The sequence below is a fragment of the Cnephaeus nilssonii genome, assembly GCF_951640355.1.
Source record: "Cnephaeus nilssonii genome assembly, chromosome: 12".
NCBI lineage: Eukaryota > Metazoa > Chordata > Mammalia > Chiroptera > Vespertilionidae > Cnephaeus > Cnephaeus nilssonii.
Genome location: NC_137083.1, coordinates 5,670,423 through 5,814,601, shown reverse-complemented (window position 1 = coordinate 5,814,601; position 144,179 = coordinate 5,670,423). Strand labels below are relative to the sequence as shown.

The 144,179-nt window shown below is 44.0% G+C and overlaps 1 protein-coding gene across 1 annotated transcript; it reads left to right on the top strand.

Annotated features, from left to right (window-relative positions):
* Window positions 1-46,924: 46,924 nt before the first annotated feature.
* On the top strand, window positions 46,925-107,686 carry SEPTIN7 (septin 7). Its single transcript, XM_079786574.1, has 14 exons — window positions 46,925-47,076; window positions 51,986-51,990; window positions 67,488-67,590; window positions 73,494-73,600; window positions 85,881-85,981; window positions 86,814-86,948; window positions 89,699-89,816; window positions 91,994-92,086; window positions 93,109-93,205; window positions 94,727-94,778; window positions 96,417-96,542; window positions 104,528-104,663; window positions 105,566-105,705; window positions 106,609-107,686. The coding sequence occupies exons 1-14, from the start codon at window positions 47,016-47,018 to the stop codon at window positions 106,646-106,648; spliced, it is 1,314 nt and encodes a 437-aa protein (XP_079642700.1). The 5' UTR covers window positions 46,925-47,015; the 3' UTR covers window positions 106,649-107,686.
* The last annotated feature ends 36,493 nt before the right edge of the window (window positions 107,687-144,179 follow it).

Sequence of the window (144,179 nt, the reverse complement as noted above, 5' to 3'; positions counted from 1 at the left end):
CCCGAAGGACAAACGCCTATTTCTTGGCATCTTCTGCTTCACGGGGCATGGCGGGGCGGCGCCGGAAGACCGCTGAGCACCGAGCAGCCCCGCAGAGAAGCTCTGGCGAGGAAGGAGGGGCTCTAGAAGCAGCCACTCCACACAACCTGGTTCGTAGTGTCTGGGCACCTGGCATGTCTTACAGAGGGAAGCGCCAAAGGAGACCTTTTCCTTAGAAGCGCCTCCAGCCTCCAGAGTCTGGATTTAATGGCCTTTGGCAAAACTGTGGAACCTGCAGCATGTGCTAGATGCAAAGATGAATAAAATGCATTAAGGAACGAGCCTGGGCCTCCAGGAGTTCTCAGTCTCATGGGGGATCAGGAGCGATTCAGATGATTATGCTGCAATGTGGTAAATATAATGAGATCGGTGGCACGGAGGAGGAGTGAGTCATTGCTGGGGGAGGGCAGCTCAGGTGTGGGCACAGAGAAGGCTGCACAAGGGTGACATCAGAGAAGGTGTAGAAGGAGGACTAGGAGCTCCAACTCCAATTTTAAAACAGCAGCATTAACCAACCTTGCCTGAAACACCACTGTTACTCCTCAAGGATTTACAAAGCAACTGTTCTTGCCCTACTTACCTCCCATTGTGCAATGGAAGCCACACATACCTAACATTTTTTTAAAGTGACAGATAAAATGAGTCCACTGGCCCCATCGATCAGGATCAGCAGGGCCAGATTGACCTTCAGAGACCAAAAAGGTGATGATGATCCCCACGCGTAGTTTTTGATTGAATTTATTGGGATGACATTGGTTAAGAAAACTACGTAGGTTTCAGGTGTGCAAGTCTACACCATCTGTATATTGCTCCCCACGTGTACTTTAATATGAGAGCCATGCCCTAAATGCCTGAGGGAGTCCAACAAAGTCTCGTCTCTTCCCACACACCTCCTTTTATATGTTTTTGCAACTTTCAAAGAGCCGACCATTACCCACATAATGTTTTTCTCATCCTTTGGGTGCCCTAGCATTGGGGGTGCCCCACACATATGTTGGCTGGCCTGCAGGTGATCCTGCCCTGAGGGGGAAGCCCCTTTGCACACGCCAAGACACCCAGCGGAGGCTGTCCTCAACAAGTTCATGTTCCTATTTTTAACCAAGTGGACTCAGACCTGTCCCTTCACTTCCCCACACAGCACATGCACTGTGATTCTGATCTTTATCTCTTTCTGTCAATACGCTCACCTTGTAGCTCAGGAAGGTCATCTGAAGGCCTGAAGGTCTGGTTAACCATAAAGGAAGGCTGACGTGAGAAATGCTTTCCTTGTACTGGCTTCAGCAGCTCGTAGCAAGAGGAAGACCATATTACAGCAGAGTGCTGATGAACACAGGCTTTTGAAATAGACGTGGCTGGTTCGACTTGTGGCCTTTCATTTGGCCACGTGATCTTGGGCAAGTTACTTTACACTGCTAAGCCCAAGCTTTATCCTCTACAGAATGTGGACATTCTACAGAGGTCATTCTTTCAACCAACATCAGATATACTCCTACCAAGTGCTAGGCACTATTCTTGAAAAGAGAGATATAACAGGGAACAAAGATTCCTGTCCTTACACAGAGCTACATTCCAGTGGAAGAAGATAGACAACAAAAATGAACAAATAGGTTATACTAGTATATTATGTTAGAAAGGAAAGGGGCTAGGCAGTGTTGGCAGCATTGCTGTTTTAGATGGACTGACCAGAAGAGCCCGAGTGAGGAGGTGACTAGATGATTGTGATGTAGCAGTAGGTGGACATGCAGAGGGGCAGCCTTCCAGACAGAGGGACACCCTGAGGCAGGAGCAGACCAAGTATGTTTGAGGAACAGTGCGTCTGCCTGGGAGGGTGGGGACATGTGGAGGGAAATGAGGTCAGAGAGTGAGAGAGCCAGGGAGTGGCATCTCTGACTCACATTTGAATGGGATCACTGGGCTGCTGGGTTGAGGACAGGTTTAGGAGGGTGAGGGAGGACACTGGGAAACCAGGGTGGAAACCACTGCAGTAAGCCAGGTGAGAGATGAAGTATAGGATGTCCTTAATGTGGTGCCTGACATGAACCAATTCTGTGACCTGAATCTACACAGAGGGAAGATCTGGCAGGGAAGACCTCGGCTTGGTTCTTTCCAGCAACTTTCTGGCCATCCGTCTACTGCCGTCATCACTGTCTTCCTACCACTCTGCTCCTAATCTTCTCCCCCTTTCCCTCTTCCTCTGCCTCCTGCTCAGTCTTCTCTCTGCCCTTCTTTACTCTGATGAATGGTCTGTTCTTCCAGGGCACAGTCCTGGGGGTTGGTCTTGAGTCTTGGAGAGAGAGCAGTGTACCTCTTGGCTTGTTGGTTCCACAGGGCACATCAGAAGGATGAGGGAGGCAGGAACGGAAGGTGCCCAAGAGAGGGCTTTGCAAGAGGGTTGCGCTGGTGCCACAGCAGAATAGCCTGCCCAGAGTTCAGCCAGAAAGGGAGCCCCTCTTGGTGTTTCAGGGGATTCCTGTAAGGTTGCTGAGGCAGGGAGTTCGAGGCTGACACGATCACTGGATAGACCAGGAGAGCGAAGATCAAAAGGCCATTTGCAGGAAATCAGGAAGTATAGGCAAACCATGCCAGTAACCCCACAACCTTCAGCACCAAAGCAAAAGATTCTCAGAAGGAACCTCATTGGTACTAGCTGCCACTTGGTGTCACAATATGGGGTAAATTGTCACAGAGGGCAGGAGGGGTATTCGCAGAAGCCACTCTGACAATAGGACTACCAGCCATGACTTAACTAGACATAGAAGTGTCTCAAAAATCACAAGAATGCATCCCATTAAAGCTTAGCTCAATGTGTCCCCAGCTCAACTTTCCCATAGAGAGAGCCCTAAAATATCATGGCCATTCTAGTCCCCCTGACCAGGTGACAGAAGGGACGTCAGAGAAGAGAGAGACAGGGCCTTGACTGATTGTAATTTTAAATCTCTATTGCTAATTTTACTAGAACCCATGATCCTGTGCACAATTGCTAGACCTCTCCCAGGCCCTGGGTGGTATTACAGGTGAAGGCTCCTGAAGCGTAAGCCTCCCATGGAAAATCTGCCTCTGCCTAGAACAGAGGGACTTGAACTTCACTGGCCAGAGAGCCATCCCAGCTGAGGAGGGGGCTTCAGGCCAGTGTGCAGGGTTCCCTGGGGCCACTGTTGTGGCCATAACGTTTCATTCAGCTTGGAAGCTGCTCATAGCATTACTAGGTAATTTATTAAATGCATACAAATTTGAATTAGTAGATAATGAGCCACTTCGTGTAGCCTGAACACTAAGACATGGAATCACTCCTTTTTAAGTAAACAGGCCCCAAGCTTGTCCTCAGTACAAAAATGTACTGAGCGCATACTCTATGTGGGCACTGCTAAGCTCACAAGTAAGCACCAACCCTACTTTTATGGGCCCTCAGGGGAAGAGACACATAACACAGTAATCAGCCAAGTCTGTAGTTACTGGGCTAGCGAGGAAAAATTCAGGTCCTGCTAAGGGTATGGGAGGAGGGGTCCTAAACTAGTGGAGGTGACAGGAAAGACGCAAGGATTCATTCACCCAGCAGTTATTTATGGGACTATTCTTTGCCCACAGGCGCTGCCACTAAGCTAACGATGAGCAGAAGCTGTCTGCTGGGGGAGCCGGGGTCACAGATTCCGACTGCATCGGTCTGTCAATGACAACCTGATGGTGGCCTCCAGGAAGGGCGGTGCAGGTGCCTAGAGGGCAGGGCGTATGCAGGAGGGCTGGCAGGTAGGACAGGTGTCAGAAGGGGCCCAGGGCACTGAGGACCAGAGGCAGTGCTAACCAGTGGATGAGAAGGGTGAGGGCTAGAGGGAATCATCTAGGCAAAAGGAGCTGCAGGACAAAGGCCCAGGACAGGCAGAGCTGTAGGGGGAGAAAAATAAAAAGAGGCTGGGTGGCTGGGGCAGCTCCCGGGGAGGTCGGGGCTGGAATGATAGGAACAGGCTGGTGGACCTAAAACCAATGGGAGCCCCAGAAGGTTCTGAGGAGGGAAGAGAAATCGTGCAAATGGCATTTTACACAGATTGCTCAGACTGCAGTGAGAATATTGGGTTACCCGGGCTGCATCCGAGTGACTTCCCCTTTCTCACCCTCCTTTCCGGTAGCCACGGAGATCTGAGTAAATGGGTGCCCGATAGGCAGTTAAAAGCGCCCCAACAATGGAGGGCTGTGTGCTTGGAGGAGAGCACACTGCCCCAGTCAGGCGGGCAGATCACATCTCCCTCCACCTCCTGTCGGCCAGGCGCACCCAGGGGCCACTCACCCTCTCTAACACCCACTTTCCACTCAGTCTGTGAAATAGGGAGGGCGATGCGTCCTCCTCTGCGTTGAATGAGCGAAAGAAAGAGTGTTGCAAATTACCTGGCAGAACACAGGACACACCAGCTGTTATTGGAAGTAACTGCCATGTAGTTAAGCCAGTCAGAGGAAGATTTCTAACCAAAAGTCATACCAGCGAAAACACTGGGCATAAGAGCACAAGCTCGCCTATGAAAAATATGTAAGTATATGCAATATTATACATGTGGATGCATTTTTATAGACAGCTGTCTAATGAAATCGTGCTAATACTGGTGTTGGAAAACAAGTCTATATAACTTATGCAATTTAGATACATACAATACAGTTTAAAATTTGTCTCAATAAGCTATATCGCACATGAACTGCCTAGTCTCTGCCTTTTCCTGTACGCAGTTGCTCTCTGGAGAAACTGAACGCATTTGTTAGCCTGTCCATCCTCTGGACTGCACAGCACTAGTTTCTTAAGGATGATTTTACTTATCTGTTTCTCCAGAGCCTACCCGAGAGCCTGGCACTCAGTAGTAGGTGCTCATTAAATACTTATAGAAAGGAAAAATAAATGAATGAATGAATGAATGAATGAATGAATCTAACTTCTGAGTCTGACAACTGTAATTTATGAGCCAAAATCAAGACACACTGTCTGTTCTATAGAATATGAGTGTCCTAGAGAGACTCGACATGAACTACTTGAAATCCAGACTGACCTGGAAAGTTCAAGATAGATAATCAGCATATACCTCAAAATAACTGTGTCTGTTTTAAAGGAGCTACGACAAGTAGCTATAACGAGTTCCACTGTGACCTTGGGTGATGCTGGTTTTTTCAGCATAAAAACTGTTCCAAGTCCTTTGCTCATAGTAGAAAGAACAATCTAGAGGATTTTAAAGGATTTCTGTTCAACCACTGCCACAAGGACCCTGGATCAGCTTTTCTCTTATCTCACTCGGTATAATGAATGCGTTGCCCTGATCAGACATCTACTGGCACAAAAAGAGCAAGTGAAACAGCCATACATTTTGTTTGTTAAGCGCAGCTGAGCCCAGCTCAACAGAGTGTCAATTCAAAAGAGGGAAATAAAATATGCAGCCGAGTTGGGAGGCGAGGAACAAAGAATCCAGTATGACAATGAACAGGGGAGCTGAACACCCTTTCAGACCACCGTCAGGAAGAGACTAGAGAAGAGGTGAACCGGAGAAGGAAGCCTGAAAGGAGAGAAAAGACCAATCTTAATGAAGGCTCGAAGACGTTGGTTTAAAGAGTATTTTTTAAGTCAGGTTTACAGGAGTATAACTTCCACAATAAAACATACCCGCTTGGTGGAGAGCTCTATGCATTTTAAACATCACATCCAGTTGTGTAGCTACCATGACAAAGATATAGAACGGTGTCATCATCCCCCACGTGCTCTCTGGCCCCTTGGTAATCAACTCCTCCCTCACCCTGAGCTCCTGGCAACCACTATTCTGTTTCCTGTTCCTCTAGTTTTGCCTGCTTTAAAGGTATTTAATTTAATAACAAAACTTAAAATGGGGAGGAGGGAGGAACTGAGATTTTTTTCCTACCTCCCACTCACTTCCTACACCCTTGAATAGCATCACTTAGAGAACTTATATATATTAAGGATCTATTATTTGCCAAATCTTTTATGTATATCTTCTTTGATTTTTTTCAGCTTGTCCACGAAGGAGGCTTCCCCATTTCCCAGGTGGGGAAGACACTCAAACAGGTATCAGGCTGGTAAGAGGCAGAGCACAGATTCAAAATCCAAGTTGACAAAAAATGTCACCATGGCTTACCTCGGCATGTTAGATTATAGCTAGTTTGTGCTTTCTTCTTTATACATTATTTGTACTAGCAAGGGTTTCAACAATGAATTTATACTACTTTTATGAAAATATGTAAGTAAATATATAAGTACATACTACATACATACACACATCTATACAACATCTGTTTCCAAAGCTCTTTGCTGAGCAAAGGGGAGAAAAACAGAAAAAAAAGTTTAGGAGGGGATAAAGGAAAGGCTCCTCTTAGCCACTGGTATCCATTCAGAGACGAGAAACCAAATTCACCAAAAGAGCCAGAGCACAGCTTTGCTCTGTCTCCAGAGTGCATCAGAGTCTAACATCTCTACCTTCAAAAAGACGAACCCTGGAGGCCTATAGACACCCACAGAGATTGCTCCAAACCCCACCCCCGCCCACCCCAGCAATCCTAAGCCTCTTCCTGCCTCATCTCCATCCCCAAACACCAGGTAGGAGCCAGCTAACCATCACAGGCAAGGGAGTACACAGCAGCCTCTCCCCACTTCTGAGAGGCAGCGATGTGAATAACAAGGCCAAGGCGAAAGGGAACACAGAGCACTTTTTACTGGGAGGGAGGGGATCACATTTGGACGCGGCTATGCTGAGGGAATATTACTCATCACAGTGCTCAAGGGGACTCATGAGGCCATCCTCTGGCCGTTAGGCAGAATCCATTTATTGCTTGTTCCAAAAAACATTTGAGGGATCTTACAAAAATGTATATAATACATTTATAAATAGACGAGGTACTAGAACTGGGTACCCAAATGGAAAAACTATTAACCATGATGCCCTAATTCCCATGATAATTTAAGAGGGATCACAGGCCTAAATGTAAAAAGGAAAACATAAATCTTCTGGAATAAAAAGGAAGGGAATCTTCACAATTTAGGGTAAGCTACAGCTTCTTAGGATAAAAGGAGCAATTACCATTTCAAAACTGAATAACTAGATTATACCAAAAGTAAAGTTCTTGCTCATAAAAAGACAATGTTCATGAAATACAGAAGAAATCCACAAACTGATATACAATATTTGACAAACATATATCTGACAAAAAATTAGTACCTAGGATATGTAAAGAACTCCCCTACCTCAAGAATTTTAAAAAACAACAACACCTCAATGTGGATTGACTTGAACAGACATTTCACAAAGGAAGAGTTGTTTAAAGATGCTCAATATCATTATTCATCAGGGAACTACAAATTAACGCAACAATGAGATACTGCTACCCACATGAGTGGCTAAAATTTAAAACAGACTGACGGCATTAAATGTTTGGAGGGCACAGAACAACCTACACTCTCATACACGGTGGTTGATGATACAATCACTTTGGGAAAAGGTCTGACAGTTTCTAGTAAAACTAAACATGCACGTACCCTCTGGCCCAGAAATTCCACTCCTAGGTATGTAGCCAAGAGCTCTGAGAGCATTACCACAAAGAGACTTCTACAAAACATCCATGGCAGCCCTGATTGCTCAACAAACTGAGGTATATTCATACAATAGAATACTCACCGACAAAATAAAGAACAAATTCTGAAACACATAAGAGTGTGGATAAATCTTTAAAACATTATGCTGAGTAAAAGATTATATAAGAGTACATGTGTGACTCCATTTATATGAAGTTCTAAAATAGGCAAAACTAATTATGGTGCGGAAAAAAAAAATCAGAATAGTAGTTGCCTCTGAAGTTGTGGGGAAGGAATAAGAACCATGAAGGAACTTGCTGGGTTGATGGGAATATTCTGTATCTTGGTAAGGATTTGTGTTACACAAGTGTATCCATTTGTCAATTGAATGGTACATGTGAGGTGTGTGCACTTTGTTGAATGTAAAATTTACCTCAAAAAAACAAACAAAAATATAACCAAATATTGAATTTAATGATGTGCATACTAAAATGTATAGGGGTAAAGTGTATAGATATTTGCAACTTACTTTGAAATATATAAAAAAAATAATTGATATAACTGTCTAATAATGAAAGTATAGGAAAAGGTTAACTATGGAATCCAGATGGTGGGTATATGAGTGTTAACTATAAAATTATTTCATCTTTTCTAGGTACTTAAAAATTTTTATAGTGAAACGTTGGAAAAAATGGTATCCAAAGACAGATAGACCCTTGAATATCTATAAGAAATATTCTATCACTTGTCTTATTGATCTACTTTAATGTATCTTGCTAAATCCATTCCTCTCTGAACATGTACCATATGCCATGCACCATACAGAATGATAATAATAGCTCTCTTATACCATATTTTAACTAAGATGCATAATTTTTTCCCACATTTTGGTATTCTGAAATTAGAATGGGCTTTATAATCTATGGCATATCATAATTGGTGGAAGTTTTTTCTCAATGGAACATAAAAGAATAGTGTTTCTTAAAATCAATGGCATGTTAGATTTAATAAAACACAATATCTAGTGCTTCATGGTTCAAACTATTTTCATCTTATTTGGGCCTCACAACATCATATTTTGGTGAGATGGGTAGTTATTCCTATTCCAAATATAAAACTGAGGTTCAGAAAGTTTAAATGTGCTCCTTCTCCAAAGTCCTCAGCTAGACTATGATGAAGTCATAACTTTAATCTGAGAGCTCTCTAAATTTGAAATATTCTGTTTTCTCCCAATGTCACATAAAATATTTAGAGAATGAAATCTCCTTGGAGACAGGGACTTTGTTTTATTCACTACTATAGCACCAGGGTATAGAACATTGCTTGGCACATAGCAAGTATTTAATAAATATTTACTGAATGAATGAATATTACAGAAGAGAATAAAAGGTCAGAGGGGAAGGCCCATGGGATGTAGTGAGGTGGGAAGTTTATGACTATCTTGCCATCTCTTATCTGCTTTGATGCACTTCTCATTAATCACTCAAATAGCATATACTCTTGATGCCATCCTCAGGCTAAACTAAATATATCTGCTCCTTAATGACTTGAGAGGCAATCTAATATAATGCAAAGTGTACTCATATTTGCATGAGAAGACCTGGGTGTAAATCCCTTATTTTAACCACCTATTAGAATAAAACTTTGGGAAAAATTACTTAACTCTCCTGAGTTTCAGTATTCTTATCTTCAAAACTGGAAATAAAACCTACCAGACTGCATCACTGTGAGGCTTAAATGAGACCAGATACATACATACCTTGCACATAGGAGTTCTATAACGTTAATTCCTTTCTCTTTCCTACACCATGTTCCACTTCAACTTGGTTTTGTTATTGGTGATTTCGGCTTTCGGTTCTTGAGTTTGGCAAAGAAAGAATTCAGAGCCAAGAACTCTAGCACAAGAGAAACTTCATTTAGCTTGCAAAGCAAAAGTTCACCCAAAGAGAAGATTCCAGAGAGCTGTTCAGAGAGCTGCCTTGGCCTTTTAGAAAGGAAGTCACAGAGGAAGAAGTGAGCCAGCTGGGCTGTGTGGACTCAGGAAACAAGTTACAGAGGCAAAAGAAGGCCCCTTGAAGACAGGTTTAGAGGGGTAGCCCGGGATGAGCTGCCCCTGCCCACTGCTCCCCTGGTTGCAAACCTCGTGGGAACCTTTCGAGCTTAGGAGGAAGAAATCAAAGGTGATGTGGGTGTGCTCTAGAGACAGAGCAGGCCCTGGGTCCTTTGTCTTAAGAGTATTTGTCCATTTTCTAAAGGCAGGGATTTTAGGGGAGGCCTCAAGGGAGGATCTCAATAGAATATTCATCAGCTTTCTAGGTGTGTTCTTTAATATGCTGATTCATAAAAATAAGGGGATAGAATTAGGGTCATGGTCTCTACTAATTGGTCAGCATTAGGCTACGGGGTAGCTGATCAGTGCATCTGGTCCTAATGTCAGCCATGGTATGGCTTCATCTGGTTTTTCTGCTTTTCTGAGCCTGGAGCTGAAACACAAAGGAGGCCTAGATGCTATCTCTATTTTGACCAAAACTCTGTCTCTGTGGTCAACAATCCTGAAGCTTTATTCCTAAGATTATTTGATGCTGATCAGGACCTCGTAGTCCTGAGGGCTTAATGCTTAAAGGAGTGGTTTGTACAAGGGAGAAGGAGGCAGGTGAGTCAAGGAGCTGGCTGAGGCCAGAGTTTGAATGAGCTATTTGTCTCAGTTTCCCCATTCTACTTGTCAAGGAATTTTCCTGGCTTCTTACTATCCTGCCTCAGTTTCATTTTTGCAATTCTCATTTCCCACCCCTACAAGATTGTGGATTTCTAAAAGAACTCCATTTGGCCCAGCTGAGTGGCTCAGTTGATTGGAGCATTGTTCCGTACAACAAAAAGGTTGGAGGTTCAATTCCTGGTCAGGGCACTTACATAGGTTGTGGGTTTGATGCCTGGTGCAGGCACATACGGGAAGCAACCAATCAATGCTTCTCTCTCACATCCATATGTCTCTCTCCCCCTACGCTTCCTTTCTCTAAAATCAATGAAAAAAACAAACAAACTATCCTTGGGCGAGTGTTTTTTAAAAATAAAGTAAAATAGCCCGACCAGTGTGGCTCATTGGTTAAGAGTTGACCTATGAACCAGGAGGTCACAGTTCAATTCCCCATCAGGGCACATGCCCAGGTTGCCACTTGATCCCCAGCAGGGGGCATGCAGGAGGCAACAGATCAATGATTCTCTTTCATCACTGATGTTTCTATCTCTCTCTCCCTGTCCCTTCCTCTCTCTGAAATCAATAAAAACATATTTAAAAATAAATAAATAAAATAGAAGAACCCCATTTTCATTTATATCCCTCTCTATAGGGCCCAGGAGAGTGCCAGCCACATGCTAAATGCCCTTAAATATTCTCCGAGTTCCTTCATCCATTCACTTAATTCATAAATACTGATTGTCTCCCTGTTCTGTGCCAGGCCCCCTTCTAGTTGATGAGGATACAACAAGGAACAGCATTAACAAAATGCCTGCCCCCGAGGGAGGCCTATGGACAACACATGAATAAATTATGTATGGTGATAAGTGCCACGGAGTAAAATAAAGCAGGGAATGGGGATAGGAAGTGGGAGTGGCGGCAAGATGTGACATTTGAGCAGACTTCAAGGAAATGAGGGAAAAGCCACATGCAGCTATCTGGGTTAAATTTGAAGAGCAATATAAATATTTGTAGGAAAAATAAATGGAAAAAAGTAGACAGAACATTCCAGAATGTGGGAACATTTGACCAAAAAATCTGGAGCATAAGATAGAAAGCTTGCTTGGGCTCCGTCTCACCTGAGTAACAGGCCCTAGAATATGAGGAAAAGAGTTTGTATTTCATGTTGCAGACAGCGTGAACAACTGAAGGCTTCTGCGCAAGAGGTGACAAGATCAAAACAGCACTACAGGAAGCTTGGTCTCAGAGCAGCCCAGGCAGGAAGCATTAAAGGGAAGGACGGCAGTTCTAGCCCCGACAGCCTGAGTTTGACATCACAGTGGGTCTTCTCAAGGAACATGCTCAGCGAACAGTTGGAGTTAAGAGATGGGTGAGGGCTTGAGATTTGGGGGGTGTAGCCTGTCTAAACCCCGACAGCTGATTGTAATCATCTTCCAGGAATCGCAGACTCTGTGAGCAATAAACAGATCTTGTTAGAATTTTACTTCTGGCCTGCAAACTGGTGGAGCATTCCTCTTTGGAATTTTCCAAGCTTAGGCCAAGACTAGACAATCAAAGTCAGCAGTAAGGAGAATTATATGCAAGACCTGACAGGGAGACACGCCAACCAATTAAGTAGGAGAGGAACCCAGAAAGGTGGGTCACGGCGTGCCTTGAGAAGCTCAGACTCTCAGGAGATCTGGGAGAACGTGCATTTTTCCGCCAGATGCTCGGGCTTTTGTTTAAACGTGTGAGATGATTTAGACACCCTTCAGAAGCAGCATGCCCACGGTTCATCCTGCCTGAGAAAATGTACAGCCCTTCACATTTGACTGTTCGACGTAACACTGATTGGAAGGAATAAGAGTCATCTCTTTGCCATTTGGAATGATTTTTCATGCACCCAGCAGCACATAGGAAGCGGGTCTGTGAACACTGAGCGTGAGGTTTGTAAACCACAGTGAGAAAAGTTGCAGGAAGCAGTCACAGCTTTAGGTGAGCTGCTTGAGTTCTGCTGATGTGCTTAGAGCTGTGTCACCATGGATATCGACCATTGAGAGAAAAGAATAAGAAATGTTATTGAAATAAAAATGGTTCTCACTGACAAAAGCAAAGGGCTGCCATTTTGCCTGGAGTCCTGACCAGGTGGGTTGCCTATAATTAGTGACTGGCTCCTGGGAAGGAAAGAGACTGGAAGGATGCAAAAAGAGAGGGCCTCCTTTCCTGGAAATGTATGATTTTAGCCCAGGAATCTTGAAGCATGTTGCTTACATAACCCACAAAAGAATTTTTTAAACCCCTGTAATTCCTCACATATGTTATGTTGTCATCTAAAAGTTTTCATCATAAGATAAGATGATGATGGATGATAATTGGAATAAATATTTCATGACACTATTTGATAAAATAGGTTTTAACTTCCTAATGACTAAAACACCCAAATCTTAAAGAAAGCATGGAAAAGTTTTATAAACCAGTTTTATCCAGTGTTTTGCAAAAAGACCGTTTTTCTTACAAGACATTTCAGTTCACTTTAAGAGAACCAGCATCACTAACTTACAATACTCAGCTATTCCAAATCCACAAAGGCCAATTATTCCACTTCTGATGCCAAACTTCGCCGGTAACAGAAATATGTATAAGATCGGCAAGGAGGGAAGTCCCATGCATGTAAGGGAACTTGATTAATAACAAATACAGGTGTCTTCAAAAAGCCAATATTTCTTTCTTGTTTTTTACTTCTATACGCATGTATAAAAAACTAGTGACCCGGTGCACGAATTTGTGTACATTGAAAGGAAATTAATTAGAAGGTGGCTGGTGGGGTGGGATTGGATGAGATGGGCCAGACACACCCTGGAGCCAACCTCCCGTGTGGTCTCTCCCTAGCAGACCGCACCTGGGGTGGTGCTGTGGCTCGAAGGGCATCTGCGGCATGAGCAGAGTCCCTTTGGCAGATGGGGTCCCTTGGCCTGGCCTGCAGGGATGGGGCCAAAACTGGCTCTCCGACATCCCCTGAGGGGTCCCAGAGTGCGAGAGGGCACTCTGCAAAGTTGCTGTCGTACCAGGTGTGGAACCCAAAAGCAAGTGTGCAGTAAACCAGATTCAGGGCTGACAGTGCCCCAGGAACAAGATAACCCACAGCTAAAGGTGGAATCATGCAGCCCCACAAGGAATTGGGCTCCATCCTCTCTAGTTTCGGGGTGCGTCACCCGAGAACTGCCGCTGCCAAGTCACTGCAGCTTGGCATTTCCTGTGTTGAGCATCTGCCCCCTGGTGGTCAGTGCATGTCATAGCTACCGGTTACACGGACATTAGCATATTAGCCTTTTATATATATACTAGAGGCCCGTTGCAGGAAGATTCCTGCAAGAATAGGGCTTCCTCGGGCCTATTCCTGAAAGAATAGTGCTTCCTGCGGCCTGAGCGAAGCAGAGAAGGGAGCGAAGCCCACCAAGGCGGGCTTCCCTCCCACTGCTGCCACCGCCGTTGCCCCGCTTTCCGCTTTTCCTCCCTCTTCCTTGTACACTGTCTTCAGTCTTTGCTCTGTGCCTGCAAATTAACCATCATCTTAGATGGGTTAATTTGCATACTCACTCTGATTGGCTGGTGGGCATAGCAGAGTGATGGTTAATTTGCATGTTTCTCTTTTATTAGTATATATATATATATATATATATATATATATATATATATATATATATAGGCTAGAGGCCCGGTGCACAAAATTTGTGCACTCGGGGTGGGGGGGGGTCCCTCAGCCTGACCTGCACCCTCTTGCAGTCCAGGAGCCCTCAGGGGATGTCCGACTGATGGCTTAGGCCTGCTTCCCGCAGGGAGCAGGCCTTAGCCGTCAGTTGGACATCCTTAATGCTGCTGTGGAGGCGGGAGAGGCTCCCACCACCACTGCTGCGGTCGCCAGCCATGAGCCCAGCTTGTGGCTGAGCGGTGCTCTCCCTGTGGGAGTGCACTGACCACCAGGGGACAGCTCCTGTGTTAAGCGTCTGCCCCCTTGTGGTCAGTGTGCTGTTCAGTCAATTTGCATATTAGCCTTTTATTATATAGGATAATAATGTTTTCCTACACATCCAAAATAGCACTGTCACACCTAACAAAAGTATCTGGTCCATATTAAAAGTTCCCACATATCCCCAAAATTCACATTATAGCTGGTTTATCCAACCCAGGATCCAACCCTGGGCCATACATTATATTTGATTGTTATAGCCCTTGAGTCTCTTTTAATCTAGAACATGCATTCTTAGAAGGATGATATTGTCTCCAAGGAAGTAAAAATTGGTTCTTGGGGAATGAAAAAAATTTAACTCTTTTTATACACAAAGCACAGATATCCATATAGTACATAAACATATACACACAGTTACATTTATTATAATAAATTTAACCAAAATTAACCTCACAGGCCGATGTGATCATAAATTTCTAACTGGGCAGTTCATGGTGGATAGCCATGCCCAGACCTATCACTTGCTGAGAAAAAGGTTTATCTTTTACTTCAGCAAGCCCTGTCCATTGTTCTTGTGCATCTAGATCAGTGATGGGCAACCTTTTGAGCTTGGTGTGTCAAACTTTGCCAAAAAACTGAGCATAACTCGGGTAGTGTGTCACTTTGAGGAAAAAACATTATTTCGCAAATGTTTCATCCTCAGGAGCAGCAAATGTTTCATCCTCGGCATGCGGCCGCCTCAGCGGCCGCGTGTCATCAGAAATGGCTACGCGTGTCAGTGCTGACACGCGTGTCATAGGTTCGCCATCACTGATCTAGATTAACACACCTTTAAAATGCCTCTTCAGGGGTCTGAAACCACCCTCAAGTGAGCACATAATCTTGTTAACTATCCTATAACCCAATCCTCACCTTGCTCTCTCCCACCATCATGTAATCTTCCTTACATTCCCTCCTTAATTTCAAATGCATAAAACTGTCGTTCTCCAGAGCATTTGAGATCTTGCTTCCTGGCAATGTCATCAGTTTGGCTCAAATAAATGCTTACAAAAATTCTCTACAGGTTTGGATGTTTCTTATGTCGATAATAGTATAACTCTGATATTAAATTTTCATGGTGGAAAAACAATTAGGAAAAAATGTCTAAAAATGCTCCTGGGGTTGGGGGAATGAGCAATATTAGTTTTTTTAAAAAGGTTGAAAAACACTGATCTAGAGCAATCTCCCTTTCTTGACCAAACCAATATTTCAGTGTATGCCCTTGTTTGGTCCAAGGGGAGATTTTCATGGCCTAAGGCAGTGGTGGGCAAACCGTGGCTCACGAGCCACATGCGGCTCTTTGGCCCCTTGAGTGTGGCTCTTCCACAAAATACCACGGCCTGTGCGAATCTATTTTGAAGAAGTGGCGTTAGAAGAAGTTTAAGTTTAAAAAATTTGGCTCTCAAAAGAAATTTCCATCGTTGTATTGTTGATATTTGGCTCTGTTGACTAATGAGTTTGCCGACCACTGGCCTGAGGCAATAATACCCTTTTGTACAATGGGCTGAGTGAGGTGGTTGACTTAGAAAAGTGCTGCTCAAATACCTCCTTCAAGAAAGTACTGGCTGCCCAGCGAGGAGGAATGTGGCAGCTGAGATTCCTTAGGGTCTTCCTTAGCTTTCCAGCAAAGGGTACATTCCTTTCAGGACAACCCCAGCCAATGACTGAGCAAGGCTGGCGGACAAAGCCCAGCTATTTCCACCAGCACAAGAACTCTAAGGGGCCAGCCATCTGGGCTCTGGAGCTCCCCTATTGGTCTCGCAGAGACCTTGTGGGTTAACACTCACTTTGCAGGATCCTGCGAGGGTTACATGGCAGTAGCACATAAAGTGCACAGGGCCAGAATACAGTAAGTGCTTAATAAAGGACAGCTATTACTTCAAGGATGTCTTCTAGCTTCCAAAGGAATAACAGCATGCTGAGACCTTAGATCTGCTGAATCTTTGGAGGATCACACAAGCCAAAGACTGCTTGAGGCAGGGTTAGAAATCATAGAACCACCAGTTTATGCTCCTAAAACCAGAGTTCTCCATGTCCTTGAGTGGCAAGAGTAGGAGGGAACAAACAAATTGGTTAACTTTGAATTGATGAATGCCACCACTAGCTGCAGGCAAAGGCAGCAGTCGATACAAAACTGTGCTTCATGATGCTATTGCAATTCAAAACTTCCCAGGGGCAGATGCCTCCTTCATGCCTCAGAGAGTTGGAATTGACCTGGGAATCATGGAGACAAATAACATTATGAAGGATGGAAAAAATTCACTCCTGTCCTATCTTAACTTGATTCTCTCCACATCCCTGCTCTCTTACACCAATTTATAACTGATGGGCCACAAACACACTTCCTGGTCAGAATGCAGTAGGTCCTGAATTAGTCAAGATTCTGTGGTTGCAAGAAACAGAAATCCACGTCAAACCAGCTTAAACAAGCAAACAAATGAACAAGTAAGTAAACAAGCATGAAGGAAAGAAAGAAGAATGGAAGAAAGGTTATTGTTTATTTTGTTCATGCAATGGGGAGTCCAGGAGGAGTAGACCCCAGGGGTTTGCAGGGACTTAGCCAACAGTCAGATCGATAGATCTATCTATCTATCTATCTATCTATCTATCTATCTATCTACCTACCTATCTACTTACCTACCTCTATTCCCATCTTTCTGCTCTGTTTACATTCTCTCCTACTGCAGATGGGCTTGTTCTACCCTTGCTGTGGAGAGGAGTGGAGCATGGTTCAGACAATTCCTGGTTCGATCATCTCAGTCCAGTGACATCAGCTTTCTTCTCTGAAAGCCTGATACAAAGTCCCAGAGAAAGACTCCAGTTAGTTCAGCTTGATGCACAAACACATTTCTAGCTTAACACTGTGGCCAAGTTGATGGCGACTATAGTTGGCCAAGTCTGGACCTCAAGTTCACCCCTGTAGACTGAAGACTGGCTTGGCAGCCCTTAAAACCACAAGGAAAAGGAGTGGATCATTTCTCCCCAATGAAAGAAGGTGCTGTGCCAGGAGAAGATGGGAAAGGAGATGCTGAACAGACACCATTGACAGGCATTCATTATAGATCCTTTATGTCTAAGGTTTTGTTTTATTTTCCAACAAATGTCTCTAAAAACAGAGGAGACATTACAGTTGCAAAGGAAAAACTCTGTGTTGACAGAAGGACGAAAAAATATGCAGAAGAAAGGAGCTGAGTGAATAAGGCCGTCATTAAAGCTCTTCTGTGCGTCATGTTTGTGATTTCGGATGTTTACTCTCTGGGAGTATGACATTCCTATCTGCTATCAGCCTGGAATCCCAGACTCAAACCTTCAGGGGGAAAGAGCAGCGCCTACCTTACAGGGCTTCTATGAGAATTAGATGAGCTAACACAAGTAAAACAAATAGTACAAAGCCTGGTGCACAGAAAGCTTATTTTTTATAAGTAAAATATAAATTGGGTATATTCATGTAGCACCCATATCCCCACAACACACTGAGGGCTCTTGGCTGCAAAAACCTGCAACTCTCTGCTTAGGGTTCTTTTTCTAAACAAGGGAGACCCTTTCAGAGTTAATGCCCCCCAAAATCAACTCTCAACTGACAGGAGTTAGTGAATAAATACTCCAGCTGCCTGGTCCCCCAGTGGGATAGTTCTGAGCTCCCCACACAACTGCATTCCAACTGATGCATTTGAGAACATGCACTTTGGGGGCTTCCTTCCCTTCCCTGTCTTATTACTCTCACTCCTCCACTGGCCTTTCCTGGAATCAGCTCCTAAACAGACTACTTGCACTTCAATCCTAGTCTTAGGATCTGCCTCTGGGGCACCTAAACTAGGACAGGAATTTTACTAACAAATCTGTGAAAGAAAATGCACCAGAATGTTCACCGCCATTGTCCTAAGCCTGGTGAGACTGTAAATGATTGCACTTTTTATGATCTATATTTAAAATATTTTTCACATATATGTGAATAGGGACTCATTGGATAACAACTAATTGATTACTGAAACAGTCTCAAATCTTAAACCTAATTTCTAGTCTCTGCAGCACCTGACCACCTTTTTCTTCTACCTGACTTCTAACTCAAGGTCCCTAATCAACAAGCCTTACTTTTGCACCCGCTAAGCCCATTCCTAGCTCCATGCCTCTACTCATGTTTACCCAGCACTTCCTATTAGTCTTACCTCTTCCACAAGGCCTCCCTGATTCACTTTAGCCTGTGATGCCCTTGTATGTCCATTTTTTTCTGTATATCATTGAAGTGACATGATCAGTTCTTCTCGAATTACATCATTTTAAAGAGATACATATAAAAAATACTACTTTGGTATGGGTCTCTCAACTTCCTAGAATATTTATACTTTCAACACAAAAATGGTATTAGACCATTTCAAGATAAGGTATCTTGAAATGGTCTAAATGGGATTAGACCCCCCCATGCCAAATTATTGATGATATCTGAGCTGCATCTGCTGTTTGTCTTTAACAAAAGGTCTTTGAGCAGGACAGCGCGATGGGAGAAGAAAAAGGGAGAACCAGAAGCTGGCTCGGATGCACTCGTTCCCACAGCCATAAATGATCTTTTCATGAGGACACAGCCCGTAGGGAGAGAAGGAAAGACAAAAAGCATTCTTGACTTAGGAATGGACTGGCGGCTCCCCCTCTGTCTGATTCAGTTACTCAGAATGGCTTTCCTGAGGCTGTGCCTCTTGTGAGTTATGAGTCTCTGCCCCCACCCAGGGCTTCATACTAAAGACAAGACGCAGCTGCCAGGGCCTCCAGGGATTTCCCAGCCGCCGGCTATGGTGAAATAAAACACCATGTCCTGCTGGAAAACTCGCCGGTCTTTTCTTCACAGGGGCTCTGCTCCTCATGGCCGGGATACAGGATCCCAGGCCCGAGCACGCACTGCTTCTCCTGAGACTGTGGCGCGATCTAGACATTCAGTCTTCCTGCGCTCCAGCTTCCCGGCGTGCAGTTGACAGTTCCCTTCTAAAGTGATTATAGGTGTTTGTACATCACATGCACACTCCACCTTCAGGAAATACTTTCCCGAAGGAGGGCATTGGCTTACCACCAGAGCAGAGATTGTACTTCCAAGGAGAGAGGGGCCCTTGGCCCTGATGCCGCAGACGAGTTGGGACTACAACAGGCTTGTGAGCTTCCCTGTCTGTTGTAAAAGGGCTGCAGTTTATACATAACGATTGGTTGAACTGCTTGTGATGGTGCAATCTCAGCTTTATCTGCCCCAGAGGAAGCCGGAGCCGGAGAGAACAGGTCTGTGAACCTCATGCGTACTATGAAGTGATGGGAAGGCAGCAAATGGGACACAACCTCTACTTTATTAGAGACTGAGGCTGAAAGTAGACCTGGCGCCTCACCCTCCTACCCTGGTTCCAACATATAAATAACAGGCCATGCTTCAAATCCCTTCAGAGGCGTGGGTGATCCCACAGCAGAGGGGAAGGAAGAATGTGAGAAGTGACCAAGTTCTTGCTGATGTGTCCACAGGCATCCCTCTCTCCATATTTTTTCTCCCTCTCCCATTTCATCCTAGATATTAGCTAGCAAATAGGATAAATGAAGACCCCACTTTCTGTTGGCTGTACCTTGTATTCAGAAATCTTTACTAGTCTAAAATCACCAGATGCTAAAAACCGAGTTTCTTTCTGACCTCAGAATAAATGAATGAATACATGAATGCCTCGTGATTCCTGTTTTGGTGTTTGAACCAATTCATCAACATTTTTTTAAAAAGGTACAGCCAGCCCTTAGAGGAGATACAAGCTGCCTAGCAGCACGTATCTGCAATTGTTCCTGCGAAAACAGCAATAAGAATCTGTCCAGATTGACAGGACCATGTGCATTTGGTTCTAGGGATGCCTCTTGCTAATAAAACTAACACCTAAGTAAATAAATAAATAAACATAAATGCCGTATATGAGGCAGGGTCTTCCATGTGCCATGAGGTGAGGAAGTTAGAAAACAGTACGCCCACTGGGCCCCATGCTTTCCAATGCACGCTCTCACCTGAGCCTCACAGCAGCCTCCTGAAGTGGGTGTTGTTGTGTCTTTTTGGAGAGAAGGACCCTGCACCGTAGGAAAGTTAAGTAACTCGCCCATGATCACACAGCTTGCAAACGAGGACTTAAAACCAAGTCTGTCTGAATCCAGAGCCTGGTATTTTGTTGCCTCTCTGGTGTTTGCTCCCACTCTGGCTTCGTGGCTCATCTCTTCCTTCTCTTTTCTCTCAGTGTCTTTACCAGAGCCTCTGTCTCTCTTCTCTCTCCCCCATCGCCTGCCTCCTACCACATATGTTTATCTAGGCATAGCTTTCTCCACATTCTTCAAGGGTCCATGCTTTAGAAAAGTTTCCTTGCCACACAGATTTGCCAGCCCCAGATTCAAAGGCCAAGCAGGTGGCTGATATCCCGGCCACCCGGCCGCTGCCTGAGGTCACTGTGCAGCCACTGACCACGTCACAGACTCACGGGCTCCACCTGAGCTGGGGCTGTCCGTGCACATGGTCACTTGGATTTGAAAAGAGCAGTTATTAATTTTAGGAGCAGTGTTAAGAAACAGCTGCCCCGTAGATTTTGTGGGCTGGTCTGTATAAACATGTGCTATCAGTGTAAATAATTTACATCAGAGGTTTGCTTGGGCTCTTCTGTAGAAACACTCTTTCTGCTCCAGAAATGGTGAAGGTCAGATTCTCCCTCCTCCCTTCGGTTCCACGCAGAGATCCACACAACTTGCACTGGCTAGCACTGTGAGTAAGGACTCTGCACAAAACGCATGCTAAGTGGTTTAGACACAGTATCTTATTTGACCAAAGCTTCTAGGGCTAACCAAGGGCCACCTGTCACTTACTAGGACGTGGCAGAGCCAGCTCTCCAGTACAGGTGGGCCTCACGTCAGGGCGTAAGCTCTCAATCCTTCTGCTCCTGGTGACCAGCGCCTGGCCATTCCTGCCAAAGACTAAGATGAAACAGCTCAGCAAGGTACTCGGGATCCAGTAGCCAGTATTTTTACACGTAACAAAAACAGGCGGGATGCGAACCTGACATGACACTCTCAGGTCCAACAGTAAATTGCTTAAGAAGAGCAACCCTTTAATGTGTGTGCGATGTTTTTTAAAAGAGCTTGGAGGAAAGTGGAAACCATACTGCATTCTTTGATGGGCAGGCAGCCTTCCAGATATCACAATTACTCTGTGAAAAAGCAGAGCTGAGACCGAGCGGGGGGAGGAGGGCGGGGAGTCCAAGAAGTCAGTGGCCGAGTGGGTTTAAAGTGTGTTATGTGCATCTAGAGATAAAGGAGTCAGAGGGGCCAAGCCAAGATTAATGGCCCACGTGGCAGTCACCCCGGCCCTGGAGGAGCAGCTGCTACCATGGGAATGGCACGGATACTGAGAAGTCAAGAATTAGCCGCTAAGACCAGAGGGCCCTCCAACGCTGAGACCTTCCCTGGGTTTATTTAGTTTTCCTATAAATCACTTACTTAATAAACTGTCGTTCTTAGGATAGTACATCCTATAATAATTTATGACGATTAGAGAGTTGAGAGAGAAAACATGAAGTTTGTATACAAAATAAAAAAAAAAATCTCCCAAATTGTTTTCTTTAGATATCGGACTTCGTGTGGGAGACCAACGCCAAGATTCACTCTTTTTTTTTTTTAATCCTCACCCAAGAATATTTTTCCCATTGATATTTTTAGAGAGAACGGAGCAGAAGACAGAGGAGGAGAGAGAGAGAGAGAGAGAAACATCAAAGTGAGAGAGACATATCGATTGGTTGCCTCCCATTCACACCCTGATGGGGGCCAGGGGTAAAGCCCACAACCAAGATACATGTCCTGACCAGGAATGGAATCCTCCACTGTTGGGTCGGTGGGCCAATGCTCTAACCACTGAACAAACCAGCCAGGGCGCCAAGACTCACTCGGGAAGGGTCGTCCTAGCTCCAGCTGTTTTTAAATGACTCTAAACCCCCGTCAGATCAGCAATGGTGTGGTCTCCCCCACTGAAATGCTACTCTGCATTTTGTCTTTAAGACGTATCCAACAGTTTTGGAAGAATGCAGAGCTAGGGAGTTCAGTGGCTTGGTGGGAAAGTCACAAGAACTTGACCCTCTTCAATATCTGTTCATCAAATATGTTTTCCAACATGAGGACATTTATTGTGCTAACTCAGTTTCTGCCTGTAATCATACCTCTTAGTTGGGGTACTTCATGGAATGGGAAAAAGCTATAAGGCTTTCTCAGAAAAAAGAGTTGTACTACATTTGCCCTTTTAATGGTTATCTGATTGCATTTATCTTTCTCTAAAAAAAAATATCTTGCTAGAACTTGCAATGTTCTAACAGAAATTGGTACGGCGCAAGTCAGGCAATGGCAAGCAGGAAAGGGAAAAGCAGCAAGTGATGACTCTGAAAAGTATTAGCATACATTCCAGAGCATTCCAAACATATAAAGAATAAACTTAGCAGGGAAAGGCATTCCATGAGATCCAAGTGCAAGAAACAAACACTTTACGTTACTATCCCACATAGAAAAAGAGCAGAAATTGGAGGCCCAGATGAAGTGTTCGCGGAAGATCCATGAGAGAGAAGGGCAGACACACACCAAAAGATACTTCTCCGAAGGATATGCCTTGCAATTTGAGCATTTTTGAGCTCGCAATGGAATTTTAAAGCCATCCAGAAACAACAGATGTTTGAACCCAAATGATCCAACTTCTGATGCCAAAATTAGGACTCTGAAGAGGAACGTCAGAGCGCAACATATGAAGAACAACTTCAGTGACTCTGCTCCAGGCTGAGTTGAAAGAGATTTATTCTGTGGCTGGCTGACCTATCCTTTTATCTGTGCCCATTTATATTCTAAGCGATAAAAATTTCTGTCAAATGGAAATATTAATAACGAAAATGCAGGTCTCTGTTCTGGGTCTGACTTCAATCTCCTTCCTCTCCCCTTTGAGCACTCTGTCTCTCAGCTGAATTATGAAACCAGGAGGAGGACTCTTCTGAGCATGATTTATGCCCAGACTCTCACATGTGAAAACCAGCAACAGGTCACAGTTGAACCTACACGGCACAGCATTATCTAGCTTATTTAAACGCTGTAATCAGCAAGCCAGATATTTCAAGCAAGCAAACAAAAACCAGCCAACACCAACTCCCACGACAATAAGTAAGCAGTCTCGACTTTGCAAGCTCCTTTTTTTCCCAGATAAATGGCAAACCTGGCTTCGCTTGGCTTAAAGGATACATCAAGGTTGTTGCTTCATTCCAGAACAAGGTTTGTTTTTTTTATTAGTTTGTCAGATTAACTACCCACCCCCACCCTGTCCCTCAGTTGGACAAGTGAATGCAACTTAGACATGGAAGCACGTTACTCAGTTTTCGAAGAGACTTCTTGAACATCTCATTTATCAAATAAGCTTCTCAGCAAGGCAGCAAGGGTTATTGGATGTTAGCACTAAAGTGTTTCTTATTTCAGCACAGAGACACTGTAAAGTAGTGCCTGCGAGGAGAGTGGCAGTATGGTCCTGGTTTTAGAAGGAAGCCAATGACTCCAACTGTAACTGCACTTTAAAAATAGCACCACGGCTATGATTATAATTTAGCTCTGCAGCACGTAAGCGTGGTATGAACAGGAAATGGGAGTGCATCTTCTGAGCCTGATAAGATTCTCTAATGTAAGACATATGCTCTGTGTCTTAGCTGAAGAGCGAGGCCCAGCCAGAGAGAGGAAAAGCATATATGTTTATCTTTAACCCAAAGATCAAACTTACCAACCTGGGAAGACTTTTTGAATTGCTGTTGAATTAAGCGATGAAGTGGAGAAATGCAGAGCATAGATTCAAATGTGGGGGAAAATACCTTCATGGGGAAAGTGAAAATTTGAAATGCCTTCAAGAGGAAGATGAATTCAGTGAGCTCTGCATCCCAAGCCAGCGTTATCTCAGGGCAGCCTCCCCAGGCCACAGCCGCTCCTGAGGGACATCCGTGCTAATCAAGAGGACATTCCTGACAGAAGAATAGCCATTGTCTATAAAAGGCCAAAGTTGAGAAAACAAACAAACTAAACAAACAATAAAAAGGGCCAAAGTTGAATTCATTATGAATCATATGTTTTGAGAACATTCTACAATATCAATAATTATTCATAATTCTACTTATGATAAATAGAAATGTGACAAAATGCCCCCGATCACCCTTATATTTAACCAGTTAACTGCCACGATATTTTGAATTTAATTAAAAATGGTCCGCCACTTGTGTCTATAGACACTTATGGCCTACAGATGGCTAAGGAAGGAATGGATGGCTTATACATTTCCAGGTTAGTACTTAGAGGTAGTATGAGAGAGCAACATGGCCCAGCAGTGGGTACAAGACAGTAACACATCCCCTAATCTCATAGCCCACATTAGGGACAATGAAGTTTGAAGCAGTCATATACCAAGTGCTATTGGTGATATAAGTGAGCTAATACAACTGAAAGTCCTTGGTAAGATTTAAAGAGCACTGTAAAGTAGTGGTACATTTTTATACTTAGTAGGTGCCAAGAACTCAGAGACATTAATTAACTTGCCTAATGTCACATTGCTAGTGAGTGGTTAAGCTAGAATTTGAGCCCAGTCAATCTGACGCTAGAGTATATGCTATTGACCTTTATGCCATGAATTGTATTATTATTCACCTGAAATGTAACATGCCTCTACTGCTCGATGATATAATGTGATCATCTGATGACTACGTGCTATCAACCTAGCACTGAGAGAAAAACTAATTCCAATAGCAGCCAAATTTTAAGGGGGAAAACATTCTGCCACCTTCATCTATGTTCAACTTTATCTTACTAATTTTTTAAATTAAAGGTTTATTTTTAAATTAAAATTTTGTGTCTTAGAATTTCCGTATGTTTAATATGAGTACAAGATTGAACATGGGGTGCATGACAAGCATCCTTCAGCTGAAATATCTAACTTGTGAAATTATTATACAGAAATCAATAGCTTTTATATTCACGAGGAAAAGATGCTTAGCAAATATAATGGAAGAAAATCTATTGACAATAAGCAATAATATGTATAAAAATACTCCATCCTCATTTATAATAAACGTTATAAAAAAAACATGCTGAGATACCAACTCTCCCCATCAGACAGGCAAAACTCTGAAAGTTTTACAACATACTCTGTTGGCAAAGCTGTCAAGAAATGGGCATACAGTATAAACCAGCACAGTCCTAATGAAAGACAATTTGACAATAGTGTCAGAATTACAAAAGCATTTCCCGTTTAACCTGAATGCCACCTTGGGAATTTATCTCCTCTACCTGAGATATGCGAAGTGGCTGACGCAACATTGCAGGGGCAACGTGTGAGGTGCGCTGCTACTGAGGAAGCACTGTTGGTAATAGCAAACGATTAGAAAAAAAATCAAGCATTCATCCAAAGACTTCTTTGTGGAAAATACATTTGTATAAAAATAAATCTCAACTGAGGGGACACTTTACAAAATACATGACCAGTTACTCCTTAAAACTGTCAAGGCCAACAAAACCAAAGAAAGACTAAGAAACTGTCACAGCCGAGAGGAGCCTATGGAGACATGATGACTAATGTAATATGAGCCTCTGGAACAGAAAATGGTATGCTAAAGCAATTAGAACAAAGTATAAACTTTAGTTAATAATAATGGTAAAACTAAAGCAATCCGAACAAAGTACAAACTTTAGTTAATAATAATGTGTCAATAATTGTAATGAGTACCATGCTAAAATAAAATGTTAATAAAAGAGGGAAGTTCTCTGTACTGTCTTCATAATTTTTTGTAAATGTAAAACAGTTCTTAAGAAATCAGAGTTATTAATAAAAATAAATTATTGAATAGTCATATAATGGAATAAATTCTATGCACTCTTCAAGAAAGAGTAGGAAGCTCTCTGAACTGATAAGGAAAGATCTGCAAGGCTGTTAAGTGAAAAAAAAGCAGTCATATACTGTAAGACCTTGTATTTGCCTAAAGAAACCTGCATGCACACACAAGTACCTAGCAATTGTGGTCATATGTCAGGGCTAGAGTGGGAATAGCAGGGTGGTGGAGAACAGCGTGAGGAGGAAATAAACACAAACCCTGCCTATTGAACCCTCTATGAATAAGCAAAGAAATGGGTCCCTGGATAAATATGATTATTGTTGAAAAACAAGTCCCTTCCCCAAATGATGAATCTTTCCACCCCTTACATCTCTATGGATTCATTTAAAAAGTAAGTACAAAGTGAAAATCCAGCTGATTTCAGCCTGCCAAACTTTTTATGAACCAAAACTCCTAAATGGCTTTGCTTAAAAAATCATGTGACCCTTCCATAGTATTGCCCTTTTCTTTTTCAGTAAAATGAGGGTAGGTCTAAATAAAATTTTCTGTTTTCAAAAACTCTTATTATTGATTGAAAGAAATATAATTAATGGATAGGAGGAAAAATGAGAGATCCATAAATAACTATTTGAAATGAAGTGCAAACTATGAATGTTTGTTACTTTCTAAAAAGATTAACAAAGTCATTTTATGTTCTACCTCTAGTAGAATATCCGTTTACTGAATATTTCAACTGTAGATATATAAGAGGGGCTGAATAATTTGAAATTGAAAGTTATTCATTAAAAAAAAAGAGTTAGATTTATTTTGCCTTCATTTCAAAGAACTGTTAGAAGCACAACTCAAATGGTAAGGCATTTAACTACGTGAGCTTCACAATGCTATTATCTTCAAATCAGGCCCACCTCCTAACATTAAAGGCAGCCCCAGTCAAAAGAATATAATGAACTCAATACTTTAAAGCTATAGGTCAAGCTAAAAAATTGTTAAATAAATATTCAAATTCTCCTCCCTTGACATCTTCATAACAACCTCAAAGCTTAGGGCTGAATTTAGATTTCTCAGAGTCTTCAGAGTTCAATCCATACCAAAAAATAGCAAGGAGGAGGAGGAGGAGGAGGAGGAAGGAGGAGGAGGAGGAGGAGGAGACGGGGACTTGGCCCCCTGCCCATGGCCTCCCCATCTTTGTGAGGAAAGAGGTGGGAAGAAGCCATGGAAGTTGCTTGGACCATGTGAGTTAGGAATTCATTCTTCTATCCAGGTGACCCCAAATATGGTCTGATAGAGGGCACAGGCTCTGAGTGGGCATGTTATCTCATCCATGGGTGGGGCTGGGCCAAAGGAAGGCAAGAGTAGGATCCTCAACAATTTCCAGCCCAGGATGAAGGACCTTTCTCATCTGGTCTGAGGATGAACCTATTTCAGCTACTTCTCAGTGATTGATCATCAGATGAGGAAAGAGAGAGTAAGCCTTTCCATTCTTCTGGTCCTTTGAAATAACACTTTGAAATGGAGACCTTTTCAATGATGAGATTGACAAGTAGAGAAAAATCTAAAGATGTAATGATCTGTCTTAGTCTTTATGCTCCATTGGAGTTTTCTGAAATTCAAGGCCATATATAAAATAAGGTGGCATTGGTTGATTTTTATTATTTTTTCTAGAGGCCCAGTGCACAAAATTTGTGCACGAGGGTGTGTGTCCCTCAGCCCAGCCTGCACCCTCTCCAATCTGGGACCCCTCTCACAATCCAGGACTGCTGGCTCCCAACTGCTCGCCTGCCTGCCTTCCTGATTGCCCCTAACTGCTTCTGCCTGCCAGCCTGATAACCCCCTAACCACTCCCCTGCCAGCTTGATTAATGCCTAATTGCTCCCCTGCCAGCCTGATTGCCCCTAACTGCCCACCCCTGCAGGCCTGGTCACCCCTAACTGTCCTCCCCTGAAGGCCTGGTCACTCCTAACTGCCCTCCCCTGCAGGCCTGGTCACCCCCAACTCCCCTCTTCTGCCAGCCTGGTCACCCCTAACTGCCCTCCCTTGCAGGCCTGGTCCCTCCCAACTGCCCTCCCCTGCTACCCATCTTGTGGCAGCCATCTTGTGTCCACATGGGGGCAGCCATCTTTGACAACATGGGGGCAGCCATCTTGTGTGTTGGAGTGATGGTCAATTTGCATATTACTCTTTTGTTAGATAGGATAGAGGCCTGGTGCCCTGGTGGGGGCCGGCTGGTTTTCCCTGAAGGGTGTCCTGGATCAGGCTGGGGGTTCCCTTGGGGCGTGGGGCAGCCTGGGCAAGAGGCCTTTGGTGGTTTGCAGGCTGGCCACGCCCCCTGGTGACCCAAGTGGAGGCCCTGGTATCTGGGATTTATTTATCTTCTATAATTGAAACTTTGTAGCCTTGAGCGGAGGCCAGGGCAGGCCAGGGCAGGCGGGAAGCTTGGCTTCCTCCATTGCCAGAGGCAACCCAAGCCTCCTGCTCTCTCCAGCTCTGTGGCTGCTGCCATATTTGTTGGGTTAATTTGCATACTTACTCCTGATTGGCTGTGGGTGTGGCTTGTGGGTGTAGCAGAGGTACAGTCAATTTGCATGTTTCTCTTTTATTAGATAGGATTTTATCATGTGATTTTTACATAGCATATGATTCAAAAGATAATCTCTAGAACGGAGGAATGGTAGTAGGGAGAATGGATGAGACTTTTACTCTTCAGTTGCTACCATACTTCATTGTTAGATTTTATTTTTATCATGTAGATATATTGCATTTACACTGAAACAACAACAACAAAAGGGAAGATCTTCTAATAGTCCCTTAAGCAAATGTAGAGGTTTAAATGTTGAATATAATTATCAGGTCTTTCGGTCCCCAGATGAAACACCGCCGACACAACAGATTAGGTAATGTGATAAATACAGAAACTCTATTTTTTCTTAATGGCAACATTCACATTTGAAGCAAGCTGTCAGTAGCAAACAGCTTTGCCTGAGTTGTCTGGTTTAGCAGATGTCTTTGTTAGGAATCTGACAATTATCACCATTATTTATTTCGCTGAATATCAAGTGGTACAGAGGGAAGCCAAGTCCTCATCAATAGTGCACGTGGTTAATTATATCATGCTACTCCTCACATGCTTTACTCTTTGTTACTTGCTCTTGAAATTATCATAAAAAGACATATCCAGCTGATTTCAAACTGAATGCAGTTCAAAGTTAGTATCAGCTATCACACAAAATTATGTGGGCTACATAGGAAAAAACACATTGTTTTTTTCCAGCCCCTTTACTTGCTGTATATATTAAGTAACATTTACTGAGAGCTTAGTCTATATCAAATAATAAGCATTTCACATACATTTTCTTTTAATTAAAATTAGAAGCTTCTGTGATGTTTGCTTATATTCTTTCACTTGCACTGTGCCTTCCTCTTAACATGTTATTATTTGTTATATTAGCCAATTATTTGAAGAAGGATAGCGGACAGAAGGAGATGATTTGAAAGATAATGGTGGAAGGAGACTTCATTGGATTGATTAGCCAAGATCAAAAACACAGCAGTGGAAAGCGATGAGTTTAATTTAGATCTGTGTAAGGTGTCTGCAACACATAAGCGTGGGAGGCTCAGCATACCGTTAGGAACAGGGTCTGACTAGGGAAAGACAGATGAGGGTAAAGGTAGAGCTGTGAGCCACTCTCTAAAGGGAACAACTAGGTAGCTCAAGCTGTAAGGTAAGAGATTACCAAAGGACTGTCAAGAGTTAAGGCAGAACTGAACACCGAATCTTCAGAAAGTTTATATTTAAAGGGCTTGTTCTAAGGGGGTAGCGTGTAGGGATTCAGGACGGAAACTCAACAAAAGCTGTCCATAGGGCAGGAGAGCCAGTAGGATGTAACAAGGGCTCCAGGGGAGGTCAGAGTTCTAGCAAGAAGAGGGTGGGGAATGTTTTCAAATTCTGCTGAAAACAGAATCTGAGCAGAAGGTCTAGGAAGAGGTTGGTTTTTGGCATTAGCACTTTCTGTAGGCTAATGGTGCTTTGGATTGAGATGGAGAAGAAAAAAGTGGATAAAACTGTGGATGAACAGGAAGGAGACAGAAATACCATGAACAGAAATTAGGATCAAGGTAGAGAATTAAAACAGGAGAGAAAAGGTTTGTAGGTATCAGGGGAGGGACAAAAGGGAAGCAGGCCCAGAACAGGGAAGGGAAGTAGACGAAGGGGACAAATGGAGGGGGAGCAAAGTCAAGGACCTGGGGAGGGAAGAGGGAAAAGACAGGTGGGAACACTGGCTTCAGAAGGAAATCAGGAAAATTCTTCAGAGACTAGAGGAAAGATAAAGGGAATGGGTGATAATTTTCGACAAATGAAATTTTTATAGTATTCATACCAGATGATCTCCAGCTTCTGGTGAAGTTGGTAGCAAAAGAGGGGGGAGGTAGGTATAGAACTTTAATGGGGGGTGCTGAAGATGGAACGACAGCTATGTGTATTTTAAGAGTGAATTGATGACGGGTGAGAAAAGGAATTTCCGGCTTTGTTGAATCCCCAGAAAAACTGGAATACATTTTAGAGCATCTAATCCACCTGGTTATGCTACTTTGTCCTGAAATGCTCAGCTGCCTAGAACAGGGAGCAGAAAGAAACAGATGGTTGCCTTAACCAGGGCTGGGGACTGGCAGGACAGATGTGACAGGAGCCCGGGGAGATGAGGGTCATTGGGATGCAGTTGTGAGAGCAGTGGGAAGAACTGTTCCTGAGATCTGTGAGGTGCCTGAGAGGTCCCGAGAGGCCAGGAACAGAAATTATGGAGAAAGAGCACAGAGTCTGTGTCCACACAGGTGAAGAGTGGATCAGGAGTGAGGTAACAGGAGAGAGAGACCGCTGGGTAATGGTCAGAGAAAACTTTTCTAGTTTGATAGTGATAACTAAGTTGGGGCTACACTCAGAGGACCTGAGGTGGAATGAGATGGAGTTACAGAGACCAAGGTAAGGAAGTGAGAGTTGAAAAGGAGGCCAAAGAGTTGAAAAGGTTACCAACATGGATTTTGAATCCCAAAGAATACACTAGTTCTAGCTGAGATCTTCTTTACATGACAAAACCCACACTAATATTAGTATTAAAACATATGAGTAGCTAGAAATAAACTTGGAAGGAAGACACTCAACCTTGTCCATTCAACAAATATATATTGAGCCATGTGCTTAATGTGAAACTGTATTCAATAAGCATGATCTGGTAGATTCCTCTCAAAGAATAGTTTAATTAATACTACTATCTTCCCACTGTCAGAGGGTACAACTTGGTATGTGGTGACCTTCTTGTAAAAGTAGAAAATAAAACTGGTTACTTGGAAGAAAAGAAATGATAGGAAAACTAAACCCAGTAACACTGCCATGTACTTAAGTAAATCGTTGGACCAAAAACCGTGATTCCCAAGAAACTGCTTGGATTCGATGTGAAACGACTCGTCACTGCCTAATGTTTTGCCTTAGACTATAAACTTCCACCCTCAGAGACTTTCCTCAGTCAGTGGATCCAGACCTGCAGCCTCTCTCACCCCATCACCCTCTGCATTGATATAACACTGGCTTGGGGTTGGCACATCTGGAGCCATTGAGTGCAGGGACCACAGCACACTGGACTCACTGGTCCTTTGTACCGCAGATGGAGACACAGTCACAATTTTCTGAAGTTCTAAACATAAATAAGTTGTTTTTCCAAGGACAAGTACAGTGACTCTATTATATACACTCAACAGGAGACTGCGCAGGGTTTGGGATGTGGTAATCAGCCAACTCAAAGAGGGATTGTTAGTGAGATGTTGAAAAATATATGTAAATGGGCCCTGGAGGACATGCCATCCCTAAACCCTCCCAGAGAATGTTGACCTAGTCCTAAAGCATTTATTTACACATTCTTTTCAAATGATTTAAAAAGCAAACTTAGAAACCCTATTTGGCATCACATGGGTTGGTCCAATATAGGCAAAATGTTGATTATTGTTGAAGCTATGCAGTGGATATGAGGCTTCATTATGCTATCCTCTCTACTTTGTATATGTTAGAAATTTCCCATAATAACAAGAACAAAGAAAAAGAAAAGGAGATATCTCTTTGTTGTGTTTGGATAGGTGCGATTAATGAGAGCCTTTCTTTGCTTTTCTCTTTCCTGGTGACTTACACAGTAATCTTTGAGACAGTGCTTACCCGAGGTCCCTTTTCTCCAGAACAAATTAGAATGTACTGACACTAATATGTGCATGGCATTACATCATTATTGTTCCACATATCCCTTCATGCTACATAAAAGTGCTGTCATTTCATTTATTTCTGTGGAATTTCTGTACCCACAGGCATTCTCCCAAATGATTGTCGTTCCCCCCCTCACCCCCAAAGAATCCACACCAAAACAGGTTTTAATCATTCATAAGCCAACCTTTATTGAACAAGTATGTGTCATTATTTTAAAATTTCATAGCTAAGTAGCTTTGTAAGGCAAAAAACAAACAAACAAACAAAACACCCAACACTTGGCTTGCTCAGTAAACATTTATTAAGCACTCACTATCTGCAAAGTAGATGCTTGGGTCTTGGTTACACAGCATGCAGGGAGCCTCTGCATGAAAACAAGAGGGAGAGAAGACAGCCTGGCCAGCATGGCTCAATGGTTGTGTGGATCTAGGAACTAGGAGGTCACGGTTCAATTCCCAGTCAGAGTACATGCCTGGGTTGAGGGCTCTATTCCCAGTAGGGGTGTCCAGGAGGCAGCCCATCAATGATTCCCTCTCATCATTGATGTTTCTATATCTCTCTCCCTTCCTCTCTGAAATCAATAAAAAAATGTATTTTTAAAATATATTTTTATTGATTTTAGAGAGGAAGGGAGAAGGTGAGATAGGAACATCAATGATGAGAATCATTGATGGGCTGCCTCCTGTACGCCCCCTACTGGGGATCGAGCTTGCAACCGGGCATGTGCCCCTGACAGGAATCGAACCTGGGACCCTTCAGTCCGCAGGCCAATGCTCTATCCACTGAGCCAAACTGGCTAGGGCTATATATGTGTATTTTTTTAAAGAGTGAGTAAAGACTAGTAAGGGGCCCTTACAGTGGGGGAGGGGGAGCTTTTAAAACGTGCAGATGCTCCGGCTCCATACACAGAGCGGTTCGGCTCCAGTGTGGTCCCAGGAAGAGTTGAGAACCATTGGTCTAAATCACCGAGTCTAAGGGGGACCAGAGCTGACTCTGGTCTGACTGAAGCTGGCACGGCCATCCATGGAAAGCAGTTGGTGGTTGGAAGGCAGGCAGGATGTGTGTTTGAAGCTGCATCCTGATGGCGGAAAGGATATGAAAACGGCCCAAGAGAAAGGATTCAGCAGGATTTGGGCAAGCGGTCAGGACTCAGAGCTGACTGGGCTATGGTTCAAGCTGGGCTCTGGCCCTGGTGGAGTTCTCAGCGAGGACCTAGAAAGGGTTGCTTATACGCTATTGGGTCCCTTTTGTGTAGCAGGCACTGTGCAAAGCTCTTCACTTACATCATCTCATTTCATCCTCATGACAGCCCTGTGACATAGGGTGGGGTGCCCAAGGTCAGCGAGCCAGTAAGTGGGTGAGTTGCAGTGGAACCCAACTCTATTCTGACTGCAGACTTGTACTCCTCGGCCCCTCCCCGGAGCCGTAGGGACTGGGCACAAGCTTATCAGGCTCACCCAGGGGTGAGCTAGGAAGACCACTGTTGAAGGGGCTCTGCTCACATGAGGCACCAGGCAGCTATTTCCACCTCTACTCACTAGTGAGCAAAAACACCCAGTGATTCCTGACCCACAGGGTCCTCATTATTCCCAGCAGCCTGTCCCGGGAAACAGTGAAATTGCCAGGATTTTCTTTGTGCCCCCATCCTCCCCAATTTTCCCTGTTTCTCCCCCAGTCCCTGAGGAGGGGCCTACTGTCACACCAAGTAATACATGTCTGATGGCAGATGAAAGCACTGTGCTTTGGGGACCTACTGCTTTTGACAAAGGGCAGACGCTTAGAGGAATGGATGTCAGAGGCAGGATCTAGGAAGGATTTGGAAGATAAGCTGAGTTCCTGAAATCACACTTGGAGGCAGGCAATAGCACTTTCAAATATGTCCTATTGCTGTCTGAAAAGAAATGATAAAACATCAGACGTAGGAGGATCAAGAGTCCTGCTGCTTGAGATTCTCATGAAATACTTTGCATACCATGGTGCCAGCCTATTGGTACAGTCCTCGTTTTCACAGGGAACAAGACGGATGTGTGCGCTCCTCAGAGATGGTAATCAGAGGACGCCATCTATCAACTCTTCTTTCTTTCCATAACTGAAGTTTAGGCCCAGACACTGCTCTGTTCGTATTCCAAAGACCAGTCCCGCCCTACCCTACAATAAACAGAGTAAACAAGAGTGGCTCTCCCCCTGCCCTGCCCCAACCATCATTCAATGTGAGCTCAAGATCATTAAATTTTCCTCTACTTATCAAAATTGCTCATATGTTCGAAATTGTTCTGGCAAATACTTCGGATTAGTGGCTGCCAAATATATATTGATAGATTCAGAGATGCTAAGAATACAGTAATGACTGTAAGATAAGGTCAAACTGGACAACAATTTTCTGTATCCTGTATACACAGTAATTTCACAAGGCAGCATGATAGAGCAGACCAAAGACTTGGCTTTGTCGCTTATTAACTGTGCAACTTTTGCAAATTACTTGACTTCTCTGAGCCTTGTCTTCTGCCAGAATAAAATAAAAATAATAAAACTTGCCTCGAGAAATTCTGCGAGGATTGGGTGTAATATATGTAAAGTGCCTGCCTAATATTGCCTGGGACATAGAGGCTCAAAAGTATTTGTTGAATGAAGTAGTAGACACTCAATAAAGATAGCTTTTATTATTTAATACAGTGTTTGTCAAACTTTATAGGCTTTAAACCTGTCTGCCCCGTGTTCTTCTGGAAATAATTTAAAAATCAATGGTTTCATTTTTAGTTATTAAAACACATCTGTTGCAAAAATTCAAATTATGTAAGTATACAAATAAAAAATGAAAGGCCCTACTACAAAGCCAGCACCTTAGATGTAACCACTGTTAACAGTTTGATATACACTGAGTGGCCAGATTATTATGATCTCTGAACGCATAATAATCTGGCCACTCAGTGTATATCCTATATAATAAAAGGCTAATATGCAAATTGTCCCCTTGACCAGGAGTTCGACCAGCAGGCAGGCCGGCCAACCGCCCATGTCTCCTCCCCCTGGCCAGGCTGGCCGGACCTCACCCATGCACGAATTCATGCACCAGGCCTCTAATACACACACACACACATACTGAGTGGCCAGATTATTATGCATTCAGAGATCATAATAATCTGGCCACTCAGTGTATATACTTTCAGGCCTTTTTCTAGGCCTATACAAATATAACATTTCCAAGCCCAAGTTTGTACTATACATTGTGCTCTGAAATTAAGTGTTTGAGCTACATTTTGGGCATCTTTCCAGGCCTAGTATTCTTTTTTTTTTTTAATTTTTAAAAAATATATATTTTATTGGTTTTTTTGTTTGTTTGTTTTTACAGAGAGGAAGGGAGAGGGATAGAGAGTTAAAACATCGATGAGAGCCAGAACCGGTTTGGCTCAGTGGATAGAGCGTCGGCCTTCGGACTGAAAGGTCCCAGGTTCGATTCCGGTCAAGGGCATGTACTTTGGTTGCGGTCACATCCCCAGTGGGGGGTGTGCAGGAGGCAGCTGGTCGATGTTTCTCTCTCATTGATGTTTCTGACTTTCTGTCCCTCTCCCTTCCTCTCTGTAAAAAATCAATAAAATATATTAAAAAAAAAAAAGAAAGAAAGAAATCTAGAAGCTATAACATTTATAAAAAAAAAAAATCGATGAGAGAGAAACATCGATCAGCTGCCTCCTGCACACCCCCTTACTGGGGATGTGCCCGCAACCAAGGTACATGCCCTTGACTGGAATCGAACCCGGGACCCTTCAGTCCGCAGGCAAACACTCTATCCACTGAGCCAAACTGGTCAGGGCTAGGCCTAGTACTCTATTTGTATGGTTAGTCTGTAACTTATAATACAAATCTGTTAATGAATAATTAGGTTACCATTTTTTGCTGTTTTGGGTAGTGCTGCAATGAACATCCTTATGTAAATATTATTTTGGCATATTTGCTAGTTATGTTTCTAGGATAAATTTAGAAGTAGCCAAGTCAAAGGGTATACATGTCCTATATAATAAAAGGCTAATATGCAAATCGACCGAACGGTGGAACGACCAGTTGCTATGATGCACACTGACCACCAGGGGGAAGACGCTCAACGCAGGAGCTGCCCGCTGGTGGCCAGTGCACTCCCACAGGGGGAGCGCCGCTCAGCCAGAAGCGGGGCTCATGGCTGGAGAGCGCAGAGGCGGTGGTGGAAGTCTCTTCCGCTTCTGCGGGAGCACTAAGGATGTCTGATTGATGGCTTAAGCTGTCAGTCGGACGTCACCCAAGGGCTCCTGGACTGCGAGAGGGTGCAGGTCGGGCTGAGGGACCCCCCCCGTGAGTGCATGAATTTCGTGCACTGGGCCTCTAGTCTATAATAATAAAAGCGTAATATGTTAATTAGACAGGACAGCTGAACTACCTTCCGGACGTCATTCTGGACGTCCTTCCAGACAAGCTGCAGTGGTGGGGGCCGAGGCAGAAGTGGTTAGGGTCGATCAGGCAGGCAGGCGAGCGGTTAGGGGCAATCAGTCAGGCAGGTAGAGTGGTTAGGGGCAATCAGGCAGGCAGATAGAGTGGTTAGGGGCAATCAGGCAGGCAAGCAGTTAGGAGCCAGCAGTCCCAGATTGAGAGAGGGAAGTCCGACTGTTGATTTAGGCCCAATCCTGCAGGGATCCCTGAGGGATTGGGCCTAAACCGGCAGTCAGACATCCCCCAAGGGGTCCCAGATTGCGAGAGGGTGCAGCCCAGGCTGAGAGACCCCCCACACCCTGTGCACAAATTTCGTGCACCGGGCCTCTAGTATAATCATATTCTGCCAACTCACAAGGAGAGTGTAATAGGATGAATTGTGTCCCTTCAGCATTCATATGTTGAAGTCCTAACTCCCAGTACCTCAGAATATGGCTATATGTGGAGATAAGGCCCTTAAAGGGTGATTAAGTTAAAATGAAGCCATTAGGTGTGCCATATTCCAATCCAATTGGTGTCCTTATAAGCAGAGGAAGTTTGGACACACACAGAAACACCAGAAAAGGAAAAAAAAAGAGAGAGAGACACCAGGGATACACGCACAGAGGAAAGACCATGTGAGGACACAGAGAGAAGGCAGTCACCTGCAGGGAGAGAGATCTCAGGAGAAACCAAACCTGCTGACACCATGACCTTGGACTCAGAGCCTCAGAATCATGAGAAAATAAATCTGCTGTTTACACCACCCAGGGTGTGGTATTTTGTTATGGAAGCCCTAGCAAACTAATATAGAGGGGTTATTCTCAAAAAGCCTTGGTGGCCCTCTGCTTTGAGTTGAGGTCCATGTGATTGTTCTAGTCCAGTGCTTGGCAAACCGCGGCTCGTGAGCCACATGCGGCTCTTTGGCCCCTTGAGTGTGGCTCTTCCACAAAATACCACGTGCAGGCACACAGGTACAGTGCAACTGAAACTTCGTGGCCCATGTGCAGAAGTCGGTTTTCGGCCTGGGCAAGTCTATTTTGAAGAAGTGGGGTTAGAACACTCAAGGGGCCAAAGAGTCGCATGTGGCTCGCGAGCTGCAGTTTGCCGACCCCTGTTCTAGTCACTTGCTCCCTACTTACTTGAGCCCATGCTCTTTCTGTCCCTTTCTTTATCATCATTACCCTCCTTGCTCACTGCAGTTTATTTAATAAGGGGTGTTTACTGTGAACACTGAGGAATCTCAAGAATCTTTAGATGTTTGTGAACAATTTGTTTTTTATGTATCTCATTCCGGTGCCGCGTTTAGATAGCAGGAAGAAGCTATTAAGGTATTTATCCACTGACATATCCTCTATTTTCATTATATAAACTATGCAATGATCAGAAGAAAATCTTCCCACATCAGTTCTCTCACATTTCTTGCACGAACTGATGGGGATCAATAGCTCACTTTTGTAGATTATTTTAAATTCATTAGATGAATCTTTAGATTAAGATCACCTTAGATCCGTGGTCGGCAAACTGCGGCTCATGAGCCCCATGTGGCTCTTTGGCTCCTTGAGTGTGGCTCTTCCACAAAATACCATGGCCTGGGCGAGTCTATTTTGAAGAAGTGGCGTTAGAAGAAGTTTAAGTTTAAAAAATTTGGCTCTCAAAAGAAATTTAAATGGTTGTACTGTTGATATTTGGCTCTGCTGACTAATGAGTTTGCCGACCACTGCCCTAGATCAACCTACTGGCTAGCCGGGGTTAATGCTCTTCTTGAAGCTTTGTTTTACCACAGTCTCTCTCTCTGGGCACCTCTGTCCCTCAGCCTTCATTGCATGTGACATCTGTGCTTCTGGGAGAAGGACGTAGAAGGAACTTGAAATGAGGCAGAATGACAATCTTCATTCTGCTCCACAGCCATCCTCAGTAATCTTCACATACTTAACATTTTTTCAATTTCCTGAAGAGTGACTCACCAGAATCACACAGCCACCAGTAGCTGGAATAATTGGTCTCAAGGTCTCCTAATATTTCTTTCTCCCTTCAGCAATTCCTTTTCCTTATAAAGTGGAAGACTGCTTTGCTGGAGATGGCTGTGTGTTAGTGACAGAAGGAAAGGAAGAGGGAGCGTATCAGCCAGTGATTGAAAAGACGGTTTTACTTTTGGCATTTCTTCCTTCTCTTTGTTTTCTTTCCAGAGTCCACTCTGGTCGCTTAAGCACCATGGATCTGGGAAAGCTTCTGCCTACTTTGCTCCAACAGGTCAGTATATTTGGGAAGCTCAGAGTCAGGCCTGCCTGTTACCTAGAGCTGATCAGGAGGGAGGGAGAAGAGTAAGCAGCAGCTGGGCTGAACGAGAAGTAAGGTAGACCTGCTCTCTTCCCCCAGCCTTCCCAATGATACTATCAGCTGAGCCTTTCATGTGACTGACTACGATGCCAACTTCTCTCCCATCCCCCAAACAAACACAAAAGTCTCAAGGTGATGCTAAAGAAACAAAGAAATCTCTGTCTTTTGAAATGTGGGGGGAAATTGTATAGGTTTTTTTCCTGACTTTTTTCCTCAATGTGTTCAGATGTATGTGTGTGTAAGGTAAGTTGGGAATAAATTAAGGAACAAATAGGAAGTAATAATCTCTTCCTATTTGCAATACTCAAGTTCCACTTTTTTTTCTTTTGACCTTTATTTGGTGTTGATTTTTCTACTCTAGTTTCCTAAGCTACGGATGAACCCTAAAAGTATACAAAATTATTTCCAGAAAATATTTGGGTGCCTACTACGTGCTAGGTTTGAACAAGATGAGAAGATAGCTAAGATTTAGTCCTCCTTCCAGGTCTGTAGTATCATAGCAAAGGTAATTCATGATCATATTTGCTCAGAAATTTGCAAAAGCAGCTACATTTTACAAGAGAAAAACATTTTAATTGTCTAGTGCTCACTGACAGCATCTAAATGTCACTGGCATTTAGCTCAAACCAAAAACATATTCTGAAATAACAAACAATTAAATGAACATTTTTATGAGAAATAAGGATTTGGGGACAGTTTGCTCACTTGTGTGTCATAAGTTGTAAAAAGCAGTTACACCCATGCCATATGGGAACTACAGGGCTCTAAAGTAATATAACATCTTCTACAATACATCTGATTCATTTAAATTCAAATGTAACATTTATAGTTTTAATAGTTGGCATTGTGGCCTTGTACATCACATAAAAAATATTTGAGAAAGATTTTGAATTTGGTAGGTAGCTGTTTAGAGTTATAAAGTCTCTTCTAAATCTTAAAATATTAGATTCTAGTAGGGCACAAATGTAGCCTTTTGGAATAAGAACTCCAGGGGGAAATATCTATAGCTCAACATTAGTGTTTAATGCTGTATTCCTACCATTTGGGATGATAGAGATGGCCATTATATTGGTTTCATAAAATCTATTTATCTGTTTATAGTGGTTGACTGGCAAGCTGTTATAATTTACTACCAAATTTCTGGAAGCAAAACAAAGGAGGGGAAAAATCAACTGAAAACCATAAATAAATCTCAATCACGATTCCTTCCATGAAATGGTCACATTGTGGGTAACAATTAACATCACCATTATTTGCTCTTTTCTTTTTTATCAGATGCTTCACTATGTAACTAAAATAGGATCCAATCAAAACCAAATGACTAGAGAAAGAGTATAAGAAAGAGTCTCTAAGTTGCTAGGAGCCTCAAAGGAAGGGAGTAATAACATACTATTTTCACTATTACTAAGCATTTGTCCTCCACCAGCCAGTCTCCTTGGTGATCCAATGCGATTGCTTCACCTAAAGCACATTCGTGTGGCACAGGCATTTGCTTCCTCTATAAATTTCCTGTTTTCCTGGACGTGAGGTTCTCTGAGGTGAGCCTTCAGGAAATAGTCGCTCACTCAGAGGTCTGCTAGGAAGAGCGATTTGGAGTGGGTAGGCTCCAACGCATACTAAAAGGATAGCCTTGCTCTAACCTAGGGCATGTCATGGACATAAAAGTCCTTAAGTTCAGTTCAATCCACTTTCACTGGCCTCTCCTACAGCAGGAGGCATTCAGTCATTGCCAAAGTCAATATATTAACTCTGGTTGCTGAAGGCAGCTGGTTTCCCATAGAATCATGTGTCCCCATTTCCTATTTCAGCCAGTTCATGATTCAGTGGTAGAAAATGCCAAAGGGAGTTGGCAACAATGGCCTTTTCCACTTATAATAGATTTTCTTTTTATGTACTTTGGATTTTTCTCCGGTATTGTGCTCAGTGGTATTTTTACTGGGTGATCAGATTTGGACAGCTCTACAACAAGGTGCTGATTGGCAAGAAAACCTCAAGGTAAATGGCTTCCTCTCTGCCTTCAGTCCCAGAGGCCCTTGGGCTGCCAGTCTATTACCGGAAACACGGGGTCCTCAGAGGGAAGTGGGGCTTTCATCTGCTAAGAACTAAGTTTCCAGGGCAGCCCTGGAATTCGAAAATTCCTGGAGCCTCCAGTGATAAGTTGAGATAAATCAGGCCTCTCTGCGAAGTCAGGATCCCAACATCCTACTTCTGCTCTGCTTTCTCCCCCACTCTCTCCTTGGCTGGTGGGAAAAAGAAAAAAGTCCCTCCTTCTAAGGTAAAGAATTAAGAATGCGAGTTATTTGTTATTTAAACAGCTATTTTGCTGTTTGGCTAAATCTCTGGTCTTCAAGTTGCATGGTTCTCTAGTTTTCTTGTCTTTTGTTTGTTATCACTACTATGTCCTTTGGCTTCTCTTCCTCTGTGGGGTGAAGTTTGATCTTTACAAAGGAAGAGGAAGTAGGCTTTATTTTTTCTAATTTTTGTTCATTAGTTGTATAACCTTGCAAATGTCACTCAACTTCCTGTACTGTATAGATTCTTAATCTATAAAAGGCACATAGATATCTATTTTCTTTTATTTGCAGAACATTAACACCGTCTAATATTTTACATTCTTTGATCTCAACAGAACTTTTTCTAATAACTACACTGTTTAATTGTGAATTTAATACTGGAATGCACTATTCCTTAAAAGTAAGTACAAAAATATTTAAACCATACCCTGCTTGATTCCATGTATTTGTATTTTAAAAGAAATTTTTGTGGATGGTAGAATATTTCCCTTGAGGGATATCTTGAATTATGAGGTTTCATATTCTAAATTTGATGTGAATAAAATATACTCCAATATTCATTCATATGAAAGTAGTTTCAGCTTTTGAGTAAATTATATATTTTTAATTTACAAGAAAATAAATTAGTTAATAGCTCCTTATTTTCAACATTGTTTCTCAGTCCTCCCCTACTGTTCTTCAAAAGAGGATATTTGGGTATTAGTGTTAACAGGGAAATATTGCAGATTGCCTAACCCACTTCATAAAATAAACCTCTGAAATCTCAAGCTCCACCCCTACCACCCAACCTGACTTTGTCTGCTAAGCTCTGTCATTGTAGAAAACAGGACAGACTTGTTCTATGAGAAGTGCCATCTCATTTATATTGTCAGTTGTGAGTTGGTCCTCAAAGAAAACCTCCATATAGACGTAAAACCATCCACATGTCCTTCTGCTTGCACTAAAGGTAAAAGTACTTGAAAACTGTAAAACCAACTTACCCTTTCACCAGACCAAATATCTAGCAAATGAGGACAGAATTCAGGACAACAGAGAAATGAATCTCTTCAACTGAGGTCTTATATATTGGAAAAGCATGAGGTCTCTGAATCTTGTCTCAGGTTCTGACAAATTCGGAGGCCTTGAATAAATCACTTCACTTCTCTGAACATTGGTTTGCTCGTTTAAAAAATTGAGAGTAGCCCTGACCGGTTTGGCTCAGTGGATAGAGAGTCGGCCTGCGGACTCAAGGGTCCCAGGTTGGATTCCGGTCAAGGGCATGTACCTTGGTTGCGGGCACATACCCAGTAGAGTGTGCAGGAGGCAGCTGATCGATGTTTCTCTCTCAATGATGTTTCTAACTCTCTGTCCCTCTCCCTTTCTCTCTGTAAAAAAATCAATAAAATATATTTTAAAAATTGAGAGTAATATCTATTTCATAAAATTGTTATATGAATTAAATTAGATTGATGCAACATGGTTGGCTATTAAAATTCTCATCTTAATGTCAACTATAGATTATAATAGGTAATTCTGGTTCTACTATCAAAGCTAGAACGTTAGTCCATATTTGTCACAGAAAATTACTAAAAAATAGTATTTGTATGATATGCCATAGTTTACAAAGCATATTCATCTACAAAATATTTTCACTTATACATATTCAGATATTAAGGGTATTTTTGCTATTCAGATATTCTGGGAAAGTTTCGATTAAGAAACATTAAGCACCTATGTGCCAGCGTCTTAGCAAACTGACATCCATTAATTATTTACCACATCTACATTGGACATATATACAAGACGTGCTAGTGCAGCCATTCTCAAACATCTGGGCTCAGGAGCCTTTCACATTCTTAAAAATTACTGAGGACCCCAAAGAATTTTTGTACATGTGCAGTATATCTATTGATACTTATTAGAAATTAAAACTGAGGAAGTTTAAAAATATTATTTATTCATTAAAAATTACAACAATCCATTATATGTCAACATAAATAACACATTTTTTATGAAAATTAACCGTATCTTCCAAAACAAAACAAAAAAATTAGTTTGAAGAGTGGTATTGTTTTACATTTTTGCAAATCCCTTTAATGTTTGGGTTAATATTAGCTGAAATTATTTATATGTTTCTACATTCCATCTGTTGCACTTATCACACTTCATGTAGTCTCTGGAAAACTCTACTATATGCTCATGAGAGAATGAGAATCAAAAAGGTTTAAAAATAGTCTTGGTATTGAAATAATTTTGACTTCATGGATCCCCTTGCTTCTCAGAGACCTCCTTCACGGGTTTCCCACTCCACACATTATCCACTGTGCTGGTGCCTAGGACCCAGGTATGACTCAAGAAATATTTGCTGAATGAAATAATAAATACCAGACCCTGTGCTAGGTGCTGGGGACCCACAGCTGAACAAGACAAGCGTTCCTGCTCTTAGGTAGCTTAGACACCCACGAAAGAGACACGTATGCGAAAAACTGTGCTACCACAGCAGTAAATACAAGAGACTATGGGAGTGTGGTTGGTTACAGGGTATCTTGCCCAATCTTGGGAGATCAAGGAAGGCTCTCAGAGAAAATGATGGCTGAGCTGAGACTTAAAGGAGAAAGCCAGGTAAGGAATGCAAGTGTAAAAAGAGCGGGAAGTGTCCCAGACCGAGAGGGGGGGGGGGGTAAGGGGGGCAACAAGGCTTGCTAGAGTTTCTAGAGAGAGCAAGGCATGATAGGTTGGCCAGAAATAAGAATATGTATCATGTAAGTTTCCCGAGGGAAAGTCTGAAGACGTTAGGTACATACATAAAGTTTAGGAAGGTCACTCTGGGTACACTGTGAAGAATGAGTTGGGATAAAACCGGGCAGAAAGGCCATTGCAGAGAGGTGAGGCCGGAGATATTGGCCGAGCTAGGACAGAAGTAGTGGAGATGGAGAGAAATGAAGAGTTTAGACATATCTGAGAAGGAAGCATTAACGGGACTTTCCTATGGCTGTCAATGGTGAGAGGGAGGGGCTGAGTATAAAACCCATATTTCTGGCTGAGGCAACGGGGTTGATGATGATACCATTTAGAGATTGAGAACAAAGAAACAAGTAAAATGAGGATTTAATTTGGGATACATTGTTTTGAGATATCTTGGAACTTGGGGATATATATCCTGAAGGCAGTCAGGTATGCAGATTTGTAGTAAGAAAAGAGAACTAGAAATTTTTATTTAGGAGTCATTATCATCGTCACTGAATCCATGGCAGTGAATGAGATCATCGAAGGAGAGTATAAAAGGTGAGATAGGAATAATCTGACGAGGACACAACTCTGAGGTACATGGGCATGTAAGTGACAGGCAGAAGATGGGCATCCTGGAAGTTAGAAACTGTGATATAAAGAAGCCAGAGGGAAACTAGGGAAGTGTAGTTTCACAAATCAGGGCTGTACATGCAGCAGGCCTTGATCACCAGTACCAAATGCTGCCAAGAGGTCAAGTAAAATAAGAAAGAGGGTCCACTGGATTGAACAAACAGGTTATTAATGACTTTGTTTAGAATCTCAGTGGAGTGGTAGGGGCAGAACCCAGACGCATGGAATAAATAATCCACTGAATGAAGTTCTTGGGTGAACAGGAGGAAACAGAATCCAGAGGACAGGCATGAGCAGGTAAAATACAGAGAACATGCAGAAATCTGTGCCTGGGATGGGGTAGATACCTGATGTGCTGCGATGGCGGACAGGGTGGGCGTGGGTGCAGGCAGGCTGATGAAGACGGAGACAGGAGGTTGTTGGCGTTCCTCTCTGAAGGGTTCTTCCTGCCGAGAAGAAATGAGGGAGCGAATGAGGACTTCGGAAACACACCAAGATGCAAAACAAGCTGTCTCCTTATATAAAGTGTCCGTTATTTTAAAAAGAAATCGGAAACATTTCAAGTATCCAGAACAGTATAGAAAATAATTACAATTTAACACCCCGTGTACCCTCCACCAGGCTCTAAGGTTTTGCCACGTTTCCTGCAGATTACTTTTGGTGCAAAATAAAACATTACAGATGCAAGTGAACCCTCTCTATTGCATTCCCTTCTCGTCCTCTCTGTGAGTCATCACTATTCGGAATTTGGTGTCCATCATTTCCTTACGTGATTTTCGGTTTTTAAACTTTTATTTATTGTATCCCATACACGTCTTTCTGCCACCTGATACCTTCCCTCTCAATATTATGTTAATGGATCCTATTGAAATCAACACGAGTACCTTTGGCTCATTAATGCGCATTCAGCATTCTGCGTATGTCCATTTGTCCAACAAATGTAACTTACACGTCTATTCTCCCACAGTGGACATTTAAATTGTTTCACTTAACATAAGCAATGCTGCTATCAACATCCTTATGCCGGCTCATGAATATATACGTTATATGTGTATAAGCTTCTATTTATTTATCTCTATTTAAGTCCTAGCATGCAGCTTCATGGGAAAGAGAACACCTGTGCATGAATTATACACGCCATTCGTTTTCAAGAAGGGCACAGAGGCCGATGGATGGTTCCGGGCAGGGACGCTCTCCCTGGAAAGCGTTTGGCGGCGGCCCCAGCGGCCGGGGACACAGCTGCTCCCGTGGGCCGCACCATTTCAGCCCCCGATGCCGCGGCCACCGTCACCCCGTGGGCTCACGTGCGCCCATTCATTCTCCCCCACTGGCGTGTGCGCTCCACGAGGCGGGACCCGGGCACGGGGTGCGCCTCACGGGGAGGGTCCGCGGGGGCAGCCGCGCAGCCGACCTCTGGGCTGTGCCAGGCCCAAGTGACAGCGCCAGGGGGACGTGGGGGCATCCAGGGCCTCATCTCACTTTCAGCCCCGCGTCGGGAAGCGGAGCAGGCGGGGATGGCCGGGGCGCAGACGCCGGCCTCCAAGCGTCTCTCCCCTCCGCTCACAACGCCGCCAGGTCCGTAGCCGGGAGCCCAGGCGCGGGCGAGGCCCCCGCCCCGAGCGCCGCTCCCCAGCCGGGCCTCTCCCGGTGGCGCCTCTCCGCCTTACGCCAACTCCGTAAGGAGGCGCCGGGGCCAACCGGGCGGCGCCCGCCTCTCCAGGCTCTGACGTGAGATCGCGCGGGGCGGCCCTCGCGGCGGCCATGTTTAGTGAGGGCAACCCCACCCTCGCGCCCCACCGGCCTTTCCCCTCACACCTTCCTCGGGCTCCGCGCTGACGGACGTGAGGGTTTAACCGTAGAGGCAGTGCTGAAGAAGCTTGCTGAGGCCTGACCGCCCGTGGCCCCGGAGGTGCCCAACCCCGCCCACTTAAACATGGCGGCCGCACCCGAGCGGCAAACGGGCGCGGACGCCAATGAAGTCATGCCCACCATGGAGCAGGGCGGCGAGGCAGGGAAGGGGAAATCTCGCGAGATCTAAGCGGCCTCCGCGCAGCCCGGAAGCCTCTCCGGAGGGGGCGGGGGCGGGCGCGAGCCGGAGGAGGAGTCCGGGCGCTGCGAGCTGCGCAAGTGGGGCAGCGACGCCGGGCGGCTGCGCCGCGGAACTGGCGTAGGCGGCCTTGGAGAATCGCGGGCTGCGCCGCTCCCGGGCTGGTCGCGGAGGGGGAGGGGATGTCGGTCAGTGCGAGATCCGCTGCTGCTGAGGAGAGGAGCGTCAACAGCAGCACCATGGGTGAGTCTCAGCTCCGGGCCGCCCGGCGCGGGTCGGCGGCTCCGGACGCGGGGGGCCGCTGCGGCCGCGGACCGGGCCAGGGGGAACGCCCTGAGGCCAGGCGGGGGCGGCGGCGAGAGGAGGTGGGGTGGGGGCGACGGCGGGCCCCGGGCGCGGCGGCGGCGGCGGCGGGCCCGGGGGGAGGGGAGGCGGCGGCGGTGACAGTTTGAATTGAAGGCGAGGGGAGCCGAGGCGGCGGCATTTCCTGTGCCGCGGCGGGCGGGCCGGGGAGCGGGGAGACGGGAGCCGCGGCCTCCGGCGCCGCGGCCGGAGCAGCCCGAGGGGGTCGTCTGTGCCCGGCCCGCCGGCTTCCGCGGCCCGGCTTCCCCGGGCGGCCGGCCGCAGCCCCGCGGGAGCTCCCCTCGTGGGAGCGGCCCGGCGAGGAGGCGGGAGGTGCGGGCCGGCCGGGCGGGCGCGGGAGGGAGGAGGAAGGATGCGCTGGGCTGCCAGTGCGGGAAGGCGGCGGCGGCGGCGGCTGCAGCGCTGCCCCGGTCCCCGCTCGGGCTGCCTTCCCCCAGGCGCGGCCCCGGAGGCCGGGGATGGCGGGCGAGGCTTGGGGACCGAGAATCGGGAGCCTGCTGTGGGCTTCATTTGTAAGAAAAGAGGGAAAGGGCGTCAGGGGAGGGCGCCCTCCGGAGGAGTGGGAGCGGGTGGGAAGGGGCGCGGGGAACGGGCGGGACCCCGCCCGGTGATGTCGGCGGGGGCTGGTTTCCGAAAGAGTTTCAGTCTTCCCCGTCGCTCTCCCTAAGAAGCCCTCTCGTTTCCTTTCCTCCGCCCGCGCATCGGAAAAAGAGCAAGGCCCTTTCATTCACATTTTCCACTGCCGAGTCCCATCTCCGGCGGGGTGTGTGGTGGGCAGCCCGCGGCGGAGATGGTTCTAACACACTTACTTCCCTTTGCCGAGCTACAGGGGGAGAGGACACTGTTCCAAATCGCGGCTTGGACCGTGCGAGGAAGTGATCCGTGTGACATCCAGGTGCTTGCTTAGGGACCGAAATCACATTGTTGCGAGTGCATGGTTAGAGTTCCCCTTGAAGATTGCTTTTGGCTCTATTTTGGTAAAAGGGAAGAGTACTGGGTGCCCTTGAAAACCCAAATGAACAGGCAGGCTAGATCCAAACGCACGTTACTTGGTTTACACATTCACATACATGCAGGTGGTGAATATGGTCAGCACCTCCCGCCCCCCCTTCCCCCCCCCCCCAACTTATGAGCAAGTTGAGGAGGAAACATTTTAGGCGTTCAATGTACAGATAGCGATGGAATGAAATGGGTGGAATCCTGATAGACTGAAGGATGGTTGGTGCCTGAGGATGGAAGCGGTTACAAAGCTAGTTGCTGCCGCCTCGATCCCTTGTTCCTCCAAATAGCAAGGGAAGGGGCAAAGGAGGCGGGCAGGAAGCGATCTTTCATCCCCCCCCCCCCCCCAGCTGTTCAGGGGGCGGGGCGAGAGGAGAGGGTGAGCGGAGCTACGAAGTAACTGTGCAAGCTGCAGAGATGGTGTATCTGGTCCCACCGCGTCAGTCTGTGGTGGGACAACTCGACGGAGCCTGGTTCTCTTTTTATTTTCCCTCATTTTTGTTGAGAAGCCAGGTTCTCTCAATGAAGTTACTAAAAATGTCACCTGTGCTGTTAGGTTTACAGAATTGAAATTCATAACTGATTGTAGAACTTCATTTTGTATTTGTCAAGTAGATTTTAATTTACAGAAAGGATATATATATATATATATGTATATATATATATACACACACACATATATATGTAATTTAGTTAAGACTTTTTGGTTTCTGGTTTTCTTTTGCAGATAAGGTATTCAATAGTAACTACATGAAAGGTAGTGTTATCAATAGATTATGTTTCAGAAGTTTGTTATAAAATTGGTTGTTTAGGTTTATGGATTTTCCTATAGAAATAATCTTAAATAAGTCCATGCCAGAACTTCTGAGCTAGTTTGAGATAAGGTTGGATCCTGACAGACCTTAAAGCAATTGTAGAGGGTTGACAACAACACAGATGATATCCCCCTTCACTCCCCCCCCCCCCCAAAAAAAAAAAAAAAAAAAAAGCTTGGGGAGGAGGAAGAGTTAGATCTGTGGTTTTCAAGGTCTCATGCCTGGGGGTGGTCAGATGACAAGACCAGTCAGTGAAGACAGTGGTAGAGCACTTTGGTTTCAGACTTCTTATAATTCGGTGGTATACATATTCACAATATGTATGCTCTACTCTGGCTTTTGCCAATAGAGTATTGTTACCTACTAAATTACCAGTCGAGAACCATGCTTCACATTTTGAGCTAATAAGCCATGTTCAATTTTGATTAGAGATTGAAACCTTTTATTTTAATGTTTATGCATTTTACTAAATTTTAAGACAAAACTTTTGATATGTTTACTGTACTAAATTTGAATTGTAAATGATTTGAGATTACAGTGAAAGTGATGATCAATGAAAGTGATGTAGAAAAAATGTGTTTTGCAGAGTAGAATTTTAAGGCAGCATGATTATATATAGGTTAGGCCTGCCAGGTGAGAGCATACTGCTAAATGTAGACTGTTGGTCTCTACAGCGGTGTTTTGTAGACTGCAAGTTGAGACCTATTAGTTGGTCTTGAAATCAATTTTGTGGATTTCTCCTAATGCTTTTTAAAAAGTAGGAGAGAGCCCTAGCGGGTTTGGCTCAGTGGATAGAGCGTCACCGAAGGGTCCCGGGTTTGATTCCAGTGAAGGGCGTGTACCTCTGTTGCAGGCTCCTCCTGGCCCTGGTCGGGGCTCCTGCAGGAGGCAACCAATCTATGTGTTTCTCTCACATCGATATTTCTTTCTGTCTTTCCCTCTCTCTTCCACTCTCTCTAAAAATCGATGGAAAAAATATCCTCAGGTGAGGATTAACACAAAAAAAAAGGTAGGAAAGAAATAGGAAATAGCAATACATTGCGCTTAGTATAAATTTGGGGAGAATTAAATTCTGTTTTATAAGTATTGTTTGGGATATATTTCTTTTTTTATTAAGAAATATGGTAAAAATTTGTAAAAACTCTCTGGATAATATATAGTTTGGATGTGCAGTATGTGCAAGAGGTTGGAGGTCTTGGTGTGAGGAGGAAAAACTTAAATGGTATTAAGTCCATGTGGCTTTTTCTTACTTGGATTCATTTATTCTGTACTCTGTATAGCTAGTGTGGATAGAGAGATCTGAGGCTACTGCTTGAGAGGAGCTCATCTCAAAGCCAGATTGAGCTGGGTGATAGCCATTCAGCATTGTAGGAAATGGAGAAGCAAGAAGTCCTTCTTAAACATCTAGCCCAGTGGTTCTCAACCTTCCTAATGCCGCGACCCTTTAATACAGTTCCTCATGTTGTGGTGACCCCAAACATAAAATTATTTTTGTTGCTACTTCATAACTGTAATTTTGCTACTGTTAATGAATCGTAATGTAAATATCTGTGTTTTCCGATGGTCTTAGGCTCTACAGCAGCGGTTCTCAACCTGTGGGTTGCGAACCACAGGTTGAGAACCGCTAGCAGGGTCACCTAAGACCATCGGAAAACACAGATATTTACATTACGATTCATTAACAGTAGCAAAATTACAGTTATGAAGTAGCAACAAAAATAATTTTATGTTTGGGGTCACCACAACATGAGGAACTGTATTAAAGGGTCGCGGCATTAGGAAGGTTGAGAACCACTGATCTAGTCCATAGTTCTTCCTCCTAGAACTCCTACCACTTAATACTTAGTATTTTTCAAACTTGGGAATCAGAATCATCTCGGTAGCTTTTGTGTATCTGTACATTTATCACTTAACTAGAGGCCTGGTGCACGAAATCCGTGCACGGGGGACGGGGGCGGGGAGAGGTCCCTTCAGCCCAGCCTGCACCCTCTCCAATCTGGGACCCCTCGGGGGAAATCCGACTGCCGGTTTAGGCCCGATCCTAAACCAGCAGTCGGACATCCCTCTCACAATCCTGGACCACTGACTCCTAATCACTCACCTGCCTGCCTGGTCGCCCCTAACTGCCCCCTCCCTGCCGACCTGGTCACCCCACGCAGCTTTCTTGTTCAGTCATTTGGTTGTCCCTCACTAAACCCCCTGCTGGCTTGGTCGTAGGCAGCCATCTTGTGAGGGCATGATGGTCAATTTGCATATTACAGCTTTATTATATAGGATTAGTGGACTTTGTGAGACATGGTCAGTAATTATTGAACATACAACATTATATTAGGTCAGTATTTTACAAGGTATAATTGATGAACCTCACACAGGAGGGTCAATCAGGACCCCTTATATAAGTGCCCTATATAGGTGTACCATTTTTAATCTTTTAACATCATATTTTTACTGTACCTTTTCTATGTTTAGATACACAAATACTTACTATTGTGTTAAAGTGAACTACAGTATTCAATACGGTAACATGCTGTACAGGTGTATAACCTAAGAGCATAGGCTAAACCAGTGATGGGCAACCTTTTGAGCTTGGTGTGTCAAACTTCGCCAAAAAACTGAGCATAACTCGGGTAGTGTGTCACTTTGAGGAAAAAACATTATTTCGCAAATGTTTCATCCTCAGGAGCAGCAAATGTTTCATCCTCGGCATGCGGCCGCCTCAGCGGCCACGTGTCATCAGAAATGGCTACGCGTGTCAGTGCTGACCCGCGTGTCATAGGTTTGCCATCACTGGGCTAAACCATATAGCCCGGGTGTGTATTAGGCTATATGTCATCTAGGTTCATGGAAGTGCATGACAGAATAGTTTACCTCATTTCTTAGAACATACCCCATTGTTAAGTGGTACGTAACCATATATGGATAGGCTGTGATTGGTTTAACATGTCCCCTTCTGATAGATATTTATTCTCAACTAGAGGCCGTACTGGTAGGGTCCCTAGCAGCTGCTGGCTGCTAGCTGGGTACTCCCTCCCTTCCCCGGGCCAACCCCGTCCCCTGGTCAAAACTCCCAGACAACTCTCAGTAGAGGGAACAATTTGCATACTACGCTTTTATTATATAGGATGTTTTGCTATCATAAGCCATGACATGATGAATAACTTGGGAGATGATCTTTTCACATGTGTTAGTTTCGCAGAGTTTTTGAACTCTTTGACACAAGGCACTATTAATTAAAGCAGTAGCATTGATGATATTGTAACTAGCTTAGGACTTTAACACTCATTCATTCATTTAACAAATTTGTATCTTGTGCCTGCTGTGTGTCAGGCACTGGGGAAAGTGAGTTAAATGCTGTGACAGAAATAGAAGGCATGGTGATTGATTAAGAGCTTAGGTTTTGGAGTTAGGCCTGGATTCACGTCCCTAAAACTCAACTGAATCTTGGGAAGATAACAGAACTTTTTCTTGTTTCCTTCTTTGTAAAAAAAAGGAGGACTCCAAAGTTATTGTAAAATTAAATGAGATAATACATGGCAAGTTCTTAACCTGGCATATAACAAGCACTCAGATCTTAGCTTTAAAAAAGGTATTAGACTGTTTGGCAATTAACTACTTTTCTGTTTCCATTGTAAGTTTCTTAAACTCAAGGACTGTTTTTTCACTTTAATATTTACTTACTAAATCATTTGTGATATGATTTAAAGGTATGTATACAGTGGGAGTAGTAGGAGAAGGATACCTTTTCCAAAATGGAAAAGGTGAATCTTAAAGTTGGGTACAAGTTAATAGGCAGAGGAGAAAGGATACTTATTCTAAGCTGTGAAATCAAAGTGGTGTAGGTTATGAGACTAGAGAGGTAAGCAGAGATCTTGTGTTGTATGTTGAGGATTTTTAAAAAATCTTTATTGAAGGATTTTAAAAGACAAGGGGTAACGATGAGCAACATGATAATTCCAATAGGGAAGATCGAATACCAAGGTGGCCAATGAAGTAAGGAAGGTTAACGTAGCTGTCCTAGGGCTAAAAAGAGACGAAGGACACAACTAGGGCATTGGCAAAGGGCATGAAGTACAGGGATGTTTGTGAGACATGTGGTATGTGAGGGGATGTAGGTGGTAGATAAAGAACCCAGAAATGTTTGAGCTTTCTGGATGAAATTGGCTAGCTGAGGAAGGTGTGGATGGGAGATTTACTTAAAAAAAATAAATAAAAGAGTAGGTATCATTAAGATAGGCGATTTAAAACATGAAATTGATCCCTGGCCAGTGTGCTTAGTGGTTAGAGTGTTGGCCCATGCATGGGTTCTATTTCTGGTCAAGTGCGGTACCCGGTTTGCATATTTGGCACGTGTGGGAGGCAACTGTATCGATGTGTCTCTCTCCATCAATATTTCTCTCTCTCTCTCTCTCCCCAACTCCCTCCCTCCCATTCTCTTTAAAAATCAAAGGAAAAAAATATCCTCTAATAAACATTAACAAAAACAAACTAACAAAAAAAACACACATGAAATTGAGAGGCTTGGGAGATACCGTAGCTAAGTAGGCATGTCTGGTAGTCTTAGGATTAGGAGAGATCTTGGATGGAAAATAAACATTTTAAGATTATTATAAATTTATTCATTTGTGCTTTGAATTTTTATGTTTAGTAATTGAATCTGACATATTGAACAAAAGCTATACTGGTAGTTTGGTCAATACATTTGTTTGTTTGTTTTTAGATTTGGTTGATATTTGTGCTTTGGTGAGCAGAGTTGAAGGAAATTGGGATAAAGTGATTTGTGTGAAACTCATTCATTCTTCAAAGTTAGACAGGCCAGAAGTCAACGATTTCTTGAGTAATACTAAAATGTTTACTTATTTAAAATTTCTGCTGGTATGTTTCACAACAGCAGCTGTTTAAGGGTCATACAGGTGTTTCTTTACACAATGACATTTTGTATCCTTATGTATTCAAATTGTTCATTCAGATTGTAATTCAAGTTCTTTCTCTTTGAGGAAGATTTTGGTACAGTTTTAGAGAATCTGTAAATATTTTCAGTGACATCATTACTTGTTAAGAGGAGGAAAACTCTTCATAGTACTTTTATTCTAGTGCTTTCTGTTTATACTGTTATTAAAATGACCAGGGTACCACTTCATTTGTTAGCATTCTGGGATGTGAGGTGTTCTAAACAGGGAAATACTTTTCAGTAACTAATATACCGTCAACCACCAACATTTAAAACTTTTTTTAATTTTAAAAAGTTTCATATATATATATATATATATATATATATATATTTCCTTTTATTATTAATTTAAACAAATTAACCAGAAGGAATAAAAAACATTAAGTTATTTCGATCACTAAAAGCTAATTTGTGTTCTTTTTTAATTAAAATTTTTTCATGGTTGTAATTAGAGGTATATTAGTGGTTATTGGTTCTTAACCTTGGTCAGGCATTGAAAACACTTCTAATATGCTTAATACTTGGAGGCTCATTAATTCACGAGGTATGAGGTGGGGGTTCAAAAATGTGCATATTCAGTATTTTAGTTAATTATGATGAACCATCAGGATTGATAACCTCTGGCATGAATTACATGTTATGTGGTAGTATTTGTAAAAGTACTCTGTAAACTCTTACATTTTATACAAAACCAAGATACTATTCACTTAATATTAAATGTGGTTTTTGGTGTATTAACTTACATGAGTTAAATATGGATTAAACATATGTATTAAATATATACATGGTGTTCCAGTGTTGATATCCTAATTTGCCTAGCCATTTTTTTATTATTCTGTAGTTTCAATATTTTAGAATTTTAAGTATTATTTTAAAAAGTATCTTTAAGCAAACCTCTTCTGCTCTCCCTAGTTATTTTCCTAGTTTAGTACATTAAACTTGTCTTAATTTCTGTTTCTTATATTACTGGAGAGAGATTTGTTATGTATAAACTGATTAGTTCCATATTTTCAGTAGAATATACTGAACTTCTTAAAATCATCATCAGGAATATTTTGTTTTATGCTGTGATTTATATAATATAGAACTATTAAATAATGCAATATGATAGTCATTTTTGCTTTTTTAACTATATGTACATTGCTTTTCACTTTTTTCTGTTCTGTGGGTATATTTATCTTCTTCTGTCCCTGGAGTTTGTAACTATCCAGTTTGCTGTTACAAATCTTTATGTTTTCCTTGTCAGCTTTTATTTACTGGTTCATTTCTGTATTGAAGGTCTACTACCTGTTAAGGATTGAGTTAGATTTCCATATCTGTTTTCCAGTTGTATTCTGTATAGTTGATATGCTGGGTGAAAATGAAATAAAGTAGAAGTGATTAATATTTTATGGGGTATAAAATAATGTGCAAATAGAAAAGAACCTCAAAAACCAAAATATGTAGCCATTATATAATCTGCAAAGACCATACTAGTACATACATGCTTAGAGGACAAATTGTAGTCTTTTATTTTTTACTAGAGGTTCAGTGCACAAATTCGTGCACAGGTGGGGTCCCTCGACCTGGCTGGTGATCGGGCCCGTCTCGCCCAGTCCCAGTCAGGGTCGATGGGGGCCAGCCGGCTGGGGAGGGACCACAGGAGGGTTCCAGGGCATGCCTGGCCCTCTCGCCCAGACCCGATCGGCCAGACCCCAGCAGCAAGCTAACCTACCGGTTGGAGCGTCTGCCCCCTGTTGGTCAGTGCACGTCATAGCGACTGGTTGAGCAGTTGACTAGCATATTATGCTTTTATTGTATAGGATATTTATTGATTGATTTATCATGAGAGAGAAATAGTTTGTTCCACTTATTTTTATCATCTCTTAAAAAATTATTTAATGTTGAAAGTATTACATATGTCCCCCTCTCCCCACATCCCCCACCCATGAACCCCTTCCAACCCCCCTCACCCTGTCCCAGGCCTTCAGCACCCTATTGTCTGTGACCATGGATTATGCATATTGTTCCACTTATTTATGAATTCATTGGTTTATTCTTATATGTGCCCTGACCAGGAATTGAAATTGCAACCTTGGCATATCAGGGATGATGCTCTAACCAACTGAACTACACAGCCAAGAACTTGTCTTTTAGTTTTCTTGTTGCTGGAAAGGGTGAATCTAGTGGTTAACTTATCTCTAGCTTAAACTTGGAAACTTGAGAACTTGGCAGAAAGGGTGAAACTAGTGATCCTAGATAGAACTATAGCCAGTTCTGTTTTGGATTTTATAATAGAATATAAAAGTTGGTCTAATACATAACAACTAGGAGTTACATTATGAGAGGAGGGTTCATTCAGCTGTGAGCCAAAAAGATAAAACTAGAATCACTTGGCTGGCAAGCAGACTCACCAAAAGTAGTTAAGTTTGTGTTTGACCGTGGTGCTGTGCTGTTAGAAAGATAATTATATAGATACGAGAGGCCCGTTGCACGAAGATTCATGCAAAAATAGGCCTTCCTTTCCCTGGCTTCGCTCCCGGCTGCCCGGGAGCTTGCAGTCCTCGCTCCCGGACGGAGTGCCGCTCCTGTAGCTCCCTCCACCCCCCGAGGCGTCCCGCCCTGCCCAGCTGCTCCGTGCCTGCATATGCAAATTAACCCACCATATTTGTTGGGTTAATTTGCATACCCACTTCTGATTGGCTGATGGGCGTTGCAGAGGTACGGCCAATTTGCATATTTCTTTTTTATTAGTGTAGATAGTTCCTTTGTTTTCTTCTTTTTTTAATCCTCATTGGAGGATACTTTTTCCATTGATTTGTAGAAAGTAGAAGGAAGGGAGGAGGGGCAGAGAGAGAGGAAAAAAAAGAAACAGCCATGTGAAAAAGACACATTGATTGGTTGCCTCCCACATGCGCGCCCACCCTTGACCTTGAATTGAATCTGAGACCCTTTGATGTGTAGGCGGACGTTCTAACCCCACTGATCAAATTCAGCCAGGGCCTTTTTTTTTTTTTTTTTTTTTTGAAATTTTAGAGCTATTTTAGACTTGCTTAAAAGTTGCAAACCCTATCTTTATGAAAGTTAAGTATTATATCAACACGGAGGAAATGAACAAGTAATACCATAAACTTGCAAATATACCATGTTGTATGAGATAAATGTACTGGCCTGGAATAAGGGAATAAGAGAGGAGTTTATGCTTGATGGAAACTTTTATTTGAATCTGTGTTAGATGTTACTGGGTAGGGCTGAGAGATTCCAGTGATTTTTTTTTTTTTTTAATTGAAGGGTGAGTGTTCTACATATACTTACTTACTAGTGGATTCCATTTAACAAATTAGAATCTAACCAACATGAACAAAGGACTGTCTTTCCTATTGAGTAGTAGTTTCCTCATTGGTCTCATTGCTTCCAGTGTCTTCCCACTTCATTCAATAAGTCTTTGAAAGATTATTGTACCCCAAATACTGCTATTATAATTGGCCAATTATAGAACTTTAACTATTTTTCTATTTATAGTGTAGGCTTCTAAAGATTCTTATTAAAAATACTGTTTTCTTGGCCCTATCAGCAAGATTCTACTTGTCGCCCAGCCTGCATGGCTCAGTGGTTGAGTGTCAACCTATGAACCAGTAAAAGATTCTACTCTGTTTCTAGGCTGAGGCCCAGGTAACTTTTTTATAAAGCTCCTTAAATACTTCTCATTACAGCCAGGATTGGGAATCACTTATCTGCAAAGAATAGAGACCTTAATAATTGCACATTGTACTTACTGTTTGTGAAGTGGTAAATATTTCATTCATGTATATTAGTATACATACTTATGTATATGTATGAAAATATATGTATATCTTCCAATAACCTCATAAAGACTTATCCCAATCTAAGGCTTAGAAAGGTTACGTAATTTACTCACCAGAGCATAGCTCTAAGTTAGAGCAGATACTGGTATTCATATTTCTTATTTATTAAAATATACTACCGGATTCGTGCACCTGGCCTGCGGGGATCGCACCTAAACAGGCAGGTAGCCAGGGAGGAGCCAGAACCTGGGCCAGGCGCCTTGCCGCTTGCACTCACCCCGGCCCACTGTGCCTGCTGCCACAGCTCAGGAGTGCTGCCGTGGAGGCTCACGTGGCTGCAGCTGTGCTCACCAGCCATGAGCCTGGCTTCTGGATGAGCGGCGCTCCCCCTGTGGGAACACACTGACCACCAGGGGACAGCTCCTGCATTGAGCATCTGCCCCCTGGTGGTCAGTGCACGTCATAGCGACTGGTGGTTCTGCCGTTACGTCGATTTGCATATTAGCCTTTTATTATATAGGAAGGATAGTTTTAAAAAAAACCCTCCCTGAGTCTTTTGTAGAGATTTGGTATTTCCATTCCCTTTAACAATATTTGTGGCAGGGGGTTATGTGCTTCTAACCATCATTGTTACTCTCCTGTGAACTTTATTTTGTACATATCCCTGCTGAAACCAAGAACTGCATATCTTGTGATCTTGAAATTACAGATCAGAATACATCTATCTTTTGTCTCATTCTACTTGCTATAAGTCTGTTAATGAGATCTAAAGTTAAATTACCTTTGAGGGTAGCTATTGATTTATGGAGCATAGCATCAGCTAAGATGTTCCTGCTTTTTCCTTTCATGCTGCTATTGGTTTAACTTCTTCACTTTTTTGTTGTTGTGGTAATTAGAGCAGCTTGTTAATTGAATGGCTGAAAAATGTCCTTTCACCTTATTACTTTTGTAGTCTTAGTTTATAGTTCTGATCTTAACTGAAAGTTTGTCTTTCAAATTCTGGTTTGGGGGTGGGGAAAAAGGTATTGGTTTAGATCCACATATTTCTATGTTAAAATTTAATTTGGTTCTGAATGTGTCATATAAACTTTTTGTTACCTTTTTCAGTTTTTATCATCTGCCAGTTTGACAAACATATCTTTTATGTTTTTTTATCAAAAGTATTGAATGATGTTATCTGGATTTAATTAAGATGGATCCTGGTGGTGTACAATTCTGTTGAATTTGGCATACAACTAACCAGCTATTGATCAATCTTTATGACTTTCCAGTCTTTCTGTACCTTGCTTGTCAGAATTACATCCTACAATTTTTCTTGAAATCTTGTCAGAATTACTCTTTTTTTCCTTTGCAGTCTAATGCAGCAGTCGACACTGGTGGTCTGCAGACCACTTGTGGTCCGTGAGGTCCAAAAGGTTGGCGACTGTTGGTCTAATGAACTTGTCAGAAATGGAAAACAAAGAACACCTGATTTGTCTATTAAAAAAAACAACATACTGATTTGTGGTGAACATGTCTTCATTTTCTTTTTCTGTGATTTTTTTTTTTTTTACTAGAAATGCTTCAGGTTCCTTAATAATAACCTGGAAAACAGAAAATATTATAAAATTGAATTACCCCAAATCCACTTAGCAAAATACAACCAGTGTTAAAATTTGAATATATTTTTTTCAACCTTTTTTTTGGGGGGGGGGGGGTAAACTTTTCTTAAAAGCAGTAAGTAGCCCAGCTGATATGGCTCAGTGGTTGAGCATCAACCTATGAACCAGGAGGTCACGGGTTCAATTTCCGGTCAGGGCACATGCCTGGGTTGTTGGCTCTATCTCCAGTAGGGGGCATGCAGGCGGCAGCCAATCCAATGATTCTCTCTTATCATTGATGTTTCTACCTCTCCTTTCCTCTCTGAAATCAATACATCTATAATAATAAAAGCATAATATGCTAATTAGACCAGACGTCCTTCTGGACAACCTTCCAGACGAAGTCGGGGCTGCGAGGGAAGCCTGGTCCCGGGTGCCAGAGGGAAGCCGGTGCTGGCTGCCGGGGAAGGAAGGCCTACTCTTGCACAAATTTCGTGCATTGGGCCTGTTTTTTATATATATACATACACACACACACACACACACATATTTTTTTTTTTTTAAAGCAGTAAGTGGTGGTGGCACATGATTACATTTTTCTTGTGTTCTTAAGCTAAGTCAAAGGTAGGTGTATGTTTAACTTTTTCAGAAATTGCCAAACTATTTTCCAACATAGTTGTAACATTTTACATTCCTATCAACTGTGTGTAAGAACTCTAGTTGCTTCACATATTCACTTGAGGTGGTCACTCACTAATTTTAGCCATTTTAGCAGAATTGTAGAAATTGCTAATTGTGATTTTAATTTGCCTTTTACTGATGACTAATGATGTTGAGGACCTTAATCATGTGCTTATTTGCCATCCATGTCTTTGGTGGTCTATTGAAATGTTTGGTTCATTTTTAAGTTGGGTTATTTGTCTTATTGACTTGTATGTTTTAGATACTAGTGCTTTGTTGAACTATTCAAATAACTTATTCCCCTTCATACTTTTATCCACAATCTATTAATAATTTTGCCTGTCACATTTATTGCTATGCTGTTTGCCTCAATAGCGATTTTCTGTTTCTGTTATGCTCCATTTAAAAAGTTGGATTCTTTTGTAAGGAAGAGCTGTTCTGTCTTATGTATTCATTCATTCATTCATTCACTTGTTAATACTGGTATAGGGAAACGAATATAAATTTTATCAAATTGTCCTGAATATGACTATTAAGAGCTATTTCAAATTGGCTCCTATTCTTTCTTTCAACATCCCCCTTCAATTTTTTGGAGTACTTCTTTACTTTCTGGTTCATCTTGTATTTTCCTTTCCTAAGCCCTGGAATCAGTCATTTCTCCAAAGAGTCCAAGTTCCTTTTATTTGAGAATAATATTTAGAATGAAAGGTCTGAGCACCAGAAGTGGTCATTGCTCTTGGAGTGTTATTGCTTCTAGGTGTCTTTAGCAGATCTAGGAAACGACATAATTATGTATATTCACACATCTGTATTAATTTCTATGTATCTAAGTGTGTATAAACACTACATATGTATATGTTTATTAATGTAAAAGTCATTAATTCATACTGATATGCCAATTCCAGTCCACTAACACAAGGTTCATCTAGTCTTTTTCTTTACCTTGTTTGTAACTCCTTTCTCCAACAGTGAAAAACTTGGCGTTCATTCACAGTTTATTTACATATTGGTTCAATTCTGGTATACACATTAATGTAGTTTCAGAATTGGTGTTATTTACTTACTAGGGTATAGTATTTGTATATACTTTTTTGTCTTTAGTCTTATACAGTCAAAGTACTGTTTTTTAAAGTTACGTTTTTTTCTTCCCCACTCTAAGTGTGGTAATGTTACTGATTTGAAGTACAGTTAGCTTCATTTGTTACTTGTTTTAGTTCATTTTGTGTTCTCATATCCTGGCTGATTTAGGTTACTTTTTATTGGAATATGTAAAACATTACTGTGGTATTAATAGTCAACTCTATAAAAACAGTATGTCCAGAAGTGTCCCTCAGACCTTACATCTCTTTTCACTCTATTCTGGTTCCCCTTTCTATCCCACCCATCCATATGGACAATCAATCTCATTAGTTTCTGGTTTAGTTTTTAGCTTCTCCCTAGATTTTTGCATAAATAAGAAGATAACTGTAAGAAAGGAGACAGAAAAATTATAAGTGAAAGGTAGTGCACAGATCTTCTTTTTCCTTGTTTGTCTTCTGTCTAGTTGCTTTATTCCTTTTTGAAAGTGAGATATTGAAATCCAGTTCTTATTGAATTGTCTTATTTCTTCCTTCCATGTTGTTAGTCTTTGCTTTGTGTATTTTGGGGCTCTGTTGTTAGGAGCATATTTGTTTATAACTGTTATACCTTCTTGATAAATACTTGTTTTAGTCAACATAAAACATTTTTTGTCTATAGTAACAATCTTTGTCTTAAAGTCAGTGTTGTAGCCACTTTAACTCTCTTTTTGTTACTTTTCCTAAACTTTTTCTTTCAAGCTAATTGTATCTGTGATTCTAAAAGTGTTTCTTGTGGGCACCATACAGTTGAGTCATGGTTTTTAAAACTCCATTCAGCCAGTCTTTGCCTTTTGGCTGGAATGTTTAATCCTGTTACATTTAATCTAAGTACACTGAAAGGTAAGTTTTACATCTGTCAAGTTCTGAAGTTTCATTTCAGTTATAGTTCTTTTCAACTTGAGAATTTTTGTTTGGTTCTTTTTAATAATTTCTATCTCTTTATTGATGTTCTGTATTGGCAAACATTGTTCTTATGCTTTCCATTAGTTTTTTTAACATATCTAAAGTCTGCCTAATGTCTGGGCTTTCTTGGGGTTGTTTTTATTGATTGCTTTTTCCCCTCTATATGAGCCATACGTTCTTGTAGAGGGTTTTTTTGTTTTGTCTTGTTGCATTTCTCCTAATTTTTTCTTGAATACTGAACTTTTAAGTAATACAGTATGGCAACTGGGGTCAGATTCTTCCTCTCTCCCGTTACACAGGGTTTATTGTTGCTGTTTGTTGTTTGTTTATCAACTTTTGGGGAACTCATTCTGTAAAGTCTGTTTTCTTTGATATGTGTTGTCATTGAAGTCTCTGATTATCTTAGTGGTTTGGTTATCTTGTGGAATCTTTCCGGGAACCACCAGACATGTCAGATAATGGTAGTTCTTGGGGAATGAAGCTTTGAAGGAGCATGTTCTGCCTCCTCCAGTTGTGAACAGCTGCAGATTTTTGTCATTATTGCATGTTGTTGGTTTTCAAGGCTACCGTGGTGCTGGGGAGGGGAGATGAGAATGGGCAAGTTAAAATGCAAAAAGAGCTGCTGTTTTTGCTGAAATTCAGTCCTTTTTATTGAATAAGCACTCTTTGGATTGCTGCAAGCCTTTTGTTAATTTCCAGGGTTCTGGAGAAGTTGATTTTGATAATTTCTCCAGTTTTCTCATTTCTTTCAATGGAGAGAATTTTCTGAGATCTTTACTCTGCCAGTTTCTTAATGCCATTCCATTCTATATTATTTTAATTGTCTACTATGTACACAAGAAAATGTTTAAAGGTGCCTAATAAATACTGTGCCAGCTAGTACAGGTTTCCTTCACTATATGAAAGTGGAGTATTCCTGTGAAACCTTTTATAAACTGAAATGTGTAAAGCAAAGAAGCAGTTACCATTATTTATATGGAAAACTTTTTTAGTGTTTCCAGACACCAAAAATAACCCAACAAGTCATACCAAATATACTTAATTATGTCCAGTTTTACACTAAGTGTAACACCCTTAAGACCTCTTTTTTTCCCTAATACCTTAATACATATCTTGTAACAGATGCACAAAATAAATTGAGATAAAATAGATTTTGGTAACAGACATAGTTCAAAGCTATGGCAGCTTAATGTTGAAGTAGTGAGTTTAGTTCCTGGGAAGGAGCTTCCTGTGCCACTCTCATTGCTAGGGGTGTTCACTGCCCTTATAAAGGTTTGTTATAAAACAAACAGTGCTGTCCCCCCACCTTTTTATCTAAAAAAGCAAAAATCCTTTCCCTTTCCTTTGGTTAGTGAAAACAGGAACTCATCTCAGTAAAGGAGGAGGAGCAGGGGGCATTCAAACTGAGACATGAACCTTTAAAAATATTGGAAGGGACATCAAAACCAACATTTAGGACATGCCTATGTAATGTTGTAACATCTTAATGTTTTTGTAACAGTAAATCTAGAATTCAGGTATTTTTATACCAGTTATATTTAAAATATTTAAAACATTTCAGTGATTAAGTTTTTAAACGCTTTCCTTGTATGTAAGAGATGGTAGGAGTTTAATTAAGCAAGTGCTAGACACTTGTATCTGTGTATATGATGTAAGGCTTTTGTTAATACCCTGAATAATAGATAAGTAAATTTATGAATTGATATCTCTTCCTTTTGTGGTGTGTTATTTATTTATATTTAGAATTAACCTACATTTTAGGAGAAAGAAATGTAATTATTTTTGTCATTGTGTAAAACAATATACAATATACCTATGTTTTAAGATCTAAAGGGGTACAGATTGAACTTGCAGTTATATAGGAAAGACCAAATGTTTATCTTTGATATTTAAAGTTATTGATATAAACCTTGGATATTTGTAGCCTGATTCTTTTTTTTTCAATTGTAGTTACCAAGGGGAGAGATAGAATTCTGGTCATATTAAGGTAATTTGGGCTGAACTTTTCATTTTGTAAAGATGGGAGGAGTTGAAGATTTTTAAGTAGATCGTACTAGGAATATATCTTAATTTTCCTCAAATTCCGATTTTGTCGGGCTTCCAGTTTATTACAACACCCCATGATCAATTTTGTTGTTACTGAAAAGTATATTTAGCAGTTTCTAAAACAGATTGCTCTTTTCAATGCTTCCATAATACTATCTATATGCTTATGATTCCAAAATCTATGTTTGCAGCACCAACTAACCCTAGAATGTAATTGCTTGCTGGACATCTCTCCTTGAATATATAATAGACACCTCAAACTGAGCATGTTCAAAGATTTTTTTTTTTTTTTTTTTTTTTTTTGGCAACTTTGGCTCTGACCTTTCCAGCCTTTTCCTTCTCTGTTGTTGCCTCTTTCCCTAAGAGAGATCACTAGCCATGGAGTTGTTCAAGCTAAAAGCCTAGGAGTTTTCTTTGGTCTCTTTTTCCTTCACCAGTCAAATCCAGTCCATTGGCAATGTCCTGACAGTTCTACCTTCAAGACATTCTGAATCCTTCTGATCTTAATCTACACCATCTAAAGTTAGTGTACCCTTTCTTTCTTGGACTATTGCAGTAGGCTCCTTACTAGTTTCCTTATTTTCACTCCTTCTCTAAGCAGTGAGAGCTATCTTTAAAACACAAATCAGGTCAGGTCACTCGCCTGTGTGAAACCCTCCAGTGGCTTCCCATCATACCTAAAATAGCATCCATATTTCTTTTGTCTGATCCCACAATGACCTGGCCCCTGACCTCATTTTCTATCACTTATCCCCAAGTCCACTACTTCACATCATTACAGTTCATGTACCTTCTTTTGGTTCCTGGGAGTAAAAGTTCATCCCCACTTTTAGAGCTTGTCACTTTGCCTAGAATACTTCTCTTTTCTTACTTTAGTCCTCAAATTATACTGTATGCCAAAGACTGTTCTAGGAGATGAGGATAAAGCAAGGAATAAGACACACGGGGCAGACTTTGAGGCGGTTTTGTTATGCTTTTTGTCTGGTGGGTTCCTTGAATATGCAACCTATAATACTTTCTCTGAAACTTCAACTCTCCCAGATGGCCATGTGTGTTTTTTTGTTTGTTTGGTTGGGGTTTTTTTAATGCCACAATTTATATAATTCATTAATCTCTACCTTGATGGAGCTTACAATCTAGTTGGAGGTGGGTTGGGGCAGAGATGGCAATAAACAAGATGAGTACAATGTATGTTAGATGGTGGTTAGGGCTAAGGAGAAAATCATAAGCAGCAAAGTTCTGAGGTGATGAGTGGGATTATAATGTTAGATAAGGTGGTCAGGGTGGGCCTTGCCGTGAAGGTGACATGTGAAGAGTTAGCATCATTATCATCATTGTTTCAAGTTGTAATGTAACTCACAGATTCATGTCAGTATAGAATAAAAATGCACACTTTTCACAGACATTTTGTTCAAGGGCAGTCTGTTTTCTTTGTGCTTCATTAGTTGTCTTTCAGTTTCACAGCTCACATTTACTTCATTGTTCCATTTGTTTCTGCTTTCCATCTTTAGCTTCCTTCCCTTTCATGTATCCATCCATGAGCCTGCATTTCTTCCAATTCTGAATTTTAATTTAGGTAATTAATAAAACCTGAAATACAGTACCGTGTAAATATTTTACCTAAAACATTTTGTCTTTATCTGATCTGGGCTGTCTTAATTCAGTGACTGACAAAGCAAAATTGACATTTTTTTCTTATTGGGACTTAAACTTGGTTCCTGTATATCCTCTTGAAACTTTATGCTTGACAGCTTTCCCACCATTTCTCATAACACTTCAGGTGCAGGGCATTTAAAAGGTAGGAGGTTTTTTGTTTTATATTTCATCAAGAGAGCTGCTGAAAATGAACTAAACTCACTGGGCCTTGTATCCCTCAAAAAAAAAAAAAAAGCTTATTGACATGTGTAGAAAAATGTCTGCCTTTAATTTATTTGTAATTTACCTCTGACTTGTTGAATTACATGTAAGTAACTTTCATTTTTTCCCTATCTTTTGCTATGTTCCAATGGATTTCCTCTCCTGTTTGGACTAAATGTGTCATGTACAATTCTTGGAATTCTTCATTTACTGTTTCTCTGTGGATCTGTTCTGTTGGAATCTGGAACACTGGAATGATGGAAATGTGTTCTTTACAAAGTAGCTGTGAGTATACTTGATAATTTATACAGAGACTTTTTCAGTCTAAATTAACTTAAATTTAACTTATAGTTGGATGAAATATAAGCCAAGGAAGCCTTAATTTAATATATAGTTTTAGCTCTACACATTGTAGGCTCTCAGATATTTTATTTTAAAATAGTATATTCTGATCAGTATCCTAATTATATTTGAAATTAAGTTTTCAATTTAATTGGCTTTTTTGTCTCAACATTTGGCTTAAAAATTAGTTTTTAATTTTTTAATTAGAATGAAAAAAACAGTAAAAGGTTATGGATAGAATATTTAACTACATATGTGATACTAGTGAGGAATACAGACTGTTGTTAAATCCAAATGTGTTAAATTAATGCTTTAATCTCATATGAGGTTTTTTAAATGAGAATTTAAATGTTACAAAAACTTTTAAGAGAAATGTACCTCTTAGGAATATTTTGCAATTATATTTTAATGATGAATAAGACCTACCTCTAAGTAAAATTAATAAGACTCTACTCAGATGGCCTGAACTATGGACAGTTTTTCTCACCAATGGGTAAGTTAAAAATCAGACTTATTCACTACACCAATTTAGAAGTAAGTTTCTTTGAATTACTCATAAAACTATTATATTGAGGTCATCAGAAAACATATAAGTTATAAAACTGAATTGTAATTTAAAACCAGGATAAATCTGATTTCCCTGATAATAGAGGCAGCAGGATCATGTGAAAACTTGAAGTAACATAATTGGGTCTGGTATAATAGCATGAAAGATACTGTTTATTGATTAACACTGGGTCATGAGAGCCTTCAAAAATTTGTGGAGAAATTGCTTTAAACTCAACTTTTTTTTTTCATGCCTGTGGTAATTAGTATGAACAAATGGGATAATTAGAAGAGTTCTTAATAAAATTTTAAGGGATTTTATATTGTGAATAATCCTTTGTTGTTTCTTTTTAAGTTGATTGATTAGAATCTTATTGTGACTAACTCACTATAAAGTGAAATCTTTGCTCAGAGGCAGGTTTTTTAAATTTTTATTTTATTTCCTTGGATTTTTATAATTGGCTATTATATTGTCAGTTAACTCATGCTTAATTCATTTTGTCCATTGCTGCAGTTAATCAATACTTTTATTGATACCATTAGAAGTCTTTTATTTGCCATGAATAATAGTTTGTATTGCTTTCAAAAATAGGTTAATGAAGGGAATTTGAAATGTGTGACAGAAGAGTTTGTTGATATATGAATAGCTTGGCCCTTTTTTCTTTTCTCAGCAACAGAAGAACCTTGAAGGCTATGTGGGATTTGCAAATCTACCAAATCAAGTATACAGGAAGTCAGTGAAGAGAGGGTTTGAATTCACACTTATGGTTGTGGGTAAGATACGATTTCTCCCTAAAATTGAATTTTGATCTAAATTTTAAACTATTAATCAACTCTGGATGAATTTAAGAAAACAATAGTCCAAAAAACTGCAGGGATCCTGTGTTATATTTTCTCATATTATGTGAATACATTTTAAAATTTAGCTTGGTATAACAGATTTTATATGTTTTCTTGTCTCCTTTTTAAAGATGACACAGTTTTGGAAACTAAAAGTTGACAAGCAGTGGGGAGGAGGTGGAATAGAACACTAGAGAAGTTCTCTTCACTTGGTTATACTACAAGAGGAAATAGCATCTGGTGATTACTTATTTCTCCAGGATAATTTTTTTCTGTGGCTTATATTGCTAAGTAGCATCATAGCACATGAGCATTTAACTTAAACATAGTACTCTCAATTTGAAAAAGAAGGATAGGGTAGGAAGGATCATAATCATGCAAATTATTACCCCAGGAATTCATTCATTGAGTATAAGTCCTGGAATGAGTGAAATACGAATTTTTCCTGTGCTTTATTCTCTGAATACCTTACCCTGCATGTAGTCAATTTTAAGAGATTGTCAAGGGTTACTTTGACAGTAGGTTGGTAGCATCATCATTGTATATGAAGGAACACATTGCCATATGTAAGATGAGTAGACTTAAATGACAGTCTTAATCTTAAATGACTATAATATTTTCATCTCATATAGGCTGACTTTAGAACAAATCCTAAGTATGATGCAACTTTATTGTATTTGTCTATACTTTGTAAGAAGGTTAAAAGTAGGATAATGGATTGACTGTCCTTGACAAAGAAAATTGAGTTGATACTGGGCCTTTATGTCGTATGCATTAATTTTTGCTAATACAGTTAACCCCTGGTATTGACTTAGATTAAATTATTTATAGAACTAGAGGCCTGGTGCATGAAAATCCATGCACTGGAGAGAGGGGTCCCTCAGCCCGGCCTGCCCCCTCTCACAGTCTGGGAGCCCTCAGGGGCGGGAGGTGACCTGGAGATCAGGGGAAGGCAATGCCCCCATCACACCTCTGCTGCTGCCACTGCCGGCAGCACAAGCCTTGGCTGGCCCTGGTTACCTGAGCTTTGAGCGGTGCTGGGTAGCTGGGCAGCTGCCATCCAAGGCTTTGCCTGTGCCTCGGGCTGGCTCTGGGTGGGTAGGCAGCCACCATCTGAGTCACAGGCAAGCCTTGGGCCGGCCCTGGGGGGCTGAGAGGACTGGGGGACTCTGGAGGCAGGCGCGTGGAGTGGCGGGACCCACCTGGGGCTGTGGGGACTGGGCGCCGCCATCTTGTGGCTGTGGGTGCTGCCATCTTTGAGGGTGTGACAGTCAATTAGCATATTCCCTCCTTATTGGCTGTGGGCACCACCATCTTTGTGAGGGCGTGATGGTCAATTAGCATTTTCCCTCTTTATTAGATAGGATACTCCTTCATTGAAGGGAAAAATATTTTTATCAATTGACTATAATACTTTAATTAATTAACTTGCCTGTCACAGGTAGAGAGAGTAGAAGTATAGTATGCCTAGCTTCCAAATTGCTGCTATGGAGTAGAAGTGAGTCTAGCTATATGGATAAAACTTCTATAGAACATTCCTTTTCTTCCATAAGTTGGAAGTTGGTAACATGATCATTATATGTGAAGAAATAGTACATTTACATATGTAATGTTAGTGATCTTAAATGACAAATTGTAGACAAATATAAGATCATTTTTTTAATTTGTAAGAGAACTTCCAGGGTCCATTACGATAATTATAATGATTTTCAAAAAGGTTTTGATAATAAAATGTTAGTATAAAAAAATAACTTCTTTTTAAAAAAATGTTTTTATTGATTTTTTTTTTTTTTTTTAAGAGAGGAAGGGAGAGGGAGAGAGATACAGAAATACTAACGAGAGGAAACATCAAATTGATTGGCTGACTCCTGCACATACCCTGCTGGGAATTGAGCCTGCAACCTGTGGCATGTGCCCTGATCAGAAGTCTTAACCACTGACCTCTTGGTACATGGGTCAACACTCAGCCACTGAGCCACTCCAGTCGGGCTAAAGAGTAATTTCTTGAACATATACTTAGTAGAATAATATTGGTGTATGCAGGTCAGATTGAGTTTTAAATGCCTGTGAGATTTTTCTAGATAAAATATATATTTTTAAAATGTTACCTCTTACCTGAGGATATGTTTTCATTGATTTGAGGGAGGGACACACATACACACACACTCGGTTGTCTCCTGTATGCACCCCAACAGGGGATTGAACCTGCAACGTTTCCCTGTGTGGCCAGAGCCACACCGGCCAGGGCCAGATAAAAACATTTAATACTCATATCATCTTGATTTTCAGAGAAAATATGTAATCTCTGAATGTATCCTTTTGTGAACTACAGCTTTTCTGTTTTCATTGATAAGACATTTAGGTCTCTAATTCAGCAAAGTATGAAATCTGTCTCACTTTTTATTAAGCATATTTATACCATTAACTATTGTGAATGTTATAACTATGCATACTCATGTTTTTTTGGGTGTGTTTTTAAAGAAATACAGATTCACACATTCACCAGTGTACTTCATGCAACCTACCACTTGTCCTTGGTGTATAAATTTGGGTATATGAGATATATAGGACTTGAAAGAATCTATGAGTCACCTAGTGCATAAGATCAAAGTCAGCCCTTCAGCTTTAAAAGGCACTCTTAACATCAGTTTGTAGAATGCTCCCTGCTCAAGAATAGATCAACTCCCTGCTTCCCCTCCTCTATCCAAATAAAATGTTTTAGGTTTTTTTGTTATACTCCTGTGTGTTTTTTCCTGATATCTCGCCTTTTTCTTATTCTCTAGTGCAGGCGTCCTCAAACTATGGCCCACGGGCCATATGCGGGTGTTTTTGCCGTTTTGTTTTTTTACTTCAAAATAAGATATGTACAGTGTGCATAGGAATTTGTTCATAGTTTTTTTTAAACTATAGTCCGGCCCTCCAACGGTCTGAGGGACAGTGAACTGGCCCCCTGTTTAAAAAGTTTGGGGACCCCTGCTCTAGTGTGATCATTGGCCTTAAGCTGCCCTCTAGTTTTATAGAACCCTCCACTTTATTTCCACAAAATCTTTACTTTTTCTAATTCATATTTTTCAAAACTAATCCTATTTCCATTCAAACTAAAACTTAGTGAATGCTGGCCACTACTAGAAAGAAATTAGAGGGAAAATGTAATCTTCTCCATCCCCCTCCCCCACCCCAGTATGAAAGACTTAACCGTGTTTCCAAGAATACTTGATTTTATGAGGGAATGTTTATTGAATGATCAGTTAGAATTTCAGACAACAACATGAAGAATTTAGAGGAGCGTGGTACGGAGAGCTGTTAAACAGTATCTGTTGATTTCAGCTTTTTTTCAGTTTAGCAGAACTTACAGAAATTTGATTTACAAACTCCAAAAGGTGGCATACCCTAGCCCCGTGGTTGGCAAACTGCATCTCGCGAGCCACATGCGGCTCTTTGGCCCCTTGAGTGTGGCTCTTCCACAAAATACCACGGCCTGGGTGAGTCTGTGTTGAAGAAGTGTCGTTAGAGGAAGTTTAAGTTTAAAAAATTTGGCTCTCAAAAGAAATTTCAATCGTTGTACTGTTGATATTTGGCTCTGTTGACTAATGAGTTTGCTGACCACTGCCCTAGCCTAAAGGAAAAAGTACATTTATTTATTTTTATTCTTGACACTATTACAGATGTCCCCCATTACCTCCCATTTTGCCCCCTTCCATCCAGCCCCTGCCCCACCCCAGACGTTCACCCACTTAGGACAGTGCATTTTAAAGACAAAGTTATGATCATCCATTTTAAAAATAATTAATCATAAACAGAATTTTCTACATAGACATTTAGGTTTTTCTGGTAACAGGATTTTTTTCTTCTCTAATTGGGCTATAAAAAGAGTACTTTTATTTGAGTACAGCAAGAAATATCATAAATCATAAATATCCTCCTTAAGACCTCCCAACTTTTGATGCATAGCAAGTGAAAACTTTTCACTCAGTGAATGAGGTAATTATTGAGCAGCTGGTTGGAATGTTTGCTACTAGCTACATAGCAGAATTACTACTTAGCTTTTAGTGCTAGTGGTCAATTACTGTAATTAGAATATGTAAACCTTGTTTAAATAATTGTAGAACCAGGTCATAGGGAACCTGTTTAGCTTGCATTTTATAATTATCCTGTACATCATCTGTATGTTGAAGGATACCCTAATAGATTTTGAGGAGATGAATTTTATAGCAAATTCCAGGATATATAGAATACCTTGGAAATAATCAGTATCTAATGTAACCTAGACTGTTAGATTAAATCTTCAGAGATAAGCATATAAAAAAGCAAAACAAAGACTAGCACCCTCCTGGATAACTTATTTTTATCTACCTCCTGGGTGATATCTTTTCTTTATTTAACTGAATAAATCTATACTTTTAAATTTCCCACCTGTTAACTCTCACCATTTGACTTCTTAATATAAAATTGCTTTTATTAAAGATCAGTAAAAGGCCTTCTCATTGTCCCTTGGCCACTTTTTTTAAAAAAAGTCTCTTATTTGGTATTATTGACCACTTTTCTTTGCAATTCCTTCTCACTTTTTGTGATACTGCCTCTTGGTTTATCTGGTTCCTTAGGTTCCTTTCCACTAACCATCTTTATTTTTTTTCTTTTATTATTATTATTATTTATTTATTTATTTTAATCTTCATTGTTGAAACTGACCATCTTTAAATGTTGATGTAACTATTATAAATAATTATTGGTGGGACTTCAAAACTTCGTGAACAAACATCTTATGGATGTTTTATTCTTAGGCTTGAAATGTAATATTTCTGAACAGTGATGAAATATGCATGGCTTTCATGGGCTAAAACTCAAAGATATGATCACAGTATATTAGTATTCAATAAGTATCTGAAAAATGTTTGTTTGGGTAGGATTTTTTCATTTATTTTTAATCAAGCATATTATTCAGATTTATTTTTAATCAAGCATATTAATTTTTCAGATTATTTCCATTTTGTAACTACTTGGTTTACCAGTATCTGAAAGGCCTGTTAGTCTTTTACTGTGTGCTCTTGTAGCGCCTTGTGCAGTCTTCTTTGTACCATGTTCGAATTAAATGGTATATTATAGGTTTCTTTCAGCCAGTGTGTATATGGGTGCGTGTGTGTGTGTGTGTGTGTGTGTGTGTGTGTGTAGGGAGATTCTTTTCCCAGCTGTATGATTTCTTGCTTTGGTCATTCATTAATTATTGCATTTTTACTTTTATGTTTTATTTCACTAAAGCAGCTGTATACAATCCAGTGTTTTGTTTATGCCTAACTTTGACCTCTAGGGGATACATTATTGTTAAAAATGAAGGCTATTGCCCGGCTGGTGTGACTCAGTGTTTGAGCAGCGACCTATGAACTAGAGGTCATGGTTTGATTCCCAGTCAGAGAACTGGGATAAAATATGCATGGCTTTTGGGTCTCAGGCTCGATCCCAGTAGGGGGCGTGCAGGAGGAAGCCCATAATGATTCTCTTTCATCATTGATGTTTCTATCCCTCTCTCCCTCTCCCTTCTTCTCTCTGAAATCAATAAAAACAACGTTTTTTCTAAATGGAAGCTATTGTATCAGGTACATTACTTTGTAAAATTATAAAACTAAAAGGATTCCTTGGAAACATGGGTCTAATTTGATAAGAAAATGAGAACAAAGAGCTTACTCTAATAGGAAGTCTTTATAGTATATTTTCTAATGTCACATTTTTGTCCCACCAAGAAGTACTTATATATAGCAAGTTTGATTATAGCATTGGTTGAATATTAAAGTCGATAACATGGCAGAGTTTAACAGATTCCCCCTCCTCCCTGTTTCTTTTAGGTGAATCTGGATTGGGAAAGTCAACGTTAATCAACTCATTATTCCTCACAGATCTGTATTCTCCAGAGTATCCAGGTCCTTCCCATAGAATAAAAAAGACTGTACAGGTATGCGTATTAGTTTTATTAATTAATGACAAGCTGGAATAATGTTAACATATCACATACTATAACTTTTATTATGCTTCCCTAGAGGTAGGTTTCAGAGTTGGCCTCAACCAATGTAAAGTGGCAAACATGTTGCTAAGAGAGAAAGAAGTGCAGCTAATTAGAGGAATTATCTTGACTAAAACCAAAATTTGTCCTGAACCCTAATAGAAATTATACTGTGATAATTATAGGAGTAACTAATACTCCTAGAGTTATGCTAAATATTAAGGTAGCTACTTGCCTTATGTGGCTATTTAATTTTGAATGAGTTAAAGTAAATAAAATTAAAAACTTAATTTCTCAGTTGCAATAGTCACATCTCAAGTATTCACTAGCCATATGTGGCCAATGGCTACTATTTGGGCAGTGAATGTATATATTTTACCATTGCAGAAAGTTCTGTTGGACAGTAGAGAAAACATGACTCTGAAAAGCCATTATTATTTAAATACAGTGTTCTGTGTTCATTGGTAACATAATACCACATAGTAGTTGAATGGCAGTAGCAATTCATTAAGGCTCCCAAGCTATGTGTGGTCTAATTTAGTAATTTTCAAACTTGCTTATGCATTCAGATCACTTGGTAAAATTTAATTTCTGTTCTGTTAGGTCTGAGGTGGACTGAGATTCTGCATTTCTAACAAAATCCTAGGTGATGGCAGTGGTGTGGGCCCATAGACCATACTGCATATATAGACTAGATCTGTCTGTACTGTCCAGTACAATAGCATTTGCCACATGTGGCTGTTGAGCTTTTAAAATATGGGTAGTCCAACTTGAGATGTTATCCTATCTAATAAAGAGGTAATATGCAAATTGACCATCACTCCAACACACAAGATGGCCACCCCCATGTGGTCAAAGATGGCCACCCCCCTGTGGACACAAGATGGCTGCCACAAGATGGCCAGCAGGGGAGGGCAGTTGGGAGGGACCAGGCCTGCAAGGGAAGGCAGTTGGGGGTGATCAGGCCTGCAGGGGAGGGCAGTTAGGGGTGACTGGGCCTGCAGAGGAGGGCAGTTGGGGGCAACCAGACCTGCAGGGGAGGGCAGTTGGGGTCGACCAGGCCTTCAGGGGAGGGCAGTTAGGGGTGACCTGGCCAGCAGATGAGGGCAGTTGGGGGTGAACAGGCCTGCAAGGGAGGACATTTAGGGGCAACCAGGTCAGTAGGGGAGGGCAGTTAGGGGTTACCAGGCCGGCAGGGGAGGGCAGTTAGTGGCAATCGGGCCGGCAGGGGAGCAGTTAGGCATCGATCAGGCCGGCAGAAGCGGTTAGGGGCAATCAGGCAGGCAGGCAGGCGAGCGGTTGGGAGCCTGCAGTCCTGGATTGTGAGAGGGGTCCCAGATTGGAGAGGGTGCAGGCTGGACTGAGGGACACCCCCGCACGAATTTTCATGCACCGGGCCTCTAGTGCAAGTATAAAATACACCTCCTATTTTGGAGACTTAGTATGTAAAAGTGAGTGTAAAATGTCTAATAGTTTTTCTTATATTGATTGCATTTTGCAATGATAATATTTTGGTTATATTGGGTTAAATAAAATACATTAATCTATTACTTTTTAAAGTGGCTACTGAAAAATATAAAGTTACTTTTGTAGTTTACATTACATTTTTGTTCGGCAGCAGTGCTCTAAACCAGTGGTTGCCAATCTTTTGAACCTTATAGACCACCAGTGGTCCACCGGTTGGCAACTGCTGCTTTAAACTATTAATTGAAAAAGTTGTTGGTGGAGTGATGCAGCACATAAGCAGAGAGAAGGGGCATGGAGCAGGCTTTACTCGGTAGTGGTTCAGGAGCTGGATTTGGAGGATTGGCAGAAATTATCTCAGTGCACAAGATGGAAGGACAGTCTGGAAATTTAGGACAGAAACATATATATCAAACTGCAAGATGCAGTGTAGAAATTAGATCCCTAAGGTGTAATTCTGTGACATAAATGTTTTATTCTTTTTAAAGCTTTGCTGCTGGGAATATTTTTTTATCCCTCATAGAGCTTGAGATTTCAAATAACCTGCAAAAAGTGTGTTCTAAAAACTTGCTACTACATTGTTTATTATAATCAGTATTGGATATTTTAACTGTAAGCAAGAAGTTAAACTTTTAACTTTCTTAATGTAGGAATTCAAATTCAAGATCAGTAAATGAAGTACATAGAAATGTTAAAGGAACCCCAGTGTAGATTCCTAGGTTTGGGCATATCTATATATATAAAAGCCTAAGCAACTAGTCGACCGGTCACTATGACGTGCACTGACCACCAGGGGACAGACGCTCAATGCACAGGATTGGGCTCCCTCCTGTCTGGATCGGGCCAAAACCCGCTATCCGACATCCCCCAAGAGGTCAGGGATTGTGAGAGGCCACAGGCCAGGCTGAGGGACCCCACTGGTGCACGAATCTGTGCACCAGGCCTCTAGTATAAAATATCTGTTAGCCCTAGCTGGTTTGGTTCAGTGGATAGAGTGTCGGCCTGCAGGTTCAATTCCAGTCAGGGGCACGTGGGTGGGTTGTGGGCTCGATCCCCATTGCGGGGAGTGCAGGAAGCAGTTAAACATTGATGTTTCTGTCTTTCTCTCCCTCTCCCTGCTCTCTGAAATCAATAAAAACATATTTTAAAAACTATATCTGTTAAATCTCAATGTTCACTTACCTACCAAAAGTGTCTTTGGTGATTAATGCTAGTGTGGTTTTCTAAATCCTCTTATAATTCTAGCACCTAACAAAATGCCAGGCCTGCATTAGTACTTAAACTCACATAATGAGTCATTATCATCTTCCAGGTAGCATACCAAGGACTTTAGATACATTAACTTACTGAATTCTTATAAGGACTTTATGAAGTAGGTGGTATTATTATCTCCATTCCACAAATGTGGACATTGAGGCACAGAGATGCTAATATGCCTGAGATCATGTAGAGTGACAGAACTAGGCTACAAATATAAGCTGTCAGATTTAGTCTGTATTCTGTCAACCTATGCTATCTCTCTATTGTAGATAATAAGAGCTAGTTTAATAGATTAACTTATTCTTAATAAATGGATTAGCTTTTCCTTACATCTATTCCTTTTTAAATAATGTTTGGTCCAATAAATTATCAGTTTTCTTTTGGCTTATTTCACCTTTTCCTTTAAAAATATGGCATAAGGAGATATATTTCCAATTAGGCAATTTAAAATGAAGACAAAATGATTTGATTAGTGAAGTTATTTCTTCCTCATAGTTTTATAATATGTGAAAGTAGTTTAAATAATATGAAAATGCATCTCTAGGCCATGAGGCTGATCTCTCTGGTGCTGTGCTAGCTAGTAAGGGATACTTGAAGTGGGGTTTTTGTCATTGTACACACATGGTGTTTGCTGTTGCTTACTAGATTTGAATTTGCAAGATGGACTCGGGAGTGTATTAACTTTCATTTAAGTATGAGGCTTGAAAATCCAGTAAACTGCTGGGTGGATGGGAGCCAATTAACTCATGAAAGTTTTGTGCCTTACCATGCTTTATTTTACTTTGTTTAATAAACAGAAAAAATAATATCTCTAGCTCTCTTGATTCCCTGTGCAGTGATTTTTACAAATGTCTAAACAGGTGAGAGTATCATCCCATGCAATCTCAGGAATTCAACACACAGAAATCTAGTTTTACATACTCTGCAATGAAGTATTTGTTCAAACAATGAGAGATTGTTTGTAATGTAGTTATAACTGTGCTTATTCTGTCATGGTTCACATAGTGCAAAAAAGTATATTAAATAAGATTCGTAGACAGTTGTCATCAGTGATTCCCCACATTGTGAGACTGAATATTTTTTCTTTTATTATATCTTCTTAATTTTATACAGTGAGCATGCTTTTATCATTCTTTTTTTTTTAAAAAACACCTTTCAGGAAGGAAAAAGTAGCACCAAAAGATAAAAAGTAGCTATGGTGGGGGTTTGGAGCAGGGTAAAATTTATACTAGGGCAGTTCAACAAAACCTATCCTCTAATATTCCTTGTGCCAAAAATAAATTTGCAAAACAAATCTACAGATTTATTTAAAATATCTATAGCCATATGGTACTGTTGACCCTAAACCAGCTGCTCTTCCCACAGATTCTTCCATCTCACTACATGCAACTCTACCTTTCTAGTTGCTCAGACCAAAAATCTTGGAGCCATTCTTAATTCCTTTCTTCCTTCTGCTTCACATACAGTCCATCACAGCATATCCAGAATCCTACCACCTTTTTCCCCTTTTCTAGTACCACTCATATCCATCATCTCTTTTTCTGGATTATTGCAGTAGTTCCCCTTCAACCTATTTCCTACACTGGGCTTTTTCTGCCTGTAATACTAGCAAATTCCTCCTAGTCTCTGCCCCCAGCTCCAAAGGTGTTAGCTCTCTGAGGGTAGGGACTTCATTCTTTTCACTGTTGTAAGCTCAGTTCCTAGAACTGCATCTGTCATATGTTAGCATCCAGTATTTATTGAGTGATTGAACAAATGATTTAAGCAATTTATAAGAGTAAGTGTTTAATTGGGATATTTTTTAACTTGAGGATATTTGAAGTTTTGTTGATTTTTGTTTTTTGGACTGTGAAGTCCTGTAAATCCTTGTTGTAGATTAAATGAAATAGTTTTAAATTTGAGGACCTTTATTATTTGCATCTTGTCTCAAGCAATATTTTTAAAAATTTAATTTTTAATTATTATGTACCTTGTATACTAAAAGGCACAAATTTAAGCATAGAGCTTAATGAATTTTTGTGTGTATTTTTATATCCAGGTAACTACCACTCTGATTAATATATACATTTCTAGCACCCCAAAAGGCTTCCTTGTGCTGCTCCCACTCAGTATTACAACCCAACCCTAAATAGCACCTTTTTTACTTTTCTCTCTGTAGATGTTCTTGTTCATTTAAATATACTCTTTGTGTCTGATTTCTTTCACTGGAGATTATGTCTGTGGTATTTATTCATGTTGCATAGCAATAGTTTTTTCATTGCTGTATAATATTCCATCATAGGAATATTATAATATTCCACGTGGGAATATATTCTTTCTATTGTAGATGAGCATTTGGATTTTTAGTTTTTGACTAATACGAATATTCTTATACATATCTTTTGGTGGACATAGGCACTCATTTTTCTTGTGAACATTGTGTGTGTGTAAATAAAGGTATTTCATTGTTTCACTTTTTACATTTTATTTCTTGCAGGATTGAACATGTCTTTCATACTCATTAAGTGTTCAGATATCATTAAAGTGCTTTCACCATCTTAATATGACTATTCTTTCCTTCCTTGATCTGAAGGAGTTCCTTACCTAGATAATAGTCCCTTACATTTCAGAAGTTACAGGTAACTTCTCTCAGGCTAGCATCTGTTAAAGACATTGGGAGAAGTTCTCTATTTTGTTAGAATTCTTTTTACATTGGCCCATCTCCAATAATCTGTTGTAAACTCACTTGACCTTCCTTTAAGGTAACACTTCAGAAGTATCCTCTTTTGCCCTGACCAGGTAGCTCAGTTAGTTAGAGCATCATCCCTATATGCCAAGTTCTGGGTTTGATCCCTGGTCAGGGCACGTACAAGAATCAACCAATGGTGCATAAATAAGCAGAATAACAAGTCAATGTTTCTTTCCCTCCTTTCTTTTCTTCCTCTCTCCCTCCCCCCCTCTCAAAATCAATCAATAACCTATTTTTTAAGTGCCATTTTTTATTGTGAATATTTTTTAGTATTTCTAGTAAGATTTTTAAGAAAAAGGCCTGTGTACCACTGTTAAGTCTCCTCCATTTTCCCACCAGTAAGACCTACAGCCTCTGAGAACTGGGTTGATCCAGACTTAGAATCCCAGAGAAGTTCTTTTTCCTGGCTATAGCATATAGGTATTCCTTGATATACTGAAACAAGTTGTAGATTATCCAAACTCTTTCCCCCCTTACCCAGGAGAGAACACGACATGTGCCAAGTCATTCAGCATAGTTAGAGAATAGAATGTAATTTTCTTTTGCAGTTGACTGGCTCTTTACCAAGCCCAGTAATCTCTCAGATGATCTGCTCTTGAAAGCTCATAAATTCTCTCAGCAGAGAGTGGTCAGAGAATTATATCCCAGCCCAGACATAGTAGACCATAAGAAACATACAGTCCTGCATTTCAAAAGGCAGTGTCTGCAATTTCCCTGACCTGAAGGCTTTCTGAAACACTTTTCAACTGTCCAAAAAGGAGGAGGAGAAAAGAAAAATCCTGTGATGTAGCCAAATATGGAGTGAAATTTTAATAAACCACAATTTCACCCTAGCCGGTTTGGCTCAGTGGATAGAGCGTCGGCCTGCGGACCAGAGTCCCAGGTTCGATTCCAGTTAAGGGCACGTACCTTGGTTGCACACTCCTCCCTGGCCTGGGCCCTGTTTGGGACTTGGGCAGGAGGCAACCAATCAATTTATTTCTCTCACATCGATGTTTCTCTCTGTCTTTCCCTCTCTCTTCCACTCTCCCTAAAAATCAATGGAAAAATATCCTTGGGTGAGGATTAACAACAACCAAAAAACCCCCACAATTTTATAATCTCCCTTAGCACTTTACTTATAAGAGACTCATATCTTAAAAAGACATTCCTGCCCTAACTGGTTTGGCTCAGTGGATAGACCGTCGGCCTGTGGACTGAAAGGTCCCAGGTTTGATTCCGGTCAAGGGCATGTACCTTGGTTATGGGCACATCCCCAGTAGGAGGTGTGCAAGAGGCAGCTGATTGATGTTTCTCTCTCATTGATGTTTCTAACTCTGTATCCCTCTCCCTTCCTCTCTGTAAAAAATCAATAAAATACATATTTTTTAAAAAGACATTCCTTCACTTTCACAGTCTTGGAAGAAAGGAGAAGCTGTCTACACTGAATAGAGAGGTTATTCTGGGCTTCCTTTTATATATAAGTGGTTCCGATTTGAGTGAAGTTTTCAGTATTAGATAGAATTAATTCTGACCTCCTATCTTGGGCGTCTTGGCTGGGAGCTCTGCTCTTCCAAATGTGAGCTGACACTTTAGTCCTGGAGTTCTTTATACCAGTGGTTTTCAAACTTGAGTGTGCGTCAGTCACCTGGAAGGCTTGCTAAACCAGATTGCTGAGTCCCCCACCTCAGTTTGCTGTTTAGTAGGTTAGAATTTAATTAGGAAACTCTCCTGTTGATGTTGTTCCAATGTTAGTATTTTTTTTAACTAGTCACAGAACATACATTTGAATGCTTGTCGTATACCAGGTTTTGCAGCTACAGTGATGATAACAGTCAAAATTCTCAAGGATCTCACAGTAAAGTGAAGGATATAGTGATAAAGATGTTGCTATTAGGTGCTATAAAGGTGACCTTGGCGAGGTAGATTTTAGTTAAGTAGTAGGAATAGAAGGCAATATGGCAGTGGGCTGAAAAGTGAGTGGTAAGTGAGGCAGTAAAGATGGGATAGCTGTGAAGGAAGGGATGAGGGAATACCTAGACGTTAGAGAGTCATTTGGTTTTTATTTCCAAAAAAGATCTGAGGTTGTTTATATCCTATGAAGAAGAATCAGTCCCTAAGGGATGAGAGGTTGAAGATACAGGGGAAATAGTGTAAACGGTTTTCAAGATGACTCTAAAATGGGAAGGTATCAGATTCCCAGCATGGATTGAGAAATTAGACTTAGGAAGAAAGGGATCTATTCCACTGAAGGAGGGAATAATCAGGATTGCTTCAGATAAATTGGGGGCACTCATCTTCAAGGAGAGATAAGGTATTTTTTTGAGCTTGATGGCAGAGATACTCAGCTCAAGCATGGGAAGAGCCATACTGGGAAATGAGAGAGGCATGAGACTAAGGAGCTAATAAAAGGATTATCAGACAGCAGGGAAATTCCTGTTGAGATTGAAGTTCGTGAATTTTATGAAACAGGTATCTGAGCTGGACAGGACAAGAAAGATATAAAGGGTTAGGGAGAGGGCTGCTAATAGAAAATGAAAGGCACAGGGGACTTAAAGTCTCAGAGTAGGAGATAGGGGAATGAGGTGTGGTGGTTCAGAGTAGAAGGCAGAATTAGAATCCTATATAATAAAAGCCTAATATGCTAAGTGTCCAGTCATCTGGTTGGCCGTTCAACCAATCAAAGTGTAATATGCTAATGATATGCTAAGGTTGCTCAACCGCTCACTATAACATGCACTGACCACCAGGGGGCAGACAGTCAACCGGTTGAGCCAGTTTCCGCCCAGCAGCAGAACAACCGGTCGCTATGACGTGAACTGACCACCAGGGGGGCAGACGCTCAACGCAGAAGCTGCCCCCTGGTTGTCAGTGCGCTCCTACAGGGGGAGCACCACTCAGCCAGAAGCCAGGCTCACTGCTGGCAAGAGCAGCGGTGGTAGCACTAAGGATGTCCGACTACCGGCTTAGGCCCATTAGTCGGACATCCCCTGAGGGATCCCAGACTGCGAGAAGGCGCAGGCCAGGCTGAGGGACCCCCTGAGTGCACAAATTTTGTGCACCGGGCCTCTAGTCTCTAGCTAATCTTCTCAATAAACTAGATCTGGGTGTTGATAAGAAGGAAGTAGTCTTAAGGCATAGCTGTTCTGTTGGTCATTGCTTCTTTTAGTTTCTTGAGGAACATAATGAAGTATTTAAGATGATGTTTGTCTTTTAAGCCATTAAATAATTAAAATAGTTACTGTGTTTGAACTAAGTGAAATACCTCAGCTTCAGGATGTTGAAGTCTGCAGAGCTTTGGCTATAATGTCGAACAAATGTAGCCAGAGATAATCTCTTGACAGAAAATTCATCAGCCCTAGCCAGTTTTGCTCAGTGGATAGAGCATTGGCCTGTGGACCAAAGGGTCCCGGGTTCAATTCTGGTCAAGGGCATTGTATACCTCAGTTGTAGGCTCCTCCCTGGCCTGGGCCCTGGGCTGGGCGCATGCAGGAGGCAACCCATCAATGTGTTTCTCTCACATTGATGTTTCTCTCTCCCTCTCCCACTTTCTCTAAAAATCAATGGAAAAATATCCTCGGGTGAGGATTAACGAAATAGATAAATATATAAATAAAACCTATTTTAAAAAAAGAAAGAAAATTCTAACCTTTTTCTTAAAATTTAATCCAGTTAATTAAGTAATACTTTTTATTTACCATAGCAAATCATTCTTAAACATTGGGTTAGAAAAATTTAGTGTATTTAACAGTGTTTTGAAAATGCAAGAAATGAATCATAAAAACATGGAAGGTTTGACTTTTCCCTCAGATTGAAAAAAGAACAATATTAGAAAACAGTGCCTTGGATAGGAATCCAAAAGAGGCCTCAATAAATTAATTGTACATAAACAATATAAGGGCTTTAGTTTTATTTTCCAGAGAGAAACAGAATTGAAAATGCCCGATTCATTCCTTCAGTATTAAATTATGTGTTTAATGTTAGAGAACTCTTGAGTGATGCCAGAAAAAATGCTGATGTGACCTGCTTAAGTAAAGTGCATGGGAAAGTGGCCATTTGGAATACATTTGTTAAGAAAAGTTTGAAATTCCTGGACTTGCACTGATTTGTTTTCCATGGATCCCATGGGGATACTTGCAGAATCAGATGATAGGATACAGTTGGATCCTGTGAAGGGCACTCGTTTACAGCTATGTTTTCTGGATTTCTTCCATATGTTGCTGTCGTCTCTGTATTTGACCATGTATGGATACACAGAATTTCATAGGCCAGAGGAGAAAAGAAGCTTTATAAACACTCTTTAAAGTATGTAAAATACAGATCTTTATTTCTCTTATGTCAATAAACAAGTTGTTGTGCTGATTTTTTAAAATAAAGACAAGGAGACAAAGACCTTAAAATTTATTCTGTTAGGATGTGTGATTAATGTACAATTTATTACTAAAGGTTTAGTAATAAGGCAATCAAATGGTTTGAAGTAAAATTGGAAGATGATTCATATAGAACAATTGTATTTTTGCATTAGTTTCTAATACATAGTACTATGGATATTTCTACTTCAATAACAGTTTCCACTAACGAATGGCCTGTTTTTATGAAGGAGATGGAGGTGAATTCAAGATATATGGAGATGTAAGATTTGACCAGATTGTCCTTTAAAATAAAGAGAGATAATTGACATATAAACAAATTGTTCTTTGATTAGAGGACCACCAGATATATGAAATGTGAACTTGCTAAGCCACTTAATTTTTTTAATTTTTTTTTTAGTTTTGATAATCTAACACTGATGATGATGTCTGATTATTTTCTTAGTTATTTTGCCTCCCTCATATTATTAGAGTAACCTGGTATAAGACAGGCTGTGTTATCTTGGCTATGTGGCCTGAAACAGTGTTCTCCCAAGTTGACACTGGAGATAACCAAAAAATACTAGAATATATATATATATATATTTTTTTTTTAATATATTTTTTATTGATTTCAGAAAGGGGGAGAGAGAGAAACATCAATAACGAGAGAGAATCATTGATCAACTGCTTCCTGCACACCCCCTACTGGGGATCGAGCCCACAACATGGCATGTGTCCTGACCAGGAATCTTAACTGTGACCTTCTGGTTCATAGGTCAATGCTCGACCACTGAGCAACACTGGCTGGGCTAGGACCCTTATATTTTGATGTTTACTTTTTTAATCTATAGAAAAATTAATACTTATTAATATTTAATGTTCAGATTGCCAATTACATATAATTGAATTGATAAATAAATATACTTATATTTGGGATGTGAGAGTTTACATCAGGATCAGAGCTGTCTGAAGACCTTGGTCTAAAAGATAAGACCTTTGCCTCTTACTTGTCTAAAATAGTAGAAACTCCTCCATGGACTTGCATGTCCAAATTTAGGAACTGTTTTCAGTTTTAACAAAATTCTTTTTTGATAATACTCTTTTTAACAAAATAACTTTTGATTTCTATAGACCTGCATTGTCCAATTCCATAGTCACTAAGCCACATGTGGCTATTTAAAATAATTCAAATTGAATGAAATTAAACATTCTGTTTCTCAGTTACACGTTGTAAGGTCTAAGTAGCCACTGGGGCAAGCAGCCACTGTAGTGGACAGTGCCAATATAGAACATTGCAATTAGCTCAAAAAGTTTCCTTGGATAGTGCTGCTGCAGACTTTCTTGCTCAGCAATCTCAGTTTCGTCTCCTCAGTCCCTTCATGCATCGGCTAGCATCTGTAAGAAATGCCAAAGGAAAATGGAAAGACATCATCGGTTCTGTAAAGGAGCACCAAACTTCTTTTACCCAGAAATCAGTCAGTTTTCTTTTCCAAACTCTGTTAATCACATAAATAGTTGCAGTTGCTTTTCACCTGTTCGTGATTACATTTTTTCCTAAGTTTGGTGGCACTTAATCTGGACTGTACAATGGCATTTACCACTCAAAGTTTTAATACAATTCTTGCCTCTTACGTTAGCCTTTAGGCATACTTGGAGTCTCTAGTTTTAATAAGCACTAGATGTAAATATACAATGAATGGGGGAATTAGTATTCTTTTCTTCACTTTATTTAGCCAGCAGCATATGCCCAGGGTGAATGATTTATATGTTCTGATTGTTTAAGTCCAATACTCTTTCTCAAATAGGTTTTTACAAATTCTACAGAGAATGGAAGATTTCAATCAGAGTTAGTAGGGTTTTACTCTACCAGAATATATATTTTTTAATTGCTGGGACTTTTGTTGATTGCTTTGGCCTAAATATGCAATACCACTTTAGAAAAGAAAACTGGATCTTAGCCATAACATAAACACGAGTGTAAATAATTACATACATGCTGAGAAAGATTTGGAAATGGTAATAAGTTTACTTAAGAAATTGGTTTAGACCAAAGTAGATGGAGAACATTTATTGTGTTAGATTAAATGTACTTGTCTGCCTAATCACAGTTGATCTCTTAATTACTGAATCATTCTAACACAGTCTTTATTTGTATTAATGGATGTGCATTGAGGCCATATAAATATTATATGGCTTTAGTGATTATTACCATTTATCAGTTCCTTCTTTATACCAACTATGAGTCATAAACTCAGTATTTACATTGTACTTTTCTTTCAAGTAACCAGGACTTTTTATGTCCACAATAATGAAAATGGGGTGGGTAGATTTAGTTTGCAAAAAGCTTCTTGATTAGTTTTGATTAATGCTAATTTTCCTACAGCTTACCTTGTAGGAAACCATAGGTGTAATGTTGTGGTATTAATTTCTGCACCAATTACTCTTACAGGTGGAACAATCTAAAGTTTTAATCAAAGAAGGTGGGGTTCAGTTGCTGCTCACAATAGTTGACACCCCAGGATTTGGAGATGCAGTGGATAATAGTAATTGGTAAGAAGCATTTGATATCACTGCTTTCCATTATATTCGGGGTTCGGGGTGTTTTTAGACTCTTTCTGCTTAACATTTTAAAATTTTCCATCTTAGCAAAGGCCACTAAACTGTTCATACACCAACTTTGCCACTTACTTAATGTTGCTTAATTTCTTTGAACTGACTTTCTTTTCTATAAAATGGAGATAACATTTATCCTTGAATTATTTTGAAGACAAATTTAAAACATATATACAAGAATTCTTGCAAGAAATTTAAAACTTTTCATTTTCTACTATAATATTATATATTTGTATATGTTATATTCTGTCACATTCTAATTTAAACCTGACTTTAGATCTTCAGTTTTTCATACATCATAAATGAAGAAAACATCCATGACACTTTAATTAGAAGTTTTAATTTTTTTGAGTTCCATCTTTTGTTTTGTTTTTTGAAGTAAATTTATCTCAACTTTAAAAATATGCAAATAAATTCATCATGAGGTTTCTGTATTGTATATAAATATAAACGTTTCTTTGAATATAGTTTTTCATATTGTAAATTGCCTTAGCATTGATATACTTATCGGTACAAATATGATAATAATTTAGTTATATTTTGACTTAAGTATTCTTTTATTTAGAAAATTTAGAAATAATCAAGATTTAGTCAACATAATTTATACACTGTTTTTATTTAAATCAGTATATGTAGAATAATTTGAGACATACTGGTTAGATTGATTTTGTCTATTTAAAAATATAGATTATTGCCCTTTAACAGTCATCATTTGTACATTTAAATGTAGAATTGCCACTTAATTATTTTGTTCATCTTCATTCCATAGCTGGCAGCCTGTTATTGACTACATTGATAGTAAATTTGAGGACTACCTAAATGCAGAATCTCGAGTGAACAGACGTCAGATGCCTGATAGCAGGGTGCAGTGTTGTTTATACTTCATTGCTCCTTCAGGACATGGGTCAGTACCTTGATGCTTCTGATAACCTTTTGTTGTTGTTGTTTATTACTCAATTTTCGGTTCACATTTTAGTATTCCTTGTATGTGTACATTTCACTATACTAGTTGAAAAGTCCCAAATTCCATGTAAAAATGGCACATAAAAATTTTTTTTTCAGTCCTAGATAAACTAGCAATGATTTTACTTTGTAGTTTCTCATGTATACTTTTTTTTTACTTGCTTTCATAGGGAGGAACAGTGTTTTAATCATAGTTATATATTTCAATGTGGCTAATTTGGCTTTCTTTTGGACTACTGTGCCACTAATTGAACCACCCAATAAGGTGAAACAGCCATAGTAATTATAATTAGCTTAGATTATATTCTAAGAAACTCCAAAGATGTTATTTAAAATAGATCTGAGAAAGAAGGTTACAGAAAGACAGAAGTACCAAAGTCCTCACTTACCATTTCTTTGGTCACATGGTTTAAGGATCATGGCATCAGTACTAACCTTCAACTTATACAGAGTTAATAACTAAGTATCTAGACATTCATCTGGTGTGATTGGTTTTTTTGTGTGTTTTGTTGTTGTTGTTAATCCTTGGTTAATCCTCACCTGAGGATATATATTTTCCATTGATTTTTAGGGCAAGTGGAAGAGAGAGGGAAAGACAGAGAGAAACATCGATGTGAGGAAAACACATCGATTGGTTGCCTCCTGCACGAGCCCTGACCAGGGCCTGGGTCAGGGGGGAGCATGCAACCAAGGTATGTGCCCTTGATCACATTTGAACCCAGGACCCTCTGTTTGGTCCACAGGCCGACGCTCTATCCACTGAGCCAAACTGGCTAGGGCTGGTGTAATTGTTCTGTTTGCCAGCCTGCACTCTCTTTTTTATTTTTATTTTCTCTGCCATTTTGAATAGATATATGTGTCTTTGTTAACTGCAGATATTTATAATTACTCTTTAATCTTTTTCTGGGTAAAAGATTCAGTGGTAGGGCCCTGACCGGTTTGGCTCAGTGGATAGAGTGTCGGCCTGCGGACTGAAGGGTCCCGGGTTCGATTCCAGTCAAGGGCAGGCGCCTTGGTTGTAAGCACATCCCCAGTGGGGGGTGTGCAGGGGGCAGCTGATCGATGTTTCTCTCTCGTCGATGTTTCTGGCTCTCTATCCCTCTCCCTTCCTCTCTGTGAAAAATCAAATACGTTTTTTTAAAAAAAGATTCATTGGTAGGTAATTGCTTTTAATCTGGGTAAATGACTCAGCATAACTCAGTCTCTTGATGATAGGAACCCCACCATCTTTCCACCAAAAGGAATGAGACTATTATGTACTATCAGACTAGATAATCCAATACCCAAGTTACAGCAGTGTACACCAGTTCCTTCATAAGAATACCTTTCTCTTCTATTTCCTGCTTCTTTCTCCACCTTTGCCCTTATCACTGTCTTGGTTTCGTATTATCACTACATAAAGCCTTAATTATGTAGTTTACCATTTTTTGCAGTCAGATTGTAGTGATGCAAATATTTCATTTCAAATATTTGTCTACTATGAAGAAAGCACAAAAATTATCTCAAAAGGCTTTAAAAAGTAATAACGCCCAGCCAGTGTGGCTCAGTGGTTGAGCGTCAATCTTATGAACCAGGTCACAGTTCATTTCCTTGTCAGGGCACATGCCTGGGTTATGGGCTGGATCCCCAGTGTGGGGTGTGCAGGAGGCAGCCGATCAATGATTCTCATCATATATGTTTCCGTCTCTCTCTCACTCTCTCCCCCTCTCTGAAATCAATTTTTTAAAAAAGTAATCTCAGAAATCCAACACACACTCTATGGTCTTTTATGAGTTCTTGTTAGCTTCTCCCTGAATTTATACAATTTTAATCATTCTAGTTTAACTTGTAAACGTTTTTGTTTTGTTTTTTCCTGAAGACGGACAGAGTAAAATCTTAATCTGAGGTTGAATCAATAGAAATTGGTCAGTTTATATTCAGTTTTATTATTTTAGGTCTTTTGGGCTCTCTCCAAGATTTTGTAATTCTCATGAAATCACATTTCTTCTATTTCCCAGGGGGAAATATACTTCTTAAAATTGCATGGGAAATAAGATTTTTTTTTTTAAGCAAAAAATTTTTGATATAATTCAAATGATGTGTAGTGGTTTTGGGCCATTCATTGTCACAGGAAAGGGAGTTCAAAATGTTTATTTCTGATGTACAAAAATGTGTTTTTGAATAGTTTCTCAGCTTAACTATTTTTGGAAATGGAACAAACTTTTGTCCATATGTGCTGCTTAGTATGCATTAAGTGAAAGAATATGACACTAAATTTTATGTAGAGAGTTGTAAATCCCCTGCTCACTGCAGACTAAAATTCTAGGCATTCTGATACATGAATTAAGGGCCTATCTATCTTATATGGGTAGTCCCTGGATTTCCTTTCTAGAGGGAACCTGTTTTTGGAGTAATTATGAGTTATTCCAGGAATGTATTTTCAGTGCCCTCCCCGCCCCCCCCACCTCACCCCACCAGTGTCATCACTGAACACACATGGTTAATATTTTATTTCAGCTATTGATGCTTCATTTTCTTTGTTCAGTGGTAGATAATTGCTGTTATAACCACTGCTATCCCAGCACATCTTTAGAGAGTGTGTCTGGCAACTAAGTAAAGTAGTTCCAATGTATTTAATCTAGCATTTGGGGGTGTGAAGAATCTGCTTTTCCAAACCTAAAATTCAGTTATATTAAATATTGTGTATTTCAGACTTAAACCATTGGATATTGAGTTTATGAAGCGTTTGCATGAAAAAGTGAACATCATCCCACTTATTGCCAAAGCAGACACACTCACACCAGAGGAGTGCCAACAGTTTAAAAAACAGGTAGGCTGAGTGCGCTTGAACTCGGGTTTCTCATACCATTCACGTAATTTGTAGCTTTTCACATTTTAAGGATAATGTGTTACAGTGTATTTCTCTTGCTACTTTTCCATATGGTTGTTTATGCTGTATTACAAATAACTCCTGAAAATAATCCTCTGCCTTAGTTTTCTCCTGAAAGCTCTTTTCTGTTATCGTGGTGCCTCCCTTTATCCTTTGTCCCTTAAGGCTATTTTAGATATTTCTGTATCGCTTTCACCAGCATCCCTCCCCACACACTTTAGAATCATTTTCATGAATTTCCAAGAATACTACTTTTTGAAAGGCCATGATTATGTTTCCCCCCTCGTTTTGTCATGGTGCTGTCCCAATAAAACAGTCAAATTTCTTCTGTAAGGGGTGTATTTATTTCAGTGCCTTGATAGCACTGTTTGTCATTTTATTTAGAAAAAAATTTTTGGAATAAAGTGGTACCTAATAATTTCTTTAATTTTCTATAAAAGCTGAACACTTTAAATAGGGTTTATTTTTTCCTCGTATTTGGTTTGTACGTATATTTTATGAAATGTAGGGTCAATTTCTGGTGTGTACATATATTTTATGAAATGTAATTTCTGGAATTACTCTTCTCTTCCAATAGCTATTTTTTAATTTTAGGCCAATGGTCTAATAAATTGAAGCTGTTTTGTATAATATTTAAAAATAGATCTTAGAGTTTATTATATATTATTTTCCTTGTAGTTCTCTTTGTAACAAGAAACTTTATTTTTTCACCTTTTTCAATATAAATTTGAGGCTATCTTAAACCTGTTAAAAAACAAAAACCTTTTGAAATTTGCTTGTTAGAGCTATTTAGATTTTGAGACTGCTTTAATACATCATTTTTACTATATTTGGTATTTCTATCACTCTCATTTTTACTTTAAAATGTGTATTTCTAAATTCAATTACTAATCATATACATTTCTTCCCCTCTGTATGATTTTAATGTATCTTGATTTGGAACAGTACTAAGAACTTAAAAAAGATGAGCAAGCAATGATCTCTACTTCCAAATCGGTTGCGTTGTAGTGGTTGTACAATTTTTTTTCATATGCTTAAAAATAATGGTTCTTAACCCAGGGTGCCTATCAAACTCATCTGGAGAACTTTTTCAAAATGAGTTATTGGCTTGTATTTCTACCAGTTGGCTCAGTAGATTAAGGTGGAGCTTTAGCTTTGGTATTTGAAGGTGTTCATTCGGGTCCTTTAAATATACAACCTCTGTTCTTAGAGCCAGCTTTTAGTGTTTCTTTTTTTCTTCTAGTCATGCATTTGACACATTATTATTTAGTTCATGTTTTTTCTATGTAGATACATAACCCCAGTTGTAAAACGTGTGGTTCTGTGTGTGTGTGTGAATAGCACTGAAATACCAGTACAGGTAGGGAGCTAGCTAGTTCTAGGTATGTTAGTGGTTTGTTGTGAATTTGAACAATATTTGGATATCCATATTTTGTTTAGAATTTAGAATAATTTTGGACAAGATAATTTAATTTGAAGTGGGTTATTTCTGATATTATTAATAACCTGTCTTTCTCTTTTCTGCATTCTCCTCATTAACACCTTCGCTTCTTTATTTCCAGGGCATATTTTTTCCTTGTGCTTACCCAATCTTGTATCTGTTGTTCCTTGATTTGTGTTTATGCACATTTACATGCAAGGATATGTTCTGATGGTGTAGAATTTTTTCTACTGAAGCCAACACTGTATTTAGTTTTACTTACCTTAGCCAAAGTCTTCTAAAAATTTTAGGTGAGTTTAGGCATTGTTGATTCAGCCGAATAAAAACAGTTGGAGAGAGCTTTATCTAGAGAAAGAATCTCAGTCATTGTAAATAAATGACCTACAGCCATTACCGTAGAAATCAACTAGAGAAAGCCCTCTCTGGAATCTTACCTCATGTTTAGAACTCTTTTGGTATTATAACCACATTACTTGAACACTTCTGAAGTAATTGGATTTCAGTGGTAAAGACCAGCATAGTACTTTGTTTTTAGATGACAGTTTTTACATTATTGAAAAACAGTCAAGGACCTAAAGCTGAGGGTTCATAGGAATTTAAGGTGAGTATAATAAAAATAAAGTTAATGTATTAATTATGTGTGGTTCTTTTTTGCTAATTTCCTCTTCCATTTTAGATAATGAAAGAAATCCAAGAACATAAAATTAAAATATATGAATTTCCAGAGACAGATGATGAAGAAGAAAATAAGCTTGTTAAAAAGATAAAGGTAGGTTCATTCCCATACAAATATTAATATGTTTTGGGGCCTTAAAAAGACTATAATATCCACAACAATATCAATTGGGAGATTATTCATTGTTGATTTCAACTTTACAATTAACTCTGTTTGCTGACTATTATATGTAATAAGGCATTGTGTGGAATATAATTCCAATCTTCATATGGTTTTGAGTTAACTGGTTTCAAAACCAGGTAATGAGAGGGAGAGGATTTGTTCTTAAGCACTGTTAGGCTTAATCTTTGTTTTAACAGCCAGACAAAATATGTTCGCTTTTGTTCTTTTATAAAAACTAACCAAAAATCTATACCAACATAGTTTTCTGTATTTTTAATTTATAGTGGTTTCCTAAGTACCCTGGACCTAAAAATGTTTTTATAAATGGCATTATGTAAGCACGTAATTATCTTGGAATAATGAAATGCTTTACCAATAAAGAATTTCTAAGTTTTTGTAGAAATAGCCATATATTTTATATATTCTTATATACTCTGGGAGCTACAAGAAATTTGAAAGACTATATTCTGATCTGGTCTGGATGAATACAGATGTGGGCCCCAGATTTGGACTTCCAGTATAGTCTAGCGAGTGTAATGTTCCCTGCTTCCAGGGCTGTTAGGGTCGCTTTCTGGTCAGGTAGGTGGGCTAGTCACAAGCCTCATTTTTCCCCTCAATTTGCCAATATATTTTTTACCCTTTTTAGTTTTTCAGTATGGGACAGCTTCTTTTTGGAATGATTTTTTTGTTTGTTTGTTTACAAATAATTTGATCAGTACATGCTTTAGTATTCTAAAATTTTTAGAGAAAATATGATGTTATTCATTGTTTACATTGCTAAGAATACCATGATATGGCAGTTTACTAAATAGTAATTGAATGCCCTATAAAAGTGAATATAGAGACTATCAAGGTAATTTTTTTTACCAATCTGTTCTTGAGTAATATAACTTTTATTCTTGACTTGTGAGGACTACAGAGATGTATTTGAACAAGAATACTTTGTTTTATAGGACCGTTTACCTCTTGCTGTGGTAGGTAGTAATACTATCATTGAAGTTAATGGCAAAAGGGTCAGAGGAAGGCAGTATCCTTGGGGTGTTGCTGAAGGTAAGGTTTTCTTTAGTGAATGACTTTGTATAAGAGCTCAAAAAAGTGATAAAAATTTGTATTTATAGTAAGTAGTATAATATGATCACTTTATTGATATAGTTTAGGGTGTTAGAGATAGTTGTGAATTGTTTTATTTAGTCTCATTTTCTCAAACATTCCAGTTTCTCAGATCTTGTGTCCTCCTAAGTCAGGCAGGTATGTGTTAAACCCTAACACTGTAATACTCAGAAGTCACTTGTCAGTACGGCCACCCTCCCACCTCTGCCCCATCATTAGGTCTATTCTGTTTTCTTGTTTGAACACATGTGTACAGTGCAGGGTTCTTTACCTGGGATCCAAACTTTGCCTCTGAGGGATCTAATACCCTTTCTGAAATTGAAAACAGTTTTGGAGAAAAGGCCTCTCTCACGTTTATCTGAGTCTCAGTTGGGTCTAGGATCCTCAAAAATGATTGAGAACAACTTTCATACGCCCAATGAAAGCATTCACAGTCTCCTTTCCTCAGGACAGAAGCTACCTTTTTAGGCATCTGATCTTTAGGCGGGGGGATCATTATTAAGAGATCCTCTACTAATTTTGTAAAGAGTTTTAAACACCAATAAAATCTTAGCCATAGTATCAAATCTCAGAAGTCCACTGGTAAAAAGATGTGTTTCCCTAAGTTTGTGTTTATTATTATTGGTTTAACCTAATAGAAAGATTTAAGTCTCCTGTGTTATAGTAACTTGGGACAAAGATTGAGTCATGATTATTTTATCTACTTGTTACTACTCTGAAAAATTCTGTAATTTTTAGGGTATTGTTCCAAGTTACTGTCCTTATCAGTGACTTTCCCCACCAATGAACTGTACTCATTCCCAGCCCTGTTATCCCAGATTACCTTCAGTTGCTGAGCAGAGGCTTTAGAGCTTGAAATCTGTGATGAAGAATTTACTTTATATCTCTAGTTTTAGGGGTTTCTCCCCCCTAAATATGTTCCTATAAGTTTTAAGGGGGGTTTCTAAAGAGATTCCCCTTTTATTCTCCCACCACTAAACTTTTAAAATGCATTTTATCATGGAGTAAACGTATTCTCTACCAATAAAGGAAAAGATATGATCTCCCTTTTCAACTTCGCAGAAGTTGCTCTGAAGAGCTCCTTTGTTAGATGTATATATTTGATCACTGAAGATTAAACTACAGTAAAGCAGTATTACACTGTGCTTGCCGGGCATGCCCTTAGGTTAAGTACTGTGTTACCGTGGTAACCCTGAAGGATAGCACTTTCACAGGTCCTGCCCAGGCCGTGGGGCCAGGATTTGGTAGCTGGTGCTGAAAGAAAGCCCTTGAGTGCATCTTCCCTGGGACTGTGCCAGTGGTAGCTGTCACTCAATGGCACAGAGGAAAACACATCCTTAGTGAAAAATTTACCTAAGCTATTTTGCATATTCTTTTATTGTTGTTACCTCCACTTTTCTGTGAAATTTTCTTTGAAAAGCCTGCAGTTAATGGAAATAATATGGTCTGTTTCTTTTATAGTTGAAAATGGTGAACATTGTGATTTCACAATTCTCAGAAATATGTTGATAAGGTAAGTGTAAGTAATGATGAAAACAACAAGCTTTTTCTTTCCCTAAATAAAGTTAGAGTTGGACAAATTTGTTTTGCCTTCCATAAATGTAGCTAATTTAAATTGGTGTCTCATTCTAGCCCTAAAGTAAGTAGTGAATGGAGACAACTTGGATTATTTCACCAGGATTTTAAAGTCATTAGCAAAAATACAAAATAAGCTGTGTGACTAGGGATGTATAGGAAAAAAGTCTATAATTGTATTTTCAGTTGAGGTTTTAACACTGAAAGAGGTATGGAAAGTTGAAAGGAAAAACTTTTGCATTTTTTTATTGGGAAAAGTGGAAGGGAAGGCTAGGTTTTGAAGGCATGTTTCTTGTAAAGGGGAGCTTATAGTTGAAGAGGTTATATGGTGTCACCTATAAGATACACTAGTACCAAAAATTGAGTGACAGCCCAGGAGAGACTGTAATGAGTTAGAGTGTCTTGACTCAGAGGCTGAGAAGAGAGCTTCCACAGCAATGGAACTCTTTAGTTTGGAAAATCAGTGACAAATTAGCATGAGCTATTTATTCTCAACCACTGGCTTTGCTTGGAATAAGCTGCCTGGCTTTACTGAAGTGGAGAGGGATAGAGCTTTAGGTGTAACTATGGTGGCCAGAGAGAGAATAAAGTCATCAAAGGGCAGAGTATAAAGAGAAAGGAGACATGTGGAAAACCCAGACTTAGAACCAGGAGCAGTAAACTCTCGGAGAACTGCATAGAAATGTCAAATAGTAGGAATTGAATCAGTAATTTAACATCACATTCTAATCACAAAACGGGGAGTAATCGTAAATGTTTCATGGACATCGGGAAGAATAAAAACGGAGTACACCTTTGTTTGTCTCCCAGAAGGGAGTTTTGGTAAAGTGGTGAAGTGGTGAGGAAGGGAGGATCGAATGATTACAGAGACCTTCTCACCACACGCATCCAAGAAACTGCATTTGTGGAAGGAAATCATGCAGCAGCTCAGGGTGTCTTTAGCATTTCGAATCATTAAGGAATGATGACATTGTCTGATGTATTGTGCAGTTTATTTTATATGTATTGATTTTATATATTATGGAAATGCTGTGAGCAAACATTTAGCCAAGATACCACATTCATTGGACAGTTTGAATAAACAAATTTAAATTCCCCACTTTGAATTCATCCTGATATGTGATCTAAAGTGTCCCTGTGAATTTATCACCTTAGTAAAAACTCTTATTAATAATACTGCTAAAGAAAAGGATTTCTTTTAGGTTTTATGAATGTCTGTAGAAGCTAACCTACATTCCCTTCTCTAGTAAAATACATACAGCAGATCCTTGAATAATGTCATTTTGTTCAGTGTTGTTTTGTTATGATGTTGAGAAGCCATAGGAACTTAACTTTTGTTTATATCTATTAGCCGGGAAAGTCGCAGAACCTATCGATATGCTAAGGGAGGACTTACTGTAGTATAAAAGTAAATACTCTTATGTGGAAATGTCATCTTTAGTAAGTGCTTTGAGGGGATTATGGCTCTTAAATTCTCATTTGGAACCTAAATTTCCATTGGTGTCAAGTTAGTGCATGTATCTTGCTCTGCTTTTTAATAGAAGCAAACTCTTGATCTGTTACTTATTTATGACAGAACACATATGCAGGACTTGAAAGATGTCACTAATAATGTACACTATGAGAACTACCGGAGCAGAAAATTGGCAGCTGTGACTTATAATGGAGTTGATAATAACAAGAATAAAGGGCAGCTTACTAAGTAAGTATACATCAGAAAAGGTATTATTTATTAGTGTATAATTATATAGTTTTATTTTCATCAAGTATCTCCTGGCTACTCAATAGAAAACTGGGATGTTACTTATGCACAACAGCAGAATTTTATGTTAAGCTTTTGTTTTGGCAGTTTTATATTTTACTATTTAATTGTGGAAGGAAGTGTTATTTCCTTGTTCCTTAAGAGAAAGAACCTTGCATTCTCTTGGTCATTTGCCATTTTTATAATCTGTGTACCACACAGTTAATAGATCCCCAATTAGAAATTAAATAGCTCCTTTAGAAAATACTATTTTTTTTTAAGGAAAGAGAAAAGTTACTATTAAGATCTCTTAACCCATAATGCTTGTAAGATAAATATCTTATTGTCTCTTTAAGAAGACTTCACATAGAACTTCTACCTTTTATTATGTCTTTTTTAAATAAGCCTTTTTGATAGCAGAATTTTCACTAACATTATAGAAACAAGGGACAGAACCAAACAAAAAGAATACTTAGATGACTCTAGTCTTGGTTACCTTCTCTACTTTCTCTGTTCCCATTGTGTATTAACACGGAGTAAATTGGCTGGGTTTGGATTTCTTGGAGCGGTGTGAGTGACTACCAAGTGTGTAGCTTCACCTACTTAGTGCAGATCTCAGGCTGTGTGGTTGTGATGGGATGGGGAAAGAGGTGTGTGAGGACATGGTGAGTTAGCTGGGGTAGTTCTTGGTAACAAGTCTGTACCTTTTTTTTTTTTAAACTTGGAATTGCTGAAGATCATAAGTATTATGAAGACTATTTTAACTATAGTATGTACATTTGTAGCCAGGTGTTATCTACCATTCAAGGATAATCTGAAGGATCATCTATATAAATAATGAAAAAGGCAAATTCTCAAAGTAGCCATTACTGTGTTTTATAGTGGCCAGCATCCCTCATAATGGAACAGAAAATGTCTCCACATGGCCTTTACATTCCAGAGAAAGCACACAAAGCAGTTCTCTTTTAAAACCTGTGTTTATTTTCTTCCATATTTTCTTAGTGATACTTGGGTCATAGTCCCTAATTTCTTACTTAACCTTTTGCACTCGGATGTCGAGTGTGACTCGACACGGTTAGCATCGGTAGCAGCTCTTTTTATACTCTTTGAATGTATCAATAATTTGAAATATAAAAAAATCCAAATAAGTTTGTATGAAAAGAAACTCCAGTTTTTTATTCTACTGTCGCGCTTTGTAAAATCTGGGGTATTTAAAAAATTAAATCCCAAGTAGAATAAAGGAATCGAGAAAAAAGCAAGCGAGTGCAAAGGGTTAACTTAGAATTTCTTCTTATGCTATTAGCATGCTTCTTTGAGAAACTTTAGTGATCAATTTCTAGGTTTTCTGGTTTCAAGGATCTTTTGAGTGATTTTCAAAAAGGTAATTTCTGGTTTCAATCATTTAGCGAGTGATTCTGATTCGTTAGATGGGGGATGGGCCTGAGAGTTTATATCCTATCTAATAAAAGAGTAATATGCAAATTGACCGTCACTCCAAGACACGAGATGGCTGCCCCCATGTGGACACAAGATGGCCTGCAGAGGAGGGCAGTTGTGGGCAGTTAGGGGTGACCAGGCTAACAGAGGAGGGCAGTTGGGGGAGACCAGGTCAGCAGAGGAGGGCAGTTGGGGGGGACCAGGCCTGCATGGAATGGCAGTTGGGTTGGGGGGGATCAGACATGCAGGGGAGGACAGTTGGGGGGTTTGGGACCCAGGCCTACAGGGAAGGGCAGTTGGGGGGAACAGGCATGCAGTTGGGGGTGACCAGGCCAGCAGGGGAGGGCACTTGGGGACAACCAGGCCTGCAGGGGAGGACAGTTAGGGGCGACCTGACTGGCAAGGGAGGGCAGTTAGGGGTGACCAGGCTGGCAGGGGAGGGCAGTTAGGGGCAATTGGGCCGGCCGGGGAGCAGTTAGGCGTCGATCAGGCTGGCAGGCAGAAGCGGTTAGGGGCTGATCAGGCAGAGGCAGGCGAGCAGTTGGGAGCCAGCAGTCCTGGATTGTGAGAGGGATGTCCGACTAAGGGACATAGTTACACGGGCAGTCGGACATCTCTCAAGGGGTCCCAGATTGGAGAGGGTGCAGGCTGGGTTGAGGGACACCCCTTTTTCTCCCACCCCCCCATGCATGAATTTTGTGCACCGGGCCTCTAGTTTTTAATAAGCACCTTGAATGATTCTGATATAGGTGATTAGTAATTCATGCTTTGCAAAACATTGATTTCTAGGAAAAATTGATTTGGTTAATATTTTAATAATTTTTAAATATTTAAATACAATTTTTAAATACTTAAAATATTTGAGGTAAGGTTCAGCACATAAGGCAAATAAAAGGCAAGACTTTTATTTGTTTTAGCAAAATTTTCTTTGACTTTGTCACAAAAAATGTAAGGGTTGTTAATAAGTATTGTTAGTAAATGTTAATAAAATCCTATCCATTTTATTTTATTTTAATATATCCTTTAAAAGGCCACTCAATTATTTTTGTTTCATTGAATTTTTCAATTACAGTTGACATTCAACATTATTTTATATTAGTTTCAGCTGTATGTACAGCATAATAGTTTTGACAATATGTAACTCATGAAGTGATCCAATCCTGCTAGTAATTCATTTTATTTTATTTTTAATACATTTTTATTGATTTCAGAGAATGAGGGGGGAGAGAGAGAGAGAGAGAGAGAGACATATCAGTGATGAGAATCATTGATCAGCTGCCTCCTGCATGCCCCACAGTGGGGATCGAGCCCACAACCCGAGCATGTGCCTGACACGTAATTGAATCATGACCTCCTGGTTCATAGGTTGACACTCAAGCACTGAGCCACGCTTGCTGGGCTCCTAATTTCTTTTAAATGCATTTCACTAGCTTAAAGGTTTTATAACTGTTTAAAGAAAAACATAAGTAAATCCACTTATAATTTTACTAGAGGCCCGGTGCATGGGATCCCCTCAGCCCAGCCTGCACCCTCTCCAATCTGGGACCCCTTGGGGGATGTCCGACTGCCGGTTTAGGATCGGGCCTAAACCGGCAGTCGGACTTCCCTCTCACAATCCTGGACCGCTAGCTCCTAGTCGCTCATCTGCCTGCCTGCCTGGTCACCCCTAACTGCCTGATTGCCCCTCACTGCCTCTGCGTGCTGGCCTGATTGCCCCCAACTGCCCCTCCCCCCCCGCCCGCTGCCTGGTCGCCCCTCCAGGTCCCCCCACTGGCCTGGTCACCCCCAGGCAGCTTGCTGCTCAGTCGTTTGGTCATCCCTCACTAACCCCCCTGCCGACCTGGTCTCCCCACGCAGCCAGCTTGTTCGGTCATTTGGTCGTCCCTCACTAACTCCCCCTTCCTGCCTGGTTGTAGGCAGCCATCTTGTGAGGGCGTGAGGGTTAATTTGCGTATTACCTCTTTATTATATAGGATACGTTAAAGGGAAGTGTACTATCTACATATTTTTCATTAAATGTATGTGCTTAATGTTTAATTTTCTTCTTTTAAACATTTGTTCATGTCCTAGAAATAAGGAATTTTTGTTTCCATATTTCAAATACAAGGCTTTTAAAGTAGTGCTGGGATATTTTTGCTGTTAGTTGCAGGTGAGGTGTAATTCAGGAAAAAAAATAGTAAAACATGTGTTGTTAAAAATTATTCTGCATATACAGGATTCCAGTGTGGATTACTTGAGTTAAATTATACCCCAGGTGAAAGCATTAAAAGTAGAATTCTATTGGAAATATATTTCTACCAACTGGAGAATGGCTGACATTGAAATAGATATTGACCTGCTATGTTAAATTAGGTTTTTATTGCTTTATTGAATAACACATACTGAATCTTAAAGAAGTCACTTGGAAGTTTTATCCATTGGCTTGAAAATGTTAGCAATTTATAAAACATTCAAGTTGACTTAAAAAAAAAGTCAATAAGCTAATTTTTTAAAAGTTAGATATTAGGTAGTAAATTAAATTGATTCATCTTATATTTAATTTTGTGAGGCCGTTTTGGATGGGCTGTAAAGTTTATGGATTAAAAATAAAAATATTAAAAAAAAATAAAAATATTTGGCTTGTATGTCTGAAATGTGTTTTTCTGTTATGTTAATGGTCCTAGACCAATTATATTTTTGGACAGACTTAAAACAAGATTTAGACATCATGTTGTACACCTTAAACTTATACAGTGTTTTCTTTCTTTTTTTTTTTTTTTTTAAGATTTTTAATTGATTTTTTAGAGAGAGAGGGAAACATGGATGTGAGAGCAAAACATCAATTGGCTGCCTCCTGCTGTGACTCTCTTATTGGACATGTGAAAGGATAAGTCATCTGGTGGCTTTTAGGAGTTAGAACCCCTTAAAGAGAAATCTAGAAAAAGCCAAGTTACATCTTTGGGGATTTAGTGTGATATTCAGGTTATGTCATAGCCTTTTTAAAAAAAATCTTCAAGCCTTTTCATTTCTTTGGTTGAGTTGTTTTAAATTTCTCTGACAAATTTAAGTTTATAATTTTTAATGTATCTGAGTGTGAAAAAGTTTCCCATTAAGAAGTAGGCAGGTAATGTAATTTAAGTGTTTTTTTCTAGCCATCTAATAAAAAAGGTTTTATTTGAAAAAACAGTTATGACAAGTAATCCTTTTTCCCATGTTTTCTACATAGTAAGCATAATTTTGTATTGCTTCTAAATACCACTTTAGTAAAGATGACCAGAAGTAGGATGGCAATTTATTTAAAAATTAAAGAGATTTGAAAGATCATTTTGACAAATGAGAGATGTCAAAAATTCCATTTTTAAATATATGTGACCATTTTGTTAATATAATACTGGAAGATCAATTTTTTTGGTCAGGAGTCATATTTTTGCAAGGTCAGAAATTTAAAATATCTCAAATGTGAAATATTACAGATTTCTTTTGAAAGTATGCATATTTAAATAGGTTTAGAAATTTGAGCAGACTATAAGAAGGTAATTGCACAGCATATTTTATTTATAAGTTGGAATAAGTACTAACAGAATTTTGGAGAAGAAATAAAATCACATTAACAAATTTTGCCATAAGCTTTTATTTTAGGGCACATATTTAATTATAAAATCTATGAATTTGCCTTTAATTGCTGCTTTCTGGTGTGGTTCACTTTACATATGCTAAGTTTCTGTATTTTTTGTTCTTTTAGATATGACACATATGAAGGCATGTAAGTGGCTATTTGTTTTTCCAAAGACAGCAGGTCTAGTATGTAGGGATTTTTAATATTTAAATTTTTACTTTAAAAGCAAATTTCAAAACATTATAGCATGTTTCTCTGCTATAAAAGTGTTATATTTTCTCCCAGAGTTAAATAAGAATCTAGATAACAATGTTTACTCACGGTAAACTGGTAGTCTTTTCACATGCAAATTATGCTATGAATTCTTTAAATTTATATGAATTGCCTTCTTCCTCCCAGGAATAAAATTAAAAAAGCATTTTATAGATAGGTTATTATAAGTAGGAATATATATTTAACTTTAAAATCACAATTCTATCTGAATTTTAATTTTTTAAATATATTTACAGTCTTGAATATTTGTTTTCAAATCACAGCAATATTGTTGGATAATCTAAGTTGCTTAAACATATATATTCAGTTATTAAGACTGTCACTTTAAAATAGTTATTAGATTGTTTCTTTTCTAGTCTCTAAAAGGTTTTAGAAGGTGGAAGAAGTGAGGTTTTAAGATGAAGAAGTGAGGTTTTAAGATGAAGAAGACCCTTTTTGAAAATCTGACATCAGCTTTGGACCCTCTTACCAGAAAAATGCTCCTGTGTGCGTGTGCATACACACACACACACATTTGGCATGTAATTTTGTTGTTGTTACTCCTCACCTGAGGATATTTTTTCATTGATTTTTAGAAAGAGTGGAAGGGAGTGGCAGAGACAGAGAGAGATACATCAATTGGTTGCCTCCTGCAGGCACCCAACTGGGGGGGGGGGGGGGGGGGCTGGCGGGGATTAAGCCTACAACCCAGGTATGTGCCCTTGCCTGGAATCGAATCCGAGACCCTTCAGTCCAGGGGCCAGTGCTCTATCCACTAAGCCAAACTGGCTAAGGCTACCATGTCATTTGGGGGTATTCATTTGCTCTATGCTCAAGAGATCTGATGCCATAAAGATGAGAAATATATTATTTAAAAGGACCTCATCAGCTTTTAATGAAATAATAATGACATTTACACTTAAAATTTTATTATTTGTTGACCTCACTTTTTGAATGCAGGATCTTATTCTAAGTTAATGTTTGGCTTAGTTTCATTTTCAGGACTTCCGTTTCATTGCTTAGTTGTTAAACTGTACTGCAGATTTGTAAGTTTTCTTTTGGTAAAGAAATCTCCTTTAGTCAAACAACATTTTATTCTAATTTACACTAACTGCAAAAACAGGTCATCTTGATCACGGCAGTATATCACATTTTTGTCCTTGCTGTTTTGCTAAGAAAAAGCAGTCACCTGTATTCTGTCCTGTGCTCTTTTTCAATATTTTCTATCTAGCTCTCTTGTCCTCCTTGGTAGAGAAGAGTGCTCTAAGGGTCAGAAATAGGCAGCCTCCTAAGGAGAGAAGTCAGCATGTTCATAGTGTCAGGTCAGGATGAGTAACTACCCTTGAAGTTATGGGTGATGTTGAAGACGTGATTTCTTTTTCAGCCATGATTTAATTTTTAAATCACTTTCTTGAAATAAAACTCACCGATTTAAAAAGTAAAATTCAGTGGTCAAAGCCTGTTTTTGTGGAGGCCAAATCAACATGTTTTAGCAACAGAGTCAGAGAAGAGCCTGCCTCTTCAGCTGTCCCCGTGTTTGGAATAGTGTTCCGAGCTCCTCAGAGCCACAGAGCTCACTTTTCTCTCCTTGCTGGGGCTGTAGTAGGTTACTGAAACTTTGGCATTCTCTTGGGTCTGTAAACATCCTAGTCTTTAATTAAACTCATTTGTGTGTGTGTTTTTTCAACATGAGAATTTTGAACAAAATTGTGCAGAGATTTGAGCCTGTGGACTTGAATGTCAGTGGAATACTGAACTGTTTGTTTATGCTTGTGTCTATTTTCTGACATATTAAAATAATTATAAAGATAATTATTTGCTTCGGATTATCTGTGTGTGTGTATTTGTCTGTTTTTCTCACTATTGTTATCAATCTTGAAAAATAAATGAAATATTTGGGTTAGGTGGAATAAATTTTCAAGAGCATCGAAGTTACCAAAGTGGACTAAAAATGCTCTGCATGTCTAAATGAAGAGTGTTGTAGTATTGACTGCTGGTCATTTCCAGCATATCATTTCAGTTACCAAAATAAGTTTGAATTATTATTAATTGACAGTATAATTGTGATGTCAGTAGTTGTCTTAGAGATTGTAATACTTGGAGATTTGTAGAACTAAGAGTATTCTACATATATTTATTAACTCAGTTCCTTTTTTCATATTAAAATCTTGTTTAAAGAAAGTACAAAATGAAATAATTTTCTTCTAGTTTTCCATTCTGTGAATATATTTTGAAATGTTTCCTTTCCATTTTCCTTCTACACTTTATTTAATAGGTTATCTTTAGGTTAGATATGCACTAGGTTTAGAGAAACATCCTACTAACAGTTGCCTTTGTTTTTTAGAGCTATTTTCATACTAATTATTTACTAGAGATTTAAGTTTAGATAAGAAACTTGGTGGAAGTTCTAGATTATAAATATAAATATAAAAATTCATAAAGAATTTTTAACGCATTTATATATGGAACTTCTGATCTGTGTTCAATGTTATTTACATGGTGTCAGAATAATTGAAAAATCATTTTGAAACTTATTTTCAAGAAACAGAAAGCAGAGATTTTAGTAATGCCATACAGTATCTCATTTGTTTTCATCACTCAGAGTTTTGTGTTAACTTTTTATTTCTGGGTGTGTAATGATTATTCTTCATGTTCATAACAGGAGCCCTCTGGCACAAATGGAAGAAGAAAGAAGGGAGCATGTAGCTAAGATGAAGAAGATGGAGATGGAGATGGAGCAGGTGTTTGAGATGAAGGTCAAAGAAAAAGTTCAGAAACTGAAGGACTCTGAAGCTGAGGTAATCAACCTAATAGTTCCACTTCTTACGACACAATGTTCCTTTTCAGAATAATACTGTTCATAAAGTTCAACGATAATAGAACTTTTATAAATATTTTCCCAAATTGAATATAATACTCCAATGTAATAAAACAGAGAAATAAAAGCAAGCACTATGTTGCTATAAAATATACTTCATTATGTAAGTGGACATAGTATATTTGGTAGAAAGATATAATAGTCAGAATAGTTATAATGAATTATTAGTTATAATGAGTAAGTTATAAAAAACAAAATTATAAGCCATTCCATATATTTAGAATAAGAAAAATAATTATCAGAGTTTTGAGAAATTTAACTTACTCTTTTGAAGGATGAAACCTTTCTTAGCATTAAAGGGCCTACCGTAAAGAGATCTGGGCCAAATTTCCCCTAATACTATAAGCCATATCTTTCTGCTTTCTTCCCACTTGTGTCAGCTTTCTGAACCTTGAATTAGGAGACAGGTTCAAATCCTGGTTTTCTGCCACTTTCTGGATAATGACCATGGCATGGGACTTAAACTGTAGACTATTTGCTTATCTATACAATGGGAGGGAGCATTGACGTCTTCCCTGGTGAGCTTCCTACATGTTTGTGGGCAATGAAAAATGAGATTGGGTATGTCTGCTGTTAGAAAGGGCTACACAGCCGTAAGCTTGTTGCACTTTTCCCCATTTCTCAAGATTTTTCTCTGGGGCCTATTTTGAGGGGGAGGTCACAAGTCCTATAGGAAGAGGAATCATAGTGCTTTCCAGATGGTGCTCTGAATTTATAGCACAAGAACTCAGTGCTCACACCCTTAACATTAGGATGGATGGGACGCACTTTTGCGCCTGAGTTCTTAACCAGTCTTATTTGGTATGTCGTGCTGTGATTTAGCTCCAACGGCGCCATGAGCAAATGAAAAAGAATTTGGAAGCACAGCACAAAGAATTAGAGGAAAAACGCCGTCAGTTTGAAGATGAGAAAGCCAACTGGGAAGCCCAGCAACGTATTTTAGAACAACAGAACTCTTCAAGGTAACTAGTTCCCAAGAAATGTCTAGTAATGTTTTAAAGAATTATTTTCTTATTTATTTAAAAAATTAGGATAGCATTTTAAAAGACACCACCCCTTATACATCCTAAGCACAATTATTTTAATGTTTTTATATAGATGAATGTAATCTAACATAATGGCAATTTTTTTCACTACATTTTGGATGACTTAACAATCTCCATAACTGACTCATGGTTGTGTTCAGTTTTTAGTAAACACAGAAAATACTGCTATAAAGATCTTTTATGTAGTTAGAGGTATGTTTTAATTGTGTTGAGTTATTTATTTAGGTAAAATTCTTAAGAAAATTTTGGGTATCTCAATTCCTACTGCAGTTAACAAGTTTCGCAGTCTTTATTTAAAAACTCAGTAATATTTGTACCTTGGCTTTTTCCCCCCCTCTCATTAGTTCCATTTAAAACTGAGTACGTTGAATTGTTGTAAGGATTCTACAATTTATCCTCACTGCTAAATGTTTTTAAGATTAGACATTTGTTCAATTAACTTTTTCTCCAAACAGGAGGAAAATATATTTGTGAAAGCAAATGCATTTCTGAATACAAATGGCAGTAGAAGAAAAGGATACTCTATTAGATATCAGTTGATTTTTTAAAATTTGTACTATTTTATTTGAGAATTGTTCTCATATATTGAAAATTGTTTTTTGTCATATATTTACTGTATTTTTTGTCAAATATTTGATTGCCTAAGAAAATACTATTATGGACTAGCATTGTCCTCATTGTTTACTTTAATTTTTCAGATGAAAAAGTAGTGTTTGAAAACCCAACACAGTTGTAGTTGGGTTAGTTATTGCTACCGTTTGTTGTTTATAATGTTTATAACGTAGTCAGCCATTTTGATTATTTTCTTTAATCATTTAGAACCTTGGAAAAGAACAAGAAGAAAGGGAAGATCTTTTAAACCCTCTGTTGACCACCAGTTACGTATTAGTTGCCAATATGCCAGCTTGGACATCAGTGTTTGTTGGATCCGTTTGACCAATTTGCACCAGTTTTATCCCTAATGATGGATTTAACAGCATGACAAAAATTATTATTATTTTTTTGTTCTTGATGGAGATTAAGATGCCTTGAATTGTCTAGGGTATTGTTGTGTACTTAGAAACTAACAGCTCTAAGTACCTTTCCTACATTTTCTTTTTTTTATTAAACAGATGTCTTCAATTTAATGCAAGAAAACATTTTACTATTGTACAATCATGTTCTGGTGGTTTGACTGTTTACAGGATATTCCAAAATAAAAGGACTCTGAAAGGTTTTCACTGAGGATAAATTGCCATAATATGATGCAAACTATGCTTCTCTATAATAATTATAATACAAAGGTTCCATCCAATGCAGCATATACAATAATGTAATTTAGTCTAACACAGTTGACCCTATTTTTTGACACTTCCATTGTTTAAAAATACACATGGAAAAAAAAAACCTATATGCTTACAATGCACCTAGAGCTTTTTTATAACAGCCTTTTTTTGTTTGTTTGTTTGTTTTGGATTCTTTAAATATATATTATTCTCATTTAGTGCCCTCTTTAGCCAGAGTCTCATTACTGCTTCATTTTTGTAATAACATTTAATTTAGGTATTTTCCATATATTGGCCCTGCTAAAATAGAATATAGCATCTTTCATATGGTAGGAACCAACAAGGAAACTTTCCTTTAATTCCCTTTTTACATTTTATGGTAAGTAGCAGGGGAAAAATGCATTTATAGATCATTTCTAGGCAAAATTGTGGAGCTAACGACCAACCTCTTTCTACCCATGTGCAGCCTCTTTATTTTACTAGAAATGGGAATCATGGCCTCTTGAAAAGAAAAAAGTCACCATTCTGCATTTAGCTGTATTCATATATTGCATTTCTGTATTTTTTGTTTGTATTGTAAAAAATTCACATAATAAACAATGTTGTGATGTAATAGAGTGTGGGTCTTAACTGTTCTACAGTTGATGTACAAGACTAGAATATGTTTGGGAAGAAACTTTTCTACTTGAATTTGTCAGCTCCACGATTGCAGCGCATCTTTTCTCTTGTACGTTTGTTTCACTTGGAATGTGTACGCCTTGCGTTTCTTTCTTTTTATTGAAGTACTGCTGCTCTAGAAACAGGTTCTCGTGGTTACCATTGTGACATGCTGTACGGTGATAAGGCAGTCTATTCTCGCACTATGAAAGCGTTCGCAGTCTCCACCATGTCATGCCTAAGGTGTTCCCTCAGTCTGGTAGCGGAGCGATGCAGCTTTCCTGGCCCTTTGGATCGGCCTCAGGCTCTTCATGCACATGAAGGGCTGTTTTTGCCAGGGGCCTGTGGACTCTGAGAACTGCTGTATGGTTGTTGGGGAGACTGTACCTCAGGTAAGCCTGGGGAAAGGCCACCAACAGCAGTGCTAGTCCCCTCGGGCAGAAGCATCAGCGAGTTGAAGCAGCTAATGAACCGGTCTTGCTCATTATCGGGTTGACCGCTAAGCACAAGTCCCAGTGCAGTTAGGCAGCACGTGGCGGGGTTTTACTGCCACCCAGTGGGATGAGGTCTGATTGTTTCATTATCAAGTTCACAGGCAGCAGGGGAAGCTGAAGGTGAATTAGATCTCTGCCTTATCCGTGTGTGGCTCAGTGTGTGGTCTTGGGAGCTAGGAGACAGGCTTCGGCCTTTGGAACCGTTAGCTCGTCAGACCTTCACGTTCTGACTCCCCGTACCTTTCATGCCTTTAAACTCCTCTTGGAGAGACTGACCTAAGAATGTGGAGCTCAGGGGGATAGTAGGTGAGAAGGAAGAGGAAGGGGAAGGTGGCGGGGAAGGCAGCAAGTGCGGAAAGAGTGGAAGAGAGTTTGGCACTCCCTCAAGGCTCAGCGAGTTAGCACATTCCACTCTGGAAGCCATTGATGTGGATTTGTAAATAGTCAATTGTTAAATCTCCAAGGATGTCCTGTGTAGACTGCTGTGTGTCCTCCCTGCCACTCAGGTAAATTGCAATCCTCTAATAAAAAGCTTGGCAATGTAAATAAAAGTCAGTGTATTTCATTCAGGTTGTTTTCCCTGCTCCTTGGGTAATAATAGTAATTGTCCATCTTGAGTGCTCAGTGTTGCGGACAGTAAGCTAGTTTATGTGCCTTTTCTTCACTTAATCCTCACTAGAACCAGATGCCAGCGTCTCCTTTCTCAGTGTGGAAGCAGGTTCAGTGACTTCTCCAGGAGACAGGTGGTGACTGGAAGAGCTGCTATTTGAACCGGGCTTGGTGACCCAGGGACCATGTGCCTCTGTCACATGCTAATGACCACCTGTCATGCAGGTTCCAACCCCAGCTCTGGGAACTGGGCCTCTGACTTCCCTTCAGAACATTCATTCCTTCAGCTATAAAACGGCCACATGTCCTTGCTGTTTGGGGTGCAGATTACTTCTGACTGCACGTGCAGAGGTGTCTGGACTTGAATTACCGCGTGCGTGTGTGTGTGTGTGTGTGTGTGTGTGTGTGTGTGTGTGTGTGTTTTCCATTGATTTTTATTTTTTATTTATTTTTTTTTAGAGAGCGAGTGGGAGAGAGAAACATCAATTGGTTACCTTGCACACATGCCCTGACTGGGGCCCAAGGTCAAATCTGCAGTCCAGGTACATGCCCTTGACCAGGAATGGAACCTGCGACCCTTCGGTGCCTGGGCCGACGCTAACACTGAGCAACCCCAGCCGGGGCTTGAAATGACCTTTGAATGTTGTGTAGGCGGCGAAGTGGGGCCAGCGCAGGTCAGGAGAAGTGCTTTCCCAGTTTTAGGGGATGGCTTGTTTTTAGGATGTTTGCATGGTGCTGCGACTTGCTCTGGGTCCCCTGTGTACGCACAGATACTGGTTGGAGTTACTGACTGAGGTGTGTTTCAACAAAAGGGCACACCATGGAAATAAGGTAACTTTGGGGAGAAGCAGGCTTTTTTACAGTGCTAGTAATCCTATATAATAAAAGCCTAATAGGCTAAGTGGTCATCCATTCGTCCAACCAATCAAAGCATAATATGCTAATTAATGCTAAGGCCGCTCAACTGCTCGCTATGACGTGCACTGACCACCGGGGGGCAGATGCTCTGACCAGTAGGTTAGCTTGCTGCTGGGGTCCGGCCAATCGGGACTGAGCTAGACGGGCCGGACATGTCCTGGAGCCCTCCCACGGTCCCTCCCCGGCTGGCCAACCTCCCATCCCCTCCCCGGCCCCGATTGTGCACCGGTGGGGGTCCCTCGGCCTGGCCTGCACCCTCTCGCAATCTGGGACCCATCAGGGGATGTCAGAGAGCCGGTTTTGGGCCCCATCCTGTAGGCCAGGCCAAGGGACCCTACTGGTGCACGAATTCATGCACCAGGCCTCTAGTGGGAGTTATAAAATACGCCATTGTTTGTAATTAATGCTGAGGTGTTTTATATGAGTGTCTGCAATGAAAACATTGCTGCCTTTCAAGCGAATCTGGTTCCCATGATTTGGGGTCAATCCACAGGATGTTCAAAGTGGCGTGTCAGCTGTTTTCAGCAGAGACGGGCCAGCAATTCCCTGCGTTCTTTAGGAGCCTTTCAAAGCTTCGCGGGAAGAATGAAGACTATTCTTGGCCTGAGCCTTTGCCCCATGGGGTTCTGGGCCCAGCCAAACCGCCTTGTCCTAGCAAAGGAGGGTCAAGTGAAAGGAGACCTTGTTCCGGGCCAGGCTCTCCAAGGGTGGCCTGAACCCCTTGGCCACACACAACCACTGTTTGGGATGCAGTGTTTGTGGACCTGCCGAAATCTAATGCCACCCGGGCCTTCGGAAATCCTCTGGGAGGGGGAGCGGGAGGGGCTGACACCTCTGAGAACAGACATCCGTGAAGATGTGGCGTAAGGTGGGGGCTGACGGAAGTGGGGGGTTGAAGACTGCCCAGAAATGCCTGTTTTTTCTCTCCGAAGGGGGTGAAGGGGGCTGCTTAGCCTCCTGGCTTCTAAGTGTTGCCAGGAGCAGTTCACCTGGATATTTCCCAGGAAACAAACCACAGAATCCCGTGGGCGCAGGGCTGGCTCCCTCCCTCCGGGTGGACACAGAGCTAACCTGGGCTAGGGGGGCCCTTTTCCCTGTTGTCTGCGTTTCAGTGGTCTCTTTCACATTTAAATGCATGCTCCACTGCACTACAGGCCCGGAAAAGTTCCTGTGTCTCGGATAAGCCAGCAATTTAAGCGACTTGGCAAGTGCTGGGTGCCCTGGCTCACTGCTGTGAATGGGAGCTCTCCCCTTACTCTGCATAAACCCAGGGATACAGATTGGGGGGTGGTCGGGGAGCTGTGGGTGTTTGTCCTAGGGATAAACCCCACATGTGATTACACAAATCGGTGGCTCTGTGGTTTACTTTCCAAACAAAACAGAGTTGAAGTGAACACCTCAGGGACACAGTTCTGTCACTTGGGCACCAAAATAAAATCCTCCTTCAACCTGCACGCAGCTGCTCAGAACTGAGGCTGGCCTTTTCTCGACCACCCACACTTCATTTGAGCCTAATCAGACCCCACCCCTCATAGCCAGGCGCTTGGGAATGGGGCGAGGCCGTGGGGCCGCTCACACTGACCTCCCTCGGTGGGACTGGCCCAGTTACAGATCACATCCTGAGGAGACGGGCTTTCTCTCCAGCTTGCGCCGGGAGGCCTGGTGGACTCGTCCTACCAAACGCGAACATTTCAGCAGAGTCCAAGCTGGCAGGAATACCTGGTCATCAAGGGAGAGGGCGCTCACTTGGAAATCTGAGGGAAGGGAACAAACATCAGACTCCACTGTAACGCATTGATTTTTGCAAACAAGCAGACTGAAGTCACACCAGGTGGTTACAGCACTTTTCTATTCATTAGCCATTGCCGCATGCACCTGGGAGTCCCGCAGCCACCTGGGGGTTTCAAGGATGAACCGGCCCAGGGTGGTGGCCCTGGGCTGGTGGGCGGCTCCCCTGCACCCCCTGACAGCTGCCCAGCCCCTTCCCGTGGGGCCTCCCGTTTCCTGGGGTCCAGTGGGGACTGGGATCCATGGGGACAGCCCCGCCTCACTCCCACGGGGTGCCTTTCCGCCGTCATTCCCTGGAGCTCTCGGAGGGCCGGAGGGGGAGGGAAAGGTCCCTGGAGGTGAGGTGGCCCCGGGGCTCACCAGGCCCTTGGGAGAGAAGGGAGCGGCATCCCCGCGCAGACTGCGACCCTGGGCGGGGAGGTGGCTTTCCTGGGGCTTGGTGAGCGCCATCTGCCCACTCGGGAGTCAGATTTTATTTAGTTTCAGAAATACGTCAGGACCTCCTATTTTCTAACAGTTTTATGAATGTTGCAAACGTAACTTAGACGTAAAACAACATCATAATCAAACACAGCAAACTAACAGTTTGGCAGTTTCTCTGGAAGTTGAACAGAATTACCAGGTGACCCAGTCACTGGCGTCTGGGCCGCCCACCAACGGGCCTGTCATTACCCACAGAAGCGAAAGCAGGGACTTGAGCAGCGACGTTCGCGCCGGCGTGCAGAGCAGCATCACTCGCAAGAGCCAAGGAGGTGGAAACAGCCACTTCTGGCAAACACCTAGGAACGCAAAGTATAGGGACAGGAAGGACTAGACACGGTTAGTCCTGGGGGAGGGGAACAGGCAGCTGCTGCCTAAAGGGTGTGGTTTCTTTTCTGTTGTTGACAGTTTTCTTGAAGAGATGGTGGTGATGGCCGTACAGCAATGAGGATGTCAATGTCACTGAATTGTACTCTGAAAAACGGTTAAAATGGCAACTTCAGAGTTGCATAGATTTCACCTTAATATCTTTAAATAGAAAATAACATTGAATTTACCTCTCTACCCACCTCCCCGCGGCCAGGCAGTGGAGTGACAGCTGGGTCGGGCGCTGTGTCCCTGGAAGGGCAGGGCTGGAGGGAGGGACGGTGAACCACCAGGAGTTCCAGGCAGCCTCCCTCTGCAGGCAGGGCCCTACCCTCGCTCACCCTGGAGCGCCATTTGGTGAGTCACCCCTCTCCGTTCTTCTCCACTCACTGTCCTGTGGGCTCTGACCCGGGCCTGGGCCCGGACCTGGGCTGGGCTTTAGTGCGGCTCCCCCAGGACAGGGAGTGACAGCAACTGTTCTAGAGCCAGGTCAGCCCCGCAGGAGGGAGGCCTGCGGCTCCCAGGGCTCCTCTCTCCCTCAGGCCTGGTGAGCCCGGGGCCACCTCACCTCCAGGGACCTTTCCCTTCCCCCCCCCCCCCCAGAGCTCCTTCCCCCTCCCCGCCGTCTCTACCTATTCCTGTCCCTCCCTCAGAGGCTGCAGGGTCTGGGCCCAGCACTCTGCCCCTCTCCTCCCTCCCAGCCCGTCAGCACGGCCCCACAGGCTCCCCACACTTCTCCCATGTCGCCCAAAAGTGGGGAGGGCAAAAGTGTGAAGCCTTCGCCCTAACCGGTTTGGCTCAGTGGATAGAGCGTCGGCCTGCGGACTCAAGGGTCCCAGGTTCGATTCCGGTCAAGGGCATGTACCTTGGTTGCAGGCACATCCCCAGTAGGGGGTGTGCAGGAGGCAGCTGATTGATGTTTCTCTCTCATCGATGTTTCTAACTCTCTATCCCTCTCCCTTCCTCTCTGTAAAAAATCAATAAAAAAAAAAACAAACCAAGTGTGAAGCTTTCACAGGTGCCCGCTCTCCTATGAAACCTTCCGGAAGCCAAAGCAGCGTGACGCCAAGGCGTTCCCTTAGGGCACCCCGATAAGCGGAGAAAAAGCCCGGTGCTCACAGACAGCTCAGAGTCTGGCAGCTGGACCTGAGGAGCTGGCTGTGGTTCCGCGCAGGGAGCGGCCAGGGCCCTCGCCAGGCCCGCTGCCTCTGTAAGGGCTGAACACGCTGGTGCTGTTCACACGTCCCTGCTGGTGAAACAATCCCTTTGGGGTCTTCCCAGTAGCCGGGCAGGCGCTTCTGTAGGTCTTTCCTAAAACCAAAGGCGTCACAGGAACCTGCATTTTAAAAAGACGTCACGTTATGTATCATGGGGAACGAGGATTTTGTTGGAATCTGGGGTTTTATTACCCCTGTTTACAGTTTTAAATTTCTTTTCTTTTGAATTGGGTGGTGGGGTGCTAGACTTGAAGGGTTTTCAGCCCCTCGGAATCTTGATCTGGTGCTGCCCACCCTGCCTGGTGAGGGGTCTCCCCCCAGACCCTCACTACTCTCCAGGCCCCTGAACAGCACAGGGAGGCCAGGCTGGGCTGGGGAAGAGAGGGGCAGGCGTGGAGGGCACCTCAGGCTCCACCAGGGGAGTGTGCGCCCTGTGGACGGGGACTAGGCCAGCCCGGGCCCAGGGGACATCTTCAGGAGGCCGGGACTGGATGGGGGAGAAGCTAGGGTCTGAGGACAGGGAGGGGATCACCCTATTGGTGCCCATTTGGGGCAGAGATCAAGAGCAATAAGGCATCGCCCCCTGGTGGCTGGAGAAGGAAGCACCAGCTCCTGGAGCATCAGGCTGACAGGTAGCCCTGGGCACAGGGGTGAGGGTCCCGTGACCTCGCCATGTCCTGGGTGGATGGGGGGCCGTCTAGAAGAGGTTGGGCAGATGCTCATGTGCTCCCCCTGGAGGTGTGACCGCACAGCGGGCCCTCGCCGGTTATTTTGGCCACTTTGAAAACCTGCTGGCCTGGCCTGGCAGGTGGCCTGGCTGTGGGAATGGCATGTGGCTGGAGGCCTGCCGCCCCCACCTTGTGCCCTGCCCAGGTCTTAGAAGAACGGAGACAAGTGTGGGCCAGGAACCCCTTCCCTTGGGAGTGCTGGGAGCACAACTCCCAGTGGGCACCAGGGGGCAGCACTGCCCAGCGTCAGGCTCCTTCCACTGGCTTCAGTGGCTGCCCAGGCACGGAGTTCCTGGTGTGGCCTGAGTATTCCCAGGGCATCGCCGAGTAAGAGAAATGACCCGGTCCTCTGCGCAGCGGGACCTTCATCTGCTGCGCGCTCACCCGCCTGCACATGGGCAGTTTCCCTCCTTCCCTTCCTTCCCTTCCCTTCCTTCCCTTCCTTCCTTCCTTCCTCCCTCCCTCCCTCCCTCCCTCTCTTCCTTCCTTCCTTCCTCCTTCCTTCCTTCCTTCCTTCCTTCCTTCCTTCCTTCCTTCCTTCCTCCCTTCCTCCCTCCCTCCCTCCCTCCCTCTCTTCCTTCCTTCCTCCTTCCTTCCCTCCTCCTTCCTTCCCTCCCTCCTTCCTTCCTTCCTCTCTCCCTCCCTCCCTCCTTCCTTCCTTCCTTCCTTCCTTTCTTCCTTCCTTCCTCCCTCCTTTCCTTCATTCCCTTCCCTCTCTTCCTTCCTTCCTTCCTTCCTTCCTTCCTTCCTTCCTTCCTTCCTTCCTTCCTCCCTCCCTCCCTCCCTCCCTCCCTCCCTCCCTCCCTTCCTTCCTTCCTTCCTTCCTTAGTTCTCCGACCTACTGTATTCTTAGAAACGTTGGCAGGAAGCACGGGGATTTCCGTGGCCCCATCACGAACCCTGACCGGTTGCTTTAAAACCCAGAAGGTGGTTATAAATGCTCTGTCTGCTCCAGCGGCCCTCAGACCTGCTTCCAGAGGGCCCGTGGCGGAACCGCAGGAGCCACCGAGCCGTGGAGGCTGGGCCCCGACACGGGGTGAGTGAGTGGGTGGGTGGGTGGGGTGGGCTCAGGCCCGGTGTCTCTGCCAGCGTGTTTAATGCACCTTGAAAAAAGAGGCTGCTCGTCAGCAGGCCGGTGAACACACTCACAGATGCTGAATGAATGTGAATTTTTAAAAACTCAAGAAGGTATTTAATAACTCATGTATTGTAATGAGGTGAGAATCCTTCATCCCTGGCACATTGCCTTGCGTTCGGTAGGATTATCTGCAGTTCATGTGATAGGGTTAGCACATCACAGCACTTGGGTATTCAGTGGGTATCGTGGAGTCCTAGCCCACGCCAGGCGCCTGCGGAAGGAGTCGTGTAATAACCTATTTTGTCCTTGAATCCACCCCATACAGGGCGGAGCAAACGCAGGCTTACAGTTGTTCACGTGGAGAACAATACAGTAATTAACCAAGAATAATACAAGAATGAACTGTGTTTCTCGGACTCTGAAAAACCGCTTCTCCTTCTCCCTTAAGGGGCGAGGTTGGCACCTGTGGCGTCTGAGGCCTCAGAGCACTAAACGCGGCTGCCGCTGTGCCAGGCGCGTGGGCTCCCAGGCGGGGCCTCGTGTCTCCCGGACCTCCGTTCCTCCTTCCGTGTCTGCTGGCCTGCCAGGGCCGCCTGGCAGCTGGGTGGGGTGTACGAGGAGTTTGGGAACGAATCTTTATTATTATTATTGTTGATTTCAGAGAGGGATGGGGAGAGAGATTGAAACGTCAATGGTGAGAGGGAATCATTGATTGGCTGCTTCCCACACGCCCCCCGCTGGGGACCGAGCCTTCAGCCCGCAGGCCGGCGCTCTATCCACTGAGCCACACCGGCCAGGGCCGAATCCACCTTTTTGGAAATGAATCTGCTACTGGGGAGACAACAGTCAGGGGCATCACAGCGCTGCTCTGAGGAAGCAGGGACCGCCAGCAAGCAGAGGTGCCAGGCGGGATGCCCGCTTGGCTCAGACCTCCTGGCTCCGGGCGGCCGGACCCCGGGCACGAAGCTGTGTGACTCGCCGGGCAGCATTTCTCGTCCCCGCTGGGAGCGGCTGGGGAGGGCCTTTCTTCCCGCCCGGAGGCCCCGAGCCTCCGTGGGGAGAGGTCTGACATTTCCCACCCTCTGGGCTCCTCTCGGCGAATCCTGGGCGCGGCCAAGGCGGCAGAGCGCGGCTTTCTCAGTCCTGAGAAGAGCTGCCAGGCTGCCCCCTACCTCCCCCCCCTCGCCGGGAGCACTGAGCGGCTGGGAGAGGCGTCTTGGCGGGGAGCCTCCGCCGCTCACAAAGGGCCCTTCTCTGTCCCAGGCGTCGGGCCGCGGGGCCAGGGGCGCCGGCCAGTTCCCAGGACCCAGGCCCGGGCTGGAGGGGAGCTGCGGGCGCAGGAGAAGGTGTGCGTGGGCCGTTGGCTGTGCCTCCTGGCTCGGTGCCCGGTGGCCTCTGGGTGCAAGATGACATCACTGCTGACCGAGGGGTGTCTCTGTCCGACCCTCTTGGAAGGATGGCTGTCTTGGCAACAGATGGTTATCAGTCCCTTCGTGATCGGCGGGGAGGAACAGCTTCCTTCGTGCAGAAAACCAGGGCCCAAAGCTGGACGCGGCCAGCCTCCCTCCCAGGTCCCCGCGGATGGCCGGGCCGGAGGGAGGGCGCCGGTTCCGCGGGCCAGGCTGTGTGTTGGGCAGCCAGGGCCTGGCCAGGGCTGCTGATTCCCCCGTCGGCCCCTCCCAGCAGTGCACTCGGCTGAGCCTCCTGGAGCCGGTGTGGCGCCTGTGAGAGTCTCACCCACCATCACCAGGTGGGACGCGCTCTCCCAGGGCGGGGGCTAGTCAGGGCCCCCTCTGCTCCGCTTCCAGGTGCATTTAAAGCAGCTTCCCTATTTCCCAAGAAATCGGAAACACCGATCAGAAAGAATGGGTGCGCCCTGTGCTCCTAGCAGCGCAAGTTACCATAGTTATGATTTGGAAACAGCCCAAATGCCCATCAGCAGAGGAGTGGATACAAAAGCTGTGGTACATGTTCACCATGGAGTACTATGCAGCTGTAAAAAAGAAAGAACGCTTACCATGTGCAACAGCATGGAGGGACCTGGAGCATATCATGCTAAGCGAAATAAGCCAGTCAGAGAAAGACAAGAATCACATGATCTCCCTCTCATGTGGAATCTAATGAACAAAATAAACGGATGAACAAAATAGATCCAGAGACATAGAAGCATGGAACAGACTGATGAATCTCAGAGGGAAGGGGGAGGGTGGGTGGGTGAGTGGAAGAGATCAACCAAAGAACCTGTATGCAGCCCTAATCGGTTTGGCTCAGTGGATAGAGCATCAGCCTGTGGACTGCAAGGTCCCAGGTTTGATTCTGGTCAAGGGCATGTATGTACCTTGGTTGTGGGCACATCCCCAGTAGGAGGTGTGCAGGAGGCAGCTGATCGATGTTTCTCTCTCATCGATGTTTCTAACTCTCTATCCCTCTCCCTTCCTCTCTGTAAAAAATCATTAAAATATATTAAAAACAAACAATAAAGAACCTGTATGCAAATATGCATAACCCATGGACACAGACAATAGGGTGGTGAAGGCCTGGGGTGGGGGGTGGGGGGTGGGGAGGTGGGGCTGGCTAGAAGAGGTCAATGGGGGGAAGGGGGGACAACAAGAAAGATTTTTAAAAATCATCAAGCTTCCGGCTCACCCCAGAGCCACACAGAAGCTGCTGTTTGGGTTTGAATTGCGGCTGGAATATTAATTCAGTGAGGTGTATATACTCACTTCCTTCTGAGGGCCTCCACGCCCCCATTAAACACTCAGTGGCCATGCCTTCGCACAGCACCAACAGGAGGTTCGCCCCGCAGGTGCCTTTCCAGGTAACCACAACCTAACCCCAGATACCAGCGTCAGCCAATGACAGTCCAGAGTCCCATCGTGGCCACGTTCTGGTTGCCTGGGCCTCGGCGAGTGACTTGACCACTTGGGACCTATATTAATTTTCTCAACTGAAAATGAGGATGATGTCCATTACCGCCTCCACTGGATTCATTCAATATGATAATGTGTGGGAAATGTTCAGTGTTCTTCAGGAATGACAAGTTTTTGGAAAGTTTGAAGACTCTCAAACCATGACTAACTCACTGCATAATTAAATTAGCTGATATCGGCCTACCATGCCTAAAACAAACAAATTGATTAAGTATGAATTTATAAACAAACTACTTAAAAGTTTACTTAAATACAAGTGCTTATTGCACAAAAGGATTCTTCTTTATAACTTCCCAAATTATTGGCATCCAACTGCATTCAATTCTTAAGACGTTGCGTGTGCCATGTTATTTTCTCATACTCAAATGTTTTCATTGTCCTCTCTGCTGGGGACACACTGAGGCCACCCCTCTATTCTGAAGCCCTGAGTCCACCTCAGACCCACTTTTTTATGAAGCCTGCTTACCACACCTCCACTTTGGGAACAGGTGTCAACTCACTGGTCTTGAAGTCTCCCTCTGTAACCCTAAAAGGAAGGGACATTCTTTCGTAAGCTGTTAGGACTTGGAAGAAGCAACTTCTAAGAAGGGGTGTGAGGGGAGGAGTGGGCTCAGTGTAAAGGGGATACCTGGGGTGATGGGGGCTAGGGAGGCGGGTAGATGCCTGCTAGGGGTAACAGCCAGACGTGATTGCTGATTGGGAATGAGAAAATGAATACGGAAACGAGGAAACACAGCTCCCAGACCAAAAATTTTGGTGGAGGAATCCAGAATCCTATGTATCTTTATAACCCATAGAGCACGTTCTATTGCAGTTAGCAGGATATTCACATATAGGGGCATTGATGTGGTAGAAGAGTTTAGATTAGGCTCTCGTAAAACAGTACGTGTGTGTGCGTGGGGAGGTGAGGGGTTGCTCTGGCCAGTGTTTCTCAATGGTTAGACCATTGGCCTGTGCACCGAAGGGTCATGGGTTCGATTCCCGGTCAAGGGCACGTATTTGGGTTTCAGGTTTGTTCACCACTCCTGGTAAGGCAAGTGCAGGAGGCAACCAGTTGATGTGTGTGTGTGTCTCTTTCTCATATTGATGTTTCTCTCTCTTCCTCTCTCTCTCTCCTCCTCTCTCCCTCCCTCCCACTTTTCTGAAAAGCAATGGAAAAATGATCCCCAGTTGAAGATTAACAAACAACCCAACACAAAAAGGTTGTCACTGTAGTGTTCAGACAGTACCTGGATGTTTTCTCTCTTTTGTTTTGTATTCAGTATTGCCTGGCATATGCATATATATATTATAAAGTCTTATTTATGTAGCACACATATTTATGTTCTCTTTTACTGATTACTTCTGTGTGTGTTGTTTTCTAATCATGTTTCATGCTTAAATCCTGTGCCGGCTTCACTGCCCGCCGGGAGGCGCTGCAGTTCACGGGAGGAATGCTGCCTGATGGGCAATGAAGGGACAGGTCACAATCCAGCGGCACGTTAAGCTCCTCTGACCTTTCCCTCCCTCAGATCCCTCCAGCACACAGGGCCTGGGCCGCTGAGAAGGAGACTGTGTTTACCGTCAGTCTCCACCGGCACCTGGAGGGGGCTGTTCTGTGGGGAGCAGTCTCCCTGCTGAGTCTCTCATCAGACCCCAAGGCCAAGCCCAATGCCTCCTACAGAAAGCCAGCCCTGCTTGCGCCCCAGGGCCTGGGGCAGAGGGAAGGAGGCGAGGGAAGGAGGCTCAGGCCTTCGCAGACCAGATGCGACTACCCTGAGTTCTGTGGACGCAGAAAGAACGGAAATCCACAGGTGATTTCCAAGGGGCGGAAAGAGAAGCGAGACCCCATTTCAGGCAGGTGAGAGTGGGCAGCTTGTACTTATTTAAACATCAGCAGCATCGCCCCGCTGGCGTGTTTCCCTGGTTGAGCACCCACCTATGAACCAAGAGGTCATGGTTCCATTCCAGGTCAGGGCACAGGCCTACGTTGCAGGCTCGATCCCCAGTAGGGGGCGTGCAGGAGGCAGCCGATCGATGGTTCTCTCTCATCATTGAAGTTTCTCTCTCTCTGTTCCTCTCCCTTCCTCTCTGAAATCAATTGTTAAAAATTTAAATATCAGTAGCGTCGTCCTGAGGCTGGGCGTGGGGAACTCTAGTGTTTGCGGGGAACACGCTCCTGGGGTGGAAGGAATGCAATATGGTGGCAGGGTCGTGCCCAGAAGAGAGGGGTGCCCTTCTGGCTGGGCAAGGCTGATGGGCCGGACACCAGGTGGAAGGTGGGTGATACTCCGGTGTTCGCTGTTCCTGTTCTGCTTTGTGATCTTACGTCCTTCCAAAGCTTCGGGCACGTTTGCTGAGCGCTACGGCCTGGCGTCAGCTTTGTTGAGAGGATGAAGGAAGACCTGTATTTAGGGGTGGCGCTGGCCTGGAAGAGGGGCTCAGCATGGAGAAGCTGGCTCTTCGACAGAGAAGCCTGGGTGGTCAGGGAGAACCCGGAGCAGCGGGTCGGAGGGAGGAATGGCCGGCGAACCTCAACCAGAGACACGATGCGCATTTCCCCTTTCTGCGGCCCTCCCTCACCCCATCAGCGCCTCCTGTCCCCCTTTCCCTGTATACTCTGTTCTGTTCCCTCCTTTAAGAGCGAAAGCGACAGGCGTCACACCTGAAAGCGACTTGGGCAGCGCGTCGGAGCGAACTGGGCCCCCAGGCCTCCCCCGCTCTCCACTCGCCGTGCTGCCGCCTGGTCCTGGGGCTGCCTTCCCGCTAAAATAGCCCGAGAGTCGGTGCTGATTTTGCAAGAATCGTCGTGGTGCAAATAAAGCTCTTGCTCAACTTTTCGGAGCTGGAGGTTTTACCACAGAACTGCTCCACCGCCAAGAATTCACGCCCCAGGGCCTTCCTTTCACCATTGGAGACTTGCAAGCAGGTCCTTTAGCCTCAGCACTGGTTGCCACGCCGCCGACCTTACAAACAAGAGGTGCAACCCGATCTGCACGGAGCCTGTGTCCGCTGTCTATTTTTAGGGAAAAGATTATTCACCCCTAAGGCCAGCTGGGAATACTGCGTCGCTGGGGGTGGGGTAGAGATTTAAAACAGCCTTGACCCTCAATCCCCTGCTCTCAGTGGGGGCGGGAGGTGGTTGGAGGGACAGGAACTATTCTGGGTTTGAGAGGAGGGCAATGCAGTTTCCCAAAAACCATCGACTATTTTGCAGAGCGATAAAAATAATCCTTCCTTCTAAAAATAGCAGCCCCCCTCCCCCGCAAAAAAAGAGAAACAAACAAACAAACAAAATAAAAATAGCCCTCCTAGAAACCAGAGGCCTGGATCTAATTACAGTCACAAGCACAGAGCAGGTCCCACGGTCCCAAGGCCCAAACTGCTTCTTCGCAGATATTGTGTGATGCCGCCCGACCCCACCCCACGGAGCTGGTGTCTCCCCTCCCACGGGACAGGTGAGCGCGCTGAGGGCCTGCGAGGGAATTCGGAGCTTGCCCATCACTTACTCTTCACTGTTTTCATTTTCCTCAGATCCCTAGGCCACAAGTTCCCAAACCGTGTTGCCCATCAGGATAAATGGAGACACTTTTTAAAAAATTCCAATTCCTGGGATTTCCCCAGGCCTGCTGACTCCCGGGGAAGTCAGCTTTAAGTTCCCAAGAGGATTGGGATGCACAGCCCAGTCTGAGGTGCAGGGGGACAGGCTGGGTCCAGGGGCGCTCGGGGGTGCCACCTCCTTCTCCCTCCCGTCTCTTCTCCGGGCAGGTGACCTCCCACTGCCTTAGGCATCGCTGGCTCCTCCTCGGAGTCGCACTCCCTCTGAACCTGGAGCTTTTCCCTCTGCCTGGGAGACTTCCCACCCACCCGCTCCTCTCCCTCACCTGTCAGCTCCAATATCCTCTGTTCGGAGGAAAGCACCAGAAAGGCGGGATGAGGCCTGCTTCACTCACAATGGTACCTGCTGGGCCTTCTACCCGGAGGGAGGGAGGGATTGGGCTGGGGCGGGTGGAGGAGCAGGAGGAGGAGAATGGGGTTCTAGTCCTGTCTGTGCCAATTTGCTGCACAACCATTTCTCGAGCTACTCCCCCGAGGGGCTACTCTCCCCGCGGATAAAGGAGGGGCTGGATTAGACCGGGATGGCCAACTGCAGGAGGTGTCAGCCTGGCGCAGAGAGCGTGTGTGAAGCTGAGCTCAGCCCCTCCAGGTCTGCCTTCTACACGAGCCCAGAGAGCCCGGTGTGGTGGGCGCAGGGGACTCTGAGGCCCTTTCTAGCCATGGCCTTTTGTCATGTGCCCCGTGAGCAAACGGCTCCTGGGAGCTGGGCATGCGGAGGACAGAGAGTACCAGAACAAGTGCTGGCTTCTCAGAACCTGCCTCCCCACACCCCCCCCCCCCACCCCCAACCCAGCTGCCAGGCAGCGCCATCCATGGAGGTGGGACCTCGAAGGCCTTGTCCTCTGTACACCCGGAACCTATGTAATTTTACTCACCAATGTCACCCCATCTGTAGTGCCCATCCCCTGTTACAGGTGTCCTGGGGGCAGCAACGGGCTCTTAGAAGATGCCAGGTACCATTCAGGACCCCCAAATGCCTATGACCGCCGTTGCCATGAATGGAATGCTATATAGGTCTTTCTCCTCGGCCCCTTTAAAAAGTGTAAAACAAAAGACCTATAGAAACCCCATCAAATGAATGTATAGCTTCACGAGGTGCAGGTGACCGTCCCGTCATCACTGCTCACCTCACGGGATAGACTTACACACCATCTCAGAAGGCCCTCCACGTCTTCTCAGCGCCTCCCTTCCCCTGGAGCAGGGTGGGGAACGCCCAGCCCGGGGGCCGTGTAAGGCCTGAGAAATCATTCGGTCCGGCCCTGCCAAGGCATTAGGGGAGAGTTAATTAAATGTTTGACCAAGTATAGCAGCTGGTTTGTAAGGTGATCGTGTTGTATGGCCCACAAATGGTGTCATAAATATCCCGATGGCCCTGGCAGGAAAAAGGTTCCTGGGCCTAAAAGTAAACACTCTCCTGGCTGGTAGGGTTACCACTTCCTCGCGTTTCTTCATAATTCCATCGCCTGCTCACATTTTGGTCTCTACAGTCTCAGCTTGCCTTCTAAAAACGTGTGTTACGCCTTTTTAAAGAAATTAAATGTATTGGGGTGACAGGGGTGAGTAAAATGACATGGATTCCGGGTGTACAGCTCTATGACACATCACCTGTACGTTGCATTGTGTGTTCAGCACCCAAGTCAGGTCTCCTTCCAGCACCATGTACCCCCTCTACCCTCTTCCACCTCCCCCACCGTGTCAGGTCTTCCACGTCCCATTAGATTTACAGGTGCCCCGTCCCTCTAAGGTAGAGGGGCCTGGAGCCTGTGCTTTCCCAGACTGGGTTTTGCCGATTGCACACTCATTGCTCTGTGCTCCGATTTCCTGAAAGTTGGCAGCTGAAATCAGAGGTTTCATCAGCCTCACTTCCAATCCTCTTGGCAAGACTGTAGGCGGTGGTGTGTTCTTTCGTCAGGAGACACATGTCTGGTTTTCTCTTCCTCCCACTCCTCCTCCTCCTTCCACTCCTCCTCCTCCTGCTCCTCCTTCTCCTTCTCCTTCTCCTGACCCTCCTGTATACCTCGGCCGCCCCGGCTCCTTCACGCAGGAAGGCTTTGCTCTGGGAGCCACAGCAGCACAGGGGCGAGCGGATTGGCGGAAGGCAGGGGGCCTGTTTGTTCTGTTTCCGCAGATGCTAAGGCTGCCTTGCTGTTCGTACCACAGAGACACTAAATACGCCGCCTCCTCCGAGGGGACCTGTGCAGGTTCCGGGGCGTTTCCTGATCTTCCGAGCGAACCCCGGCAGGACAGGCCCCGGCCCTGGAGAGGAGGGCTCCGGAGAGGCCCTGCCAGGCTAGTGTAGGGGTCATGGGAGACATGGCCACGTCTGGTGTGTGCGGTACCCGTGGCCTGAACACGCCTGAGGTGCCTAGCTCATGCCGAAGAGCCCAGAGAGCCATTGCCACGGAGACCAGGGCACCGGCCGGCCTTCTGAGGGCCGCTCTTCACCATCTCTCGTGTCGGGCTGTCCTGGGGCCTGACATTCTGCAGTTATAGACGCGCCCTTTGGTTCCTGGTGAAAGGCTGTTCTTGCTGAAGAAGAATGGCAATGCATCAGATCATTCCTTTACCCCCGAGCCCCGCCTCCTCGTCCTGCGGTCCATCCCTCAGTCCTCAAGTCCCACTTCCAAATCCCCTGGTTCTTCTGAGTACTCTGGGCCCAAGACTTGGAAAACAGCTCGCCTAAGAGAAAAGTTCTCCACCATAAAAAAAAGAAAAAAAAAAGAAAAGAAAAACAAAGAAACCTGAAGCAATTAACGCTTTAATTTTTCATGACCCATGTTTTTATAGATGCAAATGACTCATCGCCATCATGAAATATTAACCAAGTCAGTAATCCAGGATTATGTACGAGGCCAAATTGCTCCCCATTGTCCATGAGAAAGCGATCAGGCAGCCATTTCTGAAAACAAACAGGAGCTTCCAAAGGCCCCAGCGGGGGAGCGAGCGAGGGCTCCTTTCTGAATGGCCCAGAAGGCTGCGCTGGCCTCCGGGCAACAGAGCAGAGAGCCTCACGGAGGGTGGACGGTGCAGACGGGCCTCCAGGAAACCCAGCACGCTGCCGCCTGGCCCGCCGGGCCTGGGGCGGGCACCTCTCCCCAGGATCGAATCCCGGCGCCCTGTGGGTTCGTGGATAAGAAAATCGCGTCAGAAGGGGGCCCTGCTGGAGATTACACTTGTTTTATTTCACTTTTTCTTCAGTAAAATAGGTTACGGGCCATGTCACAATGTGGCGAATGCTGTGGGTCGTCTTGGGGGTCTGAGTCGCCTCTGCTGCCCGGCCGGCCTGACTCAGTGGTTGAGTGTCGACCCATGAACCAGGAGGTCACGGTTCCATTCCCAGTCAGGGCACATGGCTGGGTTGTGGGCTCAATCCCCAGTAGGGGACGTGCAGGAGGCAGCTGATCCATGATTCTCTCTCATCACTGATGTGTCTCTCTCTCTTCCTCTGAAATAAAAAAATAAATATGTATATTTTAAAAAAGAACCTTTGTCTTGCACAGGCTTCCTGCCAGCAAAGGGCCATCTCCGCACGGGTAGGCAGCCCTGTCCTGGGGGCCTGGGGCGGGGGGTGGCTCTCCCTCGCAGCAGGTGTGTCCGGGAGAACGAGCATTGGACGTGAACCCACCGCTCCAGCCCTCACTCCGCTGGCCCGTGGAGCTGGGCCAGCCCTGTGAGTGGGACAAGGACCGTGAGCGATGGAGGGCCGAGAGGCCTCAAGGGAAATGCTGACCCTCTGAGAACAGGGCATGTGGCGTGGGCCATTCTTCTGTGGCCGACACAGTTGTCTGCTGACCCAGCGGTCCTTCTCGGGAAGAGCCCTTCCCGGGAGAAGCCACCTCCGTGACGAGCCGTGGGGCGCCAGGTCCTCGGCCTCCCAGACTGGCCTGGGCCGTGGTCCAGGTTTGCCAGATGAGACCATGAGGCGGTGCACCAGGAGCTCGAGGGGCCATTTCCTCCCCTCCCCCACAAAGAAGCATCCAGACCCACGCCCAGCAGTGAACTTGGCCCTGGAGGACGGACTGGCTTGACGCCTTCTTGCTCCTGCCTCAGGCCCTCACAAGTAAGAGGTGTCCTACGCTTCACCCCAAGGACCATAGCTTGCCCCTGGGCAGTGGCAGGGACCCAGGAAACCCCGGGAGGAGGCCCAAGGAACAGCTGCCGCGATCGCTGCCTGACTTCTGTACGGAATTGCGAAGGGTTGCGGCATCGGCAATAGTGTCTCGTTGCTATTGCTTCAGAGACGGGCACTGTGGGAGGCATGTGACACTCCTTCCGCTCTGTCCTCGGCTGGGGAGTGGGCACAGGGGCCATGGAGAAGCTCCAGTCAAGACTTGTAAACAGCCCGGCCCGTGTGGCTCAGTGGTTGAGCGTCAACGTATGAACCAGGAGGTGCGGGCTGGATCCCCAGCAGGTGGGGGAGGTGCAGGAGGCAGCCAATCAGTGGTTCTCTCTCATCACTGATGTTTCTATCTCTCACTCCCTCTCCCTTCCTCTCTGAAATCAATAAAAATATACCGTATTTTCCGGTGTATAAGACGACTGGGCGTATAAGACGACCCCCAACTTTTCCAGTTAAAATACAGAGTTTGGGATATACCCACCCTATAAGATGACACCCGGCATATAAGACGACCCCCGACTTTTGAGAAGATTTTCCTGGGTTAAAAAGTCGTCTTATACGCCGGAAAATACGGTATTTAAAAAAAAACACTTGTAAACAGTTTCAAGCTGGTCCATTCACCCTGCCCACTCTCAATGTATTTCCATCGAGTGGTGACTTAAAGTTACCTTCGCTCTCCCATTGTCATTTCTTCGTTTTCTCTCCTGCAATGTGCCTTTCCACGTTTATCCCTTTTCGTGCAAAGAGGGACAGACTAACAGGGGCGGGCGGGGAGGAAGCCAGCACCGAACGCGGGATTTCCTCTTCTTGGGCTGGACCGGCCCACCTAGGAGGCCTTTCGGAGTTCTCGCCGCCGTGTCGGTGCCACTTGCAGATCCAGGTGTGGCTGCTGTTACAAAGAGACCCCGACCCCATGCACTGTCCCACGTAAGTCAGTCTCTCTCTTGTGGGACTGTCTGGGTGGGGGTCTCAGGCTGCTGGGATGGGTTGGTGCCGTCCGAGCCCCAGGCCCCTGGGCTCAAAGTGCAGCTTCTCCCTCACGGTCAAGGGCGCTGCCCCATTTCCCGGCGTCACAGCCACGTTCCAGCCTCGCCTGTGAGGGACACTATGCTGTGCAAGTCCAGTCAGTAGGGAGACAGCGGAATGGTCTGTCCTGGCCCCCAAACTACGGCGAGACTTGTAGGCAGCAGACACCCTCAGGGTAAAATAAGTATAAGTGTAATCTGCCCTCTCCCAGAAGGTCAGGCTCACAAATCCCATGGGAATTATGAGGGCCAGCGGGTCACCAGGCAGCCAGGGTTTGGGGCCTGGGTGCTCTCATCATGAGTGCCTCCCGCCAGCCCTTGCACAATTAAAGACCCCCCAATGCTTTTGATTGATAAACTAGATAAGGCCATTGGTTTAATGACAATACTATGAATCAAGGAAGAGACCCTACATCTACACTAATAAAAGAGACATGTGCAAATTGACCATCACTCTGCAACACCTACCAGTAAATCAGGAGTGAGTATGCAAATTAACCCAACAAAGATGATGGTGGCCCCGCCCCCCCAGCCGCTCTGGGCCTCTGGGCAGCATGCATGCAGGCGCGGAGTGGCTGGGCGGGGTGGGATGCCTGCTATGAGGGGGAGGCCGGGGGGGTGGAGGGAGCTACAGGAGTGGCTCTCTGGCCAGAGCGAAGGCCTGGGTCCCGGGTGCCAGAGGAAAACCAGTGCTGGCAGCCAGGGGAAGGAAGGCCTATTGCACGAAACTCGTGCCACGGGCCTCTAGTTTGCAAATAAAATAAGGGGAAACTGGCTGAATAAAAGATAATGTGCATTCTATTATTATTATTAATCCTCACCTGAGGATATTTTTCAATTGATTTTTAAAGAGAATAAAAGAGAGAGGGAAAGGCAGAGAGAAATGCATCAATTGGTTGCCTTTTGCACAAGCCCCAACTAGGACCCTTTGGTCCTCAGTGATGCTCTATCCACTGAGCCAAACCGGCCAGGGTAGATAAGGACCAGGAGCGATGGAGGCAGCTGATCAATGATTCTCTCTCGTCATTGCGCGTCTGCTTGCTCCAGCGCCCTCCTGGGCCCTGTCTCTGGGCCAGGGCGGTGGCTGCTAGGAAACCTCACCCGCAAATCTCCTCACAAATCTCCTCGCCCGAGGACATGCTGAAAGGGTGAAAGGGGAAGAAAGAGAGAGAGAGAGAGAGAGAGAGAGAGAGAGAGAGAGAGAGATAGATCAGCTGACTGCCCTCCACATGTGCCCAACCACGGATTGAACCCAAAACCCAGGTGTGCCCTGAACGGGAATCGAAGCGGCGACCCTTCAGTGCACAGGACTCCGGCCAGCTCTGCTGCGTCTTTTGTTCCCTCACTCCCTGCCCCATGCCCTACAGACGTCCCCTGGGGACGTACATGTGGTGAGAGGACATTTGAAAACGAACGCCTCCTTCCATGGCTAAGGAGAGCCAGCAGTGAGGGGCGAGCCGTGGGGTGGCCTTCGCTGCCCTTGGGCATCGGCCAAGGATGTGGGGGGAGCACGCAGCTGGCGCCGGCCCCGGCTGGCAGGGCCTGACTCCCTGGGAGGCACTTGGCATGATTGTGAGCGTCCGAATAACCTCCTGGTTCCAGGTACCAAACACCTTTGCTCGCCTTTGGCAAGGGTTTGCCTCTCCTCCCGAGAATTCGCAGTTTGGCCGGCTCATTGGGGAGTGTGTGGGGGAAGGGCGGGTCCTGTTTATGGAGTTCCTGTGCTTCTCCTGTAGTAGCTGCTCCTTTACACTCACATCTGCACGTCCTGCCCCGGGGGGAGGGGGGCCCTGCACCCATTTCACAGATGTTTTCCAGATGTTGGTGCTCAGGTGCATCAGAGGCATGAACCTTTCAACTTGGATTTGCACCCAGGTCTCTCTGACTTGAAAAATTCACTTTTCCACCTCAGTGCTCTCTTACATTCAAATTAAACCTTTCTTCAAGAATTAAACATCTTCATTACCCCCCCTCCGCCCCCTGGAGGTCAGAGACTGGGTTGCCATCTGTCCCCCCACGTCTAAGCCTTCCCAGCTGGAGGTCAGGCCTGGAGTTAGAAGAGGACCCCAATTTCTAACCCGAAATTCTGGGACCCGATACGTTTTTACATCAGAAATGGAAATTCAGATGTTTTCAGATGTTATAAAGGAATTTTAGTGCATGTGTCATGTCTTACGTAACACCCGGTAGGGCCTGAGGAAGAGGGGGAGGAGAGGATGTTCACATCAGGCAAATCCATTGGCAGAGCAATCCCGATTAAGTTGCATTCTGGTGGCGAACCCCCTGCTACCGAGCAAACCATTAAATCATTAACTGCAGCACGAGTGCGCCAAGGGCAAATGGGGTGTGTCCCCCGCATTTACTTCCAGCCCCCGTCACGCTCATGGTGAAACCTCAGCCAGAGGCCAGTGTGGGAAATGTCACAGTCCCTTCCCCGTGACTGTGTCTCCTTTCCTCCGGATCGATCCTCTGCGCCCACACACTTCCTCGCTGCCTCCAGCCTGCCCGGGATGGGTCAACCCTTCCGCGAGGGCTCCTCCTCCAGTAAGAGAGGGGGCTCTCTCTGGCTCCAGGGGCTCCCAGTCAGGCTTTCCCGTGCGTTCAGGGGCCCTAGCTCTCCTGGTTGCTACAGGCTACCGCACAGGCCCGTGCGGGGGCGGGGGCAGAGGCTGAGATGTGGCTGGGTAAGGTCAGCTGCCCAGGCCCTGAGACAGCCCCGTCCCTACCCCCACCCCCCCCACCCCCCAGCCCTCTTCCACCTCCCACTCCCCCTGCAATTCGATGCTCACCTTTGACCCCCCGCCCCATCTGTCCCAGTTGTGCTGTGCCTCTAGGAGGCATTTTCTGGTCTTTCCAGGCTGAGTACAGCCTGAAAAGGGCCCTTTGGGGAAGAAATCCTCGTTTTGTGCTGCTTCCTGTGTGTTGACGTCAAGCCTGCCCTGTGGCTGTCACTGCCTGACCGTCCCACGCCCAGACCTGAGTGGGCCCCACAGAGACCTCATAAAGGTTCAGTTAAGTCAGGGGTGGGGAACCTTTCTTCTGCCAAGGGCCATTGGGATCCTTATAACATCAATTCGTGGGCCATGCAAAGTTATCCACTTAGGAAGTAGCGATATTTGGTCAAACATTTAATTAACTCACCCCTCATGCCTGGCAGGGCCAGGCCAAACGATTTCACGGCCTTTTGCGGCCCCCGGGCCCGATGCTCCCACCCCTCATAGTGAACTGTACGGACGGGCATGTCTTCACACACACACACACACACACACACACACCCCGCCCCCCCGTGGAAGGCTGCCTGAGGGTGCAGCCTCACCGGGAGGCCCTTTGCGATCAAGAGAAGGTGCTCAGTGCAGGCAGAGCCGCAGGAGGAAACAGGAGCTGTGGGGGTTCTCAGGCAGGTAAGACTTCCTGGCCATTTTGATTTAGCTAAAGGAGGTAGCACTTCTTGGAGTGGAGAGGGAAGGGGGAAGGATTAGGAACATTCACCCACTGAAGTCTAACCCACACCACCGATGGCTCAGGTCCCCCCATCTCTGCTCAGCCCTGGGAGCTGCCCGGGGAAGCGGGGTGAGGGGTGGTGTGGGCTGGGCTGGGTCCCCCGCCCCTCCCCTGGCCAGATCCACAGGCCCCCTGCCTTGGAGGAACGCGAGTATTGCCAGGAAGCCGGAGGGTAGCTGCCGTTGTGGGTAACATCCGGTGCCTCCAGAGATTTCCATTTGCCTTGATGAACGCAGGGTTCCCTCCTCAGGACCGGGAGCTGAGCCTGACTCCGGGGAGGAGGGATCCCTGGATGGAGCAAGGCCCAGCCTCCCGTGCCCCCTGGAAACTCAGGTGCGCTGTCTTCCATTTTATTTTATTTTATTTTATTTTATTTTATTTTATTTTATTTTATTTTTACCACAGTTCGATTTATATTTTCATTCTTTATGTTGTACATTTAAAACTTGTTCACATTTCTTCCTTAACACTCCATTTGATTCTCTTTTTTCTAGATTAAATCTGTTGGGGTGACACTGACGAACAGGAGCACAATGGCTTCCGGTGTAGGTTTCTATGATACGAGATCTGTGTATTGCCGTGTGCCCACCACCCAAGTCCAATCATCTTCTGTCGCCATATATTAGGTCCTCTGCACCCCATCCGCCCCCTTCCCTCTGGCAGCCACCACACTGCTGTTTGTGCCCACGAGTTTCGGTTTCATATCCCACATGTGGGTGAAATGATATGGTTCTCAGCTTCTTCTGCCTGACTTAGCATGACGTTCTCAAGGTCCCTCCATGCTGTGGCAAATGGCAGTATGTCATCCTTCCTTCTGGCTGAGCAGGAGTCCATTGTGTACATGACCACCTCTTCCTGTCTGGTCCTCGATCACAGGGCTCCGAGGTTGTCTCCATGTCTTGGCCACTGAGAATAACGCTGCCATGAGCATAGGGGGGCATCTATGTTTGCAAACATGCTTTCGAGTTTTTCAGGTGTCTCCCCGAGAGGGATTGAAACATGCTTTCGAGTTTTTCAGGTGTCTCCCCGAGAGGGATTGCTGGGTCGTATGGTAGCTCTAGTCTTAATTTTTTGAGGAATCATCAGACTGTTTTCCATACTGGCTGTGCCAGGCTACACTCCCACCAGCAGTGGATGAGGGTTCCCTTTTCTCCACAACCTCTTGATATTACTTATCTTGTTGAGTGTGTGTGTGTGTGTGTGTGTGTGTGTGTGTGTGTGTGTGGACAACTCTCTCGCACTTCACAAGTTCTGCTGATGGTCCTTTGATTTGCATGTTGCGTTTCGCATCCTCTTGTGTGCAAACGTGCCACGTATCTCTCTTCGTTGGCGAGGTGTCTGTTGAGGTCCTTTGTCTGTCTTTTGCTGGGTGTCTGCTTTGGCCTCGCTGGACTGGAGGGTTCCTTGCACATTAGGGTGAAGTCTCTTATCAGAATGGCTCTGGCAAACAGTCACAGGGTCCGTGTGTTTCTTGGAGCAGAGGCTCGTTCCGTGGGGTTCTGCGGGGCCTGCACTGAGCTGCAGGTGCGCATGTGTTGGCAACAGGTGACTGAGCAGAGGCCTCGGGGCGGCGTGGAACCGTGGAGGGCCGGCCTGGCATCGGGAGGGAGTGGCGAAGGCTGGCAGGCTGCTGCCCGGGACGTGGGGCTGATTCTGACATTAACATGTGCGCCTCCTCCTCCACCGCCCGCAGGCCTGAGTCATCGCATCCCTGTCGTGCCTTCCTGTTCACACAGCTCTCTGCACACACACGCACACACACGTGCACACACACTGGGGCATATCACACACACACGCGCACACACACTGGGGCATATCACACACACACACACACACACTGGGGCATATGTCACACACACGCACACACACACACTGGGGCATATCTCTCACACACACACACACACACACACACTGGAGCATATCACACACACACACGCACACACACTGGGGCATATCTCACACACACACACACACACACACTGGGGCATATGTCACACACACGCACACACACACACTGGGGCATATCTCTCACCCACACACACACACACGCACACACACTGGAGCATATCACACACACACACGCACACACACTGGGGCATATCTCACACACACACACACACACACACACACGTGCACACACACTGGGGCACGGACACCCCGCCGCTTCCTGGAACACGTGCTTTAGGCCCAGAGAGCACAGCCCAGGGCGGATGTCCTCAGGGCTCCTGCCCTGACCACCAGGCGAACGTGTCCCTCTCTGCCCTGAGGGCTGAGCCTCGTCCTCGGGCTGTGAACGCAGGCAGGACACACATGAGATCCACGCTCCAGAGACCTGTCACCTCCCGGAGCTGGGTGGCGGGTGGCTCACGGCGCGGTCCTGGGACGCACGGCCGCCGGCCACGGGTTTTGCCCACGTGGCTCCTGCCCACGCCACCTCCTCTCACCGCGGGTCTGTCTGGGGCCCAGGGACTGCACCCCTCAGCCTCCTCCTGGCCGGCGAGGGGCCCGCACAGTGTCTCCTGAACCACATTTCTCGGGGAAAATTAGACCCGGGACGGGGTTGCCAGGTGGCTGCGGGAGGGGGGGTGCGGCCGCTTCAGGATGAACCGTGCGGGTGGGAGGCAGGCCCCTCGCCCGTCCTCTGGGGACGGTCTGTCTTTCTCCGGCCCCGGCTGACTGTCTTCCAGCTGATTCTGGCCTCCAGGTCACAGCTCTGTTTAAACCCAGGTCCCCACTTTCCTTCCTGGATACATCCTGCCCTCAGGGCGGCTCCTGGTGAATGATTCCTGTCCTTAGCGCCCGCCACGGCCTCTGGGGAGCCCCCGTGACGCTCCCAAGCACAATTAGCCCCCCCATACTGGTGCCTTCTCTCTGTTGGACGGCAAGGTGCCCCCGGGTCTCCTGTCCCACCAGACAGGGAGCCCCACCTCAGCAGCCACAAGCATGTTCCCCCCTGCCTGTCACCCCGCAAACACTCACCGAGTCAGAGCTGGGCGCTGGCGCTCTGAACAGGGCGCTGGAACGCGTGTGCCGTCCTGCGAAGACCCTGCTGCCGGCCGGGGCTTCAGTGGACGGCCCCTCGGGGTGCTTGGTGGGGTGTGTGTGTGTGTGTGTGTGTGTGTGCATGCGTGACCCTCAGCCACGAGGCTGTAACGCACTAAACAAGAGACAAAGTTGCCCCCCCCTGCCCCGGGGGGGGGGGGGAGTCTGGCCAAGAGGCAGGTGTGAGGTGGCCTGGGCCTAGGTGGCCCTTTTCATTGGGGTCCCCAGCCTCAGACCAGGGGATCAGGTGTCAGGTGGCTGCCCACCCCACCTCTGCTCCTGGGAAAGTTTGACCTGGGAGAGAATTGACGCCGGGCTGCGTGTGAGCTGGGCCCTCCCGTGATCTCCAGGGGGTTTCTCCTTCGTTCTCCGTCCACACGACCTACCAGCTGCCCATCCATCACCGTTTCCCTTAAGAATCCTGCACCGCCCACCCCCCCCGCCCCCCGAGTTGAGCATCTCACAGTGGAGAGACGTGCTGAACCCCTGGGGTCTCGGAGGTTCGGCTCCCTGGTCCACCCTCCTGCCGCCAACACACCAAACGCTGCCCTCACAGCCAGGCCCCTGGCGGTCTCATCTTTTAGCCCAAGATCCGTGACGAGAAAATGTTCCATCTTCCTGCCTCAGGAAAGGGGCAGGGACAGAACGCTTCCTCTGAGCTGAGTGACCGCGTGGTGGTGGGGGATGGGGGGCAAGCAGGGCTTTGGGAGCAGGAAAGTGGTGCTGTCTTCTGCCCCCAAGAAGAGTTTGGGGGTGTTGTTCTGAGCCCTGGTTTCCTAACAGGGAACACGGGGTTTGTGATGTCAGAAATGCCGGTTCCTGCCCGGCCAGCGTGGCTCAGTGGTTGGGCGTCGACCTCTGCACCAGGAGGTCACGGTTCCATTCCTGATCAGGGCACCTGCCCGGGAAGCGGGCTGCGTTCCCACCTGGGGGCAGGCTTCTCTCCTGTCACCGAGAGAGGCCGACCCGCTGGTCTCCAGACTCGATTTTATTTTACGGTTAAAATCTGGAAAAGAACTGTTCCCTGCCCGGGCAGCTCCATGTTAGGGTTGGAGACAAAGAGCCGGGAGAGACGGGCATCAGCGTTTGGGGGCTGGGTTTGGGGCTGGGTGGGGCCGAGGCCTCTGTCGTCCTGCGGGGATCTGCCGGGGGTCGCCGTCAGCAGCCAGCCCCTCGGGGTGGACCAGCGAAAGTGGAGGCTGGTGCCGTGACGGGGCCACGGGCCACGAAGGAGAGAGAGTGTTGGCAGGACATTCGGGGAGAACATTAGGCAGGTTTCCTCCGGGGACCAAGTTGCTTTTATTTTTTAAATATATTTTTCTTGATTTCAGAGAGGAAGGGAGAGAGAGCTATAGAAACATCAGTGATGAGAGAGAAGCATTGATCGGTTGCCTCCTGCACAACCCACCCTGGGGATCGAGCCTGCAACCCGGGCATGTGCCCTGACTGGGAATGGAACGACCTCCTGGTTCAGAGGTCGAGAGCCACACCGGCTGGGCCCGGGTTCCGTGCTGAATGCCCACTGGTGGAGCCGGAATCGGTCGCGTGAGAACTGCCCATCACGGGGAGACAGGAGGCCCGAGGGACGCGCCCAGGTCTCCGCCCCCGAGCGTGGTGACTCCTGTCCTGCGTGTCCCCCACAGAAGCCACTTCTATTTCAGTTGGTCGTGACTCTAAAGAAGGGAAACATCGATGTGTTGTTTGGCCCTAAAAATGGCCGGACTGGTTTCCTTGAAAAGCCGCCGTCAGGGCTGCTGCTGCTCTAATGCACTTTTAAGAGCGGATCGTGTTTCCGTTTCCCGGCACCGCGGTTGCCATGAGCACAAACTTTCCTTCTCGATGCGGCGTGATTCACAGCGATGCCTGGCTCCCAAACGGGAGACCTGTTCTGGCCCAGATCATCAGACACAGCCAACCTGGGGTAGGAGACCATCGTTTCTGAAAAGAAGAAGTATTGATCGGACTTTTGTGTACTTCCGAGCCCGTTGTCATATTGCGCTTCCATTTCTCCACTCTGTTCCGGATATTTCAGGCCTTCCCCTGCGCTCGCCGTCCTCTAATAGCCGCCGGCTCTTCCCAAGCCAGCGGGGACCACGTGGGTGCGGCGGGAGCCGGGAAAGGCAGCTGCCAGCACGAGCCACAGAGCCTCTTTGGGCCCTTTCCCCTTGGGAGGCACTTTGAGATAAGAAACCCACCACCTACCCACCCCTCTCCTGCCCCGCACCCCGGGGAGTCACAGCTGAGTCACTCCTCAGGTGTGGGCGTCCCCCTCCCCGGGCATCTGGCACAGACACAAGCCCCACCTGGCACCCTATCCATAGGGCCCTGGTTGTGGGTCGGGCTTCCCAGGGACTCCCCCCCTCCCCCCCGGAGAGCACTGGGAAGGCCTCCTGGTGTCACGTGGAATAACTGAGAACCAACCTCGATGGAGGGGGACCGTGGGGCAGGCGCTGTGGTAAATGCGCAATAACCCCAAGAGGGCGGGGCTGTCCTTGTCCCATTTAGCAGATGAGAAAGCCCGAGGCACAGAGTGGCTAGGGAAGTCGGCCAAGGCCACACAGCGAGTGGAAGGGTGGAGCCAGGACACGAGCCCAGAGTCCACACTCCGAACCGCCACCCGGACGGCCTCAACATGACACGTGCAGAGTGCCGGGCAGCGTGGCAGGTGTTGACCAGGGTGTGGGGAGTGGACCCTGGCTGTGGAGATGACGCCTTCCTGGCCACAGGACAAGGCCCGCCCGCACCCCTCGCTGAACCCCGTTGGCCAGTCTCCTAAGCGGAGTTTCCTCTGGCCTGTCCTGGAACGTGAGGTTAATGAGGGTACCCCCTGCTGAGGTGGCTGTGAGAATGAACGGAGATAAGGCTCTCCGCCCAGCGCTCGGACCATCGTCCACGCCCTACAAATGCGACCAAAGGCATTCGCTAGCAGCTCTGAGTCACACCCTGGGAGGCCAAGCCTCTTAGAAAAACCACAAGGGTGTTTGCTGTTGACACAAAAGAACTCCCTAGATGAGCCACTTTGTGGGACTCTGGGTCAGAAAGTTACTGAATCGTATTCCTAGCATTTTCTGGACTGTATTTCCAGTGTCTTTCTGGTGCCTGGGCCATCAGGGGCAGAGCGCTCCTCTGGGCAGTGTTCACAGGCCCATCGGGGTGTGTCCTGCTGCCTGGACACGGGCCAGAGCTGTGGGCACACCAGGCTCCACGCTGAGTCACACCCGCAGTCCCGTCTCGTCCGCCCGCAGGAGTGTCGTGACGGGCTCTGGCCACAGGACTTAAAGGCACAGACGGGCCTGGAGCCTCCCCCGCTCAGCCGTGGAGCCCCTCTCGCTGTGGGCAGGAGTGGCTTTGGCCCTGGGGCCGACGAAATCCACAGCACAGACGTCAAGCTCCATCGTCAGCAAGGCTCCAAATCGCTCCCACCTGCCCCTCCCCTGATGTTACAGTGCAAACCCTTCCCTGGTCGTTCCTGTGTATTCTCCCCCCGCCCCCCGAGAATCGATTACTCAGAATCTAAAAATTAAAGGACACCCTTGGCCTGGTTCCGGGAATTCTTTTTCCATCACAGCTCCATGCACCACTATCTGCTTTGCGGTCGAGTCATTGCTGTTTGACAATGTCACAAGCATTTACTGAACTCCGCCTGTTTGCCAAACACTGTGAATAGATACCAGGGTGAAAGGGTGGCCACCTCTGGGCCTGGCCCAGGGAGCTGAGTGGTGGGTGACGTGGGGTCAGCCGCACAAACAAGTGACTGAGGGGAGGGCTTCCCGAGAAGGAGGAGGGGCCGGGGTTGGGGGGCTGCCTTCTTCAGGTTGGCGAGGACCATGTCCCGCCGTGTGTTCCCACTGCGTTGTCCTCGCCTCCTCCTTCCCATCCCCGTGTGGCTGGCTCCTCTGTCATCACGCTTGATGTCAAAGGTCACCTCTCGTAGGGGTGTTCCTGTCCGTTTTGTCCGCGGTGGCCCCTCACCCCAGCACACGGTCTCGCTGGCACGTTTTCCTCCATGTATGTTCACGTGGGCATCCTGCGTTTCCTCACCCAGCAGATGCCTGGTGAGCACGTGTCATGTGGTGAAGGAAGGAACGACATGCTCCTCGGCGTTGGCATGATCGTCGCGGGGTCGGCTCGGGAAAGGCTCGGGAGAGCAGCTGCGATCGACGGGGGGAGGGTCTGCAGCACGGCAGGGCCTTTTCCTGAGAACAGCGGTCAGGGCTCTCCTATGACCGCAGCAGAAAGCGGACTGAAACCAACATGGGAGACATTGTGTGGCAAAGCCCTACACGTTAGAACCGTACATCTGAGTAAAGACTTCAGTTCTAGAGACTTTGGGAAGCAGTGCTGGCAGGCAGGGTGAGGGCATGACCTTCTAGGCAGGTGGCCATTCGTGTGTGTTTTTTGTTGTTGTTTGTTTTTTAATTGATTTTTTACAGAGAGGAAGGGAGAGGGATAGCTAGAAACATCGATGAGAGAGAATCATCGACCAGCTGCCTCCTGCACACCCCCTACCAGGGATGTGCCCGCAGCCAATGTACATGCCCTTGACCGGAATCGAACCTGGGACCTTTCAGTCCGCAGACCGACGCTCTATCCATTGAGCCAAACCGGTTTCGGCTGACCATTCGTTTTGATGGTTTATCCCTTCACCTGCCCGCATAAATGTCAACCAGACGTGAGAAGCGTCACAGAGCAGCCAGCCAGCCATGCCCCAAAGAATATTTACAGCATCTTTAATCACACACAGAGATGTGCATATGTGGCTCTGGCATCCAGTGGGCGGAGCCAGACAGAAAAGGACAAGCAAGTCAGCAGGCAGTCAGGAGGAAAGGAAAGATAGCAGTGCTGGCAGACGGGGTGAGGGCATGACCTTCTAGGCAGGTGGCCAGTGGAGACCTACAGGGTGAGGGAAGCTGGTCCAGTAGCTCTCTGGTGGAAGAACATTCCAGAAGGAGTGGACAGCAATGCAAAGGCCCTGGGGCAGCATGTTCCAGCAACTTCAAAGGGCCCGTGTGGCTGGAAGGACCCGGAGGGCAAATGGTAGGTGAGATGAGAGCTGCGGGGTGAAGTAGGGGAGCAAGGATTGTATGAGGGAGGCCTTGTAGGCCGCGGTTAGGACTTGGGCTTTTACTCCGAGTGAGATGGGAGTGAGCCGAGGGTTGTGAGCAGAGGACATGATCTGACCTTCGTTGTCATAGGCTGACTGTGGCTTAGGGCTGAGAGCAGACTGGAAGGGGCAAGGGCAGAGCAGGGAGACCTGGTATGGCGATGGCAGTGGAGGGGGTGAGGGTGGTCAGACTCTGGATTTATTTTAAAGGTCAAGCCCTCAGGCATTGCTGACAGATTCGATGTGTCTGAGAGGGAAAGTCAAGGTTGACTTCAAGCGTTGTGGCCTGAGCAGCTGGAAGATTGGAATTGCCACCTTCCACGGTCGGAAGATCAGAGGTAGAGCTGGTTTCTGGGTGGGGATGGGGATAATTACGGGCTTAGCTTGGGAGCGGCCGAGTTTGAGATGCCAGACAGAGATGTCCATTCACAGTGAATTACAGAGGTCTGGGTCTCACCGGGCTTCAGATGGGGCTGTGGGACCGGGCCGGTGGAGGGCCAAGTGCAGTACCTGCAAGGTGTCATGACAGGGCCACCTCCCACCTGTTAGCGTGACTGCAATGCCATCTTCAATGTCATGGTCTTGATGGAGCTGCCCATCATCATCACTAGGGAGGCTTTTTAAAGGCATACATTTTTGGCCCTGGCAGGTTTGGCGTCAGCCTGTGGACGGAGGGTCCCAAGTTAGATTCTGGTCAAGGGCATGTATGTACCTTGGTTGTGGGCACATCCCCAGTAGGAGGTGTGCAGGAGGCAGCTGAAAATGAAAACAACAAAATGCCACTCACACCTATTAGAGCAGCCAAAACCCAGACCAACACCAGGTGCCGAGGACAAGGACGGGAGCGACGGGAACTTGCTCATCGCTGTGGGAACGCAAAGTGGTGCAGCCACTTTGGAAGACAGCTTGGCAGTTTCTTCCAGAAGTAAACACACTCTGACCACACGACCCAGCAGTCATAGTCCTTGGCATTTGCTCTAAGGTGCTGAAAACTTAAGTCCATACAAAAACCTGCACACAGGTGTTTATGGCAGCTTTTTTCATAATCGCCCAAACTTGGGAGCACCCGAGGTGTCCTTCAGGAGGTGCATGGATAAGCTGTGGCCCATCCAGACGATGAAAGAGTATTCGGTGCCAAAAAGAAATGAGCTCTCAGGCCATGGAAAGACACGGAGGACCCTTAAATGCATCGGAAGAAGCCCATCTGAAAGGCTACCTACTGCATGCGTCCAACTAGATGACCTGGAAAAGGCAAAACCACGGAGACAGGGAAGCTCAGTGGTTGTCAGGAGTGGGGGATGGGGATGGGAGGAGTGAACAGTCGGAGCACAGAGGACTCCTAGGGCAGTGAAACTCTTATGACACTATAATGGCTGACACATGTCATTATGCATTTGTCAAAGCGCATAGAAGAGTGAACCCTAGTGTAAACTATGGACTTTGGGTGATAAAAAAGAAAATAAAACTAAGAGGTGGAAGTTTATGGGGGGAAGATAGAAAAAAGAACATAGTGATTTAACTAACTTTGAAGTGTTAATGATGCCTGACCGGTGTGGCTCAGTGGCTGAGCATCTACCAATGAACCAGGAGGTTGCAGTTTAATTCCCGGTCAGGGTACATGCCCGGGTTGCAGGCTCGATCCCCAGTAGGAGGCGTGCAGAAGGCAGCCAATCAATGATTCTCTCTCATCATTGATGTTTCTATCTCTCTCTCTCTCTTCTTTCCTTTCTGAAATCAACTATATATAATCTATAATAATAAAAGCATAATATGCTAATTAGACCGGACAGCCGAACGACCTTCCAGATGTCATTCTGGACATCCTTCCGGACATCCTTCCAGACAAAGCTGCGGCCACGGGGGCTGAGGCAGAGGTGGTTAGGGGCGATCAGGCAGGCAGGCAGAGGCGGTTGGGGGTGATGAGGCAGGCAGGCAAAGTGGTTAGGGGCAGTCAGGCAGGCATGCAGGCCAGTGGTTAGGAGCCAGCAGTCCCGGATTGCGAGAGGTTGTAGGCCGAGCTGAGGGACTCCCCCCTCCCTCAAAGAGGAAATTGTGCAGCTATGCTCACAGCAGCATTATTCAAATAGCCCCATAGTGGGAGCCACGTAAGCACCCGTCTATGGATGGATGAGCATATGGTCTGTACATCTATTCTAGGGGAATACTGCTCAGCCGTAAAAAGGACGTTTGACGCATGGTGCTACGTGGATGGACCTTGGAGAGGTTAGCTAACAGAAATAAGCCAGTCGCAAAAGGACAGGTCCTGTGTTTCCTCATCTAGGAGGTCCCTAGAGGAGTCACATTCACAGAGACAGGAAGTAGAATGGAGGATGCCGGGGGCCGGGAGGAGGGGGGGGATGGGGAGTTAATGTTTAAGGGGACAGAGTTTCAGTTTTGGGAGATAAAGAGAAAGGTCTGGGGTGACGGTTGCACAACAGTGTGAATGCACTTCATGCCACTGACCTGGACACTTAACACGGTCAGCATGGCCCATTTGATGGTATGTGTATTTTACCATAATTTTACTAACCAAGATTGGAGCCGCTCTCAGGCGGGGCCTCCCAGAATCCTGAGCAGGGATGGCTGGGGGTCGGGGGGGTGCTGCCTGCTTTCTGTCTGTCCTGGTCTCCTGTGCACACTGTCCCAGGCCCCACAGGTCTGCCCTCCACGCTGCTACTCCTGGCTTCCTCCTGCCTGCCACCCTCCAGTGCCCTCCCTCCCCACACTCTCTCCTCAGATGTTCCGCTGTCTTCAGCCTCCCAGTCCACTGCCTTTTCTGTCGCCCCCAGTTCCAATTTGAAGAAATCGGATCGGTCATCCCATGTTGGGGAAGCAGGTGTATTGTAAGCGTCTGGCAGCTTGCGGCTGGTACCCCTAACCCATCAACTCAGCCAGCTTAGCGGGTGGCCCGGGGCAGCCGGGCTCTGGCTGCCACCTCTCTGAAGGGGTCGTGGGTGGTGGGGACAATGGGTCCCGATGATGGGACTCCCTAGAACAGCAGTAACCTAATCTGAAACCTCCAGACTGGCTGGTTCTATATTCATCCCAGTCAGCTGCTCCCTCCCTCCCTCCCCACAACCTTTCCACCGCTTGCTATTCTGTTGCTCATTTATTCCAGAAATAGCAAATGACGTGCAAGGTAAGGCCTGCCTTCTTCATTTTTACATTCCCACATCCCCACATGGTCGCACTCAAATGTTTATTAATAAACTAATTAATGGGAAAATGAAAACGTAGAAAGAGCACTGGGTTTGGGATCTGACCATCCCAGTCCAGGCACACAAGGTCACTTTCTGACTGGGCGGCTTTTGAGAGGGCATCTAATTTCTCGGGCCTCAGCCTCACAGTCTGCAAAACAGACGGGCCAGAATGCATTCAAATTCCGAGGTGCGTTGCACTGCATCCCCCGAAAGGCCTTGAATGGGTATCTTTCCAGCAGAATTTCTCAGTCTTTAAAAAAATGTTTTAAAAATATTTTTATATGTCTATATAAAAGCCTAAGTGACCATTACAACCAGTTGACTGAACCACCAGTCAACTGGTTGCTATTATGCACACTGACCACCAGGGGGCAGATGCTCAATGCAGGAGCTGGCCCCTGGTGGTCAGTGCGCTCCCACAGCGGGAGTGCCGCTCAGCCAGAAGCCGGGCTCACGGCTGGGTAGCACAGTGGCAGCAGGCGCAGTGGGGCCGGGATGAGCGGGAGTGGCATGGCGCCCAGCCCCGGCTCAGGCTCCTCCCCAGCCGACCGCCACTTTGAGCACGGACCAGAGGGGTCCCGGATTGCGAGAGGGCGCAGGCCAGGCTGAGGGACCCACTGGTGTACAAATTTTGTGCGCCGGGCCTCTAGTAATTATATAATTGATTTCAGAGATGAAGGAAGAGAAAGATAGAAACATCAATGATAAGAGAGAATCATTGATTGGCTGCCTGCTGCACGCCCCCTACTGGGGATCGAGCCTGCAACCTGGGCAGGTGCTCTGCCCAAGAATTGAACCCTGACCTCCTGGTCAATAGGCTGACGCTCAACCACTGAGCTACACTGGCCGGAGTCAAAGTCTTTAATATGCTCATGGGCCTGATGAGCTCTCCAGAGGGAGATTATACTAGTGAACACTGCCCAGGATCCCGCTCTGGGGCGTGGCTGGGCCAGGTGACAGACCTGTTCGGGATACACCCGGCTTCTCAGGGCTGCGTTAGCCTCGCAGCATCTCAGTGGACAGGTGAGTGCCCTTGCTGCTACCTGTTTCCTCGCCTGGAGCAAATGGCTTTGGGCTTTGGATTCTCAGTGATCCTGGCTGACTTTGTTCGCTTACTGTCTGGTGTTCATTTCCTCGTGGTTGGCTAAGGTTCATGTCCCTCCGTCTGTTTATCTGTGACCTGCAGGAAACCAAGGCCACTGAGTCAGATGCTACGAAGTCACTCCTCCTTATCTCGGGACGATATGGTACCTCCTGTTACCAAGCGAGATAAGGCACTGCCCCGCCGAGTCCCTGCTGCTGCCAATCCGGGGAAGGCGTCCGAGCGGGCAGCTGCTGTGCAGGAGGTCCCGGAGTCGTCATTCCGCCGCCAGATCAATATCTCAGCCACGCGATTACGGGGAGGCACAATCTAACTTGTGAGTTTATTGCAGGAAAGTTAAATACCTTCCCTGACTTTGATTAACGGCCAGATATTCTAACTGACTGGGGAGCAAGGAGCACTGTCAAATCAGAATTTGGGGTGCTCAGGGCAGCCAGAGGACGAGGGGAGCGCGCCCCTGCAGTGGTTTCCTGGCGAGAACCACAGACATGTATTCGCTCCCCCGTCTGCAGGCCAGAGCCTGAAATCAAGGTCTGGACAGTGCCGTGCTCCTGGGCGCCTCTGCAGGAGGGCCTTTCCTCACTCTCCCGCCTCTGGACGCTCCAAGGGCTCCTTGGCTTGTGGCAGCATCGCTCCCACCTCTGCGCCTCCTTCCCGGGGCCGCCATCCTGCCGAATGTGTCCAAGATTCCCTGGTTTGTAAGGACAGCAGTTGTATTGGGACAGGGCCCATCTTCATGACTTCATCTTAACTCAGGTATGCAGGCACTGGTCCCGTTTCCCAATAAGATCCCTTTCCCAGGGCCCGGAGCCAGGAGTCCAGCATATCCCTGGGGGACATGGTTCCAACCATAACACCCTCCCGTCACGGAGAAGCATGCCCGGTGCCAGGGGCGTGGAGCGTGTGGCCCGTGGCCTCGGAGCCCTGTCTGTGAGCAGGGATGACCTAACCGCGCCCCTCGGCGCCCGTTCTTGGCTTTCAGAGAGAAGAGTCCAGAGGTCAGGCACCTTGGGCACAAAAGGCCGAGTTTAGGGCCCGATGTCAAAGGCATTCGAGGCTGTATTTGCAGAGGAGAGGACACCCTCGAGTCAGCAGAATGCGGGGCTCAGAGCCAGCTGGACTTCCTGGAATCCTGCCCCCACTACTTGGTAGCTGTGTGACCTCAAGCA

Coding starts and splice junctions, on each gene's coding strand:
- SEPTIN7 (XM_079786574.1), top strand. CDS start 47,016: ATGTCGGTCAGTGCGAGATCCGCTGCTGCTGAGGAGAGGAGCGTCAAC. Junction 67,591..73,493: donor ATTCACACTTATGGTTGTGG/GTAAGATACGAT, acceptor TGTTTCTTTTAG/GTGAATCTGGATTGGGAAAG. Junction 96,543..104,527: donor AATAAAGGGCAGCTTACTAA/GTAAGTATACAT, acceptor TGTTCATAACAG/GAGCCCTCTGGCACAAATGG.